At 39.8% G+C, this 144,179-nt stretch overlaps 4 protein-coding genes across 7 annotated transcripts; 1 reads left to right on the top strand and 3 right to left on the bottom strand.

Annotated features, from left to right (window-relative positions):
- Positions 1-40,236: 40,236 nt before the first annotated feature.
- STK31 (serine/threonine kinase 31) lies at positions 40,237-72,296 on the bottom strand. The gene is given in 20 exon segments (XM_085049826.1): positions 40,237-41,600; positions 41,603-41,651; positions 45,452-45,505; positions 48,723-48,855; positions 49,150-49,172; positions 49,270-49,413; positions 50,199-50,279; positions 52,629-52,754; positions 52,756-52,792; positions 52,794-52,849; positions 55,481-55,597; positions 61,168-61,327; positions 62,189-62,300; positions 64,160-64,400; positions 64,912-64,918; positions 66,289-66,478; positions 68,149-68,278; positions 69,025-69,080; positions 70,108-70,160; positions 72,205-72,296. Coding segments are annotated over 20 exon segments (1,998 nt in total). The 3' UTR covers positions 40,237-41,463.
- A 3,452-nt stretch (positions 72,297-75,748) lies between these two features.
- On the bottom strand, positions 75,749-84,065 carry FAM221A (family with sequence similarity 221 member A). The gene is made up of 7 exons (XM_085050929.1): positions 83,905-84,065; positions 82,161-82,334; positions 81,492-81,682; positions 79,233-79,439; positions 78,331-78,441; positions 77,587-77,675; positions 75,749-75,850 (listed from the first exon to the last, which is right to left on the bottom strand). The coding sequence occupies exons 1-7, from the start codon at positions 83,958-83,960 to the stop codon at positions 75,788-75,790; spliced, it is 891 nt and encodes a 296-aa protein (XP_084907055.1). The 5' UTR covers positions 83,961-84,065; the 3' UTR covers positions 75,749-75,787.
- A 6,754-nt stretch (positions 84,066-90,819) lies between these two features.
- Positions 90,820-106,322, bottom strand: CCDC126 (coiled-coil domain containing 126). 3 transcript variants are annotated; one of them, XM_085050926.1, is made up of 4 exons: positions 106,300-106,322; positions 95,724-95,855; positions 94,698-95,101; positions 90,820-92,428 (listed from the first exon to the last, which is right to left on the bottom strand). In XM_085050926.1, exons 3-4 carry the CDS (start codon positions 94,933-94,935, stop codon positions 92,247-92,249), a joined length of 420 nt encoding a protein of 139 aa, XP_084907052.1. In that variant the 5' UTR covers positions 94,936-95,101; positions 95,724-95,855; positions 106,300-106,322; the 3' UTR covers positions 90,820-92,246. The 3 variants fall into 3 exon arrangements, with proteins under 3 accessions (XP_084907052.1, XP_084907054.1, XP_084907051.1); XM_085050928.1 differs by lacking the exon at positions 106,300-106,322 and adding an exon at positions 105,901-106,284; XM_085050925.1 differs by lacking the exon at positions 106,300-106,322 and having other exon boundaries at positions 95,724-100,314.
- A 4,852-nt stretch (positions 106,323-111,174) lies between these two features.
- TRA2A (transformer 2 alpha homolog) lies at positions 111,175-141,548 on the top strand. 2 transcript variants are annotated; one of them, XM_085050924.1, is made up of 8 exons: positions 111,175-111,393; positions 125,534-125,667; positions 127,206-127,371; positions 130,600-130,788; positions 138,862-138,977; positions 139,497-139,601; positions 140,317-140,384; positions 140,566-141,548. In XM_085050924.1, exons 1-8 carry the CDS (start codon positions 111,358-111,360, stop codon positions 140,574-140,576), a joined length of 825 nt encoding a protein of 274 aa, XP_084907050.1. In that variant the 5' UTR covers positions 111,175-111,357; the 3' UTR covers positions 140,577-141,548. The 2 variants fall into 2 exon arrangements, with proteins under 2 accessions (XP_084907050.1, XP_084907049.1); XM_085050923.1 differs by having other exon boundaries at positions 111,176-111,393; positions 139,494-139,601.
- Positions 141,549-144,179: the final 2,631 nt, after the last annotated feature.

The following is a 144,179-nucleotide window of genomic DNA, read 5'->3' as shown; positions in this document are numbered from 1 at the left end:
TTTATCACATGAACAAAGAAGGAAGTCAAGTCTTTCCACCACCTGTTCAGTGGATGACTACCTGCATTTATGGTTTAATATTTATGCTCACTTATGCTGTGCAGGCTTGTTGCCTCTCATGTGTACTATTATTGATGAACTAAGTGTGCAAGATTTTGCTAGTTTTTACACAAATCAGTGGAAATTTGGAGCCTAAATCAATATGGAACTGAGAAAAAAATTAAATTGCTACTTCATGGTCACATGGACTGGAAGGTAAACAAAAATAGATTAACAACCTCAAAACCAAGAAGCTGGAGGTACAGTAAATAGCAGAGGTCCATCACCTCTGACTTGTGACATCTCTTACAGTGATGAGAGGGAATCAGAAGAGTGACCTTGAAACATAACAAGGTAAAATTAACAGAGAAGGCAGGAAGTAACACATATATACTCTGTGGAAAGGAAGGGAAAAGAAGGGAAATGAAAAGTTTACTTCCACAACTGTGACTGATACAAACCATGACCAAGGAACAAACCAAGACAACACATCTTCATAGTATCAATAGCCTGCAAGAAGCATGAAAGCCTAGAGAGCACATCTCACATTAGTGAGTGACCAGCACTCATGGTCAGCTGCCATGGCCCACCAGGCACCACAGCAAGCAAGAATGAAGGTTCTGAGTAGTTACTGAATTTCAACAGAGAATGAAGGTTCCTGTTTCTCCATTCTTTGATTTCTCGTAGAGACAAAGCATTCCAGTTGCATTCTGCATTTCTTTCCGCCCTGTTTCGGGGCTTGGCTTTGTATTTAAATAGCAACAAAGTAATTGTAACCAGCAATCCTAAAATGAAACTGTTGCATCACACTTCTCTTCTTGATCTTCTGGCTTAGCTCAGCCTGACGGCTCTTCTCCAGCACTAACTGGTTTTCCCCATTTTTCTCATTTCCTTTGTGTTCTCTGTGTACAAAACTGTAAATTATTATTTTGAAATAGACTTTTGCAATACAGCTTCATCCCATAACTGCCCTCAAAATCACAAGGAACTCATTAAACAATGCACCTCTCACCCAGAGCAAGTGTACCATAGTCTGTCTCATTTGATGAGTCTAATTAAAGTTTTCAGAGTGGGGTATTCAAACTGATTATCTGCTATACAGAGCTTCAGAAGAAGCAAAAAGTGTTTAAATCTCCTAAAATTAGACTTATTTGATTAAATGCCCTAATCGTATTTCAAGTGTTTTTAATTTCCCTTTCTTAAAAAACAAAACATATGTGTCTTGGGGGTTTTTTTACATTTTATTTTTTACAAGATAGCTATATTATTTGTAACTATCTGTTTTACATAAATATTTATACAGAGATAATTTTCCTCTTCCCCTCCAAAAAAAAAAAAAAAAAGACCCCATGCACCAAGTCAATTCTTATGTTAACTGTCGAGGGAACTTGCCTTGTCATTCTATTTTTCAGCATATCCCTTTTGTTCCAAATTTTCAAGACCTGAATAAAAATGAGAAGCTATTATGCAGCATAGAATAAAAAGAGATTGCTCTGTAAATTTTCTTTAAAATTACAATGTTTTATGCAAATCAGCACATTTCAGCCAACAGATTTGTTCTTCAGCTTCAGCGTATGTAATTTGATTCCACATCAGCTTGTGGGCATTTTTCAGATTAATCCCCCTTAATCTTTTGGCCACATCATTTTAGTGTACAATAAAAATCATAGTAAAGCTTCAGTGGAGTCTAGGCAGTCCCAAGAGGACATGGCTCTACCTGAAGAGCATAGTTCAGGTCTAATTTCAGAAGAAACAAGGTAGGATTTGCATTTCTGAATGTACATATGACAGATCTGTGTCCATTCAAGTAAAACCCTGCAGTTTCTTCCAGCAGTGTTTTCTCCCAGTTGTGCTAAATCATCTTTATCACCAAGACACATATGCAATCAAAAGGAAAGTTAGTTTGGGGTTTGGGATTTTTTATTTGTTTCTTTTGTAAACACTTATTATGTATTTAACCCATTGCACAGTTGTAGCACTTTAAGGGAAAATTAAGTTTCCTCTATTCTTTTTGTCTTCTACACCTTTTTTTCCTGAATCTTCTCAAGGAGAAATGCTTCTTCTGCTGGATTAAGGACAGCTGCAGTTGCTGTCCCAAGAGTGCTCCCTGTTTGCATGCACTACTGTGAGAAAGGCCATCCCTTAAGAGGCATAGACTTCAGGCTATGTATCTGATTCTTTTTAAAGCAGAGGGTATCTATCATTCCTCTGATACACAGCTTGATTTCAGCTACTTTTCCGAACATCACAGAATAAAACCACTGGTGTATCAACAGCAAATACATCAGTGCCCATAAAACACTTATCTGCCACTGCCTTTCTCAACTGTTACATTTCACAGCATTCATACCATCCATATTCTTCCCCCACAGCCCCAGAAATATCCCCCACTACTTCCAGCTCTACTTCACAGCAGTTTTTTTGTTTCAGAAGAAAGCACTGGGTGAGGCAGAGTCAAACTTTTGTCCTTTGATTGAAAAGGTCTACAACCTTTGAGTTTTCCATTTATTAACGATATACTGATGAAATATTTTGACAAAGCTGAATTGAGCTTTGGTTCATAGACTATGGTAAATTTGACCTTCATTCCATCACTGAACTCTCAAAAATTAATTTTCTTATCTCTAAACCACAGATATGTGAATTAAAAAATTGTGGTGCATTTATCTTATGTCAAGATAAACTAGCAGTCTGAGCAACATTCTTTCTTCTTTTGCTACTAACACCCACAAAGAAATCTGCTGACCTGGTATTAGAGCATTCTTCCCTTTATACCCACCAACTGAGGCATTCCTTGGAGCCTCTATTTGTTATTATCATTGAAAATTGATTTACAAAATCTCTGGGAAAAAAATCCCATGCAAATATTGATGCATTAATTCAATAAACCTAAGTTTATTACACAAATGCAAAATTTTACTTATTTGTCATTAGTCAGTCTTAATCAAGATCTTTTCAAGAGGCTGAATGGAGCCATTTTCTGTAAAACTGTTTTGGCACCTTTCCTTTAACAAAGGTTTTACATCACAATTCATCAAAATACAGCTGAAAATGCTGTATTTTATTAGGACTAGGAGTTCAAAGTTATGATTAGGCATAGGCTTCCAGGGAATAGTAGGAGCAGGATGTTAGGCACGTTCATTAACACCTTCCAGTACAACACACAAAGACATCGGAAAGTGGATGACAGCACAGCTGTGCAGCACATCACTATTGCAAAAAGAAATTACTGCAGGTAAGGATACAGAACTCCAGGAACTTGGACAAATTATACATGAAATATCCACCCACTACATTTTTGCATGTATGGACACATCTATATATAATGCACTTTAATAAGGCATTTCCCCTAAAGCTTTCTGTTAGATTTGCTGCCAGAGAGCTGCAACAGGACTGCACTGCAGCCAGCTGCTCACAGGTGCAGCTGCTACAACATTGATGGTTTAACCAACATCTCTAAGGCAGAAAGGTAGTTCTTGATCATCTAGACCAAACTCCTGCTCAAAACAGCATCAGCTCCAGCAGGATATACAGAACTGTGGGTCAGGTTTTGAATTTCTCTGAGAATCTCATCAGCATCTCTGGGAGACCTATTCCACCATTGACCACATTTACAGTAAAAAAAGGGTTTTCTTATGTTTGGGTGGGAGCTCAGTGGATTTCCTGTATTTCAGATTGTGCCCATTTTTTATGTCCTGTCACAAAATAAGAAGAGCCTGGCTTTGTCTTCTTTGTATCCCCCCTTTAGACATTTATACACATTGATGAGATTCAGCTGCCCTGAGTCTTCTGTTCTTCAGGCTTAACAATCCCAGTCCTCTCAGCCCCTTCTCAGGTCAAATGTTCCAATCCTTTCAGCATCTCTGTGACCATTTGCAGGACTTCCAGTGTCTTTTCTACAAGCTGCTTTTTCACTTGTGAGGATTTCCTACCACCCTTCCTTTATTTCCTGCTTGTCAGGATGGATCACTCTTAAACTTGGAGGTGATCCTTGAAAAATCAACCAGGCTCTCCTGGACTTTCTCCCATGGGATATTAGTGCCAGTGTTAGTCCTGATACACCTACTCCCCTGACCAAATCACCCCACACACACACCAGCAGCAAAGCCTGGCCTGCTGTAAGTGGTGTCTTGGGAAGAAGTATCAAACCCAAGGTCCAACCCTGCAGGGTCATCAGCACACTGCTAAAATAAAGTCTTTAACCCTCAGGTGTCCTCAGCTATCCTGAGAAAACTGTCTGTAAAGTTGATGTGACACTTATCCCACAGATAAAACCGATGCAAAACTTATTTCATGGATATAATGAAATTCACACTACAGGGTAAATTTGAAGCCCAGATAACCTAAAATGAATCATGTATGATGTGTGCTTATCCATTTTGCCATAGGAACCACAATTTCTGAATTATATGACATATCCCAACATCTGAGCTCTTAATTTTCACATTGAACACAGCACTAGTTGGACTCACAGCTACGTTTGGTTCAAAGACAGTTACACCATGTCAGACAAGAAGATTATTTATCCCTGTACCTTCTCTTTGGCAGTCAACACATACTGAAAGAATGTCAGCATACTTTCTATGTGTCCTGGTTCTTCTTGAACACGTGTTTCCCACTTTCTGCAGTCAGTACCACAAACCTTCCTACAAGGTTCTATACTCTTTGAGAAGCAACAAATAATCACTTGCCTTCTCTATTTCCTTTATTATTCCATAGATTGTTCTCATTTTTTCTTTAGTCTCTTTACAAGCTGAAGTCCTAATCCAGTTAGTTTCCACTCAAGAATAAGATACTCCATGTGCTAGGTCATTCCTGTTTCCCTTTTCTGGTGCAGCCCCCTAGCTCAACTAACTCTCCTTTTAGATAAGGTAATGTTCAAGATATAAGGGCAGCGTGTGGTTATGGCACAAAGTGGCAAAAAGATGTTCCCTCTTCAGTTCTCACTGAAGAATTAATTTCCCAAATTTTTCCATATGTCTTGTGATACATATATATATATCTTGTGTCCTATATATATATTTATATATATATAATTACCTTTTCTTTCAAAAATATCCAACATTTTCTAGTGCTCAGCAGACCTTCATTAATCTTGTACCAAGTTGTCTGGCCCTACTGATTCCCCTGTTTAATCAAGGATTTTTAGAAAAAGGCTCTGGGAGTAAAAGTTCAGCTTTGTCACTGGCAAATATTTCAAAGCCAAAGATACATGTGCACCCTCACACATATATATGTACATACATGTAACTACAGTGCTATATATGTATAACCACATAAAAAACGTTAAAAACTTCGGTATTTAAAAATACACTCTTCTCTGAAGTTTTTTGAGAATGCTTTATGGGATGTAATTCTAAGTGATCTGAGCATGAAGGGAATATCTCCAAGATTCCTTTCATTTTCTCCTTCTTTTCTCCATTTCTCCAAGGTATTTTTCTCATGCACTCTGCAGCCAAACAGGATTGAATGGACTGCTATTTATTTGAAAATCCAGCAAGACAAGACCAGCAAGAAATTTCCCTCTAGAGCTATCACCAGAAAAATTATGTCCACATGGGGAATTTCATGTTTTTGTGAGCTCATAAAAAAGTACAATATTTATTCTTGTACTCCATAACATTTACTCTTTCTTTAATTTTTTGCCTAAGTTTAAAATACTGGTTTTGACATTTTTCCTCAAGAATGTGTTGCTTAGTCTGCCAAAAGGGAACTAGCATGAGCTCAGGCTTTATTGAGGAGGTGAAATTTTATTGTGCTTCTCCCACCGTTAAAAAATTCTGTGTTGTAAAATCTGGCATTACTGTATATTTCAAATTCCATATGTACCCTGCAAGCTAATCTAAGACAATGCAGACCAGATAGGCTTTTAAGCAGAAACTACTCCTGGAACAAAATCTGACAGGTCTGCACAGCTGGAATAGGTTTAAGCCCTGGCTCTAAAATATTTTGGAGAGGTTTTCTCTCACCATATGGACTTTAAGAACACGAATTCTCTGGAGCTGATGTAAACTTCCAAGACCAGATCCCTGAAATTTCAGTAAAGAGGCTGAAAGCTAATAGTAAAAGTTTTCATCCATAGTGAAAGGAGTCCTGTGGGACTCCTTTGGGGTATTTGAGAAATACCTATCTCTCCACATCCATGAGTATGTGGAAGGTATATTCAGAATGGAATTTGTGGTCATTTCTTGTGGTTTGCATCACTGAATTTGTTGTCTGCAGCCAGAGCCCTAAAATCTACACCTTCAATGTTTTTTTCTACAAATGCCTCCCTTCATTCACTCTATACCCCTGAGAATTCTGCACCACTTACTGTCTTTCATAATATATTTGTTTACTGTTCAGTAAACCTCTTACCCTGCTTTGCTGTAACAGCAGCTAGAGCCCTCCTGATTGTTTTGTGTCTCTTGTAGTACAAACAGCTCTATTTAAGCTTAAGAGATTTCACAATGTGACTATGCAACCTCTATTAACATTGCTGTGAGGCTCCTGTTTTTGTCCAAGGTAAAAACCCACTCCTTCAATAATGTACATCATGTTGTCTCTGAACACATCCCACAGTAAAGTAAATAGATGTTATAATCCGGAACCTGAAAACCTGCAGACCTCTACTGCTCTCTCCTTTAGCCTGCCTTCACTTGTCCTTCCCAGTGTGCCATCTTCTGTGCTGACCCTCTGAGCTATCAAGGACAAAACATGGGGTGGGATGTCTTTTGTATTTCACTGCCTCCCCAGAAAACACATTACTTGTGCTTAGAAAAGCAGCACCTTTAAGGAATATATTTCTTCAGAGACCCTTGCAAAAATAATCAGTAGTGTTGAGGTTTATCTGTTCAATCATCCTATAATCTGGGTCAAAACTGGCAATCTTTAAGTGGTATGGCTTCTTTCCTTCTGTGAAAAATATTCTCCTTCCAATCTAGAGTTAGAACATTTCAGATCTAAAGGATATGTCTTACAGATCTATAAACACTTCTCAAGACCTTGAGTTTGGGTGCCCAGTGCTCCTAGTCTTCCAACAACATCCTCTTGTCACATCATCACTCCAGACACACCTGAACCTGCCATGAAAGCCCCATGGCCAAGGTGCTCCGTGGGAAATAAATTGCTGTTGGTTAATCCCTGCTCCAAAGGAGACAACAGAATGCTTTAGCAACCAGGAATTACCATAGCTTTCAGCCAGAGTTGGTTCCGACAGAGCATTTTTAGGGAGACCTGAGTCCTGCTGCCTTGCTGAGGCCAGCTGCTTTGTTGACTCACCCTGAGCAGCAAATACATGAATAAAACCTTCTTAAGAGATAAGCTTACAGATGGGCAGAGATGATGTGGAAGATCTGGACGAGCTGTGCTAAGGAGAACACTGGGAACAGAAAATATCCAAGCCAGATTACAGCACAAGGGCACCTACAGTGCCAGCCCTCCAACAGTACAGAGTTAATGGGAAGCTGTTATATGCTGCCTCTGTCTCTTTCTTGGCAGTCCTTCAACTTCATAATTAAGAATGATGCAAGTGTGATTAGAATATTCAGCAAAATCTGAATATTTTATGGTTTCTACTAAGTTATTTCCCATGAATCCAAAGAGCTCATAAGATCATTCTGAATAATAAAGTAAGTTATTCTTATAGGGACAAGGTATCATTATCTAATATTCATCATGACAGAATATAGTCATCTTACAATTTATGCTGCAGTATCCAAGATATTATCTAACATCTATTATCAACTATGTCTTGAACTGCCTATATTACATTTATTTAAAGAAATTCAGACAGGTGAGATGTTTTACAAAGAAGGCATTTTCAAACAAGCAAATGGGGACAAAGGCATTGACTGCTATAAATGTAATAAACTCCTACTGATGTCTCAAACTCGTTACAGTTCACTAAAAAGTATAAAGGATGATTATATGATAAAGTAAATAGAGAGAATTAACTTCCCTTCTTTTATAGGAAAGGAAGTGCAACGGCTACTCTTGATCTGCCCAAGATGTTTCCCATCCTTTTTGTTACTGCTACATTCATAAAATAACCCCTTTTTTCCCCTCTATTTTGTAATGCCAGGCTTTGAACACAATTTAGGATATAGGGGATGCAATTTGAGAGCTATATTTACTGTTTCTAGGGAAGTAATTTAACTGATTATTCCTTTTTCAAGTTCAAAATATTAAAGAAATTTTGTAGTACAGTTGATACGCCAGTTCTTCCCTCTGGCTTACCAGATAATCAGATGCCAGTGAAATGAAATTTAGCAACAGGCAACTAGGCAACTAGGGTACCAAACAGGTTTTAAAAGGTTTAATCCTGTCGTACACTGCACAGAAATATAAAATCCACCAGGTATGTAAGCAGCGGTAGAACAGCTAGGTTATTCTATTTAATCATCTTCTCAAAACAATCTAGAACACCCAAAACCACACACCTTGATAACCCTGTGGAAAAAAGCTATTTTGGAATAATAGTTAATATCTATTCAGGTAAAACCAACAGGATCCTGATTTCAATATATGTATTTCAATAGACATATTTCAATATATATATATTTGGAAAAGACTTTTTTTGTGGTGAGTTTTCCCAAGTTTTGTCCCTTGCACAATCTGAGTATTTAATCTAGCCAGAAATTTTCACAGCCACTTTCTTATTGATGATGTTAAAAAGACAAAGTCAGACTCTGTAGGATGCTAGAGAAGAGGAGGTTTCCCTGGAGCTGGGGGGGATCTCAGCCAATTCCTCTCAGCCCATGGGTGAGCTTCAGTACCTATGCAGGGGCAGGCAAAGCAGGCAGGGAGGCTGAACCCTTCCTCCCTTCTCTCATCTCTGCTTCAAAATCCCACCGCTGCCACTATAAAGCTCAGTTTGCCAGTGATGCCAAGATGCCTGAGGAGCAAACAGGGCAGATTTACCATGCTGAGTGCATTTCTTCAGACAAAGCCTTTCTGGTTTTGTTTTTTAAATTATTGAACAGCAGAGTGAAGTCAATGAAAAAGGGACATCAAAACACAGTCAGACATCATTTAATGTTTGTTTTTCTCAAGGCCAAATATATACCTTGATGTTACATAATGCTACAATAAATCAATTAATAATTTGACAAAATATTCTATTATTTGCTCATTTAAAGATTGTGTTTCCTTACATTCCATTTTGATGATGCATCAGACATGTGCATCAAGTCCTTCTTAATCTCAAGCCACAGCCATATTAGACTTTTTCTAAACCAGAGCATATGGAGTCAAGGACACAAGACACTGGTGACAGTGCATCTGTCAGACAGATATAGCCTCATCTGAAACATTAGCCTTTTAGCTTTCTCCACTGAGTTTAAGAAAAGGAACAGAACAATTTAAAAAATAAAATTACCAAAACAAGAGTGCTGGGGTAATCTGAAGCACTTCATTGCCTTGTAAAATTGTTCAAGAAATGACTGTGTGTGGCACTTTGTGCCATGGTCCAGTTGACAAGGAGGTGATCAGTCAAAGATTGGATGTGATGATCTTGGAGGTCTTTTCCAACCTAACTGATTCTGTGATTTGTGAAAAGGCTTTTGGCAGTGCCCCAAAACCAGCTCCTGGTCTGATGTCCTAGAAAGGCCAAGGGAGTTCTGGGCTGCCAGCACCACCAGTACCCTAAGCACTCTGAACCAGGAATATTCCATCACTGCTTCCAACAGCCATCACCAGGGCCAGGGACCAACAAAAATGCTGGAATTGCTTGGCCATAGGATCATGTTTCACATACCTCACTGAACTAAAGAGAAAATATGCTGCAGGGGGTGTAAAAGGTTTGCACATTGTGGGCCCCTCTGCCCACAGTGCAACTTAAACGTCTGGGGTCAAAAGATATTTAAAGAATCCATTTCCCCATTAATTCAAGGCTTTTCCATGCTGTTTGCAATTAAGAGACAATGGATTTAATTACTAATTGCACTAATCAGTCTTGACTTCCAAATAAGTCAAAGGAAAGTTGCTTTCCTTTACTTCCACTCACGTAATTGGCAAGCACAAGCCAGGGTGCAGTTGAAACAGGAGAAGCAGTCCATTTATCTGTTGTAGTCTATATCTTTCTTCAATTCCAGGCTGCTTTGGTGCCAATGATTCTGGCTCGACTTCTGGTCCCTTGCTGCACAGTAGTTCTAAATTTAAAAAAACAATAAAAACAGAACAAATTTTGTGGAGCAAGCATTTATTTTACGAAATTACCATCCTATCTTTAAAAGATAAAACAAAAAGAAAAGCAATTATGCAAAAGAAAAGGAAAAAATGTTCAATCTCTTAAATACTATAATAAACACCCAAATCTGTCTGCAAATTGTTTTGGAAATATGTGCTGTGGTTCAAGCTTGGCTGTAACACAGGAAGCTAGTCACTCTTGAGGAGAGCTGCCGACAATTTTGCAGTGAGCAATGTCATTCAAGTCTTCCATGTGAGCTGCAAGCCTTACAAAAATGCTTTGTGGTGTTTCTGAGCTGGTGTTATTATTAGGCAACAGCATATGTAAGCATCCTTGACACATAGAGCTTGTCAACACGTTTCAATCTCAGGAGGAGTCTAAATAAAATCTTTGCCTAGCATGTTCAATACTGATCTCAAGAGGCATGAAGGAAAGGGGAGGGCAAGATTAAGGCAGATAAACGGCAGAGATCTTGGATTATGAATCATCCAAAGCAATGAGAATCAGCAGTGGTTTAGTTAATCTTTTATTTCCTTTCCATAATGAGCCTGCTTCTATGAATGCAGTTCTCTTGCCTCTCAGCTGTTTTCTGCCACTTTATAAAGCAAACACAGCTTCAAATTTGACAGATTTTTTGTTGTTAGTCTGTGTTCTGGAACAAACTCTCCTGTTGATCTAAAAAGCCAGCAAATCTCAGTCCCGTCCTGCCCTCATTACAGACTTGTCTCTTCAGTGCAAATACTCCCTTCATCTTCTTGTTTTTTCATTGTTTTATCTTCTACCCCACAAACTACCACCACATTTGTATTTCATCCCTACTTTAAAAAGGGAAACCAAACCTAGCAACGCTGCAGGACAGTAACACTGCATCCTATAAAATATCTGGTCTTCAGCTGATTAGAAATTTTTCTGACAAATCTTCAACTGCAAAAAATTTTGCAGGACAGGGACATCGAGTAACAAATTCTACCAGGCACAGCAGCATTACAATCATCCACAGAAGAATTGCTTGCTTCTTCTATCAAACAGTTTTTGAGGGAGGACACGTTTTGGGAGTCTTCACTCCTTAAAGCCTGCAGCATATGAGCAGCATTAGCTAGGTTTGTAACCTCTTGTTGGAACAGCTATATTTAATAAGAACAGTAACTCTGAGTGTGACAGAGGAGCTGTCTACTCCGCATCCAGACTCCCACAGCAATGAGCAGCAGATGCCTCTGAAGCAGAACAAGTATTGGGCAAGTATGTCAGGATATCTCCCCCAGCTCATCTTTCCTGCTTCAAACAGCCTAAAGATTGGGCACATCCTCAAACAAAAATATGATCTACTGCTTAGCAGGAAAAGGATTTTTCTTCTTTTACTTTTTCTATGTTTTGGCATAGATAAGCCTTTGCAAATAAAGCCTTCTGTAACAGTGATTTTCACTGTTGGCCAGATGCTGTGTAAGGAAGGACCTCTTTTGGTTCATTTGCAGCCTTCACAGATGAATTCCAGACTGCTCATTTTTGTAGTATAAAAAGTTATAATGACAACCATTACCACTGCATCATTCAAATCATGACATGTGCAGCATTTCAGAACCTGAGCATTCTTTCTTTTAACCTTTGATTTCAGTTAATTTTTTAATTTGAAATACTAAGCTTGGTTGAAGGATTCTGAATAGTCATAAAACCAACAAACTAAGATGTGCAGTTGCCAATTTCATCAAATTCTTGAAGAGTTTCTTTTCAAAAAAATCTTTCTTTTCTTTTTTTTTTGCCTTGGTAGATAGTAGAGATGAAGACATTTATAACATTTACTGGAAGAAAAATCTTTTTAGTGAAAGAAACTTCTGGATTTATGCCTGAAAGTCAGGCATTCAAGAATTATCTAAATGCAAGTATTTTAGCCCCAGTGATTGGACACCTAGTTTCATGTAGATCTGCTTGGGTGTATACTCTACCACAAGAAAGCCTTCTGTCCATCCCCCATCAAACAGGGCAGATCCTGATGTGGCCCATCAGCCCTTCCACACATCATCTCCTCTGCAGAACCTCCAACTGCAGTATTGGGCCTGCTGCAGACACAGCCCCATGTGTTGAAATGAAGGGAATGTGACAACATATGGAAAAATCAAATTTAAATGTGGTTTGCTCTCTGTCTTAAGGTAAAGTCCCAGCAAAGGCAGAGTCACTGTCACTTTTCCCTTGTCCACTTCCCAGGGTGTTCAGCATACACAACTCAGCACAGTGGGAGTCAAATATCCCTACTCCCTAACACACTTACAGCTTCTTCTATCTCCATGCAATTGTCACTCCAGCAAGGTTAATAATGCATGTAGCCCATTTCTTAATATACACTTTGCAAAATGCTTCAAATCCGTCATCACTTGTTTTTTAGTGAAGAATGCACAGCCATGACAAATACCCCATTTTGCCTTCTGTGCACACATGGAGAGAGAGGAAAAAGACGTTAAGAAAATGCTTCTGTTTCAAGGGTCTGATGATGAGATGTTTCCCAGCAAATAGCATTTGGGCTTCAAGACGCAGAAGCAAGGGGAAAAAAAAAAAAAATGCCCTAACTTTAACAGCATCAGCTTCAGTGAGCGAAGCATTGCAAAAACAGTGGACACATTCCAATACTTACAGATTAAACCTTTTCTCTTTAAATTATTGAGTTAAGAAGAAAGCTAAAATGCTAAGTACAAAAGCTTATTAAAAATATCACATAAGGAGACTAATCAAAGCCTAATCATGACTTGCTTAATTTCACTGGTAGTAATTATAACTAAAGCTTCTTCTTAGCGTGGCCCAAGTCTTGGATTTCCCCCCTGACAACAGCAAAAACAGTTTAAAAGCCCTACATAGCAAATCTCATTGAGAGGAAAAAAGATCTCCAGCAGTACAGGAGGGGTGTTCAGAGGGGTATAAATACTGGTTACAATCTTAACGAGTAAGGGCTATTTTGAGTGGGACTATCTGTTCACTCTCTCTCCCACACAACGCAAGTGTTCTCAGGATGAGCAGCGCTGCTAAGCTGGCAGGCAGATCCAAACAAACATGTTCATTACCTGTCAGGTTCCTCAGTCCAGCACATCTCTCTATCCACTCCTCCTGCACTTTCACAGTTGGATGAAGATGATTTAAACCCACATTCTCACCAGAAGGGGTAGAGCTGTCCCCAGCCACTTGTTCATGTCCTGTGCCACAGGCTGGGCTCACACAGACATCTGGCTGCCCAGATTCACACGCTGATGCACAACTGAAAATTAACCCTGAAAAACAAGGTTGCTGGCTGAAAACAAATTCAGGTCACTGCACAACTGCCTGTAAGTCAGTCCTGGCACAGGGAAAGGAGCACACAAAGGTAGGCAGACAAAGGGCAGCAGAGGCTGGTTCAGTGATGGCATGGACTTAAATGACCTTGATCTATCAGCAAACTGCACCCTGAAATCAATCCTGATATTGCTCATGAGGCCGCAGCTCCCAGTGATGTCAGTTGGTGACATCTTTTGCTTCATAACATCTGTTTCTGGAACAGCCAGGAGCCCCTACCCAGGGAAGTGGGGGAGAGAGTTTCACCTGCCTATCTCGTCAAGGATTCCTATTCAATCTCCTCTGCTCGATGCCCCATTCATAGTGATGGTAGTCAAAATTACCTAGATCCCTATAGATTAGTATTTTTAATAAATCACTTTTGTAAAACTCCTCAGACTACACAGAAGCAGAAATCCTCCTCTCCTTTTGCTACAGCTTCTCTTGAGGACATTTTTCTTAGGACCACCTTCAGTGTAATGAATCAGTTTTTCTTGCACTTTCACAGTCTGCCTTCTCTGGTTTACCTGGTTTGATGTAAATGGGAGGTTCAGCACAAGTTACCAAATACAAGTAGATGAGATTAATGTCAGGAGACAAAAAAATTCTTATCTGAGTTGCATTTATCATCGTAAGACTACCAGTTGTTAATCAGCTCATTAACTAATGACCATGTCTTCCAATCTGAGATCTTGAGGTTCTGACTGAATACCAGAGATCCCTTCTGGTTAGCAGACAATGTTTTTAAACTTAAATGTACAGGTAGAAGATAAATAGCGGAATTTGAAAGAAACTGCAGTTTGAATCACAGATACTACAACCACCTGGCTCTGTGCAGGCTGACCTCTCACAACAGAGACATAATTACAACAAATGCAAAATGAGGGACAGACACAGTGGGACATCTAAACCAAGATTACCCACAAAACTATTTCCCTCAAAGGTCTTTCTCAGTGCTCAGGGAACAGCTCTGGAGCTGTGTTAAATGGGATGAAGCTCACCCCAAGGAAGGAAAGATCTAAGAAACAGACACTACAGGAATGTAGGCACTTTGTAAGTAGGTAATGTAAGCATAATTTTAAAGGCCTGGTGGGAATAAGTATTGTTTTGGTGCTTATGTGAAAGCAAGAGATAGAGAATATGCAAATGAAGTTTAACGTTATATTCTTATCACATTTCAGGTCTTTAAGATCTCCACATGGTGAGGTCCACAGGGTATGCATAGCAGATAATTCAAAAGAGACAGAGGAAAAAGATACACTTTCCAAATTCAGAAAATAAAAATAATCAGAGAACAATTATCAAAGCTTGAGCTGTTTTTTCCATTTGAAAATAGAACAAAAAGTTGATGAGTGAGTTGTAAAAAATAATGATTCAGGCTTAACATGCTTTAGAGGAGATAAAATTGAATTTAAAACAGTTTTGTAGAACAGGGCATGAAGTTGCCAGCCATCCAGTAAGGGAGGGTTTGCCTCTTATTTGATTACTGACATGAAAGTCACTAAATCCCAACTCTCCTGATGAATCACTGAGAGTGGGTTAAGATAAGTCACCACTCTATATTTTTTGTTTCTTCAAAGTTTTGTGCTACGGTCCAATAAACAAGATTTCTCTTGAGTCATCAAGCAGTCAGCTATCAGCATTAGATTTATTCTCATTTGCTGAAGAGCATTAAGTGCCACCATCACTTAAGCCAAACAACTTAGTTCATTTTTGCTAAGGTAGACAAGAAATGTAACTTGTTTTAACAATGGAAGAGGATGACATTTTTAAAGCTAGCATATAACATATGTGCATTAAAACTCAAGAAACCTTGATCCTTTTTGAGCATCTCATTCTCACAGATTCTGGGAAAGCAGTAAATCACCAACACATCTGAATATCAGAGTCTGTACCTGAAGAGATCCATTTTCTTGATGATGTGATTTATGGCCATTTATTACCACAGCTTGTAATCTGTGAGACACAAATTGTGTAAGTTGTTTGTCCACAACACTCACAGCAGTACAGAGTGGACCAAGAGCATCTATACAGATTTAGCTCTACAGGGGATTTTTGATAGCTGTCAATATCTTATATGGTAATAGCATTCCCATCCAGCTAAATCCCAGACAGAAGCTATCACTAGGCCCTTGCTTGGAGGGAGACAAGTTATTAGACATACATCAAACCAGCTGCCATGCAAACCTGAAATACAAGAAAAAAAATGTACAAAAAAATTTATAGAAAATGTCAGGGGGAAAAAAGAAACAAAGCCAAACAAAACCCAGTGGTTTGAGGCTAATAGCAATCACAAGTTTCTCAAAGTACATTCACATGCAACAGCAACAGCCTTCAAGAGCTGACAGCATCTGCTCTCTGGCTGTCCACAGTTTAAAATGCAAGTAGGTCCTACAGAGTCAATCAAGGCAAGGAGAGCAGAAATAATTTCTAGAAAGGAGTAAAACAGTCTGAGTAAAATAGTAGCTGTTAATCACTACTGCACTTCAGGAGGAAAAGTGAATAACCAGCCCATTTGATCCTGACTAGTTTTTTCCAGATTTTACCCAAATGGGCAATTTGGCACAAAAAGTATGCAACCACTCTGGGACCTCATTCTCAAAGGTGAAGATGTAACTTCATCCTTGTGCAAATTGCATGTCAATGGGAATCAGATATGTTAAGCATTTGGCCCTGCTTAAGTGGGACCAGATGATCTCCAGAGGTCATCTCTCTCAAAAACTCAACCACTCAGTGATTCTGTGATGTGTGATCTCCCGTCAGGCACCTGCAGAGAGATCTGTAGTTCTGAATTACAGAAAAAGGCTTCCAGTACAGAATTAACTTCAGAGCAGCAGTCAGAGCATTTGAGGGACACTTATAACCCACACAGCAAGGAAATGCTGTCTTCGGGCTCAGTCTTTCTTGGGGTTTAAATATCTGTGTCACTTTAGGATGTACAGTTTTTCTAGACCGCAACAGATTATTTCTAAAGCAGAGCAGGAGCCATTTCAGACATTGCTTGGGAGCAGCAGCAGCCCTCACTCTTTGCATGATAACATCTCTGCCTGAGCATCCTGGCTGCTCGGCAGACAAGACTTCTGCACACCTGGCATCAGAGAGGATTCAAACCACACACCTACACTCCTAAAGCTAGGGGAGTTTTGCAGATGTTTAGGGGGGGGAAGATTTTTTAGCCTGTCAGAAGCCACATTGTTGGACCAGAGCTGTGCTTGTTCTCAAGAGAGAAAGAAACCAGCAACATTTCAGCAGAGATAGGAAGAGTTGTTCCCACTTCAGCATCATTAGAGCAAGATGCTGAGAAGGAAATGCTTGGCTGCCTCAGGCCAAGTATCTCAGTTCCTGCAGATGAATTTCGGAAACACCAACCAGCTCCACATACATGGAGACAGGATACCACTGCCCTTTTTTACCCAGTTGTTTGGGCAAAAGTGTCAATGACCACTATTTCCAGAAGACATTTTAGGTACAGCTGCTGTCATGCAGACGTAGAGACTGAAAGATATGACAGAAATTCTAGATCCCACAAGAACACTCATCATTTGGGTCCCAAAGGAGGCTTGGAAATGTCTTAATATTACCTTTAGGACTTGGGCAACTAATTTTGCTAAACCCTAAATGACTAAACCTTTTTGTATTTCTCTGAGATATGACTGCAGGTAGGGACACATGAATTAGAAAAGACAAGAATGAGAACAGATTATTATTAAACAAGCAGTATAATATAGGAGAATATGAATTATGCAAAACCTGATAGTTTATTAACTCGCTTTATCTGGCATTCTGCAGTGATAAATTTTGAGGAAAGACTGTTAGAAAGTGCCATTTGGGGGACAAAAGTCTGAACAATTGAACAAGTCTGAACAATTGAACAAGATTGGTTATGCCTTTGGAGAAACAAATATTTCTGCATGTCGTTCAAATTTGGCAACTGAAACAGCCAAAGCTACCAAAAAGAGATAACTAGAATAATGGATGTTAAATAATGGCACATCCATACAATTTATAATATCTAGATTTAAAATTCACCTAATTGCAAATAGAATACAATCTCCCCCCAAAGTATCAAATCTTACATTTTTCACAAATAATGAGCAGCCTAAATTCAATCTTGACTCCATAAAATGATCTTTCTTTTCCTTAGCAATGTCCAAAAAGAAACATTATGCTACTAAAGTTACCAAGATTAATTTGTGAGGACAGCAATACAGAGATATTGCTCTAGAATTTTCCATTTACCAAAGTAAATGGTAATTTACTCTAGAATTTAACATTTACCAAAGTCACCCACAGATTTTTATTTCCTGTCAGGAAGATTATGAATATATAGTCTGGGCTGCTATGAAGCACCAGTGACAGACAAAGAATTTCTGCTTCAAAGCCCATAAATTCTTCTTGAGATGCCTCCTCACTTTCCAAGGGCTGTGTAGATTTACAGGTTTTTTGTTGTATTGTGTGACACAGTGGCTGTTAGCCCTTTCTGTTAAATATGTACCTCATATGCATAAATGAAGTGCCTGTATATACACATACATGGGTTTCAAAATGGGCTATAAATTAAGAAGTCTTACAGTTTGAGAAGAATCAATTGGATGCACACTAGAAGTCTACTTGAAGAGTCCTCCTCTTCCCTCTGCTCACCCCCAGATTGCACCAATCAAACATTGCAACCAACTCATCACCTGGGGCAACATTGTGAGTTCACCTTCTTGTAAAACCAGGATTACAAGGCCAAGTCCACATCTTCATAAATACATCTCCATCAAGGTACTGTATGCCCTGAATCAGCATTTTTGTTGCCATGAAGGGATCTGTGGGTTCTAATACCTCCAAGGACACAAAAACCCATTTTTTCTATAAATCCAACTGCAAAATCAGTTTTTGCATCCCTATGGCAGGAACATAAACTGAAACCAACTATAATATTGTCACAGAGTAGAATAGCTGTAAGCTTAAGGTTTTCCCTAGGAAATATCCCTTGGACCATGAGCTGCATTAAAATTCCAGGCTTTCCAGAACTGAAGGGGAGATCAGTCTTCATGAATATGTGTGTGTTAGCTTTGATAAACAATCAAATTCCCACCCAGATGCTCCTTCTCTCCCTGAGATGTTCACACCTCTGGACTTGTTCCTGTCCCACAACTGAATTTTTTTAACAGGGGAGTAAATAGGAAGAATAGAAATAAGAAAGTTTATGGGGTGAGCTAAAAACAGGGAGATTACTTACTGTTACAAACTCAGCTTGGTGAAAATTAACCTAATTTATTGGCAACTGATTAGGGTGGCAGGAAACAAAAAGACAAATACTGAAACAATACTTTTCCTCCCCCTGCCTTTCCCAGAACCAACCTCCTTCCACAATCATCCTCCTTCCTTCTCTCCTGCCTCGTCTACGCATACCAGGAGGTTTGGGTGTAGATGAGGATGGAAGATTATGGTCAGTACACAGAAGTTCCCATCTGCCACTCCCTCCTCCTGACATCTTCCCTCTGCTCTGGCATTGCTTTCCATGGGCTACCATCCTTGTCAAGGAAGTCTGCCCTGGCATGGGCTCTCCCTGGGCAGTGGTATCTGTTCTGGCACCTAGAGCTACTCCTCCTCCAGCCTGGTTGTTGAACCCTGTCGTTTCTCACCTTTTTTCCCCTCCTCCTCTTCCTGTCCAGTATTTTCTGCCCTTTCTTGAGCACGTTTTCCCAGAGGCACCACCAGTTTGGCTGATGGGCTCAGCTGTGTCCTGCAGTGGGTCCACTGGATCCAGTCCTGTTGTGAATGGACAGACCTTGGTCTCTTCTCACAGGGTCAGCCCTGCTGCCAGCACCTTGCTGGGGTCACCCAGTGCAACAGGAGGCAGAGGGAGGAAGCACCACACTGCCAGTGTCTGCAGCAGCTGAGTGTCAACACCTGCCTTGGGCGTTTTGGTACATGCCAGATTAAGCATTCATTTCTGAAATCTGCCACCTGTGAGGCCCTGGGAACACTGGCAGAGCATGAGGTTTTGCTATATAAAGCCTTCTGAGAAAGAAATGAGTTAGAATGAAGAAATCAGATATGGAGTTATTTGGAGAGAATGTCCTTGCTGGTTTCAAAAACCTGCTGTGTAACTGGGACAAATCCAGACTTGCAGACAGTAGAAATGGAGAACGAGCTGGTGAATCTGCAGTGTCAGAAAGGAGAGAAAATGCCTTTTCAAAAAAATGCAAACTTATTGGCACTTCAGTAGAGAACATGCAAAGATTTAATTTTCATATATTTAAATAGTTCTGAAGTGTACAGGGTGGAGACACCATGAATGCATGTTCTCATACTAAAAATAGATGCCTTATTCTGCAAATTACATTTATCATCCATACATGAAATAAATCCCCTTGCACTGTCTTCTATCACAAGGAACACTGAGCTCCACTGAGTCTTTTGAAGGCATCAGTGTTTCCCCAGGTGAAATTTGGCTATATATAACATCTGCTAGATAGGAAACCCCCTCATCTTGATATGATCATATATTCTGCATCACAGCAAAGAAAAATCTCTAAATCTGAAGAACAAGATTGAGATGGAAGAGTCTGATGGAAGGACTATTCTATATCTTAGAGAAGTAGACATGTTTATCACAGAATTTTCTTAGTCATATGAAAATACCACACAGGGAGCTTAATTTCACTCTGGTTTTCAGTATTAGGCAACACTTGGAGGCATTTCAGGCAGCATTGTGGGATGAAATAAAAAGAAATAATTATTGGCCTGTGATTAAATCATTAAAATGTTTCAGCTAGAAATGAATTATTATTCTGTTCACTTTGAGGCCCTTAGTAGGACTGGAGCTAAAGTCTGACAGCAAATTTCTGCACTTCTGAAGATTGGCCAATTCTCAGAATTATAACAATACTCAGGGAGAAATAATCTGTTTGGGTCTCCACAGGCAAGCTAGAGTTTAGATTTTGTAATATTCAAACAAATAAACAAAAAGGGTTCTCTCCATTTTCTAGCTGTAGACAATTTCTCTCCAGAAAATCCAAATGAAATATGACTGCACCAGTTTCCCAAAGGCTTTATTCTTTGCTCTGCTCTACTTTTTATTTCTTCCCCTCAAGTAATGTCCCCAGGTTTTTCTGCTTTATTCTCATCATGATTTTGTTCAGCAGTGGTCTTCCTACAGCAAATTCAAAGAGTGCTGCTGTTTGTCATTCAAAACTGAGGTCTCTAACTACTTTTAGATAAAGGAAACCTGAATAATAACTATTGGTAATGCTCTGGAGAGCACCCATGTAGCAGGTCATCTAAATGGGAATACAAGAATGAAATCTTTCCAGTCCTTGCCAGGGCAACCCCATACTGATCACTGTTCCCAGAAACACACATGTCTTTTTCCAATGCCATACAGCCTGATGGAAACCAAAGATGCACAATGTTTGATCTTGTATGAGCACTGAATCCAGAGACACTGTTTCAAGAATAATAAAATAGAAACATAACATTTGCTTCTAAATATTTTTTCCTTTACTACCTGGCTAGAAGTTATAGCACTTGTACTTTTTTCTTCTGCATTTTAAATCCTTAGCAAGTAAAAGCTTCACAGTTTTGGGCTCAGCAAAAGCAAGATAAACATTGTATACAATTTTAGGATCTCTGTGGCTTTCATTAATCCTCAATACATAGGTTTTGGCATCCAAAGTCAAACAGCATTTCTGAGATTAGACCTTGGAGAGAAGGAGACAGAGAGCAAGATAAAAACAAGCTGAAAGTTTCGTCAGTGCAAGGCCAGAGGTGGGTGAAGGTGGGGTTTTGAGCTGTTTTCTTCTAAACATCTGCTGAGGCACAGATTGAAAACAACTGCATTTGAGCGGCTGGGCTGCTCTGACTGCAGTAATTAGTCCTACAATCACTGCATGCAGGTGTTTAATTACTGAGGTCCTGCTAGGGACATGGTTTTATTGGATTGGCGTTTTCCTTTTGCAGCCTTTACTAATGTATGTTCAGACTCGATGGGTTGATACCCTTGAGAGAACACATCTTTGCCCTTCAGAGTTTATTTCAGCTGTCTGAAAACAGGCAGCCCCACAGGAGTGCATGAGCCCAGGGTTGAGCATCACGATGGGAGCAAACAGGCTGTGCAAAAAAGGGTTTCCCACTAAGGCACATCCTGGGGGAGACAGGGGGACACACTAGGTCCAGGCTTCCAGGACACACATCAATTTTAACCAGCCATTCCAAGATCAGGATTAACATTTTCCCTCATTCAGGGCAGCACTGAAACTCTGTGCACTCTGCAAAGCCATTTTAAAAATTTGGCAGTTATCTCACATTAGACCAAAACCTCCAGAAGGACAAACTGCACTAAAAAGTTCCTTGCTATTTTCCATAAAACAAGCACAAAAGTATAATCTGTTTTACTGCTTTAAACCATCTCTTAAGTGTCTGAAAAAAGGATCTCTTTGTAAACAACCATTTGTAGTCACCTTCACATTTCTTTCCCAGAAGCACAAAGCTCTTATTCCAATGTTAGGAACAAAACAATCTTCATGCTGAGACTGATAACTAGATGCTTAAAGAGTGGCACAACCACCTTCACTTCCACAGCAAAAATAACCAGTTGTTTAGGAGGTTTGTTACTCTCTCCTCAGGAAGGCAGGTGATTTGAAAGAAACAGAGGGTAGAGTTGGCCCAATGGAGTGAGCAGCATGCTTAAAAATTTCTGCAAATGATATCCAATATTTACTAGCACTTGTGGTCAGTCTTTGTATATTCATCTCTCCTTCCTTTCTTTCTATATATGCTGCCAGTGACCACAACTGAGCTTCTGAGAGCCTTCCTCAGGGATTCATCCCCAAGAACAGAAGTACACTTTCCTGAAGATGTTCACACCAAAAGTTCCAGTACTAAACTCATTGCTTCTGTCAGAAGCACAATATACATTTTATAAATGTATTTAGCCCTGCCTCAAATGATGGTAGATCCACCACATCCAACAGTAAGTTGTCTCCTCAATTACTTTCACTGTTAATCTTGTGCAACACACACACTCCCAAAAATGTATTGTGAAGGTGCTATCCCCTGCACCAGTCTCCTCACTACTGCAAGCTAACTCTTAATCTTCAGACCCAGTGCTCTCCTACTTCTGCACAGATTTGGCAAGGCTGAGAACCAGCTGACACTCAGCTTTCTCACTTTTCAAATCATTTACAGCAAATTTATGATCCCCTCTCACCATGTGCACAAGAACATTGGAGGCATTTTTATGAAAGGAAAGCTGTCAATCAAGATCAGGTCTTTATGTAAAGGATGTGATTTAATCAAATGGGAATTAATCCAGGAAAGCCTTATAAACCAAGCTATGAAGGATGACAAATATGATAATTTGGTGTCTCTGTCACTGGTGTGAAGCTGCAGGCAGAGCTCTGAGCTCATGAAGCCCGTGATGAATGGACATCTAACCTACACCCCATCTCCATGCTGACAGTTTCATGGTGCCCTGGGATGCCAGGGACAGAAGGCTCTTCTCCTGGCCGTCATTGTTTGGCCCTCAGAAACCTCAGATGGTTAATGAAAGCTGGAGGGATCTCCTCCTGACAGCCATGGCTTTGTTTTCTAAGAGCTGTTCACTCAAAACCTGCTGCCAGAACTACTGTGATCACAGAATAAACAAAACCCACAATTGTGTGTATAGTGTTGGCTTTCCAAAACTGAACTGCAACAGAAGCACTGAGGTTTGCAGCTCTTGTTTTACTCCTAAAAAAAGAGAAACATCACCTGGTGCTGGAAAGAGTGACTACTGCCATGAAACTGAAAGATATGCTGCCACAGGTTAGCCCCATCCACTGACAGTAAAATTTCTGGAGGCACACAGGATGCATACAAACATGTATTTGTAGAAACATCAGGATTAACTTTGCAGAGCACACAAGAGCAGTGTTGTGTTTACACCCCAGAGAAACCCAGAAGGTGCTCTGTGTCTCTTCTTCAATCAGCACCAGCCTTCATCCATGAAGGGATGTTCAGGCACAGGCTGTGATGAGGAGAGCTGCACTTGCAGCCCTCCTGAGGGCAGAGCAGCCCTCACACAACCCCTGTACCCACAGGGCATGTGCTCTTTGGACAGGAATGAGAAGAGCGGTGCTGGCCACAATTTGGCTGGAAATTGCTTCTGTTGCAATAATCTGCACCACACAAAGAGGTCTGACGATGGAGCACAGTGGGAAATCTGAGCTGTCTCACCCACGTATGTGGTCACTTCCTGAACGTAAGAATTTTACATGACCTCTGTCTCTCCCAGTGAAAGCAGCATCTCAATTCACAAAGCAGGACCTTTGCTTTTATTCATCAAGATTTCAGAAACAAAAATACAGGTCTGAGCAATTATCCTCGGAGAAAAAGCAACAGCAAAACTGGAATGCATTAGCCATAAATGAGGCAATTAAGTCTAACCTTTGCTAACCTGGCAGGTCAATGGTATAAACAGTATGCCAGGAGTTATTTGGGTCCTATAGATGCCCTTTAAAAAAGCCAATTATCTGGAAATGAGTGACTCTGTCAGATGACAATATAGCAGTCCTTCAGAAAGCAGTGGAGGGGGGTGTGAGGGGGGTGTCTCTCTTCCTGGGCCCACATGCAGCTTTCAACTATAATTGAACAGCTCTCCCTGTTCAGAGGAAGGCAAAGGTTTCTTTCAGTGGAAGGGTTTTGAAATTAATTACATTGCCTCTAACTGGGGAACGGTAGGACGTGCTTGCTTGTATGTTATGTCAACATATGAGTAGGTTTCTAAGAGGGAAAAAAAAAGTACAAATGCAAAGGAAAAAAGACAGGGGACACAGCAAGATGTATAAGAGTGCCAAGTCTCAAAAATGCCAAGATGAGATAAAATCTATCCTTCACTTTCATTTTCCAGCATTCTCAAGCAATTGAGACTGCAAAAGGGCATCAGAGACTGTGTTCATTGACTAGCACCGGGATGCAAGCCAGCATGTACCATTCAGGCACACATCCAAAGGATGTTGCTGCTGCTGGTTGGAGATGGGCCCTGATTATCTGCAGGATGGTCAGGGGACTCGTGATGCTCTTGGGGACTCGTCCAGACCACTCCTTTCTGCCCATGCAGGATGACAGACTGGCTCCCACTGGCCCCAGTGACACACAGGAGCCACAGCATGTGAAGAGCCTCTAAAGCAGTACAAGGCTGATGCTGTCTGGGGTGACAAAATTATGTATAAAAGAACTGTTGCTGGTGTAAGCTACTGTCCTTGCATGTATTTGTCTTCACAGGCCAACAAGAGAGAATATGAAAATCCATAAAGCAGCAGCAGAGAGCGAGGAGCAATCGGAATACATGAGATCATAAAACAGTGAAGTACTCCAAAATGATTATACGCTCAATTTTCACACAAACACTGTATGGCTACAGATTTGGAAAACAAACCGTGACTATTAGAGCACCCAAAGAAAATGAAACAAACAGCAAAACTAACCACACCCATCATCTCTGTAACTGTACCCCACACAGCCCTGTCCTCCAAAAAGCTTTTAATATTCATGTGTGAGTTTCCCACCCCAAATCTGGATTACAACAGTGGATTATTTTGTCCCAGGAGGTTGTAAAGGACTCACATCATTCACACCCCAGCAGCTACTGGTCTGTAACAACGGTTTCTCTGTTTGCCAGCCTGTTACACAGGTGAGCTGGACAAAAAGCATCTCCTGGGGTATTGCACATTTAATGAGCTGGGGACTCTTAACAAAAACAGATTTGCAAATTTTATATTTAATAGAGCATTCAGTATACATAACTAAAATACACAGACCATTAATTAAGCTGCTTTTTTGGTTGATTGTATTAACAGAACTCTCTGGTGATCCGACTACACATTACCCTCTACTTAATGGCAGCAACTGTTGGTGTACCTGATCTGACATTCATAGAGCTTTACAGTTTCTTTTCTAAGAAAAACCATCACCAGAAAAAGTAATCCTGTGGTCCTTCCATTGAATTGTAAGACAAAGAGCACACTGAGCTCTTCCCAGCAGCACCAGGTCTCCTCTGTTATTAACTTCCCACTCAGTCTACTTAAGGCACACCCCACTGACACTGGACCCAGCAGCTTGCTTATTAGAGGTGTTTAAACGAAGTCTTACCAATTCATCTCTCTTCCCATTGCTACTTTTTTTCCATTTCATTAACTGCTTAGGTCCAGATTTTCCCCTCATTTATGTTATCATGGCAGCAGTTTCAATACACCTCGAGCCACCTTCAGTTCAATAATCACCAAAGTCTCAGTGTTGCTCTCAGCTCTGTGTTGACTCAGTCCTGCTGAGACAGCCCAAGATTAGGTCTGCTCACACTGCAGCCCAGACATGTGCTTCCATCGACTCACAATGGGAAAAGCATTAGTACAGAGGGTAAAAAACTTGCAATCTCTGCTTAGCACTTCTGAAATCAATAAGGGCTCTCACTCAGGTCTGACCTTCAATCAAGCACACAGGACAACCACAAAAACCCCAAAGCCAGAAGGTTACTAATGAACACTGCAAGGAAATCTCCAACACCTATGAGACACCCTTTGGAAAATAGCAGAAAATGTGGAGGGCAGACCTAACCTAGCTGTTTGGCACTACTTGTGCTGCAAGTTCAGCAGAGCAGATTTTCAAATGTATGGACGATCTGTGAATCAGCTCCTTCTACTATATAAGATCTACCCACTTCAAGAAACTGGCAAAAACATAAAACTAAATTGGTACATGGAATTTTTTTTCCTTGGAAAATAAAAATTGTGTTTTATTCCACCTCAAATTATTTCCTTCTTCAGCACCTGGTAACAAATCCTGTCCTCCAAAAGATGTGGCAAGGCTTTTACTGACATGAAGATGGTGATCACAGGTTTGTCTTCACACACATGCCTTATAGTCTGACATTGCTCTTCTTCCCTCTATTCTGCATTCAGTTCAGCTTCTTTTCATGTAGAAAAAGAGAACACAATAGTTCAGACATCCCAGCGGTCTTGTGTTTGCACATGCAGTGTTCAGACATGATTCTCACTAGATACTGTACAGAAATAAGCTTCATATTCCAAAGGTTAATTTTACAGCCTTTGTACCACTGCTCCCTTTGCCCACAGCACATCTCCACTCCTATTTTTGTGGTACTTTGTGGGATGTTCAGGATCTGCAGACCTTCAGCATTCTCTCTCTCTGCTGATTCCCCACGTGCATCACCAGTGCCTGCTGCCCCCTCTTTCAGAGCCTGAAGTCCTCCTGTTCAGAGATTTTTCTTCAGTGCCACTGTCCATCCAAAGCTACCATCTCATGTTTGACCATCTCAATTCCCTCAAAACAGCTTCTATACTCTTTTTGCTTGCAGTCTACCATAAACACTCTCAATTAGCTCAGTTCCTCAGATACTGCCTACATGGGAACCCAAATAACCATACTACACTGACCTTAAAGCCTTTCTTACTAATTTAACCCATACTCACTCTTCTGTCACATTCTTCTCTCTCATTTATCCTATTTCTCTGTTTGTAATCTCTGTTTCCAGCCATTATCAATCGAAATAATTTTTTTCTTATCCTTTTAAAGATTTTAAGTATTCTTTGAAGATTAATTACGTGTTGCTCAGTTGGTTTTGGCCAAAGACCCAAATAACAGGTCAGAATTGGCACACTGTAGTATCCTCCCTCTGTCCTCTTTTGTTAACAGGACTTCTCACTCTGTTTCAGGGTACCAACCCCATTTCCCATAGTAATTAACACCCATTTGTGAGGTTCTCCTCGTGTTGCAGAGCAGCTACCAAGCAGTCCTGTCCCTGGAAGAGTTACATACATGGCAATGGGTAGCAGAAGGTACCTCAAGTACCAGGAGGGAGAAAAGTGGCAAAGGGGAGTAGAAGCAAAAATAAAAACCACTTTGTCTGAAAGACTCTTAATCAAAAGCAAACCTTAATAGCAATGCTCAGAAATCACAATGGTCCTTCAATATAATGTCCATGGTGACAATTAAACTGAAAGTAAAAGCTTGATGAAACATTTGAGCTTGGAATTGTAACAAACCTATTCATTTAGGACTATGCTAAACCCAATTTTCCCGGTTCATACAGAAAAAGTAATCAAGGATTGGAATTACCTCTATTCATCTGTTTGGGTTATTCTTTCCTCACAATGTTGGAACAGACACTGAACTCTCTATTCTTTTTTCCCAACAAAACCAAATGATTGCCAGTTTGTTTCCACACTCAAACCTGAAATAAAAACAAGGATCCCACACACTCCTTGTGCAGCCTCTACAAAGGGACCCTTTTTCCTGGAACAAATTACAGTAATATGGATCTTCTAAGGCAGGGACTCAGCAAACAAAAAAGGCAGGGGCTCTGATCTCCTTTTTTTTTCATGTACTGGAAAGACAGGACAAATGGTTTGTTTTTCTTGCTGTAAGACTTCTCTTTGTTTAGCACTTTTGTTAAAAAAGTTTAGGTAAGTCATGTTACATCTTTACTCCAAAACAACCCAGAAATATCAGGTAGGTAATAGGATTCTGAATGTTTAGCATTGACAGCTTTTCTTCCTTTTGCCAGGATTTTAAGATGAATCTATTATATAGACAACGTACAAAATAGAACTGTAAACAGTTCCTAAAACAAAGAATTGCCCTGCCTCAGTTTATCAAATTCATTTGTTTATAATGTAGGATCCTACTACTACTCTAGTCTTTCATAAAAAGTGGGGTAGGCAAGATAATCTCACTTTATGAAAAGAAACAAAAGCAAAAATTCTAGATGTCATTTCAGCACATCTTAGAAGAGCAACAAGAAGTCCTACTTTTTCCATTTTACAAATAATTACATCGGTAATTTAGGAGCTGCACCATCATTTCCAAGTGCATTATCTACCACAGGAAATTTCAATTAAATTAGTTATTACACCTAATTAATTAAAGTTACATGATTTCTACACAGGTGTACTTGTTTTTGTTCGAGTCTTGCTTGCTCTTAGTCCTTTTTCTAATCAGCCTAAACAAAATCAATATATGAGAGTTGATGCCGCCTGTTGGTAGTTGAAGGATGAATTCCAAGTCATTTAGTTACACTTAATTTGGAAACACTTTCCCTACTACAGAAAGCCTACTGAAATTGCTTTTTTCTCTTATCTGAGAATCAATCATTTCACTTGACAAGGGGGAGGAGTGGAGGGGGACACATCCCTTCACTCTGCAGTAATAAATGACTAATTAATGTTTTCCAGGTAACATTTTAAGTGAGGAAAGGGAGAACTTGGATGATAACAGCTTGTCAGAGCTTGAGGAAAAGTTCCTGTCACACAAAACGGCCATGGCTGTTTAGCCAACACCAAGAACTCCCACGAGCTGCTCCACGCAAGTCCTAACACAAAAAGGTTTGCCGTAGTTTTGACTCATCTTCCCTCTCTTCCCACTCACATCCCACTGGCTTTTCTAAGTATTTTTTATTTGGCTCTTCCATTCAACAGCTTCTTCAGGTTTTCCCGTGTCTTCCACATTCGTTCCTTTATATCCTCTCTTGTCCTTTTCTCCTTTTGTCTCCTGCCTTCTTCCATTTTTCCTTCTCCAAGACCATTCCCAGGCATTTTAAATGTGACTGCTCAGCAGTCAAGCAGAAAGGGAAAACCCAGGCATGAAGGGAACCTGAAACAGACTGACATGGGAGCAATTAGAATGTAATTTTATGTAATAAGATGATTTATTCATTAGCACAAGACAGGGATAAAAGCTTACAGCTGATGACAGAAGCAGGTTTGTTACAGCTGTCAGTTCCACCAGCAAAATATATTAGTCATTTAATTTCTTTTTTTTTCCTTTTTAACACCAAAAGCATCCTATAATTATATGTATGTGCCCTTCCTTATAGCAGGAGACTTTGCACAGGGTTCTTTATTTTCATAATGAAAGAAGAACAATTAAAGTGTCATGAGATGATTTGTCTGTCAGAGAGTTTGATTGACCACTTACCACAAAAAACTATATTTTTAAAATAAATAGTGAGATATTGGAATCAAAATACCTATACTTTTTCACAGAAGGTAGGTTAATAAGCACCAAGTACCTCAAGCATACTCTTAGCCAAGAGACCTGTACAAAGATTCAGATGGTTTCTTTTCAAGGACAGCTGCTTTAATAGGAGTCAGGTCTCATTTCTTTACTGCTTTCAAAGCAATTTCAGCATAGAACTCTGATTATCAACATCTAAAGCAATTCTATAGTTAGCCTTCCAACCCATACTGTTTAGTCCCAGCAAAAGATTGTCGTGGAAAGTATCTGCATCATTGATGAAGTGTGGAAGAGAATGAAATCATCAAGGTTTTGGTCCATCACCTCACACACCAGCCTTAAGGCCTGAGACTCTGAAGTAAAGGGCACTCAGCTTTGTCTCTCAGTGATCACAACTGGAGAACACACCTCCCATTTTGCAGTACCTCCTCAGCAGAATTCATGGTGGATTCATGGTACGCAAAGCCTTTCTCTTTCCCATCTGCTGGAGAACAGGAATGCTTAGTCCTCAGCAAAACAGTAGCTGAACAATGATTCAGTACTTAGTGGGACTTACCTGGCAGTAAAACAGGGCAGAAAGGACCCCTGCCTAGTACCAAGTTTCACAGGTCATTCCACCCTCCCCCTACTTCCCACCTGCCCTCAAAGGACTTGATGTTCTTCAGAATATGAAATTACCAACTAGAAACCAAAGAAGGGTGCTTATCACAGAAATGTTTCTGATGCTCCACTTTAGGCAAGATTCTCAACCTGCATCAACCAGACCCTGTTTCTGCTATTCACCACCCAGCAGTGGAGAGCAGAAACACCACCACTGTTCTGGTTTAGGGGGGTTGGGTTGTTTTTACGTGTCAGAGCTCAGTAATTATATTAGCATGTTACCGTTTCAGTCACCAAGATGAAACCATAAAGAGCCAACTCATTATAAAAAAGGCCACTGGTGTCGTGGTCCTGCCCAGGACTGCCCTTTCTGGAGTGGGGTGGCCATCCTTACTTCTGTTCTCCTCCATTACTTGCCAGCACAAGGTGCCAGCTCCTGGTGGGACCTTGAGCTTGCCTGGGGTTTTCCCAGGTCAGAAAACTTCCCCCCAGTCATAGCGATCTCCTGCTTAGCAGCTGAAAGTGCCTGTAACAATGCTGATCACCTCAGCAGGCCTTTGTCATTTAAGTGACAAAAGATGTTTCTTTCAGTTAAACTGCACCAAGTATTTTCAGATTCAAATTTTCCCCCATCAGACACCAAGATCACGAACACATGCAAAGCACTTGCACATCTGCTCAGCTCTGCAGGTGCACAGCAATCCATTCAAACACTTCCTCCAGGACATCTCATGAGGGATCTTCCCTTTACGGGGGCAGAGGGGAAGCACCTGCCTGTGTCAAGCACCAGCAGAGGGAGAGATGTGATCCTTCCCCTTTAATAAGCACTGGAGAGTCCTCTGGACCACGAGATCCAGTTCTGGGCTCACAGCTACAAAAGAGACCTGGATATACTGAAGAAAGTAAAACAAAGATTCATTAAGATTCTACATGGACTGGGGTATTTGTCACATCTGGAGGGGTGGAGAGCTCACAGCCTGAAAATTGGAAGGATCAGGGGTGACCTTACCAAAGTGTACAAACATCGGATGAGAGGATGCAAAACAAACTGAACCAGACCCTTCTCGGAGGACCCCAATGAAAGGACACAAAGGGCACAAAATGAAATACAAGAAATTCTATTTAAACATTTACTGAACTAAACATAAAATTCCATTCCATTTAAGAAAAAGATTTTTTTTTAAATTGTCAAGCTGGTCAAATGATGGAACAAACTCTATGAGGACATTTGAAGTCTGCATCTTTGGAACCATTCACCACCCAAAAGAGTGTGGTCCTGAGCAGCCTGCTGTGGTTGATCCTGCTTTGGACAGAAGATAGGACTAGACAATGTCCTGCTGCCCCTTCCAACCTTGCAAAGAGTGAGGTGGGTTTCTTTACCTTCTCCTGGCTCAGGATTCCCCCTCAGCCTCTAATGTTCAGTTTTCCTGAGAAAGAGGTTAATAGCAAAAATACAGTATGAGCTAATGGTTTGGAACACTTTGCTCCCTTTAAAATACAAGTCTGCTTGCATCATACTTGTGTATTATTAATAATAGTACTCCTACCAGGAACAGCTGAACAAAAGAAGGAGGTGTATTTCTCAGAAGTTCCCCTCCTTCTGCTGCTTATTTCTCTGTCTGAAGGCAGCTATGACTGGATCACAGTAAGTACCTCTGCAACAGATACGCCAAACAAGTACAGCAGAGGAAAATCAACAGCAGATTATAACCTGTATAGCAAGAGACCCTGTTTCTGTAGTCAGATACTGTTTATAAAAAGAAGGAGACACATAAAAACAGCCTATAAGATTTTGGTAGCCTCTCTCAAGGGACAAAGTCCCATTTAAACCAGATATTTGGGAGGCAGGTGGGTCCCATACAAATACTGATGTAAAACCATTTTCCTGCCCATCCCAATGACAATTTACCAGAGGGCAGTGTGTTATCTGGCAAGTCTTCCCCAGTAAAAGACATAGAGGCAGCATACTCTGAATAGAATATTTTCCAACAGGTTGAGGCATCTGTGGGTATTTTCAGCCTTGTATCCAAACAAAGCTCAGTATCTTATTAATCATCTACCCATAACATCTGGCCACAAAAGAGAGCTGCTGCTTGCAGCAATGGATTTGACAACCAGTTAAGGACAACAGGCCTCTGCATAAAATAGATTAAAAATTTTTAAAACTGATTTAGCTATGTACTGAACAAGGCTTTATAATGGAGAAAGCCTTTTTTGAAGTCATCCTTGCAAGTAGAACCTATTAATTTGAGTGCTGCAGGTCTCTTCAAATGTCAGGTTGCCTTTGGTACAAAGCAACTCGTGTGCAACTTCCAATAAAGGAAAAATGCCAGCCATTTTTTAAGCTTCCTAGGGCTGACACATCTCAATTGTGTGCAGTTAACCCAGGGCTCTGCTCCCTACCATCTGCAAAAGAGAGTTTATGACACAGGTTTCTTCTTTTTAATTTACCCACTTCAAGGTACTTCAAGTTCACGCATTTTTTTCTTGCTGAAACCAACCTACCTAATAATGATGGCTTAAGGCAAAGTGATACATTAAAAAAAAATACAAAAGACAGAGCCAAGCAGAACAGAAAAGTTCTGCTTCCACTCAATAGTAACTAAACATACCTACGTCATTCTGCCAGACAGTTACCTTCTCTCGCTCCTAAGACATACATTCCAGAGTTTAATTATGCTGAATTAAAATGTGGGTTTGTTTCCCCTAATATCATAGAATCATAGAATGATTTGAGTTGGAAAGGACCTTAAAGATCATCTAGTTCCAAGCCCCACCAGCTTTCACTAGACCAGGTTGCTCAGAGCCCCATCCAACCCGGACTTGAACACTTCCAAGGATGGGGCATCCACAGCTTCTCTGGGCAATCTGAGGAATTCCAGTGCCTCAGCACCCTCAGAATAAAGAATTTCTTCCTAATATCTAATCTAAACCTACTCTCAGTTTGAAGCCATATCTAGCTTTAACTTCCTTTGCTGCAAAATTCAATCCATTAATCCCCAAAAGACAGGTGTAGGAACAACAGCTCCATTTTGTTCAGGTCTGTTCTAGGATTTTTCCTCTTTGAAGAATTAAAAGCCACCTCCTCTTTACCCAAGTCTTTTTTCTAGCCCACAGATCCCCTTTTGTAGAAATTTGTCTTTCTTTTACTCCTTTCTAAACTGTCTCTGCTGAGTTTTTATTCTTTCTTAATGCATGATATCCAAATTTCAAAAAGGTACCTTGGCTAAAAAGAGTTTCTCCATTTTTTTACTGAAATGAGAGATCATAGCATTGACATCACTGGACATGCTTTAGGTCTTAAAAAATTCTGTCTTCTCCAACTGATTATGCTGAAGTTGCTTGGCATTTAATTCAGTAAAGCTAACTTAAGCTGATTTGTAGGCTACTAACATGACCAGAGCATGGTCAAAATACATGATTTTGCATATTCTTTAGAAGTGACATGATCATGCACAGCAACTTAGGCAAATGGAAGTGAGTTATCATACAACAATGAAAAATTTTGGAAATATTGTACAGTGTCTGACAATTCATGGATCATTCCACAATTAACATAGCTTTTCTAATGGCACACTTTTCACAGAGCCCCATAGAAAAGAGATGTAGGTGAATTAAATGAAAACTGGGAAGCAGCAGTGCTGGAGGAATCTAAATACAAACTCTAGAACACTTACAGGTATGCATTCCAGTGCAGGATAGTTTCACCTGTCCTAAACGTGGACAGACACACGGCAGAGAGGGACCCTTGCAAGCACGGTTTGGGTCAGTGAAAAATGCTGCCTCTTTGTGGCACACGAGGATTCTATCGTTAATTGGCCAAGACAGTGCCTTGAGCAAATGCCCCAGCACTTTAAGCTTGTATGACACTTACCTTAGCACAAGCTTATCTATATATCAATGTCTATACGTATCTGAAAGGAGGATGGCAAGAGGATGTAGCCAGGCTCTTCTCAGCAGTGCTGAGCAATAGGACGAGCGGCAATGGGTAGAAATTGATGCACAGGAAGTTCCATTTGAATATGAAGAAAAACTTCTTTACTGTGCAGGTGACTGAGCACTGGAACAGGTTGCCCAGAGAGGGTGTGGAGTCTCCCTCACTGGAAATACTCAAGAACCATCTGGGTGCAATCCTGTGCCATGTGCTCTGGAACGACCCTGCTTGAGCAGGGAGGTTGGACCAGATGATCCACTGTGGTCCTTTTCAACCTCATCCATTCTATGATCCTGTGAACTGGGGATACTGACTTTATAATGAATGACCATTTCAAAGTTGCTGGTTATATATTTATATGCATATAACTTGTTTCTTTTCACCACACTGGTCCCTGAAAAAGCAATAAAAATTACTAGAGCAAATTCTCCTGAATTTAGGCAAGTTCTGATTTAATAATGTATCTCTACCTGCCTAATTATATAAAGACTGATCCTTTCTGTAGGGATTTTCAAACTTCGAGTTTAGTAGGCGGCAGGTACTGTGGCTGGTGTGGCACCTAGAAAGAGGGGACATTCCAAAACCAATCACACCATTTGAGGATTTTAAATTGGAAGTTAGCCCACAGAGAGTAATAGAAAGAGCACGTTTTCTGTAATTAAATTAGAGACATCAACTTTTGAGGGCCTGACAGTACTTCTGTAGTAGCCCTGACTTAACACTAAGCAAGTGCTGATTGCTTCCTGCTTAAGTCAGCCCAGGATCACTCTGTAAGTATCTGTGCACTGATCCATGGTGGAAGGGCACCTTCAGCAAATGAGCAAATGCACTCCTAAACAATTTGAACAAACCATAAATTTTAGGTTGAGGTAGTGGTCATTTGATAATTAGAATGCTGTAATGAGCTAGTGCACCACTGAAGTACAGGAAGTTGTTTTGCAGGTTTAAGAGGTCAGAGGGACAGATTTACTATGTATACATAGGAACAATCAGACCTGCCTTCTCTCCTACAACCAGGGTGAGACAAGACAATTCTGCCACCTTACTGTTGAACTGTTTATCTGATGACACACTAAAAAAAGAAATTATTAGATTTATGAATCATAAAATTATACTAACTGCAGTGGATGATGAAATTCATGACTCAAGCTACTAAGATTACCATGTTCCAAATTATACTACTTGCATTTCTTTTATTTATTGCTTTGCAGCTAGTGTAATTTGTAGTTATCATCAATTAAATGACAGTCATAAACGGAACTTTTAAAAGATAAAAAAATTAATCGTGATGCTGAGCCAAAAAGCAAATAAAAATGTCAAAAGATTAACTTTATAAATGCCCTGAGGCATGGTATTAAGATATTAACACAGCTTGCTGGCCTGTCAGCATGCTTTAACTAGAAAACATTCCATACGCCTAGTATTCAATAAACCAGGTTCGGCATTTTGGCTCACCTAACAGCACTAACAGGTTGTTTGTTGACACTGTTCTTGCAAAGGACTAAAACTGTAACTTCTGGTAGAGTTAGGACCAGCAGGAGCTAATACTGCCATCTGAGTTTGAAATAGTGTATGGGTTGTATGTGTAGGCACTATCAAGTACTCCTCAGATGAACTGCTTAGAGCAACTTCCAGTGCAAATTTATCAAAACCTGTCTTTTTTTAGAGACTTTCACTGAAACAGAAATACCCAGGAAGGAAAAAGAGGCATTCAAAAACCAAGTCATTGGTATCCAGTATCTCCCTGAATTCCCCACACCATTGCTGTCTGCAGCAGTAGGAACAGAAGACTATAAATAGAAGTGAGATTTTAGATCCTATCTTTAAAGAATAGCTTTTCCCTAGTAAAACAGTGGGAAAATCCGCAGCACACATGCAGACAAGGCTGGAAGTCTATTATTAAGTTGGAGGGGAAAAGGCTGCTCCTTGACAAATCACTACAGAATACGGAAATTATCAGCCTCACAGTTAATGCACATTAGTAGTCCTGTTATTTGCAAATGGCACCATGAAATAAATAACAGTGTGTCCAAGAGAACACTAGCACCAAACCATTCTCACAGTCTACAATAGCAACATTTGTAGAGACAAGAGGAATTGATACTGAAATACAAAGCCTGTCAAGTCATAGTTACTGAACTATAAAGCCCTGATAGCAAAAGACATCTCAGGAATGTAACAGCTTTGCAGATATGTCACTGTAATACAACAAATTCAGGCTCTGGTCAACAAAACATTTCAAAAAAGTATTAGGAAAAAGGCATTAGTGTAAACATACTGTTGTCCAACCACAACAACCTTGAAATATTTCTTTCTTTCATGTGATATGTTGGAAATTGTGGCCTTAACAGTGCCTGCAAGTCACAACCAGCCTTCAAGGAGAGCTTGACTTTGCTTTTGTGGAATCACTATTTTGACAGTTATCTTGAATTAGGAGAAGGAAGAACAGTTGCCGTGGAACAGAACTGCATTTCCCAACAACATATTTCAACTTTAAACAAAATTCTATGAGGGGGGAAAAAAACGTTTTTCAAATAACACCACTTCTAATTCCAGCAGCCTTCACCAGCATGTCCTGATCTAGATGTCAGTGGGCTTTTCCTTTGGACTATTCACTCAGTTTTCACCACAGTATTTGGACCAAAGCATCTTCAATCTACCTGCTCCAGAAGAACTCTCCTGGTTTCTCTCCTGAAGGAGATTAAATCGATCCTCTAAACTGAAATGCTTGCACATAAAGAAATCCTCCGAGTTGTGCTGGCTGTACAGATTCACACTGCATGTGACTTTTACACTGCACAAGGCTTCTTGTGTGTTTATTCAGTGTTTCAGCTGGTAGGACTTGCACAGCTTGCAATTTACCACAGTTCATGCAAACACAGCATAAAAATTTGAAGTGTGCTAATTACCACTTTAAAATACTTTTACAGAGTTTCAAGACAGTGGAAAGACTGTCTACTGGATACATAACTCTTATTTTCCTTCAAGAATTGTCCCTGTATTTACTTCAGTGCTGCTTTGGCAGGGCAGTAACTTAACCCACCCCAGGGTACATCAGGCAACACTATTAAGAACCTGCATTTCATACATTTTCAGGTTGCAGTTGGACCACAAGAGACTGTCTTTGAGAGCAACAGAGAAACATTATTACCAGAGTAGGGAAGGAGGACAGAAGAAGAGCTCTCAAGAAGTTGGTTAGAAATAAGAGCTTTAGCAATGCATGGAGGGCTCAGTAAGTGATGGAGAGGAGATTATATATGTTCCCTCAGCCCTCGCAGCTAACTGCATGCAACCAAGGCTGTCACATGCACTTTTACAGCACAAGCATCCTGGAGAGAGGAGAAAACATCTGGGAGAAGAGAAAACTCAAGACACACCTGATATGGGCAAAACCTGCTGTTGAGTCATCTAAAGGAATATCATCTTGCATCTCAGAGCCCCAAGGCCGACATTTACCATTTTCTTTGATTTGAAACCAGGACTCTCTCCAGAGCTGTCAAGTCTGTCAGTATCCACTATAACAATGCCAGGAGGTACAGGTCTCGGCTTTACTGAAACACCTGGCCATGGAGTTGGAAAAGATCAGAAAGAAGCCAGAAGGCTGCTAAAATGACAGATTAAATTTGAAATACCATATTCAGAGTACCAGAAACTTCCGGTCCACACTGGACTGCCAAGATGAGACAGAGCAGATCTGGCCTGCTTGATTATGCTATCAATTGCTAAGGTTGCAGGAAAGTTGAACAGCTGAAAGTTCCCAAGTGCAGAAAGGCATGTCAGGGAGTTTTGGAAAGCTTTCCCATCCCTGCAGTGCAGTGAGTGGAAGAGGGTCTCAAACACAGGCCTCAGGCAGCTAAAGAGCTGCTGGCAGCACAGCAGGTGACAAATGCAAACCAACATCACATCACACAGCAGGGCACATCTTGTTCTCTCCACCTGTTGGTAGCATAACCTACAACATTTACACACAGATGCTAGACAAATTATAATATAATTTGTAATAATATACTAAAATATATTAACAAAGAGTCCAATTCATCATTTTAACTCAGGCTTATACACAGTGTGGCCTTGATGTATTGCAGTCCCTGAATTTAAAGCTGCCAAAACCAACCACAACATTTGAGGCCATGTGCCACCATCAGACGTGGTAACAGCAGATTTAGGACAATTTGAAAATTGTTTATCTAGCCATGGTATGTCTGCTGCGAAAAACACACAGTCCAAGACAACTGCTGCAGGAGCTGTGGCACAGTGCATTATCTTAGTGCCTGTCAGCACACACCCAGAAATCTGAGGGAAGTTTTCACCACGATTTTAAATTACATGAATGAACATCAGGCTCTCAAACATTTGTCACAGTCTAGAAAGTCATCAGCTTGCAAACTATTAGGCTCCTGATTTGAAATCAGGATAAATTCATGCCAGTTTCCTTGCAAATTGGGAAAATTAAGTGACTGCAGATGAAATCAATCTCTGCCCATTTAGGGGAAGTTCTTGAGGCAGTTACCTGTGAAGAAATATAATTTAACCTGCAGAGAATATAGACTTGCAGGAAAAAATTGTCAAAATACCAGTTAGTGTTGGTAAGCACTCTTAACTGGCAGAAATCTATTTTGAAGCACAATATATTCACCACAACCCTTCTCAAAACTACACAGGCCCAAGTGTTAAATACTAATGAAGGGAGCAGCTAAGTACCTGGAAAGATGTAGTAATGTTATTATGGATGTTAAGGTAGGCATGAAGAGGTATTGAACAGAAGAGCAGGAACCTCCAGAACTGATCACAGGTGCAGCATTTAGAACTGAAATAGTTCCTTCAGCTGCACCCAAACCATGAAGAAACACTGATGTTCTCCTGGTCTGCTGAAAGAACTCCTCTTCCCAAAGAAAACCAGCCTTATTGCAGGTGTGCAGGCTGGGTCAGGTAGAGCCAGAGGAAGTGGTTGCAGGTGTCTGAGGAGTACATTTCTTCTGAGGTAACTTTGTTATCACATCTGCAGCCTGGAAGGCAGCTGTGGTGGTAGAGCTGGGCGTGAGGTACTGAGCAAAAGCCAAGACTGATTCCAAAGCACAGCTGGTGAACATCAAGGTGTCCACCTTGTGAGGAGTGCAGACAGAGCACAACTCTGAACCAGTAACAGCAGTAACAGCCCTCACAAAAGAAAGCTGTCAGTACCTCGGGCCGGAACTGCAGACTTACTATGGAAGGCCATAAGGAGATATGAGTGTTTTTGGTCCACGACAGCGGAATACCTTATTTCTCAGCAGAGCAATCCTCATCCCCTGACAGCCCCTCACCATCCTGGTCGGTGCAAGGACACTGCTCAAAGCTGCAGATTGCCAAGGACGAGAGAGGCAGCTTTCCTTTGGGATTCTTAGAAGAAGCAGCAAGTGAGCAAAGAGGCAGACAGGATCATTTCAACCTCTCTTCCCTGTCCTCCAAGTAGCCATCTAGCCAGAAGAGATGCAGCTGAAAGAGATCTCTCAAACTACACAGCAGGCAGTCCATGACCATAGATTAGAATTCAGCTTTGGCAGGGGAGCTGTGACACATGACCATGAACCATGTTCTTTTCCTAAGGCCTCCAGCAAGGTAGAAATGAAAAGAAAGCCAGAGCTACAAAATTACCATAGAAAATGTCAAAGTAGAAACAAACAGAATGAATGACACTAAAAGTTTAATAAACGTTTAATTCAAATAGAAAAGGTTCATACATAACAAAAGGTTTCATATTACTTCAAGCTGGTGAAGAGATTTTAAAGAAAAATAAGTTGCAGATTATTCAATCAAGCTTACATGAAGACTTCTAGTTTCAGAAAACCAAGAAGGTTAACAATGGGGATTTGAGTACACTTTAGTGTTTGCATGGACTTTGGAGCAGGAAAACCAGGCAAAAATTTACTCTAACATTTTTACACGGTATGATACAAACCATCAGGTTAGGCTAACTTCTCTTCAGTGTTTAACATTCATGGAAATTTGACTTAGCATTCTAATAACAGTGAAAGACAGCAATCAGTGTTTGGAAAACATTCCACAAAACTTCTAAACTGTTTATATTCATTGACAAGGTACTATTCTACTGTAATTTCTGTAATGAAAATATTTATCCCATTAACCAACAATTCAACATAAAAATACTTTCAACAAAGATTTTACTGTCACTGGTTATACACACAGTTCAGAAATCAAAAATCATCCCCGTTTAATGAAAAGAGGATGAAGCATCTTACACACTATTCCATATAAAAACCCCTAATTTTATTTTAAGGATAAAAAACTAAGTCTAATATCAGACTTGAGTCTGCCAAGGGTATCTTCTATCCACTGTGGACCATATTATTGTACCTGAGGGCTCCCCACTTCCCCCGATGCTGCTGCTGCTTGCCTATTACTGCATTTTGTCATTCTTCAGCCAACAACAAGCAGCTTCAGTAATTCTGCAAAACAGAAGTCTGCCAACAGCACTGTCCAAGAGCAACACCCAGAGGCTAAATATACTGCTACAGCAACACTGCACATTCTGACCTGTTCCTTTCTGAGAAGAAATAAAACCTTCATTAAGATAAACAACCACTTCCTGTAAAGATAAAGAGCTGACAAAACTCTTTCAATAGAAATATCAACAGCAAAGTGTTGCAGGCAAACAAACCCACTCATGAAACTCACACCCTCATAGTTACTGCAAAAAAAAAGCAACATTTAATAACAGATTATATATATATATACAATGATGCAGAGCAAATAAACAGGAGGTTTTGCTAATGTGTGTGTAGAGTATTTTGCTTGGCAGCAGCACTGCGAAGGAGCAACTAGAAGAATGACTGCTCTCTAGAAAGCCAATTGCATTTTTCAAAGGCAAAAAGAAAAGAGAAAAGTTGCTCGCCATTTCTTTTACAAGTTGTCAGAGCCATATATTGGGTTTTTTTCTTAAATCCTGAAGGCAGTTGCTGTAAGAACAACTGGTCTATGCAATAAAAACAAACCTTCAGCAAAAAAATAATGCCCAAGAGCATCTTTAAGAGGAATATTTTATCTGGAATCAGAGCATGAAGAGGGATAGAAAACTCAATAAAAAAACAACTTGCTAAAGCTTCACCTTAAAGACCTCTGGCATCTAACAAGACTAGTCTCTGTTAATTTAAAGCCTACATATGAGTAAAAGAAAAAAAGCTGGCAAACCAAGAATACAATTAGCAAAATCACACTTATAACCCCAAGTACTTAATTAGAATAAAACATACTGAAAGAAAGCAGAGTAAAGGCTGTATAAGCTCAGAAAATGAATGCACCTACCAAACCTTTTATACTTTGAGATTTCAGATCAAGTTGATGATTTCAAAATCAAACAAAAACAGAAGTCTCAAACAAACACCTGATGGAAATGTTGCTCATCTATTGAGTGGGATTTGCTCCATTCTCCTCAGTTAATCACTTCTTTTTCATCTGTTTTCTCAGAATTATGTTTTTCGTGTGTCTCATACTCTTCACCTGGTTGCAGTGAAGCTGGAATCACATCAACCATGAGGAAGCAATCATTCCTCAGCACCTGCTCAGGCACAGTCTGTTACAGCAGAACAAATTCAGGAAAAGAGATTCAACTTTATCATCCTACAAACAGAGGGAGAAGGATTTCATCAGTAAGCAAAACAAACACGATTACAAATAGCAACCAGGCATTTGATGAACACATCTTGCAGGTGCTTAGGGCCTAAAGCCTTCTTCACAAGATGTTGTACCATAGCATTCCCAATGGACAGCAACACTCAACATCACAGTGCTCATTAACAACAAAATACAAGCAAATGTTCAGCACCAGATCTGTCAACCTGGTGCTAGCAAATTTCACAGGAGAGCATGAGTTTTAGAAATTTTGAAATACAAATTCATTGAACTACTACAAATTACAGAAATACTCAAGTTGGTCTTTCTACTGAGAAGGAATGAAACAGGTGCCGTTCACCTTCTATAATTTCATCCTTTAACTTTTGTCGTATTGTTTTTTCTCTCTACAGGAGTACAGAGGAAAAAATCCTGAAGTAATGGACTCTAAATCAACAGCAGCTATTTTGCTATTCAACCATCACTTACACTTAGGCTCTTTGGATTTATCAGAAGGGATTACATGCCTAAATACTTAGCACATTAACAGCACAAGAGTCCATACACAAAACATAAAACCACAGCTCTACACATATGCATAAATATCAGCTGTTGAAGAGGAAGAGCATACACTGGATTTGGATAAGGGGACTATAAGAAAGACAATCTCAAATGCTGATCTAGAAATCTTGATTACCAAAACTCAACAGGAGCAGAATGTTTCCAGAGGAAGACTTGCTTATTCGCAGTCTTCAAGCCACGAACTCCTCTGACCCAGATCAATATTAACAGAAAATACAGGATAACTGTACATCTCTCACCTATCCCTGTTTCACACCGACAGAAGGAAATGATGCAAGCGATTGTACACAAGTAGTCAAAAACTTGAAGGCAGAAACAATTTCCAACTTTTTCACTAATTATCACAGTGACTCCGGAGAATTAGTCAGTCCCCAAGTAACCTGAAATCTGGGCTAAAGCATGAGATCTGAAAACTGTGGATCTTGCAGGCATAAAGGATTGTTCAATATTTATAAAACATTTTAAATACTCAAAGGAAAATCTCTAGCTAAGAGGATCCAAACACATGCAAAGAAATACAGAAGTGAACCATGACTACACACTTAAAATAAAAGTGAAGAAAATCTGAGCATTTGAAGAGCTTGAAAGGCTTTGTACTTGCATATTTGCATTTCAAGACACTGTCAAATGTCAGTCAACAACAAATATCCCCTTCTCACACTAAGGAAACTGAAAATTGATTCTACAAGGAATACAGCTGTAGGACAACATTTTATTGTGTTTACTCCATTTCATTGTGTTTGATCTTACTTGCCTTTTTTTTTTTAATACACAAAACTGGATGTTGAAACACACTGAACATTGAATCCTGGTGTGGTTAAATGAGTGGGTGCAAGATCTTACCGCTAAACGTTGCTCTGTCTACACAGTTACCTAACATTAATATCCCTGTTTTAAAGCCTTACGCTATTTTCCTGTGGCAATTTTACATTTGCTGAAAACAACAAAAATTTTGCTAGTTACTAGTGTGCAATTCCTCTGGGCACGAGATTGAGATGGAAGGGAAATTACCAGTCTGTCAGGAGCCTGCAGATGGGCATGGAGATTAATTCCGAATAAGCTGATTATAGATAAAGCACTTTAAAGCAAAATAGATTTTCCCCAAGAACTGGGACAAGGATTAACAGCCAGAGGTCTAAAAGATCCCCCAAGAAACAGCTGAAAGATATTTATTAGTATTACAGTTCTTAGCAAAACTCTCATCTCTATTTCTGTGCACTACAGGCAGCACAGATTGCTTTCAGGCGGACTTTAGTGGTTGGGGCATGTGCATGTACACACATCCAGAATGAATCCTTAAAAACAGCCAGCCATGTTATATTGATTAGGATTGTATCACCTGACAAAGTCAGAACCAAATGCTTTTTTCATCAGGTAAAAAAAGTCAAAGAAATTTACTCTTATTAATAGCTGTAAAACTTATTAATCCCCGCTAAAAAAATATCAGCTAAATTCATCAATGATTCTTGAGATAAGAGTAGCTCTTTGCACTTCAGAGAGTACCTGTGACAGAAGAACACAGAAGTATAATACCCTGAAACTGGCCATTTAAACCCTGATTTGGGCACTTAAGGTCTTATTTATAAAACATTATCGTAACAGAAATTTTATGGAAAGCAGAAGCGAACCAAGTAGTTCTAATGTCCCAAGAAATCTTTCTACATTCTTGAAGTAAGTTTCCCTTATGCATGAGAGAAAGTTAGGGGGTTTTAGTATCTAAGGATTGTTAGGCACAATCGTGAATGCTGCTCTGGGCAGATGGTTCTGTGCAAGTTTTGTGAAATACATTTAAAACCCCCTAGCTGGCCCTAATGTTCAGTCATGAAATACTGAATCTTCTTTCCTATAGTATTGTGTGTTTCATGAGTTTCACTTAATTTTTAATAAAAAACCAATCAACTATAATGAGTGATACAATACACTATTTACAGGATAACCTCCCTGCTCAAATGCTACACATTTTATTCTTCTGTTTTCCATGGTAGTGTCCCATTGGAAATAATTTTGCAGAAGGATTTGGTAGTCAGCCCTGTGCATTATCAGTAATGCTTTCATCACTGCAGAAAATGGTTGCAGTGCAGCTATTAGAAGACATACTGCAGAGAAGTCATGTAATAAAACAAGACTATTTACAGTACTGTATAAGTGATATGCAGTGACACACAAATTACCCTGCCAGGACACTGGAGCCACTACAGCTGTGTTGGCCTGGTACTGCACTGTGATATTTTCTTAACCTAAACACAGTAAATAGGATGCACTGAGCTCATAATGAACACAACTCTTGTAATTTAGCTCCATGCTTTAACAGTCATCTCTGTAAAGCTGGCAATCATTAATACACAAGTATAACTAAGAAGGAGGGAAAATTATTTGGTCTTAATTCCTGGCCAGAAGACTGAAAGGTTGTAGGAAAGAGTTACACAAAAAAACCCAAGGAAAGAAAAGCACTCAGGTAAAGAATGCAGATGTGAGGCTATAAATTTATGTGCTTATAATTAGCATCCAAGAAAAAGATAAGTTAGTGAAGACTGACTTCAAAGTTGGAGAGCCAAGCTGTGAAGCATGAAGATGCACAGATCTTATTCTCAAAGAGTCACTGGGCAAGGATAAGCTTCAAAAACATCTGCAAATAGGGTTCAAGGAGACACCAGCTGCTGTCATAAGGCAAGCAGAGAATAACAGTTGAGAGTAGAAAGAATGAAAACATAGCAAAACATAGGAAAACATAGGAAAACACAGGGAAACTTGTTGCACAAAAAAGAAACCCAAACCAAAGAATAAAAGGCACAGTATCCTTTTTCAACTGCATTTAAGTGATTAAAATTTAATTTGGCTGGTTTATTAATGCTCAAGCCCTGTGCAGTCATTATGTAATAGGACAGATGAAAAAGGTCAACTTCCTGACTTCAGAAAAAATAGGTTTCTAATACAAATACCTCCTTTGAGGATGACTCTCAATTACTTTTTCTCCAAGTCTGTAACATGGTATTCAATTATTAGTTCTTGGTGAAGAAGTTGCACTGAGTTAAATTTTAAGAAAGCTCTGGGACTTTCTGCCTTCTCAATCATTGTTTTATTTGTGCATGCTATGTATAATTATGCAAATAGTCAATTAAGAACATTTTCTCAGCTCAGCACTTCAAATTAAATACTTCACTTTAAAATCAAATCAACCTCCTCTAAACAAGAACAGTCTTATCTTCCTCATCTGACAATTGGCATACCATGAAAATATCTACCTCAGGTGTTCCATCTCCTTTTATGCCAAATTCCTGGTTTTGAATTCAACGCTGTAAATGAAAAGACATACAATACATAACACTGGTGGGTTTTCCCCTTTAGTTTAACAAAACCAAACATCAGTCAAGGAGGTTCATCAGGTTCCAAATGAAAATAGATTGACATGAAAAAATGGCAAGGAAGACTGTTTTCTAATATTGCAGTAGGGAAAAAGGTGCAAGGGACTCAAATTCCCCTGGCACAGAAATGAGGGAAAAAATAATATTGGAAGAAACTTTTAGAGGTCAAAAGAAATAGACTTTTAAAAATATGACTGAAAGGTCCATGCCCAAGTTGTATGTTAAACAAATGCTGAGTGGTAAGCACACTCTGACAAATGTGAACTCTGTACTCATAAACCAAGTAAAATCCCCCCAGTCTTCACTATTGCCTAGAAGCATATCTGAGTACAGCGTTTTTCAGACACTGCCTGCAGGTTAAGCTGAAAATGCCTCTGTTCTGAACAATTACATAGACAGCAAAAGGAAACAAGTGTTTAGTCAGTGCTGGGCTCTTGGGACACAGATCAGCAGAGAGCTCAGAAAATCACTGCCTCCATTTGTGAAGCATCACTGCTATTAAATGAGGGACAACACAATTTCAGATGCCCAACATGAAACTGGCAACTGCTGAACACAATACTGAGAATTTTCCATCAAATGATCAATGCAACACCAAGTCTGAGCTGAAGATTGGTTACATGTGGAGCAATCTGAAATTCAGCTGGCAGGCTTGGGTGCAGGCTCTGAATGCCTATCGTGAGGCACCCAGATATTCTCTTCAAGGAGAATCAGTAATTTGTAAAACTTTGTGTCTTTTGGGGTTTTTTGTTTGGTTTTGGTGGATTTTTTTACATTTTCTTTTGTCCTCACTTCTACTTGAAAAAACTCTAGAACAGAGGAAGATCTGAATAATGGTAGCAAAAATCTTCTAACTAAATCCTATCATGTTAATTATTCATAAACATCTATGATATCAAGCTACACTTAATTCATCTATTTCCTCACTCATTCATCCAAATAGAAAAATCTTAAGCAACTGCTTCCTAAACTGGGAATAAAACGCAACGAAGAGTGACCTTCGTATGAATCAGCTTCATCTGCTCAGGTAACTGACAGTGGTTACCTATCAACCTGCAGTTCACATCTCTGTTAGGAATTGGTTTCAACATGCTACAGCACAGAAGGCTTTACTGAAGCCATCACTGTAGTGATGATAGAGCTGTCAGTACTTCCCAAGAAGACCCACTCATATACCTGGAGCTCCAGCTGGTACTCAGTGACCCAGTTAAAAAAAAATGAACTGGTGTCACACTCATGCAAAATCACTGCATAGGATCATCAGCACTTGCTGGTTGGTTTGTGGCTTTTCAGGTCTGGGAGCTTTCCTGGGTTGGGGAGGCAGCAATAGAGGGCCAGAAGACAACAAGGAGAAAGGCTGCTTTCTCCTCCCTGGCATACCATGCACTAAGAAACTATTAAAGCTCATAAGGTGGAAAAGAATACAAATTGTAAAACTTCTCAAATTTAAAAAATTTTAAAAAATAATTTACAAATACAAAAAGACATCCAACACTATTTTGAAGAACTTTAGCTCTGCCAGGTTGCTTACTTTTTCTTTTCTGACTTTCTGCTTTTTTACCTGTTACTAGTTGTTTCCCTCATCCTGGTTTACATATTTTGGGACTGTTTACTTGTCAAAATAAAAGCCAGACCCTGAGTTTCTATCCTCTTCCATGATGGCAGCCAGCACCAGCTATGGCCAGACAGGAGGAGTGTAGTTTGCAGATTGGCAGGAGTCTTTGGTAACACATCAGTTGGCAGCTCCATCCTTTTGTGATCATGCAGAAAGCAGGAGCACTGAGCAGGAGTGACACAGAGAAGCCACAAACCTGATCCAGGCTCTGAGCCATGGGTGAAACTTTCCTGCTCTGTCACACAAGCTGCTCATTTCATGACAGCCCGTGCCTGCAGGAAGGGTCAAAGCCTTCCTCAGCTCTTGTACTTTTCAAAATTACACCACCTGTACCTGGAATGACCTTTCAGAAACTCAGCTGTCAAAAAGGAGTGCAATTCCCTGTCTATGACAGTTGGAATTGAATTTTATGTTTAGTAAAAGAGAAAGTTTTTTGATGTCATTTCAAAACCATTGTAAACCTCAGACTGCATTAGGAATAGCAAAGTCTGTGTATAATTCTAACTCTGCTATTATACCAAACAACAGTAATCTACTATATCAGGATATAAAACCAGCTTCTATATCATAGCTCTGGAGTTGAACATATCCTCACATGCATATTTTATTCTGTCTCCTTCCTGGAAACACAAGAGAAGCTGTGGAAAGCTAATCACTGAGAAAGGTGTTCCCTTTATTTATGTGACAAGCCAAATGTTCTAGCCTTTTGCCCACTTGTTTCCTAAGTCAAAGAGCTTTTTTTTTAATTTATTTTAATTAGCTGGTCACATGTATACGTAACAACAATGTCATTAATCTACCAGCAACACTAGGTTCCATACTCCATTCACTTTTCTCTCCTGTAAACAGGCATTTTCTTCATGTCATCTCATTATTCAAGAATCCTTTTCCCAATAGGTTCCCTTAGTGCATCTCATTTTAAATGCCTCTTGGGAGCTTACTGCCCCTTAACAACGCTTAGAGGCAAATGTGCAGGTTCTTTTACTTTAAGCATCATCATCAGAATAATTAATGTTCAATCAAACCAAGTGCAGTGAAGCTGAACCAGTATTTACCTTCTTTAAACCTCTCTGAGGAATAGTGGGGAACCTGGAAAACTGGAACAGATGTTGACTTCTGTCACCAAGGAGAAGAGCTATGCATTATCAACAAATTTAAAGGTAACCAGCACAGTAGAAAGAGTTGGGCAAAACTGTTCATGCTGTGAACAGCACCTGTCACCAGAGGGAATTAGTTAAAAGCACTGTGCCATGGCTGGGGACTGAAACAGAAGAGTCTATGTACTGATTTTTTTTTTCCTTGATGGCTGGTTAGGGGAGGGGTTTAGGGTTTTTTTGTTTTAATCCATTCTAGCTTGGTCTCAAGGGCCTGTAAAACTTCCACATTTAAAGGCAGAACTGAACTCAGAAAACACAAAATATTCTACATAGTCACTGTTTACTTGGAATAGACAAAATTAAGGCTTCTAAAGCAATCTGAAAAACAACAGAGAAAAATATCAACACTATAACATTTTTATACTTTTTCAAAGTTGTTCTTTTCAATCAGCTTCCATCTTAACTGGGCCTTTAATATTTTCACAGTTTTCTTAACAGATAATAAGTAGTTAATAATATGTCTTCTATTCAGCCATTCGTCTGCCTTGTTTTTTGAACTAGGAGGAAAAGAAAAAAAGCAGAAATCATTAAAGCTTTGTATTTTAATATGTTTTACTCAAATGCATTAGAGAAACAAACTGGAGCCTATTTCAATTCAGATTTTCAGGGTCTTTCCCCACAGAAGAGGGTTTTTATTGTGTTTCATTTTAATTACATTAACAATCTTCTGAAAAACCAACATTACTTAAAGCTCAATCCCCTTAAGCTTTATACTACTGATTTGTCATGAATCTAGAGATTCCAGCTTTCAATGGGACTATGAACTTTTAACCAAATCAAACTCACATCACCAATACACCCCAAGAATTTTCTTCTAAAAAAATAAAGGGATATTTATCAAAAAGAAATTGTATCACAAAGGGTTATCTGTACAGATCAGTGTGGTAGAAATAAATAAGGCACAAACTCACCTCAACACTGGCCAAGTACCTGTTCTCTATGACAGTGATCATACTTTGCTCGTGGTGATCTTTATATATAGCTTTATTGTAAGTACTCATAATTACTCCTTTCTGTGCTTCATCATGCTGCTGGACTGAGTTAGAGAAAGAGAGAGTAAAGATTGAAAGTCATTCTTCATCAATACACACCAACGTTTAAGATGTAAAACCTTTACTGAGAAATTCCGTCGTTAATGGAAAAACTAATTTATCAGATTTTTCTCTCTGTTCTTATGGAGATTTTAAAGAGAAGTTAGCAAGTTTAAGAGTTCATCCAAGAGTTTCAATAGACTAAAACTGACTGGCACTTCTATGCAGAAGTCCAGTTTCATATTCCACATGCTACTAAAGAATTTTTTTAAGGCTAGCATGGTTATAATAGATATGAAACATTAAAGCACACAACCAGTGAGAGTCACTAGTTCTATCACCAAGAGCAGTCACAAACAGGCTAAACTCCTGGGGTTTTGTTCTGTGATGCTACATCAAAGGACAGGTGCAACATTTACTGAAATGGCCATTCCTTGGCACAGCAGGGACTTTCATTGCAGACACAATGTGAGTGCCTCAGACTCAGTAAAAGAGAATGGAGGAAATGCTTATTGGAAAATGTAAACAACAGAGGGAAAGGCTAGCACCAGCACAGAAAAAAAAGTAAGGCAAGAACACCTGTCCCACGCAAAATGAAAGTGATGAAAGACTGTTAATCTCTTAAGACTGGAAAAAGTAAATCTGTGCATACATGTTGGCCCAGAGAGGAAATCCCATTATTTCAAACAGAATTTTCACCTGTATTTTCAGCCCATGCATCAAAATTTGGTAAAGCTCACAGAAAGCTTCTTGGCACATAGAGAGCAAAGAACCAATTTCCCGATATTTCTTAGTTAAGTCAACTCAACCTTGTCAAGAATTTCATCCTCATCCCCACCATGAACCACTTCCTCTGAATCAGAAGATGTTTCTGGCACCAAGTTATAACATTTCAAAAAGCAAGAAGGAAAAAAAAAACAAACCCACCCAAGCAATCAGTCTTGCAATTGAAAATAAGAAGTTAGCAATCAAACAGCAAAAACAAGCAAGAAATGCAAAGAGTTAGACTTACTGGAAATATAATCAGGATTCGTGTCAGATCTCACCTCACACTTGAATAATACAGCAATTTCTAGAATTAACAGATTTGAGATTCACCAGGCAAAAATAAAGTTAATTATCCCCTTGATTGGGTTTTATTTTCCTAATCTCATTTTGCTTTTTATCAAAATATGAAACAGTAAAAGAACCAAAATCCCTCTCCTATTGAGTTTCATGCCAAAAATCAACACGTGCTGCTCACACAGCAGTACACAAGAATTCCATTCCTATGTGGTACTGCCGGCAGTGAAGACACATCCTGGGTTCTATTTCACAGTTTATCAAGTGTGGCATGAGGTTAAATATTTCACCAGGAAACCATAAGCACTTTCATAAAAGTCAGAAATAACTTCAAGATATAAAATGCAGAAAGGGTCAGAGAAAAGTCAATAAGATCAACTTATAATAACACTGAATATTGTTTTTAGCAAAGTTTTTTTGCTCACATCTACAAAAGAACAGACATTACACTGGCAACCAGAACTAAAATAGAAATGTGGTCCCGTATTTAAGATGCAAGATACACAGTCATGAGAGAAACCTGCAAACTACACCTTGTTCATTTACCTATTAAGCTTGTGGATTCCACTAAATATTGTGAAAATATTTTATTGTCTTAACCTTAAAGGAACTACAAATAAAAACTTGAACAGTGAGTTCAAACAGCATTGCTCCCAAAAGCCAGGAGATGTGTACTGGAAAGGAGTCATAAAGGCAGTGAAAATTTGCTGGTCTGTCATTGCCCCATTTCCTATTGTATAGATTCTCATAGATGCTACAGTAGATTAATTTGGATTCAGAAGGAGAGGGAAAGGAGTATGTATTTAAAATAAAGGGAAACACTTCAAAGAATTTCCTCTACATAATTGCTCCCTGTTTTTTAAAGGCGGGAGAAGTTAAATTGCAACAGCAAAATTGCATAGCAAAAGTTGAAGTGACTGAAAAGGATAAATGAAAACTTCTTCCTTGATCTACCAACCAGTGCTCTACCAATCCATACCAAATTCCTGTACCTATTAATCTTTTGCAGAAATGTTCAGATTTGAACTATGTAAACCAAAGTTGTCACTATACTAACAAACTTCAGCCATGTTTCTACATGCAGAATACCACTCTGAATTGCAACCACAGAAACCCACCTGCAGCTTTGTTTGCCCCTCTAATAACCAACACGATTATAAACATCTGTAAGTAATTGTATTCATTAACATTACACTCCATATGACATGCACCAAGTCTAAGCTGCTGCATCTGGGCACAGTAAATGCTCTGGGTACAATGAAATGCAAGAGCAGAAAACTTATTCACTAGGAGAAGACACAGCCCTTGTGCACTATGTACAACTCACATGGGCAGGGAGGTTGTGCTGACACACACTGAAAACGTTTACATAAAATAGTAACAAGAGGGAGACTGATTAACCTGAGCCTGCAGGAATGGAGAAGGAGCAGCTGACAGTCTTTCCAGGAAGACTGAGTCCTAAACTGAGAAAAAACATAGATATTAAGCACAGAGATAGGAAAATCTCAAAGCTACCTGCCTACCTTGAGCTTTCTTTACAAGTAGAACTCAGTGAATGACAATCTACTTGCACCGTCCATCTCCTTTTAAGACAAATAACCTGCAACCAAATTCAATGCTCCAAACCACCTACAAGTCAGACTGAGACAGAGCATCAGAATGCTATTGCAGAATGGTATGCATTTTATTTGTATAAATTCTCCACACTCAGTGTTTCAATGTGGAAGAAAATCTATTATATATTTGTCTGCAGCCTGTACCTTCATCACATCCAGTCAGATTGGTTGTTTCTTTACAATAATCTTTCATCACCACCTTCAGCAACATTTTTGAACTGGAACCTTTTAAAATCTGAAATCTGTCTATCCAAAGGCCACTTGAAAGGACTAATTAAAGCATTTCAGTCACACAACCAAGATGGAAGAGCACACCCAAAGTTATACTTGCATAAAGGTATGGACACCTGTGTTTTCTTTTAAGAGGACATGTTTTATATAAACTCCAGCTCACTGCACCAAGAATTAAGGAAAATTAACACTCTATTCCTCAATGCATTACCTTTCCGTATATATGGAGAGACTGAGATTTAGAGTCATTGTTCATATGCACAAACTCCCTGCCACAAATAGTTGTCCCTACTAATGCCTGTTCCTCATAAGCTCAGATAGACAATGTCATATTTCATCATTTTCACCAACAAGCAGGATTGTTTGACTTACCTTTAAGATGTCACTGAACCAGTCAGCAAGAATTTGCAGGATTGTGTCCATATTATTTCTGACACTAATTGTGACACTTTGTTTTAACAGTCTTCCACTCAAAGAATTGTTAAAATACCTCCTGAGTCATCTGCTTCAGAATCGTGACCATACATCACCTCCAGAGAAGCTGTCATCTCCTGTGTGTCAAGTGAATCAAACAAAAACAGGTTTGCATACCAGATGAATTCTGTGACCACATATGACCTACTAAAATCAAGACTCAACACAGAAAAAGTTAGCACTATCTGCTGGTCTAAAATTACTGTTATGACAGAAGTCTCTTTCTATATCCAGTGAAGTATATTTTACTTCATTTTACATTCCACTTTCTTTTCAGATCAAGTAACTTACTAGAAAATGCAATGCAGAAAAGAATCTCACACAGAGATCATTGAGTCTGATTTTTAAACTGAAAGCAGGGAAAAAATACAGTACAAAAAGCTTAACAGCTTGTAAGAAGTTATTTGTATTCTGCTTACTTCTCTCCAATGGACTTAAAAGTCATACTCATCAGGATAAAGAGCAAAATGTAGTTCAGTTTATAATTCTCCTCAGAGAAATGCTCAAACTCAGAAAAAAACTCAGAAAATAAATTCAGAAAACAAAGTTAGTTTATACTAAGAAATAAGGTGAGTAGTCAAGGAATGCTTCTGAATGTAAAGCCTTTTGACCTTTCAAATCCAGAGGGAAGAGCAGCCAAGCAGAACATCAGGTAAAATGACTGACATCACCACCAGAGGCTGGAACACCCCTTTCTGAAGGCTGCAGGTAATGTGGAGGTGGAGAAGTGAGTTTAACCAATTTTGTAGAATTATGCATGATGATGCCACAATCTGAACTGGTACTACAGACACACCACAGCAGAAGTTCAAATCGAGGCCAAAAGAATAAGAATTTCCTCACATTATAATTACTGAATACTGTGACCAAAAGAACCCCAAACAGTATTTTATAAAAATTATAAACCTACTTCCATAACAATAGCCATTAAATGAACAGCATTCATTCAGTACAATTAACTGTTTAAACAGTTTCCAACTGAGCCAAGTGGCATGAGCTTTGTACAAATATTCTTGCCTCTAAACAAATACCAAGAAGAGGTTTGTACTATATTTATGGAGGCTATTTAAACCATTCAAGTTCACAACAGACTTTACTTGCATTTTTTTGAATAGCAGGAATTCAATACACCAGGATACACATGGGTAGAAAATGGCAGGGCAAGGTAAAAGCAAGGATCAAATAAAACACTCTGAAAGAGAGAGAAAAAAATCAGCCCATTTAACAGCAGCCAAAAGTGGGTAACAGAGCAGAGAAAACTGATCAGTAACAGTTTTGTATCCAATATCATGCTCCGTTTACAAAAATATTAGCACCAGTCACATCAGAAAAGTATCTGCATGTATTCCATCAGGCTGTCCACAAGGAAAGAATCCTGTAAGTTATGTTCTAGTTCTTCCCATTAATTTTTCATACCATAAACACAGTTCTCTGAAACACTAGCAATTTCACCAGCCTGCAGATGCAGAAGCAGGTTCCAGCTCCTAACACAAGAGAGGACCATCAACTCTGTTAATCTAAAGCTCAAAATTCAATCAACACAACTACAAGCAGCATTTCAGTGCCCCTTCAAATATTTTCAAAACACTCTTAGAATTTCACTGCTGTGCAATTAGCTAGAAGATGCTTAATGCCTACCACCTAGTGGTTTTGCACAGCATAACCTTTGAGCATGCACACACAGAGAAATACCCAAGCCAACTGTAAAACAGGAAAAAGACTACAAACAACACAGCACAACTTTTGTCCGTTTGAAGGAGCAGGATGCTCACAGAGCCTCCAGTGATAAAGAGCCATGGAATCTACCTATCCATATCTTTTTCAAATTAGATACTAATCTGTATATCAGACTATTAAAAAAATAAGTGTATCACACTTTTTTTAATGGCATTAAAATTTAATGCCATTGGAAACTGAGGAATTCCATGAAAATTTGGATGCTTTGATTCAATACTGCTGTTCCAACCTTACATAAATTTGCATGCCGACTGTAATCTTGGTGATTATTAATAAGAATGCAATCTCATATATGTGCGGATGAATAAATCTCTGGAATTTGTACAGACAAGCTGCCCAGCTACTGAAAAAATTTTCCCCTCTCCACACACACTTGCACAGCCAAAATTAGGGGAAGTAATATCTCTGAAGTAAAAAAGAAGGAAATAAATTATTTCTAGTAGCAAAGGACAGTAAAATTTCTATTGGCAAAGTCATCCACAAAAATTCTCACTGCCACTACAAAGCCAACAACCCCATCCTTACTTTCTGTTGTTGGGTCAGCTGGGAGGGAAAGAGACCCTTGGTAGGGAAGCATTTCATCCTACCAAACACACTACCACAGTTTACAGGGTAACTGAGTTGAACTTTTAAATTGTGAGTTCTCTCATTAACACTCAACTTCTACTAAATATTCTGCACTTTGTAAAGTCTTGTTAGTCGCCAGACACAGTACCATGAAAGAAAAGCTGTTGCTCAAATCCAGGATCTAGATAATAATTTGCCTCTGGAAATAGAAGATCTAGGAGACCAGGATCACAAGTACCAGTATGAACTATAGGTGTCAGCTGTACGGCTTAACTTGGAACTGTAGCCTAAACTTTCGTCTGCTTCTACTGGGTTTCCAAATGTAAAATGTTTCACATTGAAGAAACACCCTCAACAGGTTCTCAGTGTTTCAAAATCAGTGCTGATCAGAGCAACCTCCTCACCTGTAATGCTCTTGAACACTCAGAGAGGGACAGTTGATCTACTTTCAAAATTAATTCTGTTGCTGCTGAATACAAGTTCTGTTGCATTTCATCTCACTTGATAATTTCTCTTTCTTCCTATGCAGAAGGAAAACCAAGTCAGCAACTTTCACCCAAAGAATGTAGAAACTGATTTTAAAAAATGCATTAATCCTTGCAAAGTGCAAGTAACACAACACATGCCTGACTAGGAATGAGTGAAAAAGCAAATTTTTTTAACCTCTACTCCTATGATATGACTACCTTGCTTCACAGAGCAAAAACACAACTACATGATCAGACAACTAAAGGAAGAGTTTCTGCATGACTGCTGATAACAGTGGGAGCCTTAATTGCCACTGAGAACTTAAAGTTTTAAAGTTTTTAAAGTCCTAGTTGTCTTCCAGTTTTTGATTATATTACAGAAATTAAAATTTGGATTATCCACACTTCCTTACATCCAAAATAACATCCACAAAGTCAGACTGCAAAAGATTTCTTTTGGAAAAGAATTCTCCAGAATGAAAAAAAATTCCTTACCTTATAGCACGAAAAGCAGATGACCTGTGAATTCCCTATTGATTATCTGGAGAAAAGTCATTAAATTAGAGATAATTTTCTAGAAACAAAACAAAAACAAAGCTTCCTCAAGTGACTGGCAGGATTAACTAGAGGAACCCCACGTTCATATCAGACAAGGCAACTAACAGACACCAAAACCAAACCTTTTGAAATGGATGAAGGAAGGTAAAAATCCATACTCAGAAGCAGGCTTGCAATGTTCTTTTCAATGTGATTTAACCCTACATGCCCACACAAATATGAAAACATATATGAACATGGAAGAGCAAGCTACAGCTTTACACACTTGATGTAAGGATTTGCTCTTCCCTTCTACACTCATCTCCAAAAACAGAAAGATAAGTAAAATTATTGAAGTACCTCTAACACACTGTCCTGACACGTGTTCTCTTCCCTACCACACACACATATTTACCTCAAAATCTTGGAAAGTCTGGTGTGGAGGGTAATTAGTAAGGCAACAGTACACAACAGAAGAGTTAACATGGCACATTAGTTTCACATGGAGCCAAAGAACAATCAAATTAACGTCTCTTTCTAGCAAGCACTACATAATATAAATGTATCTGCAGATTTATTTAAAATAAGTATATAAAAACACAGGCTCAAAAGTGGTTTTAAATTTATTTAGTGAAAACTTAGAAATGGACTTCATCAGGAATTTTTAAGTATCCACAGAAGATTGACTAGAAACCTTTTAGCTGGAACAGACAAGGGCAGAATGAGATCCAAGGGCTGGAAATTGAAAGATGGACAAACTCCAACTAAAAATAAACCCCCAAGTTGTAGCACACATTGCTTTAAAAACTTATATTAGCAATTGAACAGTTGCTGTAATTCAGCCAGATATTAATGGGCTGGATAACAAAAACCAGTGGATTAAGTTCTGCATTAGAAAGCAAATAGAATTTATTGCTTCAACACTTAAAGATATTAAAAAACAATAGAAAATATTTGATAGGCACTCCTGCACTTTTGGGCATTCTGATGACCAAAAGCACACACTTTTTTTACAGACTTCCTGCAGTTTTTCCTGCATAAGACAAGAGCAAGTTTGTAAAAAATACTGTAGGGCACTGCATGAAATATGGTAAGGACCCCATGTCATGAGGAACACTTTCCAAGACAAGATTTCTACAGGATATTGCTTCAAAAACTAGAGCAACAGAAACTTAATGTAGCAGAAGATTCAATCAGGCAGCCAAAGTCCAGTTAATACCAGTTCAAGCACTAGAGAAAATTTAACAGTCTACACATGACTAAATGAAAATCCAGGAGCTCAACAGATGGCTTGGGAGCCACAGGACAAATCTCCTTCCAACCTGTGTACACGAGACAGTTCATGGCTCAGATAATGCCCATTAGATAATTTCACAGGGCATTAAATACACAGGCAGCATTTTAATAGTCTGCTTTACAAAGATGCAAGCTCCTCACACTAGCAAACAGTAGAATTAAATTCCTTTAAAACAAACTAGAAAATTTAGTTTATTAAATACCCCACCACCAAACTAGAAAAAATTTAGTTTATTAAATACCCCACCACCACCAAAAACCACCATGCAAACAACCTCACACAAAAAACCACCAGACTTGATCATACCACCTTCGAAGCTAGCTTACCACCTTTTTTCTGATAACTATAGCAATGCTTATGAAAGTCCACAAGAGCAGGTCTTGGCTCCCTTTAATGCAAGTTTGCATTGTATGGAATAGCTAAAGGTAGCTCTGACATCAACTTGCATCTTTAAATTGTTCAGATTATCACACCCTCTCCCTTTATTATTTTTTAATGAGTAACTGAATAGTTCCCCTTTTTAAAATATTAGCATGATTATTTTTTCATCCTTCTAACCAAAAAAAAAAAGCTGAAAATGCTCACTACCGTCTCCAATAAGTTTCAAAATTGAAGTTACAGTCACAAATTAGAGACACATCCACATTAAACCATCTGCAGTGTCAGAAAAGTCACTATGTACATTGCACCCTATTACTATGAGTACCTACTTAGGCTGCAATCAAGGGAACTTCTAAGTATCCCTGTTTTTTCATCTGTAAAGCTGCCATCCTCTCAGCAGAATTTCGTAGGAGAGCTGGTAAATTGATCAGCACCGTTACCTTCTTATTTGGACTCAGAATTTATATCAAATTCTATTAGTTTCAAAATTATTTTAGGCATTTCCAATCCAGAACTATCTTCATTATATTCATACACATCCTGTCCCAGTGATATTCACTGATTATCTCCTTATGTTTCCAAGACATACATTATATAAATACTTTATTAAGAAAAAATATTCCAGTCACTCATTGTTATTTTTGGGATGGTATCTAGGAGAGATATAGTTAAACCAGCCTAAACCAACTAAGAAAGCACAGGCAATGAAAACTGAAATAATGCTATTTACTCTGCACTCAAATTTTATTGGGTTTATTCACACCTGTGATAGTTGTTTGACGTGCACCAGGTTTCCCCAAAGCAAGACAAGATGTTCAGTTCCAAAGGCTTAAAAACAAGTGAGGCTTGTGACAGTGAGAGAGGGCACCAGCACTTCAGGATAGGCAACTGAACAGCAAGATTTAACTCAGTAAAGCCAATTTTGACAGTTAGGTTGACAGATTAAGCAGAATTAAACAGTCTGCTCCAGTTTAATAGCCAGCTATCTCATCCATCTGTTTGAGTTCACCAGGCTTCCTGTACACTGGATTTACATGTGCTTCATTTTAATTGAGCTTGAAACAGGCAGAATGATAAGCACACCCTTTTATTGTGTGCATCTTGGACATGTCTTCTATTTGAAAATACTGTGGCCAAGATCATGTGGAATGGTGAAACACAGAAAATAGATTCTTAAAAATGAAAATTACTCTCAGCAAAATAAAAAGTTAAGTCACAATACTGTGCATTGAAACCGGACAACCTTTGTGGCTCCCCACCTCTAGCATGATGCCAGCAAAACTCGTGTTCTGTATCCTTCACCTACCAAAGATTTCAAAATACTTAGGACAAATTCTACAAGAGCTTTAAAATGTCCTGCTTCCAGCTGCTACTTAGTCATCTTGAAAACTGCATTAATTCTGCAGGGAGCTCCCCACTCCCACACTCATTACCACTTGCATACCCTTTGCAGCATTCAGGCACTCAGGGGGGATACCTGACATTCAGCAGAACTACTGTCTTCCTCATTGTTCCCCACTTAAAATATTTGTGAAACTGCTATGATAACTTCCCTACTTCAGATAGCAGGATTTTTTTTATTATTTTTTTTACAATGGCATTTTTTTGCAATGGCATGTTCTTGAAAAGTCAGAAGATTTCATGTCACCATTCATTTGCACCTTAGCTTAGGCAACCAGGAATAATATCACAATGGATGAGGAGATGGGGTATGGGGTGGGGTGTTCCTGAATAAAAATAGTTTTCAAGCCACACATGAGGCCACACATTGTCAACACAAAACAAGAGAGCTACACAAATACATGTGGAGCTACCAGAAGCATCAAAGTGCTGTAAGCTCATTTCAGCAGCTTTTCAAGTATTTTGGCAGTGTAAGACACAACGCCGAGACATCATTCAGACATGACTTCATTGTTAGCTATTCACAACTGAAACAGGTGACAGTGTCCAGACTGTCTAATATTTCAACAATTTAATACATTACTCAAATAGTCTGTAAGAATGGAAGCCCTTTTCATTATGTTTATTGTGGAAGAATGCTATTTTTTTGGGCTTGGGAACACAAGAAAAAAAAAAAGGAAAATCTACTGAAACATCTCACATGTGCTGTCACCAGAATGGCACCAAAGAAACTGTCTCCTCTATCAGATGAATGTCTTTGAGACTCCCCAGTCACACCACTGAATCTGCATGTGTTCTATCTTTGGTCCACATTAACAGTTTTCCTTTATCTCCAACCCAGCTGAGTCAAAGCCAAGCTGGATAATGGGGTGGAAATATGTTCCAAAACAGCTTTGTTTTACTTGTGGGCTGTTGTTTAACACAACTTATGGATCTCGCTGAGCTCAATCACCCCTGTGATCTCCAGAAAACTGCAACTGCAACTATTTCACGTGGGACCAGGAAAGTTTGTGAATGTCAGTCTCTAAACAGCCCTGTCCCAAACCGAGCTATTCCTCTACACACTCCTCCCCCATTCAGGATGCAACACTAAAAATTCACCTGTTTATTCACATTTACCTTAATGTTATCAAGTTTCAACGTTGAAATTGGGGTTAAGCAAAGAAAATAATTTCTGTTCTTCAACAGCAATCAAATGCATGCCGTGCTCTAGGTGTTCTCCCTTCATAAGCAAAACCACCAGAACTTACTTGGGTTCTCCTTATAGCTCATTATTTTCCAGTCCATTTTACAAGTTGTTAAATTCAGCATAAAACAGTGCCGCTTCTTCAGCAAACACATTTAAGGTGGTTTGGGTTATACTTGAAAACAGCCACAACACATTTGCTGTCATTCTCCCAGATGCACAACCACCATCCCTTCCCTGTCTCTCCACAGCACCTGTCACAGACCGGGGAACAATCCTGTTCCTAAAAGCAGTACATCCCCATCCTTACACACAGCCATACCAGCATATGCAGGCAGGTTTCTTCAGGTCTGTGGCTCCAGAGAAGCTGCACTAGATGGCAGCTTCCCCCCGTACAAGTCCATCTTCCCACAGCACAGCATTCCCAGCCCGTTCCCCCGTGCCACCCCACAAGAGGGGAGCACACACTGAGTGCTGACATTCTGCTTTAAGGAGAGATTTTGAAGACAGGCACTGAAGCTGCACAGCTGAAGTGATTTCTAACTATTACAGAACAGAAATCTTTTAGTTGCCATGTTCTGATTTCCCTATATTTCTTAAAAAAAACAAGGGTGTCAAAAAGTCTGGTTTTGACACACACAAAAAATAAAACTCCACAAATACCTTGGTTGTGGCAAAGGTAGCAAAGCCTTTGATGTTATCTAGCAAAGGACAGGTGTTTTCATGCTGTGCTAATGCTGTCCAGCTACATTTATAAAACTAAAATACAATCTCAATAGCTGGTAAATTCTGCCTTCTGAGAAAATAAAAATTCCAACCTACCACATTTCTGCATAATTGAATCCTCTTTTGAGATGAGTCATACTCTGTCCGAGTCTTCTGCAATTTTTTCAAGGAACACAGAACAGTGAGACAAACTTCTATAACCATTTTTATTGCTTGTGAGAACTGCTCCCCAAAACAACAGTTCTTATTTGTGTGCCTAAGTTGCAAGGAAAAAACAACATTTTGCTAGGATTTTTTTTCCACAACCCAGGCCGTTTAAAAATTAACTTTTCAGGCCCCTTGAACATACAGATTTTCAGATAACACCTGCCATGTTAATAATTTCGATTCTTTCATAAGGTAGCGGTAGTAATTTTTCTCATTCAGCTGTTAAACATTTTTTTTCTTTTTTTTCTTCTTTTTTTTTAAGGAAGGTGGAAGGACCAAAAATACATTCATTATACCTCAGTATTGACCAGGCTGTACATGGCAATACCCTTCTGGTCCTAATTTCCCTTTTGTCCTGTTTCCTCTCTTGGTGTTTTTTTAAATTCATCTTTCACACACAGATATACCAATACATATATCTTTCTTTCTAAAAGGAACTGAGAGTCACTTCTATTTCAAGTCTCTTCCCACTGCACTTTTGTCTCTTCTTTTAAAACTAGAAGGGTAATTTGGGCTACCCAAAGAGATACACCTCTCACAGCAATACAAACACCCAAGGAAACCTGACTACCCAGTTGCTTCTAGAAACTATATGCATTTACTAATTGGCATCTTCATTGAAGATGGAGTTGAAAGATCTTCTTGCAATAGTGATAGTAAAGGGGCAGAAGTGAACCAAAGTCAGCTAATAAGCATCAAGAGGCAGACAATGCAAATTCCAAAATGAGCTGCCAATAAAATCGGGTTTGAGCAGTGCTTTTGGGAAATATTCCCCTCTCTGTACAACACTGCATTTTTCTTAGAGAATTCAGAAAACGAAATTTCTGGGAAACAAAAAAGACAGGCATGGCTTCAAGAGATAAGCAAGGCAATGATTAATAGTCCTATTTCAGAAAAAACAAAAACATACCTAGCTTTTGTCAATGTTTTCACCCTAACAGCCAAACTTCTCACTTTTATTTCAATGTAAGTATGTAGTGTTTGTTCAAAGCTTTCAGCAGTTTTCTTAGATGCTTCATTCTCTATGAATTATTTATCATTTTTGGAGCAGTGTTCCAGTAAAGTCAGGGAAAGATACATCAAGAGTCACTACAGTCAGCCAGCACTACTAACACACAGACTTTTGTAAGTGTAGACTTTTGAAAACTAGAGATAAACACACACAGAGCTGGCCCTCCTCAAAACACTCACAAAATGCTGAGAAAGACATACAAACCAATGAGAATAGTTTTATTTTCTTTAATAGCTTTGTAAAGGTTAATGGTTGATTTCCTTCCTCTCATTTCAGTACTGCATTTCTCCAACTACTCCCCATTTGCTAGCAAGTCTCCAGAAAACACAGAATTTTTTGTTCTCGGGCTGAAAAATTCCTACCCATTAGTTCAGGGATATCAAGTGCAGAGTCTCATTAAACCCCTCATTCCCATCACTGCCACACCTCAAAGTGGTGCAGCAAAACTCTCACTCTATTAACAGCCAGCAAGACCTTCCTACAAAGAATATTCTTAAGACAAAATAAGGAATATTCTTGACCAAAAAAAAGCCCAAACAAACACCACATCAGGCTATACCACTCAAGAGGCAACCTAAATTTAAAAACTCTTGCTCCCATTCCACAGAGATGTTTTCGTAAAGTCCACTTTAGGTCTTTGAATGTTGTTAGGCTTTCAGACTCACTAACATGATATTAAAATTAAAAAAAAAAAACAAAGCAAGAAGGCCAACACAAAAACAAACAAACAAAAAAAAAAGTATTTAAATAGTTTTATATTTTCAAATGTACATCCAAAGCCTTACAATGGCACTTTTTTTTAAGTACCCCTCAAAGCCACCACCACGAGTCACCCTTCTCAAATAAATCATTGCCTACCATAGTGTTTTTAGCAGGGAGCAAATATTTTCTCACTTAAAAGGATATCTACAACCTTTTCTTTCAAAGTAGTTTACATGCATTCAACACAAAACAGTAATTAAAATGTGTAGAAAACGGTCTTTTTACAAAATCATCTGACTGTGTTTAAGATCTCCTTACATTCAAATATTTTTTCTTAGCTGCAAACATGTGCTCTGTGGCAATTTAGTTTGCACAGAAGTGCACAAACATTGCATCTTCAGTGGATGGAGGATCCATGCAATGACAGTCTAGTTTATGTAGAAACATGGATGTTCTAGGAAAAGTTAAACAAGTAGTAAAGCTGGTAATGACTAGTTTTAGTCTGCAAGAAAAATAAACAGCTGTATGCAAGTTCGGGTTTGGGGGATGTCAAACAGACATACACAATGGCAGATTTTTCTTTCATGTCTGTTGTTCGTACATTTTTCTGAATTTATGCAAACACGGCATTTTTTCACACAATCTCTTCATATTTCTGCTGTTTAGCACACTTAAAACCATTCACAGCCTTCTTAATCATATCAGTAACTATTGGTAAGTACTGTGCTTCTCAGATAATGCCAGGAAAGAAACAAAAGCATTTATTTTATTAAGCAGCAGTTAAGGAAATACTCTAAAATTGTACAGCTGCTATGATTCTTTGATGCTTAGGAATTTTTACTCAAACACAGAGGAAGCTGTTTTGCCCACTATGTGGGGGAAAAAGAAAACAGTCAAAGATTACATCCTTACACACAAAACACATTTTTAATCACAAAGTGCAAAACTCCATGGTCAAACTGAACACCTACATCCAAAGCAGAAGTAGCATTGAGTGCAGTATTCTGCCAGCACATACACCAAGTGGAGCTGGGGTCCAACCTGGGCTGCAAAATGTCTGCTAACAGACAGTGGCAGCATATCCTGGGCCAGGGCAAGACCAACATTCACTCAACCAGCTTAATCCTTCTGCATCCCAAACAACAATCCACAGCTGAACTGCAGTACGATGAGACCACAACACAGAAGCATTGTCAGGAACACTCGCAGTCAGACGTGTCCACTTGGCATTTCCACATACATGAAGTTTGCATTTCAGCTCTTGAACCTTCAGTTCTAGTTCTTTCTGCCTCTGCAAAACATTTACACTCTCCCCTCCGAGAATATGTTTCTCTTTGGACAGCTTCTGATCTGGTCTTATTTGTGCCAATCTGGTGTCTGGCACTGAGGTAGAAGCTAGCATCTTTTCCTTTTAAAAATAAATCTAGAGAATTCATTTTAAAAATACTAATTTACAGAAAACCCTTTGTGATTTCCCAGTCACTAACTAAAAAGTCTTTTTTACCCAAAAAAAGATCGTACAATACATTTATATCTTACAATACACACTTAAAATACAAGACCTGGAAAAGTCAAGGTCCATTGTAGCTCAAATCTCCTATCCACTAAATAAGCCAAAGCACAATAGGGTTAGTGTTTGGGATCTCTACCCTAAAAGTTGGTTTTGTAGCAGAAAAAGAGCAGTGTGCAGCAATCTATCTGTGAGTACTATGATGATACTGTACAACACCAAAGCTCCACTATAGCTCACATCAACTCCATCCTCACCTGCATGGCTTTAGTTACATCCTAGCTTGTTTTTTCTCAGGAATGTTACACCAAAAATGCCTGTGATGTGCAAAACATACAGAAATGGAACAGAGAATCTGCTGGCTGCTGGCTGCTCAGGCCAGTCAGGGCAGCTTTGTACATAAAAGTACCTCAATACTGCGTGCCAACAAAAAGGAAAAAGCTCTCTTCCTTTCTGAAAAGCAGATTCACAGCATAGCTGTAACTCAAAAACAGGGCAGATCAGAGTATCAAAATAATTCTCTATGAGGCACTATTCTGTAAATGTAGACTTTTTTGAAGACCACCTTGCTTCATATTAGTATTTGTTAACATTATAAGCTTCCCTAACTGATCTAACTTTAAACCAAAATTGTATCCTGTGCTGGTATGTGGAAGGGTGTGCCCTCAGGTGATTCATTAAAATGTTCCAAAAGCTCAAATTATGGAACATTAGCAAATTCTAAACAAGTGTTTTTCACAGAACATTATACTTCTTACACCATCTCAACTTTCTGAATGCCAAGTACCCTTTTTCCCACCCACAAGCATTTCCCCAGCAGCCTGTTGCCATGGCAATCCTAGCAACTGTAGGACAAGTCTCTTTAAAAGGATTTCTGACAACAGCTGTATCTGCCAACTTAGCAGCACCTCTTGTCAATGTAATTACAAGTTGCAGAGAAACTGTTATCCCCTAAAGCTTGCTTCAAACTCTGATTGCTGGCTTTATTTCATATAAGCACACATTGTTACATTCCCACACGACTAAATCTCCATAATATGTCTGTCCTGGTAGGTAAGTACGCTTTTACAATCCATGTTTCTGTCCAGTGACTTTTCAACAGAGACAAATAAAGAGGGGATAGCTACAAAAAGCCTCCAGGACAAGCCTATGGAAATTACATTGATGCTAAAACAAGCAATACTGCGTTGCCTGTCATGACAAAATCTGCTTAGAGGACTAATGTCCTGCAATCTTCACTTTCAACCAAGCTTTCTGGTATCTTCTCCTCTATTTACAAGCTGCTACCCCTTCCTTTTTTTTTCAAAATCTTGCATTAAGATACCTAAGAACAGTCTGTCTCTGGAAATCAAATGAGGAAGCGCAAGCTCTCCAACCAACAATGCTGCTAATGAACTAATGAACAGCTTTCTATAGATTAATGTCCTTATTCCCACCACCACAGCATGCACATATACTCACATGTATTCCCTTTCCACTGAGTACCAGTACTGCCTGCTGCTGGAGAGAGAGGAATTTAGATTTCTATTTTAGATATTTAGTCCCATCTTCTCATATACCCCCATTCCAGCAACCAGGCTGATCAGATCACGTATACCAAGGGTCCTGTGACAGTCCACTGCCTTACTTTGGGCCAAATATCTGGTTTCCAGTAAAATTCTGATTCCCTGAGCTGGTAGCTACTCAGTCAGAGCATCCTCTTGGGGTGCTCTACAATGCTTGATCAGACCTGTTTACCAGCTTGTAGAACAGAAACTTTTATCTCCCAGTTCTGGGTTTGTGTGACAGCTGCTTTTCCACATCTTTAGCATTTTCTGGAGACATGCATTTTTCATCAAACCCTGCCTTGACCACCTCTTTTCCAACATCTTTCTTTTCATAGTCTGCCTGAGCAACAATGGTGCCATCTTTATGCTTGGCTTTGTGATGTATGTTTATTTCTCTTTGAAAAGTTAGACTGCTCAAAAACTTCTCCTCTAAAATAAAAATACAATCAAGTTGTTTACTGGACACTCTGAATAGTTTTAGCTGAAAACAGACATTTTTCTGCTGAGAAAAAGACAACATATTTAAAACCAAAACCCAAAGAGCTGCACAGGTAAATCTTATGTTCAACAGATTTATTCTGAAACAATGCTGTGAATTGTACAACCACAACTGCACCAAACCTAACCAGTGTTAATGCCAGACTGGACATCAACACCAATAATTCTCCCTCAGTGTTCAGTTTTGAAGGATTCAGTACCATAAGTGACAGAAGTCCAAAGTCCCATCAACTCTCAATAGAAGTTGGCAACTGGCTTATCCAATTCTTTGAGAGGACAGTAGACCAGTTATTTAACAGTATTAAAGATAATATCTAAAAAATATATAAAATGGATAATATATTTTAAAAAATTGAATTATTACATTAGTAGCTTTTCAATAAGGGATCCAGAAGACAAAATAGAAATAGCAACAAATAACATACTATGTGTACAAGCATTATGGAAATCTAGTTTAGAGAAACTATTAATTTAGAAATTGGGAAATGCCAGAATTGGCAGCTACCATTTTCATAATAATGTCAAAGAAAAATGGTTTTGAAAGACTGGAAATGCACTCAAGACCTTTGCAGGACATCTGGGAGAAAGGAATCTTTTATTGACAGGGCTTTCCTCTTATTGCCCTAGCACTTCTGAAAACAAACGATTTTTGCTGAAAACTAAGAGTGGAAGGTATAGGGGCTGGAAAGCCACACAGAGCAAGCAAATAAAAAAGTAGCTCAAGAAATAAAAGCTATTAAAGAGAGAAAAAAGAAAAATAAATAGAAAAAAACAAGCCAACCCAAAACTCCAGGGAATTGACAACAGATTTTCATCTGTTTTAAGTAATCACATTTAGCAATGTCAGTAGGACCACAGGGATGAGGCCATGCACAGGGCTCTTGGAACCTCTTCTGTATAATAGATGGATAGACAAGGCACGATGAACAGAAGCTTCCTTCCTCCTCCTCTGGCAATATCTGCTCCCAAGCCACAGGCTAGTGCAGCATGGGCAGTGCCAGTGCCAATCTCCGAGGAGGCTTGCTATTAGGATTGAGAAAGGTGTCCCAGTAAGGGAGACTGACACTAGTACATCTCATCCAAAAGTCACCAGTGACACTCAGAAGGGCTCAAAGCTTTTTCAAGTCCTGTTGGCATCAGCTCCTGAGCCTTTCATGTTTAGTGTTGGCCAGGGACAACAGAGTTCCTACTTCTACCTGCTATTCTCTCTCTTGACCAAAAGTTTGCACAGTACCCAGGCATTCAAGCAGCTCACAGGTGCAAGTGAATTTATCGCAGGTTCTGTGACCAAGGGAGGTATTCTTTTTCCTCTGAAGAGGAAGAAGCAGAGGTACTTTTTTCTTCAGCACCAAAAAGAGCTTCGGACAGACAGAAACAGACCTGAGGCAAATCACACTCTAAAAATCACTTCCCTAGAATGACCTGAGCCATTTTTGACAAAACCATATAATTTCTAGAGTATGTTCATGGCAACAGATCAGTGGTCCTTCCCAGCCTGCTGTCCTTTCAGTTAAACAGACAATTCCTCCTGGGAACACTGTGCTGGTATTTGGGAGCATCTGCTACATGTCCTATCATCTAAATGCTTCAGAATTAGTTACTCAGCTGGTCACATGTGTTTGAGTTTTGATCAGCTGACGTCTGCAGTGCCCTGAGCCTGTACTTCTCATCAACACTTGGACATCGCAAGTTTGGTGGAATTTTAAATATGTTTGTCCATTCAGGATTTAAGATTTTCCACAGTCACCTGATACTGCTCAGTAAAATAACATAAATCAGCAGTGATTATGCAAACCTCCTGCAGAAATGTGCACTGACAACTATTAGAATATAAGCATGCTGTACAGATCAGAATCTTCCATACTAAGGCCAGATACCCTTCGGAGGAAGGAATTGAGTTAGAGAAATCTCTTACGCTGGCATCTGTCTAAAAGCTAAGTGACAAAACTTGAAGTAACAGATCTCTGCCAGCAATTTTTTCCCCTAAAGGCTACAATTAAGAAGCAGTATAGAAGGCTTTCTTCATGGCCAGTAATGTAATCTAATGTTCCCATGCCAAACAGCCTGTTCTTAAATAAGAACAACTAGCCCTCTGTATCAGTCTCCTAATGCAGATTAGTAGCTCTTTAAGGTCATTTCCATCAGTGCTAGCATGTCACACTAAGCCTACCACTTTCATCAGGCAGGAGTTTTGAAATTAAATTACATTGCTTACCAACATTAACTACCACCCGTGAATCTCTTTATCAAGAGATACAAACAGCACTTCGCAAATATGTCATGTTTGCCAGTCTTTTCATTATCATTTTTTAAAATTCCAGGTCACTTGAGTTTGTGTCCCACATGTAGAGTCACTGTTTTAAAATGCATTCACATAGCAGGTTTTAAAAATAGAAAGATTCATTTATTACTATCATTTTGTATGTAAAACTGATATACAATTAAAAACTTCAGTTAAATAGTTCCTGCCTATTCACTGTTGATCTCTTTCTGTACCAACATCTGTCTCCAGAAGAACATCCACCATAAATTTGGAAATCAGGGAAATTAGGAATTAGAAAATTAGGGGGAAAAAAGTCAAGAGTACCATTATGAAAGTAGAAGCATACCTCAAAATGGTGTCTGTGGAATGGAATACAGATCTTATTTTTACACTTTCCTATAATTATCCTAACAGCACTATGGAAAAAAAAAGTAATGCATTTGATATCTTATCTGTCATAAAAATATATGCTAATGCTTAAAAAACATAACATCTTTAATATAAAAAGAATAGATCAAAGAAAAGTTTGTGACTAGAAAAACACTAGCACATTTCTCAGCAGCCTCACATGGCTTTTCTCTTAATGTGTTGCTACAACAATTTATTGACACTGACATCTTAATATATTTGACAAAGGAACAGGCCAGTCACAAAATAAACATGCAGGGTTTGTTTTCATCCTTTTCCAAGCAGAATGTGGAAAGTCATTTACCTGCACACACAAAACGTTCAGACACATCTTTTAATTTTGGCGTAGTTTGCAATAGGCAAAACCCCCAGTAGTTCACACAAAAGTAAAAGCTGCCATCACCCTTTTTGTACTTGTCATAGAACTGCTACTAAATATGTCCTTGTTATCTTCTCAAGAGTACTTCATCCAGCACATTCAACACTACAGGTTTTTAACAGATCTTTTGCACTTTTTGAGATGGAACAAAGAACCACTTCTCCAAAAAAAGCCTTGCTTGCTTGTTAATAAAAGCCCATAAGACATACTGCACGAAGAAAGAGAATTCAGCATTACATATAATACCTTCTAGTAGTATTTTCTGAGTGTTAAAAAACCCAAAACAGTGTTTCCATAATTTTACTGAAGCGTGAAGTGCAGCAAGACTTGCTCACACAAAATAAGCTCTTTTTTTAGGAGAGCCAACAGTTCTTGAAGACAGCTTAAGAAAATATAACCCATAGCATAACCGAAGAGCAAGCAAGTACCTTAAAAACTGCCTTCTCATAGAATTAAACCTTTTACATGCAGGTAAAAAACAAACTCCACATAAACACAAACTACTTACCTTACTAAAACCAGGTTTGCCAAAAGCTGCATTAGTCCAAGGACTAATGTCCAAGCTTCAGTCAACATGTAACTTATCTTCAAGAAGTCACTACATCTCCTGACATTAGAAGTGTGGAGAGAGCATACAAGTTATTAGCTGTCATTTTTCATAGGTACTTGATGGCTTATAACAGCCAAAAATTAAATCAAAACAGCCTCACTGCTGTTGAGACAAGTAATGCCCCACCTTAAGCTTTCAGTCTTCATAAGTTTGGGTGCATTTGCAAGCCTGCTCTCATTTTCTTCCAAGAATTAATGAAACGGATCAGGACAGGTAATGTACCTCAGAGAAATAGTTTGCAATCAACATTTTTAACAGTTTAATTACCAGCTAGCAGTATGCAATCTTACTTATCAATCCTTCCTCACAAACGTTAACATGTGTGTTCTATCCATTCTCTTTCTCTCCTTAATCGAAGCAGACAACAGTTCTTCTCATTCTCTTTACATGCAAGACTTGGGGTTCAGTTTGCATAGTTTCTCCAGTTATAGCTTGGCATCTGAACCACTGTAAAATGAGGTCAATTCCTGAAACATGGCTTTTGGTAGACAACATTGTGTCTGTTATTTAAAGGAAAGGATCCAGAGTTCAGAGCTGGAAAGAAAGCACCTGTGCAGCTGAACATTTTGCTAACCTTTGAAGCACACTGCTAACCTCTGTACCTTACAATATTAAATAAAACAATATTAATAATATTAATATTAATACATTAATATAAATACACAATATTAAATAAATATTAAATAAAACACTCTGCCTGAGTCTTAGAATGCCAGAATAAGAACTCAAAAACTATTAAATGTTTGGGGATTTTTGCTTTTTCTCAACCCCCCCTTTCCAACATCCTCCTGACCATCTACACAAAAATTGATGCTTTTAGGGCAGGAGATCCACTTCCAGCAGGACTCCAGCTGCCTCCTACAGTATTCTTCAGTCAACAGCAAATATTTTAGCCCTCAATTTTTTTTTTTTTTGCCTGCCAAATATTCAAGAAACAATAACCACAAACTTATTTGTGCAACAGATTCTCATTCATCATGCGTTCATTCGATGAAAAATTCCTTTTGACATTTCAGAAGAGAATAACTGGTTGCAGTTTGAAGGGGAACAACAGTACTTGAAATTCTGAAATCTTAACTAGATTATTTTTCTTTTTCCGAAACCAAATACTATCTTTTGTTCTCACTTATACAGAAACTTGCTGGGAAAGGGAGGAGAAGGTTAATCACCTCAATTAAAATCAAATATTTTTGAACATGCTCAGCCAGTGTGTAGCAGGATACTCTGCCTGGAATGGGGTAAACCAACTTGAACAATGCCCTATTTGCAAAGCTATCCATGCTGCTTTTGGTGTTGAATAATGCTGAAAGCAGACTGACTCATCAGCTCTAAAATTAATCATCCTGAGAGTGAGGTGAAGATGTTGTTGGCCTGGTAAAGTGCCTGATAAAGGAACAAAAAAGTGATACTACTGATAACTTATCTAAAACTGCTGAACTGACACAGCTGGCCTGCAGACATCTGACTGACCAGTCCCACTCTTTAATGGCAGGGTCTTCTGAAATCCCCCTTCTTGCAGTGTGTGTGGAGGTCCTCCCTTGAATTGGGGTTGCCCCTCAAGGTTACTCCTCAAGGCTGAGCAAAAAAGATTTCCCACAGTCTTTGGTTTGGATCAGTAACATCAATCTCTACTTGGTTTTGCTGGCTTTCCTATAATTACTTTGATATAATTGCTTCAATATTGCTTTAAAGAGTGCACTAGACTACACTACTAGTTACAGTTTCTACACAGTGCAGTAAGTAATTCTGATTAAGATATTGTAGTCTAATCATTATCATAACAAATGAAATATTTTATATAAATATATCTGGTTTGCCATTCTTAATTCGGCAGGACAAAGTTGTACAAAGGTTCAACTACACTTGTATAATCCTTGAGACATAAACTGTTGACCAAGTCTGGGGCTAAGATTCTAAGATGTGGTCTAAGCCACATCTAGACCCCTCTCTAGGGGAGGAGGTCAGAAAGCAAGGGGGTGCTTTCTGCACCTTGTTACTCAGCTAATAAACTTTGTGTGAGGCTCTCATTCTGCTCGTGGCACAGCATCATGCAGGTGACATGGTATGGCTGGGCGTGGGACATTCCCATGCGAGGTACCTGAAGGAGCCTGTGGGATAAGTGCCCAGATATGCCAGACAGCACGGATATGGTGAATGTGAAATCAGAGCTAAAATCACTGTAAAGCAAGTAACGATTCCTTCTACCAAAAGACAAGTGCTAAAGGCTCCGAAACCAGAGTAGACTTCTAGATAAAAATAGAATATTTGGTTACAAAAATAAATCTGGTTACAGGTACACCTGTGCAAGGTCTTTTAGACTGGAAAACCTTTGTTGTTTTCTTCAATTATATTTGTGCTAAGAGCAAATACTATCACTACCTGCAAAGCTGTCTCTTTTCTTAGGCCACATGGCTACAAACTACTGCTAGAAGTGTGGGGACATACAGTCACGAGCCCTGCCAACAATTTAATATGCACAACGTTGCAGGGACACTGACAACTTGATGAAGTAACTGCACGGATGCCATTACTGGTTGTGAATTCACACATCGCATTCCCCTCACTCCCGAGCCTGAGACAGACAGACGTGGTTTATATTTAGTACCACAAACACACAGAACAGGAGCAACTCCTTGCACTGCACTTAGGATCACTGACCAGTGTCCACTGTCATAAACAGCCGAGGTACACCAAAGCCTTTTCACAGGATGATTAAAACTAGAGAAAAAAGGCTGTTGTGCACTCTAGGAAAGTTATAATAATGGCAAAATATTGATTTGAAAGCCAGCAATTTTAAAAATGAGGCATGGTTAAGCATTGCCCATGACCTGTGTAATCAGGCTTTAACAGCTCAGAGCCCTCGGGTGTGTGAGAACAAACCCTTTTCCCTGTGCCTGATTCCTTGGATTAGGGTCGGAAACAGTTAATGCTTCCAGCTGAACGACAGCTATACGCCCACCCAATAAATCACACAGATGAATGGTAACTTATCTGTCCCATGGTATTTTGTTCAAAGTTCACGGCTGCTCTCAGGAAAACAAATCAGCAGTGAGTACCTGTTAAACTGAGCTCTTTATTTAATGAACACTGCTAATGGCACACATACTAGCATTTGCTCTCTGCTTTTATAAATTTTTTTAATTCTTTTCTAACAGACGCATAAAGAAATTTTTCAATAGAATTGGAGGTGGCAATTTTGATCCTGAAAAATTATTATTCTTTTAGGATAAATTCAAATTTCACTTAAGACATGGCATCCGTGCCCAGTTTTCACAGCCAACAACATTATAGGATATATTGTACCTGGTTTTTCATGTGTAGATACCAATAAAATTTCAGAAAAAAAGTACTATGCAAATAGTAAGAAGTCAAAAACATGCCTTCAAGTAAGGAAAGCAGGTTTCTTTTCCTTGGGCATTATCAACATGAGTGAAAAGCAGTCAGAACTCCTAAGCAGTATTTAATGCCATTGATATTTTTATGATCCAACCTGTTTTCCAACTAAAAAGAAATATCATTAAATAAATGTAATATTTTTAATGTCATTAGAGTGAAAATATTAAATAAGTTTAAGCACAGAACAATTTTTTAAATTACTTTAATAAAACCAGTTTGTGATTAACAAAGTACAGTTTATTTGGACTGAATTTGGCAGAGCTAACATTTAAAATGGACAAATATTGTCAACTTAAAATGTCAAGAAAAGCACAATACATTATTTCCTAAAAGTTATGTTATCCGTATCAAAAGGAACACAAAATAAAGGCTTTTTGTAATTATTCAAACCTCTCTCTTTAAAAATATTTTGCTGTGAGAAAGCTCAATTCTGCAACACACACAAAGATTTCCAGAACTGCATTCCCTCATGGATATAGTCACGGGGATAAGCAGGAAACTAAAGTAAACTTCCACTATTAAGCTTGTGATAATCTCTATGAAAAACTGAAATAATTTTTTTCTGTATTTTTATTTACTTTTTTTCTGTGAATGTTATTTGCATTTCTCTGTTTCTTGAGGTTTCACTCTGAAATGCCCATTTATTTTCAAGACCAAGCAGAGAATGTGTAAAACAGATGGCTTGCCAGAAGAGGGAGCTCAAATTAGTGTTTTCACTTATCAGGCTAAAGCAGCACGTAACTGTAGAATTTAACAGTGAAGGTACTTTTAAAACATTGATGAGAGACTTTGATGTATCATGCCTTTAAATTAAGGTAACAGTTTAGCCACTCTGGTTGGCATCTGTAGTAATGGCAGTGTAGGACAGAGTTAAGATAAATGGCTCTCTTAAAACTGAGCCTTCACACTGCAGCTGATATCTGAAGAAAAAAAGCAAGTTGCCCTGCAGTTAAAGCCCTCAAATTCACCTCTTTCCCTTTGCTCATCAGGCACTCGGAGGCATTCTCCCCAATGGGAAACAAAGCTTTGTAGGCTTCTCCCAATTCTTCCTGTGAAGTCTCAGTACACACACCACCTAGAAAGCCTCCAGCCCAAGAGACATCTTCAGGTATTTTTAAGAACAAACTGACTTACACCTTTCTTCTCTCAAAGAAGAATTAGTTAACTCAGGCTCTGCTTTTGCCTCCTTAGCTGCACTCTCTGCCAGTTATTCTACACCAAGTTCCTGCCGTGCTGCTTTATAGAATTAAACCACCACACAGTCACTAATTTTCTATTTTCCTGTCCACTACCTTTAATATAACATATGTTGCCACAGCTGTGCATGTGGACAAAGAATACAAAAGCACATCTCCTTGAGGTGATTCAGTCTGTGTTGGACTAGACATGATGAACCTGGTGGACAAATAAATTTGCACCAAACAGCATTCAATTATTGGTTTATGTGCTATAAATAACATATCCATTTCCACTTAAGGTTTTCAGAAGTTTAGTGTCATAATTCTTACGAACAGTAACAGACAAACAGAACTGGGAGAATGGTACTGCCAGAGAAATCTGGGATAAAGTATACAAGCAAGATCCCTTCAAGTAGCTCATAAGTGTGGAAATTGGTTTATAAGTGTATAGAACATCACATCTTATAAAAATATTTATATAATGGCAAGAACACAGCCTACAGAAGTGTGAGAGAAGAAGGCTATGTTTGAATTTTATGTCAAGACAATGAAACCAACAGAAAGGGAAAAAATATTTTTAAAAAATATCAAAATGACAATATTAACAAAACAAATCTCACCATGTAAAAATCCATAAACAAGACGAGTTCAAAGGACTCTACAAATAAAAAAAATATATCATAAAAGTCTAAGAATAAGACATATATTTTCTTTGCCTTCCTAGAACCTAATATTTAAACACAAGGTTATTCTTTCAGACCTTAAATAACAGTTCTGCAAGTCTCTAAATATTCTTGAAGAAATACCTATGTAGCAGTTCTGGACATTAGAAACATATAGATTAAAGAACCAATTATATTCCAACAATATAATTAAAAATTAATTTCAGCAAAAGAACAAAACAACAGAATAAATTAATAAATACAAGTCTGCAGGAAGGCACAGAGAAAAGTACTCAATGCAAAAATGAACAACGTGCCAAATAATAAATATTTATTTATTAATCTCATGGCTTCTTTGATGGCACTGGATTCCTCTCCTTCCGTTTAGCAGCTTTCTCCATTTTAAGCTGAAACAAAAAAAGACACCAGCAGTGGTTCAAACACCGATTTGCAAGTCAGTTAACAATGCAACATTAAATTTCTACATCCTGTCACAAATTTACCAGAATGGCACATACAGTGGAGAGAGGCACAGAGCATCATTATCCCAACCTAGCACTGCTTACATTTGCACCGCAGGACAAAGGAGCACTTCCATGGTGCTGCAGCTCCTCCCCTATTCAAACCAGGGCTGCCTTATCTCTGATAATGGCAATCCAGGTATTTAAGTATCCCTCAAGGCCAGTGTGCCTCACAAATGTTCATGGGTTTATCTTCATGTCAAAGAAAGGTAGAGCATTTTTATTACAGATGTCTAAGAGACACAGTTAGACGAACCAGTACACACAAAACCACAGGAATGGTGCTGAACCGTCATCTCAGTGTCCCCTCACTGACCCACAAGGTCATGACTTCCTCTTGTAACATTTATTTCTACACAGCAGGCTCTTAGAGAGTGGTAAAATTTACCAACAGATACACATTTCACTCTGCCACTTTGTAGCAAAACTATAAATCCAAACAAATAGATCTGCTGGTTTTAGAAGCTCCAGTTTTTCTCGAGTATTGCTACACTAGTGAGTGAAATTATATTTAGAGCAATTACATAAAAAGTATGCAGAGAGTTTTGCATCTCATCTAACACATACGCTGCTATCAAAAATGCATGAAAAAGAAAAATTAACATGCTTCTTCCCACCATAAAATAATATCGAAAGGAAACAAGTCCTCATTCCTCATTTGGATGTCCACAAAGGAACTCACTGTAAAGCAATCCTGTTGCTGGTCTACACAGAAATGCATTTTAAAACACTTTTCCCTGTTTGGAGGCTTGAGGTTTCTATCTAAAATTCCTACTACCTTTCTAAAAGAAAATAAAATTTTGGGGAGAAAAAGACAGAGAAATTTGAATTTGATATTTTCTATGAACCGATGTAATATATGTAACATCTGTATGTATTTTGTGATGATTTACAAAACAAAGAAAATTATTTAAAATTTCACAAATCTAGAACAGCTTTCTCCTTAACAAACACCTTGTTGCAAGCAGCAAGCTAAGCAGAAAAACAGTTTAGATTTTAAAACTTAATTATGCCACATCACCTCAAAAAATAATTCTTTAAGAGTTGAGACATACTTCAGCTGAGATGATGAAGCTAAGTGGCTAATGTGGGGGAAGAATAGGTATTTAAACATATGAATAACCTACACCACAGGGCATTTAAATTAAAGATAGTCACTAGGGTGGAGGAGGCACCTCTAACTGAGTGATACAGATCATCTAACAAAGACAGACCAGATTTAGACCAACTTGCACAGACATCCATTTAAAAAAAAGAACATGATAAAGTTTTATAAGTGAGGTAGCATACACACAGTCCTAAATGTCACAGGTGAGTTTTTGTGAGTTTGTGCTATTGTTCCTTTTTGCCACATAGTAAAATGTTTTGGTTTTCTGTAACAGAGTTACCTCAATCAAAATCTGCCTAGTTAAGGTAAATGCCATTGCACACATGACTGACCTCTGAAATCCTGTAATGGCTCATAACCATATTGAAAAATTAATGTTAAGAAGCTAGCTTTCTCAAGAATTGAGAAGGAATTATATAATGCCTCTATATGCCACTTAAATAATACATTTATCGGTTTTAGACATCCTCTTGTGAAAGTGTATTTAAATTAAGCAATAAATGTAGTAACTTGCCCGTTCTTGATAACGTTTTTCAAAGTAAGCCATGTCATCAGCTTCAGATTGTCTTCCATGGGAAACTTGCCCGGTGGCACTTGAACTACCTGAAAAACAGCACATAAACAAAAAACAAAACCCCTTTCTTCATTAATGATACTTTCTATTTCATTAGTGATGTTTTACATTTGGCAAAACACATTTAAAATGGGAACTCACCTTTATAGGCAAGTACAAAACCCAGCAGCTTGGACTAAAGAGAAACCTTTTTAGTCTAGGCTTGCACCTATTACAAATTGTCTTAAAGGAGTTAGACAGTTATAGTGATTGCTATATTGTTGTACTAAATAAGAGGCATAAAATAAGCATAAGTAATCCATAATCTCATGAAGGAAAACCTTTCTGGTAGAAGGCAGTTTCACAGGATTGTGCTAAATATGTAACCCATTCAGATTTGATGAGATTCTAAGAGGAATCAAGAATTTTCAAAACTGGTCCAATGAATACATTACACCATTAATGGGAAAGATAACAAAAACTAAGAAAAAAAATATTGAAGGTAAAAAACACACCACAGGCAAAAGTAGCAAGCATGAAGTTATTCTAAGCATTTGAAGTACATGAATGCTATACTAACTTTTCACATAATGAGGCTTCAATACTAATTTTAATGCCTTAAGCATCCTTCAATTCATTCATAAAATCAATTAACTTTTTATTAAATTCCTTTTGCATAACAGTATTATCCTACTTATACATCACCTGCTATTTGTGGGATGGTTTGAGCAGAACTAGAAGGCTCCTGAAATGCTTTTAGAAATGGGTGATCCATGCTAGTAATGGGGGCTTCTAAAAGTTCAGCAGAAGGAGCACCTGATAGAAAAAAGTTGAATGAAAACAATAATTAACTTCAGGAGATATGTTCCTAATATACGACAGGGTCAAAACAAGGTTACAGATTCATATCTACAACCCTCAGTGCAGACCCTACAAACTTGAGTTAACAAAAACATTACAAGGATGGCTTCAAAAGGAATGAAAAGCTTTCTTTCTTTAATTACTAAAGTAATGCTATAGTTTTTAAACTTCAGACAAATCCAGGAATCCAGATCAGAATTTTAAAAAGTATGAATATGTAGCAATAATAGCTAGAACAGTATTTCAGGATAAAACATGACCATTTTTAAATGACACAAAATCACAGAGCAGAAAAAGCATCAAAACCAACTAACATATCTGTGGAAAAGTTCTACTAATTACCTCTTTTTTTTTATGATGAATAGCAATTAACCTTTGAGTTTGGAAAGAAAAATGTTGTAAATATATAACCAAGAAATACCTGGGCAGTATTAGACTAAAGGACTTATAGAACTTGGAAGTATCAGGTTACGGAAAGTATTAGAAGTTACAGGTTCTCTCTAAAGGAAATGCTGTATCTCAACCAGAAGCAACTGGGTTGAACACCAGAATTGTTGGTAAAGAGTTTTTTTATCAATTCACTAGAGGAAGTTGGACTATGTGATCTCTTAACACCTGAGGAAAGGAACAGTCTTTCTGCAGTCCTACTCCTACTGATCTAATTTGCCTTCAGACTTTAAAAATGTTTTGATTTAGCACTTTTCAAAACGTAGGTGGAGAATCAACATTTCATCTCAGGCACATACCTATTCCACTGTCATCGAGCCTCATGTAGCCTTCTGCTAGAGAACTGAAACCAGTCAGTCCTCCCATAGCAGCATAAGGAACATCCTGCCCCACGGGCTTGCCTTGGGCTAGGCGCTCCTCTTTCGTTTCCACAACTGTTTCGTGAGCATATGCTGGCTGACCACATGCACAGGTGAAAGAGCTATGGAAGCCTGAACACTTGGAACCTAAGAAACAAATAAATGTGTGAGATGGGGATGGAAATTAAGCATCCAGGTGCATGAAAAGTTATATAAAAGAGAAATGACAACTCTTGGGATTAGATCATGAGGGCCACCCAGTTGCAGGATCTTACTGAGCCAAGTTTCAAGTACCTCTGAGAATGTACCTTACTGGATCTTACTGAGACAAGTTTCAAGTACCTCCAACTTTCTGAGCAGCCTGGACCAATGTGGGATCAGAAATTTCTGATACCTAACTGTGTTTCCTATGTTGCAGCTTGTGTCCATTGTCACTAGCAACATCCACTTACAACAAATAAAAGGAAAAGAAGTTTTGACACTGGGTAAAGATGACGACCTGACAGCATTTTGGCAGCATTCCTTCCAAAGATGTATAGCAAGTGCCAACGTTGCATGGCTAAGAATCTTCATACCACACTTTGTTACACTAATCACAATTTAAATTTCTTTTAAAATTAGCACAATTTTCTCAGTAGCACATAGAGACTGTGGAAGAGCAAAATCGGTTCTACACAAGAGCATCATTAGACTGACTTTCACAGTTTTTTTAACCTTACACAGCCACAGGATGTAACTGAAATAGTTCTACAAATGTCATGTGACATTCAGAAACAGAGTAAAGTGACCTGTCTACCCTAGCTACATCTAAAACTGTCATCAAAGCCCCTCTGGAACAAGATGTGACCAAGAAAATGAGGAAGTGGTGTTGCAAATGTTTCATTATACAAATTACGCTGCTTCCAGCTAACAGTTCATTTTGTGGAGTGCCTTAAAAGATTTCTTTTAAGTCTTGTGTAACATGTTGGTCACATTCTTGAAGATATTAAAGGCTTTTTCATTTCATTTTGAGTACGCCTTAGAAACAGAATTTGTATTTGGACACAGAATACAGTATATGCAATATATATAGCACAACAAGCAGTAAGATTTTCAATTATAACTTATCTATCATGTCAGATTTATCAACACTGTACAAGAATAATGCCATTACATTAAAACAACATAAGTCCAAAATAAAAGCAATTCTTGGCACTTCTCTGTAAAGTCTGTGAAGCCTTTGGAAGGGTCTGGCATTTTTGAGGAACACTAAAAGAAAGGCATAATATAAATTAATATTGAAAACACGGTGTTCTGTGGGTTAAGTCTGAATTACCCAGCTGCACATTTAAGATTTTCCCATTACTTAGTGCAAATTCTTGAAAGGCTGTCATATAGATATTTTATGGTTTATTCTGTGGGATATGATTGTCAACCACCAAAAGCTGTTTACACTTTTTTCTGTGCAAAATAGAGGCATTCCATCAAAGAAATTTAATAACACTACAGAACTCTAGCAAAAAAACCCTTCATCTTATGTAATTTGAGGTTTCAAACTAAAACATCTTGATGCATTATTTATTTTCTGTGGTTAATAATTTCTGCTGTTTTATTACATTAACCTCAAACAACTGTAGCAAAAAGCTTCCTCTTAATCCCTTCTCTAAGATCTTGCTGAAATTCCATTTCCATTTGCATTTCTGGACCCACAGTCTGTATGTTCAGGACCTGCTTTGTTAGAGTGCTAACAATAGTATTATTTGGGAACAGAGTGCTACTTCCTGCTGAGTTGAGAAAAGATTTTTTAAAAAATTAACATTATGATCAACTAGGCAATAGAGGAATGGAGATCAACACTTCTCTCTCTCAAACTACCAAGTTCAGGTAGAAAAGGCACATGCTTGCAGCTAGAAGTGACAAACTGCAAACAGGGTGCTTTCATACTTTCTAACTTCAGGCATCTGTCTCCACAAGCACCCATCAGAACCATTCAGAGATTTAAACTCCTTCACAGGACCTGGAGAAACTAAGGATGTTGTTCTAAACCCCCCTGAGCAAAGGGTGATGTCTTCCCACTACTCATCCTTCCTCTAGGATGACAATACACCTCAGTGCCAAGCGCAGCACACACCCAACACCCTGGGCAGGACACAGAACCCTAACGCGCTGCTCCTGCGGAGTTGCCTGGCAAAGAATGCTGCAAGCGCAGCAGGAACTCACAGGAGTTGCAGGGAAAGCCAGGCGCTGCGCTGTGCTGATCAGGGAAGTGCTTGCAGCGGCAGCGGATGGGCTGGGTGCCATTCAGGGGGACAAACTGGTAGGACTGGCACGGACAGCGCTTCACTCTGCAAGGCACACCGATAGGGCGCTCCTCGGGAAGCACCTCATAGTCTGTTTTGTGTTGTTTATACCTGAAAAGGGAAAAAGAATAACTTCTATAATTTTTTTAGTATTTATCAGAAAACTAATTGAAAGGCTTATAATTTACTTCACAAGTTAGGTTTTGAAGTAGCTTTAATAATATTATTTCTTGTTAATTGTTAATTTTCAATGAAATGCATTATATCAGGTGCTTTTACATACATTCATTACATAAATACCACATCTCCTTATGTTTCATTTTGAGAGCCCTACCAGAATCAATCTGATCTCAATCTGAACTATATTAACTCACGCCTTACAGCTGAATTTATTGAGACTAAAAAATCATTTTGATCTCAATACATTGAGATTTACATTTACAAACAGTTCTTATTATTTAAAAACTAATTTTCTCAACCCTTAGACCTTAAATAAACTTGTCTAAGTGGCACTGTAATGAGCCTGGGAATATTTCACATTTTCCTGGGTTTTAAAATACAAAATTGTAAAAGAAGAAACGCTACCCACCGGTGAGTGCAAAAGCACAGTGTCTCTGGTCCCACAAGCTTACAGTCCATGCCAGTTGGTGATCTCCAGCTCACATACAGCCTGTTCTGTAGCCGAGCTGGCAATACTTTTCTTTTGTACTCCTCATATTCCTCAGGAGTAAAGAGCTTTCCTCCATCATCATCACCCACAATTCTGTAGATATGTCACCAAAAAAAGCATAAGAAAATTAAGACAACAAAAATAGGTTTCTCCAGATATTTTTTTCCCAAATAATATGTAACAGCACTTTTTCTGTAAATGCAAATCAAATCTTGGATTTCATATTACTGTTCTAGTAATTTAACAGAATTATAGCTGATTTTTAGAGAACTTTTTTTTTTAATAATGCTCTTTTAAAAAATTTGCTCTGGTGGACTGAACACCAGTTCTAAGACAGAAGGAAAAAATTAATAAAGCAAACAGCCAAGGATTCTTTGGGGAAAAAAAAACAATGATCATCAAGGGTCATGTAACCAGCCAGCTCTGCCTCAGACTTCTTGACTGACCTCTGGCAAGTCATTTCACCCATCTACACCCAACTGTACTGCAAATTTATATCAGGACATTAATCTTAGTCTGGTCTGCATATTTAACTGCAAGGAGGTAACCACAGCACCACCAGAGTTACAAACAACACATCCAAGTTGTCTTCTGATTTGCAAGTTTCCTAGTTTCTGTAGCTGAAGTTGGTACGCCACAATTCAGACAGGCCCATTTGTTTAAGCTATCACTGTGTTCAAATTCAAGATCCCTGAATAGCTGGAACTCTGGAGCAGCATCCAAATTCTGCATTTATGTAAACAACTGATGACAATAAATAAAATCTGTGAAATATAATTGAGACTTAACTGCAGCACTTACCTGTGCTGAAAGTGATTTTATTAATGTCTATAAATAATTCAGGTATTATTTATTGGATGTGCTAAAACATACTGAATGAGCGCTTCTTTGTCAAATATTCTGTAGATCTGTGTATTGCCAGCACTGTGCACCGCCAGAATAATGTGCCAACACAACGCTATCATTTACATGTCAACCCAGCCAACACCCACTGAATCACTGCACATCTTATGTAAGAAACACCACTGCGCCTTCCTCTGGTGTTTTACTCAAGGTTTTCCTAAACTAAATTAAGATCTCAGCACAGCGACTGTGCTTATTTTTGTTCAGCCTTTCGAGAGGACCGCTGACAAGATTAGCAAAGACACACAGCAGTATAAGGGATTTACACAATGCAAAACTGGGAACTCGTGATGCACGGAAGTCCTTGCGTTCTGAAAGAGCAGCACGGCTGGCAGATAATCAAATAATGGTTTGGATTGGAAGGGACCTTAAAGACCACCTAATTCCAGCGCCGCTGCGATGGGCAGGGATGTCACTGCCAGAGCAGATGGCCTCTGGAGGCACATGGCAGAGACACGCTGCCGGGCGGGCCGGGATGCGAGGGACGCTGCGTGGCTCCGCTGCTGGCAGCCAAGGCTCGCAGCGCGTCCTCAGCAGGGCGCAGCAGCCGCGGCACCTCCGCCCGCGACAGCGAACGTGTGACTCAGCGAAGCCGCCGCAGCCCCCGGAGCACTCAGTGCAGGAGGGCCGGCGGCGAGCATCCCTCCCGGAGGAGCCCCTGGCCGCGGGCCGGCTGCAGGGGATGCGACACGGCACCCGCGGGCCGGCTGCGAGCGCCCGGCCCCGCCCCGGCCACCCCCCGCACCGCCCGGCCCCTCACCGCCGGTACTCCGCGTACTCCTCCAGGGCCTGCGCGTCCACCTGCAGCCGCTCCATGCCCGCCGGCCCTCCGGGGCAGGGCGCGGGCAGCGGGCAGCGCCCCGGGAGCGCCGGGCCACGCCCGCGCACGGAGAGCGGCAGGCGGGAGGCACCGGGGACAGGCGGGGGACAGCAGGGGGAAGGCGGGAGGCACCGGGAGACAGGCGGGGGAAAGGCGGGGGACAGGCGGGGGACAGCAGGGGGACAGCAGGGGGACAGCAGGGGGAAGGCGGGCGGCTCGGCTCGCCCGCAGCACGCTCCGCAGCGGCGGCTGAGAAACGTGCGGGTGCGGGAGGTGTGCGGCGGCCGCGGGCACGGCCAGCCCCGCGCCACCGCGCTGTCCCGGGCGCTCGTTACCCGGCCAGTCACACACCGCGGCGAGGCACCTCTTTGTTTTGTTCTGGTTTGCGCAACGCAGCGAGCTAGGTGGTAGCCCACATAAGGCTAGGTCATCAAAACTTAATTTATACATTTTAACGAATTCATTGGCTACAAATTGCATAATTTTTCTACTAGTATTCAAGGCCCTGTTTGCTAGTCATGTCTCACTTCTCATGTCTCACTTCTCATGCCAATTGGTACACAGGCACAGTTCTGCCCATTTGGGTCTGTTTTGAGTAGGTGGTAGCGGTCGCCCACAGCCAGAATTACCATTCCCCCAGTTACTGCTCAGTTCTGCTGGCTTCACTCATGGTGGTTCTCATCCAGACAGACCATTCATTTTGGGATTGTCTTCTCTTTTCCTTAAAATAAAAAATTAGGCAAGCATACAACATTCACAATGCTCAGTCATAACTGTCCAGCTATGGCTACTGATTAACAGCTAAAAAAAATTGCGAAGTTTTATTCAGATCTTGAGGGGCTTGATATCAAGGACAGGACACACATGGTGTGCTCACACTCCCCGGGAAGGCAGTGCCCCCTTTGCCCCTTGGGATGGACACTCTCCCTGAGCAGCAGTGCCAGGGCACAGACACACACACAGAGACAAATAAGGTGCCCCAGAAAGACTCCCACAGTCACGGGCGCCACCAGCCACACAGCACATCACATCACCAAGCCCTCCCGGTGCCTGCCTTGCACCCACATTGCCCTCTGCTGCTGCTACTATTTAGACTACCACGTTTCTGGTGGGTAGGTGAGGGGTATTTTTGGTTGGTCACTGATTCCTCTTTCTTTACAAAACAGAATGTATGGTCCATTATAAAATGCTTGTTTTGTTCATAATTCAAGACTACAGGAGGGCAACTTTGGGAGGTACTCATAACCAAATACGGTTCTTAGACTGGCAACCTGCAATTCCCAATTCCTCTCCATGTGCCACAATCAATGTCACCATATTGGAACAACTCCTCCAATGTGTTTTTAGTGAATCCACCACAGGCTGCTGTTTCTAATACTGCACTATCTGTGTAAATTGACTGCTTCCCCTCGAGACAAACAGAATGGCCACAAAGTGACCAAATACATGAAGGAAAAATGTAGTACATTTTCCCTATCTGAGCTTTAGGAAATTGGTATTTAAATTGTGCTCTGCCTCCTAGCATAAGCTATGAGCCTTCAGACTGTCAAATGAGATCCAAGAGGAAGAGCATTTTCCATGCCACACAATGATACTTCCCTGGCAAAAAAAAAGGTACAGCAATTCAGGAAAATCTCCACGTTGTTTTGAACTGGGCAAGCCACCAGCAGTGCAGCAGAAGGTGAAGAGGACTGACACAAGGACCATGGCAATGTTTTGCCAAAACATCCCCCGGAGAGATGGTAAACAACAGGGACACTCTCAGGTTCCCACCAGTATCCAAATAAGGTGATAGGGCATATGGTCTGGACATTTGTCCTGTGGCTATGCCACATGTATAAGAAATTTCAGCAGAGCAGGCAGCACTGCAACACAACACACACGTTCTGTCACACTGAGGTCTGAACATGAACAGGTCACCCTGAAAGGCAAGAAAGATATGCAAGCAAGTCCCCACTGCAGTCAATACATCTTCAAGTAAGCTAGTGGAAGAAAATAAAATCACACAAAAAATATCAACATTGTCAGAAAATTCCTGCTGTGACTAAAACTTTGCAAAAGAAGCAGATGGGGGAAAGGGGACCTTGAAATCAGGACAGAAGTTCTGCAGGCAGGGAGTTTGAACATACTGAGGAACACACCACTGTACAAAACTGAAGATCTCTGAGATACCTCATCTGTATGCACATTTCGCTGGTGCCAGAGATCCCAGCACTGCCAATAAAGGGGGAGTTGTGGGGGGAAGAGCTCTGGCAAGCCTGGTTCACACAGAATGAGCAGAGCTCCTGTGTCATGAGTTGATGTGCCTCATCTGTGCAAGATCTTTGTTAAAAACAGTCCTCTGAAATACAGTTTTCATTTAGAGAGAAGAGCCAGGTTTCTTAATAAGGCAGCTTTCAGTGAAGGCTACAAATGTTAGTCTATGTGGCACTTCTGTGTCAGTGTTTATGCATGAACAGTCAGTGAGAAGTTACTGAGAGTAAGAAATCAAGTCATTTTTTTGTGAGGCATCTGTCCTATGAACTACTCCCATCAAAAAACTTGAGGATTTTCCCTGGATTTGATCACAGCAAGTATTTTGCAATACAGAGTGTTCCGTTTACTAGCACCCAGTGCTAATAAGACCTGCCCCAAAATCTGTTTGGATCCAAGTATGGATCAGTAGACTTATTTGGGAACACATATAAAAGGTGAAAGACTTTGTAACTAAAAAATTGAGTTCTTAGCTAGTAAAGGTATCTCTCTTTTCACTGTCATAGCATGAGTATTGGAATACATTTTGAATTTAGAAAACCCATTCCTGTCTCTCATCCCTTCTAAGAGATTGCTACAATACATCCAAAATAAAATTCATTAAAGACTGCTCAAAACAGATTTTTTTTTTGTGAACTACCGAAAAATTTTGAATAGCAGGGAAGACAAAAAAAGGCTTTCTGCTGCCATGTAGATGCCATGACACAAGGTAAGTAGAATGAACAGGAATCCAGATGGCATGTTTTACCTCCTATAGTTGTGATGTAGCATACGGATACTGCTGGCCCAAGATCTCTGAACACATCAAAGTGGGTTGAACATATGGACACATACTTACAGTACAGCTCTGTGAGACCTAAGGTGCTGCCTACACATCAAAGGCAACAGCTTAATGCTTCATAGGGTGTTGACAGTCTCTCTCAACACCCTCTGTTAACAATAAAATGTGTGACCCTTTAAATTTTTTTAAACCCTTACATGTTTGACTAGTGCTTAAAATTATTCTCAGTGAAACATCTATAAATTGAAGATAGCCATTTCACTAATACAAAAATAATTAATTCAGAAAAAAACTGTTTTAATACTTTATATGTCAAGTCATGAGTTTGAAGTAGTAGTCAGTCATTCCATTTCTACAGATCTGGTCAATGACTATTAATTTGTTCTTCTGAAAAGAATTTAAGTAGCATAAAGAATAACAGAAACAGTTTCAGTCAAATTGTTTCCTCCCTCCATGTGTTATCAATACCTTGAAAGCAAAGGTATACTTGAAAGTATATATATATACTTATATATATATACCTAAAAGCAAATGCAAGCAGTACTCACTTTTATAAACCTTACACAATAAAAATTATTTTGTGTATTATTAAACCTAATTTACAGTATTTAAAAATGTCAACATGTTTCTCTTCAGTTTTTCTATCAGAAAAACAGAATATGATTAGACACCAACTGACAGAGTAAGCTGATGAATGCCACAGGGAATATGGAAGTTCATGTGCAATCAAGGATCAATTAATAACTGAAGGTTTTTGCTGGAGGTACTGACAAACACAGTTGGGAAATCTGTAGTAATTAAGATCCCTTAGATATAATTCAGCAGCATATGATACCACTGGTGCTTAAGAGATGTGATTCCATGAATGTATGTAATGCAAATTTTTTTTTTTAACTTGAGCTTAATTTCAGTAACATAAAGGGTATTTTCAAATGCCTATGTGCATCATTCCTAACAAACTGAGAATAGTGAAACACCCATTCAGTGCCAGTCTTTTCCATGTGAAAAACATAGCAAAAGTCTAATTCACTTTTTTTGGCTGCTGTAAAGGTAAGTCTCCCACTTAATTCTTGCCTTTGAAGGTGGCATACTATCAGATACATGAAATTGAACCCCAAAGATAGGACTCTTTGTTTTGTACAGTACAAAACAATGAAAGAGCACAATCGTTAGGTAAGGAGGGTCATATTTGGATTAATTGTTGAATATATCAATTGACACTCTATATCACCTTTTAAAATACCACACCAATTTTACGTAAGGATGTTTTAGACATTCGGCTCATTTAATTAGTCAGAGTATTTTAAGGAACTAAAACATTTTCAAGAAAATATAATAAACTGCGACGTTAAATTTTATGCAATCCTTTTTCTAAATAGACTTCTTAATAGAAGTTCCCAAATTTACTCTGCTTCTGCATTTCCACAAGCAAAGGCTGTGACAGCAGCAATGTGCCTGCACAGGACGTGCTTGGTTGCTGAAGCAACTTGCACACATCATAAACAAGATGCAGTTTGGAAACCTCTGCATTAGCAAATATCTTTAATTAGAATTCAGATCTATCTAGTCAGCTGCTTTAAATGATCATCTTATTGAAAAACAAGGATTTAGCAGGTAGTTGGAAAAACAGACAAGTGTGCAATTGGTGATGAGCAATACTGGGTGCCAAGGATACTGATGTTTCACCACACTAAACATAAGAACCTGAATACCCTCGTGCCATGTTTCTGTATTTTTAAAATTATTTCATTTAAAACAGATCAGCAAACTTCTGTGATCCTAACAACGCACAGGCAGCTTGTTAAGAGCTGCCTCAGTGTGTTTCAGAGGAGTGTCTGTCCATCCATTCATCCCAAAAGTTCTTTAAGGTGGAACCACTCAGCACTTTTTCACACACAATTGTGAGACAATGCTTGGATATCTTCCTTACATTAAGGTTACAATGGAGAGATTCAAAATTATTTATTTAGATGAGAAAAGTATAGAACAAACAAGTGAATAAGACAATTTCCCCATGATTTTTGCCTGCCAAGTATTTAGTTGTGGAATTTGAGGGCTGTATTGAGCCCTGTGCAGTTTCTGTCTATTTAGACAGCAATCAATATATACTCATCTCTTTTTCTTATACATACTCTTATTTTTCTTCATTAGAACTTTTGTTTGGGAGTGAATCTTGAACATTTTTTTGCTACCTACATTAAGCAATCACTCAGAGGCACAGAAGTACTGCCAATTACCTAGTGAAATCAGCTGATAAACACTCATGAGGCAAACTACAGCTGGGAAAATTTGAGTCTCCTAATTTACCAAAAGATTTCAAGAACAAAACCAAAATAGTCCCCCATCCCCCAAATCAGCAGTTCTTTATATAAGAGAGGTTATATGCTCTCTTGCCTTCCAAAGGGCAGGAGAAGAAAGAAAAGGAACTAATACCCCAAACCAAATCCAGCCTAAGAACCAACCAGCCATAAAGAGATTCCATATACACAAAACTTGAATGAAGTCACTTTGGGGGATTTTGTGATGTCATCTGAAATGGGAAATATACAGCTGCATCATAGAAACTGCAGCACAGCAGAAACTCTACTTAAATATTCCTCAGAAAGAAAAAATATGCTTGGCAACACAACCAAATGCTATGATATTATCAAGCATTTTGGACCTGGGGTAAGTTGTAGGCTTTCTCTTGCTTCTTCTTCACAAGCCTTTGGGTTCTTTACACACCTCCTGCCTTTGCAGGGCTGCCACACCTCTCACATGTCCTATAGGGGAGGCTGCAGGCTAGAACATGCAGATGTTTTCTTGCTACTGTTGTTAATAAGAAAGTCAGCTGAGACCCTCCCTTTATCCCTTCCTTATCATTTTTTACCTGAAGTTTCAGTTTTACCTTACCCTTTTACCTTAAGTTTAGTTTTGCCACTCTGAAAAGTGTTGTCATCTCAGCAAAAAGCGTGAGGAAGGTCAGCTTTCACCTTCTGCACTGCTGGAGCACACATCTTTCAACTACATTCATGAATGGGACTGTTATGCCATAAGAGAGGTAGTTCATGGTTTTCTCTCTATAACTCTATATATATACTAAGTACAAGTAAAAACTAATTCCAACGAGCCATCGGGCTACCAAAACATAAGAGAAAAGTAACTATTTGCTAATGGCACTATGAATTACCACGACTGCATGTATCAGTCTCCAAAGCCCCTAGATAAAATAACCTGCTTGTGCACACAGCGACAATATTCACCTTGTGAGCCTTGTTATGTTTGTTTAACAATCTTCAATAACTTCGAGGTTTCACACACCCTCACAAGAAAAAAAGTTACTTTTGTATATGCAGACAAGAACTGTGTGTTTACAGCACAAAGGGACATGACCCATAAAGGTTTTGGTTGCTAACAATCAAGTATCTAAGTATCTAGGAAATAAACCAGAGAGATGGATATAAAAACCTATCTGTCTGTCTGTCTATCTATCTCTATGTTGTCAATCTGCAGGTTCAAAAGAAGTTCTGCATGTATCTTCTTTACTCTTAGGTTAAACAGAGAAGTCTTTACTATTAAAGATCTAAAGCAGTTCTTTTATTTTCATTTCTTTCTACCCTCACCACTAACCTGAGGAAAGTTTCAGGGCATTAGAATTTCAAGAGCAGAAGAATTCAGTCACTGAGAAGAAAGGAAGAATACCAGAAAGAGTACTACTAAACCTCAGAGACATCCAACTTTCCAATCCAGAAACAGAATGAGCACATGTAGCAAGAATGACAAGACCGTTTAATTACATTAAAAAAAAAAAAAAAACCCAAACCAAAAAAAGACCAGGAACATTTACAAGGACAATTAAAAATTTATTTTTCTCTTTCTGCATTGAAGTGAGTACACATTTACAGCAATGTGACCAAAAAAAAAATCATCTTGATTCTAAGTACTGACTAAGATTGCAATTGTATTCTCCTTTATAACCGTTGAGAGCATCAGCAGGGAAACAGAAGAAAGGAAAAAAAAACACATAACTTTGCCTGGTATATCATCCAGCACCTCCCATTTTACTCATCCCCAAAACCTCACTTACAGGACACTTTTGGCAAAAGTCCCTGAACATTCTGTCCCCTTCAAACATTCAGTACAGTTAAAAAATAGGTTCACTGGCACTTTAATATGATTTCAGTAACAACTGAGATACAGTGCACCCACACTGCATGCAATTCACTTTGCTGTAAGGCTGACTTAGACATAAGGCAAACATTACCTTAGCTCTCAAATATTCCATTATAAGACACCCTTAGTACATACACCTCTGTTAAATGCAGAGATGCCTTGATTCCCTTCATTGCTTTTCCTTCTGATCAAGAAAGCAATTCAGGGAGATGGTGTGCTATACCCAACACAAACTGCAAGGCATTAAAATGTCAAAAATAAACTGCAATGAATAAAAATAAACTGTATTCACATATCCAAAACTTATTTCCATCACTTAAATAATTTTATCTGCAATTACAAAATACATATACTTAAATATCTTTTTAAGAAATAATCATCTAAGATATCACAGATGATGATTTGCTTTTGATAATCTAACTGCCCTATCTCTGGCATAAAGATAAACCTGGACAGTGTTACTACCTAGAATGTTCTCCTATTATAATAAATTTTCTTAAATATACAGTAAATTCTCTTTAATTATTCTGACAGATAGTGCAAATAAAGACATTCTTTGGGTCACAACTTTAAAATATTACCACCAATGTTATCCTCAATTTAATATCGTTTTAGTAAATAAGTAACAAAATATTTTATGTGTACACGTTTTCTAACATCTGTTTAGCAACACATTTTCCTCAGTTACTTCAGCTTAATGCAGATCACAAAAAATGAAGAAGCTACAATACTGCTCACCTATCCAAAAGATATGTTATATTCATACTTAAATAAATATATTTAGAAACCTATCTATACGTTTCCCATTGCTTTCCACATATTGTTATTATCCAATGGCCTACTACATCAAATCATGATATCAAAATATCTTTAGAGACAACAAAGATCACTTCAGAAGCACTGCTCAAGGCAATGAAATAATGCTTTGAGAACCTAAGCACATGTTAGGCCTACATAGATCCAAGCACATTGTAGAATACAATCGTCTACGCTTGTTTTAGAGTCAACTACTGCTTTGCCCTAGCCAGTGATAAAAAGCTTATCTTAAATATTATCCATCAATGACATAGCAACATAAAGCAGCCCTATTAGTTTGCTATCTAATGTTGCTTGCTGGCTTTACACGTTTATTTGAAGTCACTGGCACCTGATGGTTAGTTCCATTAGTGGTATTTGTTGCTGAGCCATTCACAACGATGTAATCAACCTTGTTTTCCAATTTCACGAGGCGTTGTAAGATGTCATCCAGAAGAACAGCAATTGTTCTCTTAAGATCAGCTGAAGATAATGGAAAAAACAAATTACAGCCTGTTATTTACTATGTGTGGAAAAGAACTGCCGTTTCAACATATTCACATCTTAACACTTGCTGTCCTGCCCACCACACCTTTTTGGAAAGGAGTGCAGATTGGTACACAAATGTCAAATTAAATAGCTTCTTGATTTTTCTTTAATACCATTTCTTTGTTATTTTAGGGAAGGGAGCTACGACCATAACAGGGACCTGTGAAGGCAGCCAATTAAATATTTGAGTGTAAGAACAAAACCAGTTGGAACATTAGAAGTGACTATTCAAAGGTATTATTTCAAATTTCGTCCAGACAACAGCATTGAAATACCCAGCTATGTCACCTTTTAGCCTTGGATGCAAGAGAATATATATAAATACTTTCCAGAATAAAGAAGGTAGTTAATAGCTTTCCCCCAAATGACAGCTTTAACTCATTGAAAAGCTGCTATTAGAAGGTATCCTATCACTTCTTACATAAGGTATAAAGCAGGGGTAAAAAAAAAATTCTATCTATTTACATCTCTATTGACTGAAAAATAAGAGAAAAGATGGTAAAAAAACTCTCATGTTCTGGAACACAAAACCAGTAACATCTTCCAACAAAAGCTAATTATGTTGTTGCCAATCACCATCTTCCTTCAGATTTGAAAAAAATTAACAAACTTACCAGGTTTTACAAGGTGTCAAGATTCCCCTTACACATGAAGACATATACAAATTCTGTCTCTACTCCCTGACCTCTAATTAGCTCTTAACTAAGCAGAAAGATCGAGGAGAAATATCACAGGCACTGAAGTAAAAAATTGGGGTAAAACAGATAAAATTAAAAATCAGTAGTAAATTAAACTTAAAAAAAAGTCTCAGCTCAGTCAGTCCCTCCCTCTAAAATTAACTAGTTCTTGTTTAGCAATGTTATATTTGAAAAAATAAAAAATTGCTTAACAATTCAAGCCAGAGGAGGGTCTGCTTCAGTAACAGACAGTGGGTCATGTACTCTGTAGTACCATTCTGTGCTCAACAATCTGAGGGAAGAATTGTCAAGTTTAAATTCTGATGATTAGCATGCAGATCAAGACATGATTTAATTTTGTATTAAATTTCAGACACAAGCTCAGAAGACAAGTTTCATTTGGAAATATGCTGCAAGACCTATACAGCAAGAAAAAGCTGCAATACTCAAGGATTTTTTTTGTTTTTTTAGATTACAGAAAAATTTAATTCCACAATTAAGGAAGTCCTTGATGACAAAAGAAAGGTGGCAGGAGAAAACAGGGAAGAGAAGGCAGTCTCCTACTGTCATAAAAATTAATTTTAAGAATGAAAGGATTAAAGGTTTAAACACTTTTTACTGTCCTACTCCTCTTGGACTGCTCCTTGCACATCTTGTCACCACAGACTTCCTTCTTCCTGAGCAGCAGCAAAGACTTCAGACATATTTTTGCTGCTTGCATTCTTACCAAATGCCTATAAAAGGGCAACCTACAACAGGCAGAGCCATTTAAGGAGATCTTGAGAAGGTGATTAAAGTACATTACTACACATCTTTTGAGATACTCTTCAGTAAAATAAACATTTTTAGCTATCTTTTCAATATTTCAGAAGACAGTGAATACTAGCCACCTATTTACCAAGTAAGGTACATAGTCACAAGACAGGCAAATCAGACAGATATGATGCAGCAAGTATTAAAGCTCTCAAGACAAGGGACCTTATCTCTTATGGCTACTTCTAAAACAAAGGGAGATTCTGCTAAATTCATAATTGCCTTGCAGTCTCCAGACTGCAAACTCAACTCGTATGCTAGTATGTTGCTTTCTCACTGCTTTTTTACTATTTAAGGAGAAGAAAATTCAAGAAATAAAAGCAGATATTTAGCAATGAGGTACTAGAAGAATCTGTAATGTTGAAGTAACTTAATATAAAACTTCATCCCTGTATCAAGCATGTGCTTATTCCTCAATAGCTGAAGATTCAGAAAAAGCCAAATACACTGTTACTTATGTAACTAACTGTGCTCATGTACCTGGAGAGATCTAAAAAAAAACCTGGAAAGCAAAACTTTCATGTCTGAAGCATGATTTTATAACTCGTTTTAATCTTCAACTTCACTGCATAAACTAAAATCAAATTAGTTAATACAGAGAGTTTTATTCAGCTGAAGAGCAGCATTTACTTTAAAAAAAAGAAAAATTATAACTTCACAGTTTTCAGAAAAAGAATATATTCAAGTAACTAGTATGGCTTTTTTCCTCTTACCATATCCTGCCATAGAGGCTCCACCACCACCATTCATTAGGTTTTTATTTTCTTCTGCCAGTGCTTTGACATATCTTTTACTGAGATCCAGTATCTGTCCACGCAACTCAGCACTGCTTTGGCGTCTGGGATACTGAAAAGTGTAGCGTAGCAACATCAAGCCCCAAATGATTCCAAAGACCAGTAAAAACATACTCAGTTTCTGGGACATATTTTTCCTTGAAAATGTTAGAAACATTGCTGATGAAGGTCACAGGCGTGTCCTAATTTGAAGAGAAGTAACTGAATTTGGCTTTGTCAAATTATATTACATATTAAACAGAAGTAGAATTTCTATGAAGTGAAAAATCTTCTGGCTGGATCATCTTGAATACATCTTCTCATGTTTCAGTTGGTCTTGATTCCTGAAATTTGTAAAGTACCGCTTGGTTATTCAAAACTGCTACAGTTGTTGAGATCAAGAACAAATATCAGTTTCCAAATACAGTATTACTTCATCATCTAGCAAACAATTGTGGCTTTTTATCTGCTTAGAGGTTCAGTTATCTTTGGATCTCGCCTGTTATTTACAGGGTTTCCTCTTTCTATTTTTACCTATTTTTATTCTCCAAAAATCAAAACTTCTGTGCTTCCACAAACCCCCACAGGTATTTTAAATACCGGAATTTAAACCCAAATGCACTTCAAAAAAATATCTAGAAGAATATCTAGAAGAGACCTATAAAACATTTCCATACAACATTGTGATAAGTTATACATTTACACACAAGAAAAAGATCTTTTGAAATAATTCACTTGATTCTTATTCTTCACTTTGAGGCACAGGGCAAGTATAAACAGACAACATGTGGAATGAAGTTTCTTGGTTGGTTAGTTAGTTTTAAGTTTCCTCTCCTGGCTCTGTACACCATTAAGGTTTTTTATTTGTTTTGGTGTCTTACTACTGACTAAAGAAATAAAACCAAAATAAACTGGCACATTGCACCTACCCTCAGCACGTTACTACAACTTTAAAAAATGTCTTACCATAGTACCCAATTTTGATCCCTCAATAGATAAGGCTTCAGGAGGAAAGCATAGGAAAGCTTCAGCAGTTAAATAACAAATGTTCAGACAGTTTGGCGCAGTTTGAGCCACACATCTTCTGGGACCTCCCAACTGCGGAAGAAAAAAATTTTAAAAAGTGAAGAAACCTTCATTTTTTTGTGGAGTGATTGCAGTTGAGGACTTCAAGCTACACGCTTTGAAAATAGAAATACATTTTTTAACCTAACTTGAAGCAATAGTTAGGGAAGAATGTAGAATTCATTTCCATTTTATCATGAACGCATGCATTTGAATGCCCAGTAACTGACTTCAAAATACTTTTAAAAGAAAGCCTGGTAAGAATGTCACTCAGCATTTCCCTCTTCTTGTGTTATGAGACAGTGACAACAGATGCTCCAGATTCATCATATATGTACACGCACATATATTTACATATGCATCATTCTGTTACTATTTTTTACTCCTCAAACATATCCCACATTTTCACTCTCTTTCTATGTGTATACCTCGTATTTAACATCTTTAACCCATCTCTGAAACTACTCCAATTATTCAAGACTTTCTTGAAAGAGACCTTCTATTATTTAACATAGTCTGCATACAGCTACTCATTTTACACAATAGTTATGTATTCCCAGTTCTTCCCCACATATTGCCTGACACAAGCACTTTTTAGACTGAAATTACACATCTAATAGAGTTCCTCACCAGACTTTCCATAGTAGCACTTGGGCCTGGGTTTGTACCAGAATATTTAGACTGACTTTCTCGTGCTGCTGAGCTCTCATCTAAACCCAGCTGTGCCCCCATGGCACTTTTCATCCCCTCCACTGGCCAGTTCCATTGGCCTTGTGCCGACACCCTGCTCTCTGCTGCCAACACGAGTGTCACCGCCACCAGGGCGCCAAACCCTTCCCTTCACTCTTCAGATAATCCTCTCAACAGGCAAACTGGCGTGCCTGGTTCAAGTGGCACATTTTTGAAGTGCTCTAAAATCAACATGCATATCTAAATTATTCTGAAAATTATTAACCTAAAGCAGGGGCGACATTAGGACTTGGACACCAAAGTTGCTGTGCACTAACGAGCTGTTGTGTGTAAAATGCCCTGTGGTAACCACTGCCAGTAAATTTCTACTGCTGGGTGCACTAACACAAGTGGCAATCCCAAGTCACTGAATGAGGAACAGCTCACTTCACCTACACTGTGGGGTGTGACCATGCACACGGACAGACACCAACACACAGTAATTTGAACTCCCACTGGAAATGCAGTGGCATGTACTTTGTTCAACGAATGTGCTTACCTCCCCCCAAAACTGTTTTAAGACACAAATTTGTCTTACGTACATAGAATATGACAGAAAACAATAAAAACTTACATTCCACAGCATGAATATTTGGAATTGTGTGGTTTAAGATTTCCTGAAACAGATCTTCTCTAAACATGCACTAACCAAAACTTCTTCTCCCTAGCTCTTTGCCAAATCCATGGCTCTTCACTCAGACTTTAAAGAATAAACTGCACCCCAATTATTATGTCTCTACATAATCTCTGCACAGTAACAAATACAATGGAAAACATTCAGAGGTCCAGGAGTAGAGTATTCATGTGATGGCTCAGAAGACAAAACAGTATCTCTCAAGAGGAGACCGTTAGTTTCAACCCCCATTCCCAAAAGCTTATACTTCTATTAATCAAAATAATATTAAAAAAAAAAGACTGAAAAGAACAGATAGCTCTTACAAAAGTTAAATTTAGTTCAGTTCTCCACCGATCTCCAGCCATATCTCACCCTGAAGCATTTAGACAGTATCACTACAGTCCTTTGGAGTAGAAATAACTCTGCCATCACACTGTAAATAAGACCACAAGCCAGGATAAGTGGTCTAGCCAAGAGGAACAGATTGAATAAACTCCTGCCAAGCAGCAGCAGGAATTACAGACTGGGCCATTGCCATGTATATCTGATTCGCAGTGCACACACTGACTACTGAAGCTAATGGAAATCAAGGACTTCACCTGCTGGGAAATTGCATAACACCCAAACACTGATGCTAGGCAAAGGAACTGGGAGCAAGGTGTATCAAAATGAAGGGAACTATTTGTATTTGTCACTTTTCCTACAAATTTTTAAAGGTCACTCCCCCCCCAATGAATTCCACTGCAATCTCAAAATTCTGGAGATTTGGTCTCCTCTTTCCCCCTGAAGCATGCACTTCTAGTGACCCATAACATACTCACTGCAAGACACTTCCAAGATTACACAGTGTGGGGTAACAAAAAAGAAAAAAAAAAGCAGGCTAAAACCCACATGATTTGGAAGCAGGAAAAAAAGAATATCAGAGCAGCAGGAGCACACATTAGGAAGAAAATAGCACAGTAAGATGGATGGATTGGAATATTCTTGTACCTCTTGTTGCCCTGAAGGGTCAGCACTTCTCTACAAGAACATTAAAGTCTCAATAAGACTTGGACTCAGAATGGGTCTTTGTTTTCAGTAATTCAGAGGCAGTGTCCCATAAGATAACAGCACACATGTAAGAAGGAACATTGCCTCTTGTGATCTTAATTCTCCCTTACTCCCTCAAATCACAGAATACGCTGATTTGGAAATCCTCCCTACCCATCCTCCCTGAGCAGGAAAAAAAGGAAGCTGACACCTCCTTCTTCACACTGAATTATCCTGGACAGAAATGCTGGCATACTACTCTACCAACCACAGCTGAGGGACTTTTGTGGCAAAGGCAGTCAAAGCACCGCAGAGAGCAACAGGAAAAAAGGGTGCATCAGAGCTATATCTTGTTGGAATTCCTACCACCCCTGATCACAGAGACTGAGACAAAAGGAAGACAACCATGAAGATGAAGGAGTACAACCAGAACAAAATCTGAAAATCTGCAGAGGAAAAGAAAAGAAACAAAACCTTAAACTAGCAAACCCAAAACAAAACAAAATATGCAACCAAACAAAACCTCTGAACAGACTGCAGGCAAAATGGCAATCCAAGAAGCCATGAAGAAGAGAGTATCTTCCAGATAATCCCTTCAATAAGAAGCCTAAAGTAAGAGATTCAAGTGGCAGTTTTCCAAAGTTCTTTAAAATCAGCATGCATATTTAAATTATTCTGAAAATTACAAGCCCAAGCCAGGAGCAACATTAGAACTTGGAGGTACAGCCAATTCCTGAATGAGGATCTGACACTAGGTTTGCCTTTCACAGACATATAAAGAGCTTGGTTTTTTCCACTGTTGCCCCTGCTGATTGTCTAAGAAAAGTATTACCAAAACCTGCCAACGTGGATACAACTTTGTCCAGTGGTACCACAACACTGACATACATCTGGCAACAAAAACAACGAATTAAGGCACTCGTCCACTCCAAAATAAAATCATCTCACTATCCTGTGACCTGTATTTCAAAATCAGTCATACATAAATTATATTATTGACTGCATGAATCAAAAGGAGCAAAGGTAAAAGAAAAAGCTACAGAAAATGCATTATATGTTCCATAATAAAGCAAAGTTCTAGTACCTCTGATACTAGTTAACTAAACAATAGCATCAGACTTCAGCTTGAATACTAACCCTTCTCCATGGAAACCTGCCCCTACTTACAAATCATCCTTCTTGAATTTTGTTGCAAAGTCTTCCTCAGATTCTGTTTTACCAATTCCCAGAAAAATTAAGAGATTATATTAACATACAATACAAAAATGAACTGGTCTGTAACACAAAGGAATGCCTCGTACATCCCTTGAAACAACCTCAGGTTATCAGGAAATACCTAAATAGGCATACCTAAATCCTTAAAAGTTTATTGCACACCTTGCAGCACTGCCACTTCTGTCAGTCAGTTGGGTCATGAAAGACCAGCACATATTCATCATCATTTTTCCAGCCTGCCCAAGAGACATCAGCCTTCCTAAACTCCTAGAAATGGTTATATGGCAAATTTAAACCTGTCCTGCAGAGACGATGCATGTACCTTCTAGTTTTGAAAAATGTACAGGACAGATGAAGATAATTATTTGTAAGAGAAAAAGAAAGCACCAGGTCCACCTGCTATTTTCAGTAGTTATTAATAAGCAGTTTGCAGATGCAAAGAATACAGAAAACTGAAGCCTGAGAGAATCCCATTTGATTCAAAGATCAAAAATACTTTTAAGGATAAAGCCAAGAAAAATGCAGTGAAAATAGAATTGCTAACATACAGTCCAGTAAAGTCACCCCTTTGGCCATATATTTTGAAAGACAGAATCTCAAATACTAAGACAGTAGTTCCTCAGTGATACTCTAGAGACTTAAGACAGGTCTCTAATGAACTAATACATTAAGAAAGTAGGCTTGATAAGTGGGAATTTTACTCAATGTATTACTTACTACCACACTATTTATCTGTTCCTCACTTCCAAATTATGATCAGTAACAACATGACACTGTGAATTCAAGAGCAGCTCTGGCTTTGCAACCAGCTATTATTATGAACTGCATAAACAGAAAAAGTGATTTATCAAGACAGAGCTTAAAACAAAAAGCCATATACAGGCATAGAAGCGTGCATCTAATTACAGAGGAAGTGGAAAAAATCTTGTAAGAGAACAGACAGCAAACAGAAACTAGGACAGTACAAATAAAAGCTGACAATAATTACTATATAATAATTGTACAGTACAAAATTGGAATTTATTACCATCTCAGTGGGAGCACAAAAATTTTATGAAATTATTAATTATATAAAATTAACATACTAAAATTACATCTCTGCCAGAAATTACTATTAAATTCATGGCAACAAATATCTCTCAGTACAGAGAGGGTACTGTATCAGTAAACAATAAACTGTCTGTAAATATGCAGGGTGATAGCTCATTGCAATACCAAACAAACAATTCAGGAAAACAAAAATCACTGGGCATTATAGAATACCAGGAAAAACATTTCCACAGTACCATCAAGCTCCATTCTATTATTTTCCCCTTTTTTTGCATCTATTTACAGTGTGCTCCCGCTGGCCCTTTTACCTCTGTGATGTCCAAAATATTTTGTTTTCTAATTTTCCAACAGAAAATTTTGAGCATTACTCAGCTGACAGGAATTGATCACACTGACCATTCTGAGAGCAGACAGGCTGGTTCTATGTTATTTGGAAAACTATCAGCCCAGTTTCTGAGCAGCAATGAAAATGGGAAGTCTAAAGAATGACTGACATGCACCCAAAAAAGCATAGAACATATTCATTAGCCAATCAATTTTAGAAGACTGGGACAATGAAACAAGCACCCAGAAGCCCAGGAGCTCACATGCTGAGACTTTTTGGAATGCCAAAAATGACAGTTTTATTCTGGTAATTTGCAGTCTTAGATGGCTGTTGGCTTGGCAGTAGGTGAAAAATTTGCATGAGGTGCAGCTGGCAAACAGGGGCCCAAAGAAGTGAAGTGTTTATTGTTACACAGGGCCCTGATTAAAACTGGTGCGTAAGGAAGAATCACATTCTTCATATTTTTTATGAGCACACAAGTTCTTGAGAAGATGCCAATAAAATACTGTCCTGTAGTTTTGCACATCCATACTGGTGACTGTTGCAGACCAATAGTGTCCTTTGGTTCCCAGGTTCATTAATCAGGTTCACTCAGACAGCTGCATAGTGCCATAAAAGAGCAGGATATTCTACTCAGAACCAACCATCAACAGCAATGACAGTTCCCAGACAAACAAAACCACATCTGAGCTGTCTTCTGATAAAATTAACTCTCAGCAATTCAAGTATTCCTATCGTTGCTGTATAATTTGTTCAACAGAAAAACAACACAGCAGAGAGGGAAAAGAGGATACTGTACTGACAAAACCTCAGCAATGCCTGACATAACAGAGCTCCCCGAAATGTGCTGATGAAATTCAAGGGTCTTTCCAGACTGCATCATAGATCAGTTGATAGAGGAGGCCATTTATATTAATAGCTGCTAGAGTCAAGTGAAAAGATCAGTAGTATAGAACACACTGCTATCTTAAGAACAGGTAAGAAGACATATTCCTGGGCAAAGAAAGGCTGCCCTATCACTATGCAGGTTGCTGGGCTGCAGGTTTTAGCAGTTCTGTACCATTTTTGGAGTGTGCTGCCAAAGGAGTCTGCCTTTGTGTCTTTTCCAGGACATCTATCTTTACACCTCCTCCTGCAGCATGCGTTCCTTCATTGCCTGCTCTTGCATGCCCGAGACTTGCAATTACCTTGGCACACTGAAAAAAAAGATATCCTTTTGCCTTACTGTCTTTTGGGGAATACCTTTAATGGATATTCCAAGTGAAGGAAACATGAGGTTTAAGGGAATAGCAAAAACGGGTAACCACCAAAACCACCTATTTTTCTACAAAGAAAGAAGAAAATCTTGTGTGCTCCCCACAGTTCCTGTCTCTCAAAGCAGTCAAAGGATATATGGGCCAACAAAAGTCACAGCTCATCAAGCACAGTGTTGCTGCTGTTGCTGAGACTACCTCAAACATGTCTTAAACCCAGAACAGTTTCACCTCCTACAGGCTTCTAAGAACAGCACCGATATGTTTTGTAGCTGAACTTCGAGTTGAAAGCACAAACATACTGCTTTTGACTTGGAAACCCACACAGCAAGTTTACAGTGGCTCTGGTATAAAACTATCTGAGAGCCCAAACACTAGATTACCTTTTGTCAGTATTTTAGAAATACTGGAGTGCTGTTTCTATTTAATGCATGCATTTCTATTTTAATTGGTTTTATTTTACACTTTCTACCAACAATTATTTTCATTTTGCATTGTGTTTAAGGAGCTTCCTCAAGTACCTCAGAGTATCTTTTCTTTTTTTTCAGCACCTTCCCCCTTTATTTTGTCTACTACTGCCAATGAATGCTTTTAAAATAAACCAACCTATAAAAACAGAAATTCTTTGTTCCTTGCCCATGGGCAGTCAGCCAAGATTCAAGATTTGAGAGGGGAAATGGCTTGGCAAGGCTTGTGAAGAAAATTAAAGCAAGCAGCTATCAATAGGGACAGTATATCAATAGGGACAGTATGTTGTACTTGCTGAACTTCCCCTCCTCCCATTGGGTCCATCTGGGCCCCAAAACATATATATCTCTCCATATCAGCTTCTTTTAAAACAAACAAAAAAAAATCTCAGCTTCATTTTCCCTGGGACACTTAATTTTCTCTTCATGCTTTATTGCTGCTATTCAGGTCTCTGTAGGACCCTTGCTCCTAAGAGTCACTGATGACAGAGCACAAGGCACCTTCTTGGTTTTTCACTTCCCAGTAGCACTGCCACTGTTTTTTAACTGCAGATGAACACCAGGCTATGACAAGTACTTCCACAGCACTGCTAGTCCCTTGTGAAATTTCACAGTTGTCTTTGTATCGCTCTTTCCAAAGCCCCTGAGACTCCAAAACGTCCTCCTGAGAGGATAATGTTTAGCTAATTTTAACTGGTTTTACAGAGAGCCAAGCTTGCAGGATGATGAATGTAGGTTACTGGTAAGAGGGGGACTTTCACTGAACGTTTTAGAGAGACATAAAAGAAAGGCAGGTGTCATTAAAGAGAATTAAGAGGGGAGGGGAGACAACTAACAAAGTGACAGCTGCCATGGGGGAGAGATTGCCAGTGCTCACACATGTACACACAGTGCACCACACAAACACTATTTCTGTACAAGAGCAACAAAAAAAAAGGACTTGTACCACTGGACACAGAGGAAGAATTCAGCTTGTCTGGTTTTCTTTCAAGGAACCTGTAGAATTCAAACTGAGTATGAATTTTTCCACCAAAATTATCTTTCTGTGGCAAAATTGCAATACAGACAAGGCTTTGCATTCATGCTCCTTCCTGGTAGGCTGACCCAGTTGACAATTTTAGAAAAATAACATCGGAGAAAATTTTAAAGACAGGTAATTTCTTTCCTTCTGCCTCTTTTCTTATTTCTAGATTGACTTGCCAGGTCATTTCAGCATAGTAATGGGTTATGACAGACATTAGTTAACCGTAATGCCTCAGTGGTGTGCACTGCAATATTTTATTCTTAACATTAAGGAGAAGGTACCCAGAAATTTAACTGGATTATTTATATCACAGTAGCCTCCTATTTCTTCAATATTACTGAAGAAACAAATTTCATTGGAATAAGTTTTACATTTCCTTGTCTAGGCCTCTAGTCCAGACCTTGTTTTACATAAGCAAAGTACCTATTCAGCTCTGAGCAATCCAAAATGAATCTTCTAAATTACATAGGCAAATGCTAATATACCTATTTTTTTGTAAAGTCTGTAAAGTTTTCTTGTAAATCATAGAAGAAAATATAAGAGGCTATTATTAATAATACGCAGTTGAGAAAAGCCAGCCCATAAAACAGCAGAAATTATCAACCACAGATGAAAGAGGCTATTAAAAAACATATAGCATATAAAGTACACTTTAGCAGTAAATTTGTACCAGGAAAAACACATTCATTTGAGCAACTGAGCTTCACAGATTTTTGACAGCTACTGGAAAATTGCTATTTATGACACTTACTAGTCTTCAGATACATTGACTACACAGCTGACAATTTCAGCTGACAGCATGCATTTATCCTACTTACAGTTTAGGCAAGATGCAAGAACTATTCCCCTTTACTATTCTTGGAAAATGTATGAGTGATCATGAACTCCAGGGGAAATATCTTACTTTTAGCAGTTAAATGACATCCAATCCCCAAGATACATCACAATATGTGATCAGCTAATACCGATGCCTCCTTCATGGAGGTAACAGCCAAAAGGAGTCCCGAAAACCAGATGCTACAAAAGCTTTAAAAAGAAAAAGGCAGGGGGGTGTGAAAATAAAAGGAAGTAGCTTTATTTCCAACTGTAAAAACTTTAGGAAAAAGACCTATTTATTACACCAAAGGAACTCCAGCACAATTGCTTAATTCTCTGGAGCTCTCAAGTACCTATTAAACAGTTACACATTTTAACACCTAAAATAACAAAAAGAGGCCAGAATAATTTAGGCTTTATACACATGGGTATCTGCAGTCAAAACAGGAACAAAGATAACAATAAATTTCTACATTTGGTCTAAAACTGCAATCACTCCACTTCTGACACTACCAGAAGGTGCTACTCACAGTCTAATGTACATCACGTTAATATTCTGAAGTTTTTCTTAAAACAGTCACAATTCCTACAAAGATCACTTTTCACAGTGAAAAAAGCACATGCCTCTGCCCCCAATTCACCTACAGAGGGGGCAAAACAACAAAAAAAAATCCCCAAAATAGCAACCAAAAAGAACTAGTTAACCCAATCTGAACTGTTCTAAGGAAACTCCACATCATGTTATAGCATAGACCAAAAATTCTGTCTACTTGTTTTCTGGCACACAAACACAGAAATTACACTCCACTCTACTTGTCAGCGTCTTTTAGATGACATGAGACATAAAAGAGAATTTACAGGATGCTACCATGTTAGTTTAGGGAACAGAAAAGAGAGTTTATTAATAATGAATGATGAACAGAGCTACAGAAATAAGGTAGAGATAATAGTACGTTATACCTATTTACCAAAATAAACTTAATCAAAGATAAGCGCAGCTAAAACATCATCAGATGTTACATATAAAAGCTATTTAATTATATTGTAAGAAGGAAGTGTCATTCTGCAACTCTTGCCGTCAGGAAATTCCATATATTATAATCTCCTAAAACTGAGTGTTTCAAATCTTGCAGGTTTCATTCAGGATTACTTTTCCCTATTTCCTCAACAGTACCAAAGAGAGCAATTTCAGTAACATATTTACCCATTTGTTTCGGGGTTTTTTATGCAGACTCGTTAGTGTCCAAAGATCACTTAACCTGACATTGGTAAGGATCCTCCCTTTGCCTGAACACGATTTCTTTTCCTTCCTGTAAGATCCAAAACATCACTGTAATCATTCTTTGCCTCTTTGGAAGTTCCGTCCTCACAGCACAAGCCATCGATCTTGCAGAGTCACTGCAGCCACAGCTTAAGGCTGGCAGACCCCTGCTAACGGTGACGGAAAGCAGAAAACCCTCGTTTCCTGCACGGCTTCCTCCCCGCCCAAGGACACTGCATCCCGGCGCTGGGACACGATCCCGGCCGAAGGAACCGCGACCCAGCACAACTCACCGCGCCGCGCCGCGCCGCTCTCGGGCCCGCAGTGACAGCGCCGCAGCCGCCCCGGAGCCGCGACCCACCGGACCGACAGCCGGCGGCAAGGAAGCCAAGGAACGCAAGCCTGTCCCGCAGCTCCCGGAGGAGGGCGGACCAACGCGGGAGCTCAGGCGCGGTGCGGACCCGCGTGTGCGGGACAGCCGCAGCCACCCTGCGCCATCCCGGTCCCCCCCGAGCCTGCAGACACCTCCTCCTCCTCTTCCCCCGTGAAAACACGGACGGACGGACGGACGGACGGACGGGCCCCCACCCCGCTCCTCTCCCACTGCGCGGGCCCAGGGCGCGGCTCGCCGGCTCTCCGTCTCTCCCGGGGCCGTGCCGCCCCCCGCCGGCCGCCCCGCGCTCCCGCGCTACCTGCGCTCCCGGCCCGCGCCCCCGCCGCTTCCGCCCGCGCCGCGCGCCCGCAGCCCCGCCCCGGCCCCGCCGCAGCTCGCCCCCCAGCGGCGGGAGGGAGCCGCGGCAGCGCCGGGAGGGGACGGGCGGTGCGCCCCGCCGCTCCCGCCGGGAATGTGTCCTCATCCGTGCTCTGGGCAGCGTGACCCGCTGGGCGCGGGCCGAACGGGAGCTGGGCATGTTTAGGCTAGAGAAGACTGAGAGGGGGTCTCATCAACGCACTTAAATATCTCAACGGCGAGTGCCAAGAAGGTGGTGCCAGACTTTTTGTTGTTACCCCGCCACAGGACGGCGAGCAATGGCCGTGAACTAAAAGACAAGAATTTCCACCTCAACATGAAGAAGAAATTCGTTGCGTTGAGGGTGTCAGAGGGTCGGAACAGGCTGCCCAGGGAGGTCCTGGAGTCTCCCTCTCTGGAGACATCCAAAACCCCCCTGGACACATTCCTGTGTCACCTGCTCTGGCAGGCAGTTGGACTAGGTGATCACCAGAGGTCCCTTCCAACCCTAACAATTCTGTGATTGATCATGGCTGGGGTGGTATATAAACTCCCCCCGTGATAATCGCTTAAATAAAATCCATTGTGAGTACAGGGCTGTGCTAGAGAGTCACCCCAGGCTCGTCCTGCAAGGTGCTGTTTAAAGGAAGCTGGTATCAGCTCAGCAAAGGTGAACATAAGGGCAAAGTAAAGAACATAAGGGCACGTTCAACAGCTGCAGAGCTGATAGCATCCAGGAGTACCTCTCTGTTACCTTGGCTCGATCCCTTAAGGGTAGTCCCTACCCAGACAAGCCGTGTTAACCGGTTACAAGATATTGCAGGTTGATGTAGGAGAAAGCTCTGTTCATAACTTTGCATCCCCTGTAAAATAAACACAGTTACAGCACACGTTGTTCCACCAGCTTCCTCATCTCACCTGTGCTCTCCCTCCCCACCTGTCCCCCCACACCTGCACTCTGCTGTGCTGCACCTTTCCCTCTCTTCCAGCGTGTGTCAGATGCTACATGGCTTCTCCCTGCTTTCCAACCTTCCCATTCTGCACGGATTAGATGCAGGAAAAATCAGCATTTAAATTCAATGCTGTTCTAGGAAAAGGGATACTGATGTATCAGAGCAGTTAATGGCCTAGACCTAAGTATATAGACAAAACTGTTGGCAGGTGCTATGTCATCTGATGAGTCTGAGATGTATGGTAAAAACTGTATGACAAAACAATACCAAGCACTGTTTCTCCTCAGTGACATATGACAATTACACCATAATAGTACTTATATAGTCCTTATATTTTTGGGTAATAATGTTCTTGGCATTATTTCAAGAGATAGATAAAAGCCCAGGACTGCACATATGTTGCAGTGTTCTGTATTATTTGTCAAAATCAAAAAAATCTCCCAAAATTAGATTGCTGCTGCAATGCTATTTCATTCCTCTCCTACCATTCATTATGTGTAGAAGGCCCTTTTGAATTTAATTTGCATAGCTGTTGCTCTGTCCTTTTCAAATATGTATTAAGAATTTCCTCTCATAATATGTTTAAAATGCTGCATGGTAATGGCTAAAGAACAGCACACTAATCAATATGCCCTGTGATTAGCATACCTTCTGCCTCCTTGCTTAACCAATTAATCCCCTAATCCGTATATGCAGATAAGAATATATGCAACTTTATACTTGCCTTCCTGCCACTCTGATTTTTCTCTCTTCCTGATCCCTTACCAGTTGTTTATACCCTTTCACTTTATTTTATAAAGGGTTGTTTATACCATTTCACCAAAATTGTTAATACTGTATGCTTACTACTGTGTTAAAGCTAACACTATATTAAACCAGTGTATTAATATTGCTTGAGAACCCTCTATAAAACATGCTTGAAGAACATGTAATTATGTCATATAAGCGTATTCTTTAGGCCATCTCTAGATGTTTTCTGTGTTTAAACCATCTTCCATTTAGCAGAGAGGCTGCCAAAGGCCCATCTCCCAAAGATCAACCTTGCAGTCTTACTAATAACTAGTGAAAGCTGAAATGTAATATAAAATAATTATTATCTTTATACTCCAGGAAACTATGGTTAAATCATTGTAGAGAACAATGAAGGCAGATGAGTTATTGAAAAAATGATGAGGGCAGCTTACAGTTCTCAATTCAAAATGTAAAATTGATTAGACTTTTTTAAAAATAGGTATTTATATCAGCAAGTGCCATTTTTATTTTAGGTTAAAATGCCAGAACATTTTAGGATGACTGGAGTGAAAAAATCCTGCTGGAATAACGCATATATCTTGAATGTATGCATTAGTACTAGTCTAACTCTCAGGAATTGAAATCACAATGTGGACTGTAGCTAGATCTTATATATATACATGTTAACAAAAAGTGTATTCCTGGCCTATATTCTCCTGACCTTTTCCTCCCTCCCCTGCTCGGTTTTATTTTGTCTTTTTTCTTAGTGTAAGCATTATGTATTTTCAGTGGGTCCTTCATATTCCATTTTTTTCAGTGATCCATTCCATGGTAGAAGACTGATTAGAATTTTCTTCTCAGAGTTTAAGCATGTCCTTCATGCTCATTCTTTTTTGTTCCTGTAGTTAGAATACAGGCAACATCAGATGGGATCAGAATCAGAATATGCCAGAACAGTATGTGATCTTGAAGTAGAATAAGTACTTAACTTAAAAAGTTACATTTGAAAAGGGAGATCAGCAAATCTATCTACCAGAGCTGAATGGAGTACAGCTGTTATAAAAGGCAGATTGTTACACGGATTCAGAATTCTTTTTGCAAAGAGAGACATCAGCAGAGGCTAAAACCCAGGCCAGACTCCTAGGAATGAAAATTTAATTGTAATTAAACAAGAGCTGACTAAGAAGTTGACTGAAACTTTTTAAGTAAGTGACACGCAAGAAACTTTTAGCTAAAATTAAATATTTTGCAGACCTACAGGAAAGATGACAAGGTAGATCTTTCCCTAAAACTGCCTTCTTTACCATTGCAAGATAATTTACTCTTTCATCAATTATTTGCTTATGAATCACGAAGAAAAAGAACAAGGGCTGGCATGTACAGTTCCAGCCTTCCGATTACAACAGAAGAAATAATCAACATCATTTCTAGTCCGGTGGGAAGAAATAGAAACCATTCCTGTGAAGAAGAGTATGCCAAGGCTCTGTTAGAACCTCAAGCTGTGGTGGCCACTGGCTACCAGTGTTCATGTGACTTCTCCACTGGGATAAAACGCCTGTTGGAAAGTTGGAAAAAGCCAATGCTTTCCTGCACCGACAGAGCAAATTTAGCTGTTTCATCATCTTTGGAAAGTTTCTGACTTAAGGAACTATGTACCTGCTCTCCAATGCCTGCAAGGTATTAGCTGCTGTAGCTATTGGTGCATGCTGGAGGAGGGAGCACCAAAACTGCACAGGATACACGAGCAGGGAAACCTTTCTGAGGTGACTGAGCAGAAAGGATAAAGCTTTCAATGAAACCATGGTTAAAATGAAAGTCTCGTGATTGCAAGTCAAAATTTAGGCCTTTGTTTCGTAGAAACACTCAAGACTGGGTGGTGTGACTTCACCTCCATGTGCTTACAAGAAAAGCAGCCCTCCAGCCTCGCACATTAATTATCCTCTTGCCATAACAAAACACCCCTGATGACGCAGGCCCAGAGGAATTCACGTGGGTTCATAAACACATCCATATCAATGTTTCTCCCTGTGCTGCGGGAGCAGAAGCCCTGAGAACTTCCTGGGGGAGGTGAGAAGATAAGGGGACGCGGGAGCACGGCTGATAATTGTCACAGCGGGCAGGAACAGTCCCCGTAGGGAACAGGAGGAGGCCTCTCTGCAGGAAGGGGCAGGAAGGGTGCAGGGCTGCCCTGGGTTGTCCCAAAACAGGCTCTTTTCACCAGGTGTGCAAGAGGCCAGTCCACAGACAGAGATGAGGTATTTCATTTATTTACAGCTCTGCGCAGAAAGGGCTGCTGGGTGAGAAATCCACAAAGCCATCACGATGACTACCAAAACTTTTCACTACATATACATTTTAGCAAACAAAGGCGTAAATGTTCCTTGGCTACAAGCTACCTCGTTCTCTTACTAATTAGTATTCTGTCTTTTATTAGTTAATTATTCTCTCGCTTCACATGCTAATTAGTCCGCCTGCTCAGTCCTCATCTTTTGGGTCGGTGGGTTTCTTGAGTCGGTGGTCACACATCTCCCCCTACCGGAATAACCTTTTACCCACTCAGAGCTGGTTGAGCACAGTTCCCGAGCTGTCTTTATAAGTTTCTTCCTTATCTTGGGGGTTCTGCCAAATGTCCTTGTGGCCCGGGAATTTTGCATTCTTTGTGTCCACTATCAGCGGCACGTCCTTCTTCTCAAGCTTTGATAACCTCCCCCTAGGTCTGATATCACAGAAACATGTCGAGCCCTAAACCTTAACAAGACAATTCTACCGACAACGAGTTTGTCTTTCCAACACGCGGACATCACGTAGCGCTTGCCTGTCAGCTGCCTGTTTCAGGGATTAAATTCCCTTCTTACCGATTACGCTGGAAAGCTCACAAATATCAAACATCAAAGAACATAGTTTCTTAAGAAATTTTGTTTACATATTCCACATTTCTCAGCAACACCCGTACAACTGGCGAGGGGGGTCGCGGGCAGCGCGCTCGCTCCCGCGGCGGCGGCAGAGGCGCGCTCCCGCGGCAGCGGAGCAGAGGCGCGCTCTCGGGGCGGCGGGGGCGCGCATGCGCGGCGGGTCCCCCCGCAGCGGCAGTCGCCTCCTTTGTGAGGGGCGGGCGCGGCTCCGCCCCGCGCGCGGTGCCGGGCGCAGACGGAGCGGCCGAGGCGGCGCCATTTTGCGGCGGTGCGGGAGGCGCGGGCGGGAGGCGGCGGTGGTGGTGTCGGTAATAGCGGCAATAGCGGTAACGGCGGCGATAACAGCGGCCGCGAGTGTTGCTGCTGCTAATTGGGACTAGCGTCCCCCGTTCGCCCCAGCCCCGTGGCCAGGACTCTGCAGACATGAGCGACGTGGAGGAGAACAACTTCGAGGGGAGGGTGAGTGGCCTCCCCTGCGCGGGCCGTGTCGAGAGGGGGATCGGACCCGGGGGCGGTGGGTGGCGGCTCTCGGCGTCCTCGGGCCTAGCGGGAGTGGGGGCAGCGCAGCTTGGCTCTAAAATGGCCCCTTCAGGCGCCCGAGGCTCGCCTGGGCCGTGGGTGACGGCCCGCGTCCCTCTCCGCTCCCCCCGTCTGTCTCTCACACGCGCCCTACTGCCATCGGCCCGGCGGGGTGCGGGCGCCGAGTCCCGCTGCTGTGGGTGCTGTGGGTGCTGTGGGTCGGCCCCCGCCCAGCCAGCGCAGGCTGATGCTGTGCGAACGGCGCTGCCGTAGCCCCCGGGCTTCCTCCCCGCTGCTGCTCTCTTCCCGCGGTCCCGAGCCTCCTTGCCGCCCGTTGGGCCCGGCGGTGGCTGTCCTGCCCGTTCCCGCTCCCCCGGCCGCGGCCGGGCCGCCAAGGCCTGCTCCCGCCCGAGAGAGGAGGGATCCCGCGTCCTTTTGTGCGAGATGCGCGGTCTCTCCCGGCTGCAGAAGCTACCTCGGGCCGGGCCCCCTCCGGCCACCGGGGAGCTCCGGCCGTCGTTATTAAACCATTGAAACTCATCGATCGTGCAGCTGAAGGCTTCGAACGAGCTGCTGTGGCTTTGTAACCTCGTTAGGCCTGTGTCTTCCCTCTGATGGCTGCGGGTTTTCATGTACACGTGTGACAGGTCCCTTCCATTTTCAGCGCTTTTGTGGTTTTGTTTTTGTTTTTTTTTCTTAGTGATGATCAGGGCAAGCAGGAATTAGAAACTGAAACGGGAACGAAATGTGTGCTCCTCCATCACAATTAATTTTTTTTTTTTAATTTTGCAGAGGTTTGGGGTTTTTTTGTTCGTTCTTGTAAGAGATTCTTTAGAGGAACACCTGAGCATCCTCTTGGTGACTCTCTCTGATGAACCAGTGGCAGCAGCTTTGCAGTTACATAGTTACTGTTTGGGGAAACAATCAATAAAATATTGGAAGAACGGTGTTACCTTCCACTAATTATGTTTACTCGAGTATTGTTGCCATTTTTGTGGTGTTTAAAATCCATAGGCTGCAAGTTCTTTACCTAGCTATTCAGTAACTGTTGCAGCTTCCTCGCAGGAGGTAAATAAAACCTGTTCTTGTGTTGATTGCTTGGGCAAAAGGTGGCTGTGTAGCTAAGCAGTATTTGGGTAAATAAACAGATCTCTGAAGGGGAAACAAGGTACAAGTTTCAGAAACTTGAGCAATGAGTATACATGGTTGTCTTTTTCTTTTTTTTTTTTTTTTTCACTATTATGTCACTCTCCCATTTTACAGTCAAGATTTATATTTTTAAGGATTATTTTCCTGTCTGCATTCCCATTGTGGATTATTGTTAGGAAATAATTAGATTAATTGTCAGAACACTGGTATTGGGTTCCTTGATGGATCTGTTGTTCATGTTACAAAGCTATTACAGCTCTATCCTTTCAGTATTTCTGCACACTGCTTCCTGCCAAACATAGAAGTAAAATGTTTTAAGAATACATGAAGTCTGAAAGGTCCTACAGTAGCAGTTTCTGTGACTTCTGGAAAGAACTGCTGACTGTGTTGAATCTTCATTTGGAAAACGTATTTTGTTTTTGCTCCCTGCATTGAAATTTCTCAATCAGTATGGCATAATTGAGCATAATGGCAGGTACTTTGTTGATTTCTAGTTTGGGGGTCTTGTGCTTCTACTCAAGAACATCTGTAAGCCTTTTTTTTTTTTTTTTTTTTTTTGGTTTTTTTAGTTTTTTTTAGTTTTTTTGTCTTCGGTAGTATTGCTTTATTGTGATGGTACTAAAATACTTGAAATAAGAAATTATGTTTCAGACTAACGTTTTCTATTTCATTTCCATAGAAAGTGCTTACAGCCATAAAATTAAGCAGATGTAGCTTTCAGGTTGTAATGTTTAGTCTGCTATTCCCAACTGGATAGGAGTCTGTCACGCACTGGACATCCTGGTGCTTCAATTTGCTACATACAGGCACGTGGCACTGAGAGTAAAGCAAAAGTTTTCACTGGGAGAAAGAACTGCAGAAACTGGAAGAAAGTTTGTAAAGACCGTGTTTTCCTAGAAATTGGCACAAATAAGAATTCTGAGTACCCTTTCAATTCTCCTACCCCTGTCAGTTTAAGTACTAACTAGTGTGATGTGCTTTTAAAAACTAAATGCCAAAGAAGGTAAGGGAGTTTTAAGTTTAGTTTAAGGCCTTTCATATTTTATCTGTGTAGACGCATATTGTCCCAAAAGCACTTCAATTAAACTTGAGTACGATCAGAATTTTTTTAAAAGCTAATTTTATCACAGGTAAGATACTGTCCATGTATGTGCTTTGTCTCTAATTTATGATTTTAAAATCATAATAACTAATCTGAACAGGCAATTGAGAATAATTATGGAAATAAATTTCCAATTAAATGGCTTTGTTTGCACTTTTTAAAAGCTTTCATTTCTAAAGAACTGGATAAAATCGTTGTAGAGCTTTTCCTTTTTGAACTCACTCCTTTATTGACTTTTGTTTTAAAGCAAATGTTAATCAAATATGCTCAGACTAATCAACATCTGCTCTGTTTTTATGTAATTTTGTTTCAGCTTAGGCAAGTTCTATATTAAGAATGTGGCTGGTTGAACAGAAAAAAGCCCCCTCCTCAAGCGTGGTGATTTAGTGGAAAGAAATTGGGAGAAGAATTAAAATATAGTGGATGTGCTAGAGTTAAGTTTATGGACATTAAGAAGAAAAAAAGATTTTAAATTGTGCTTATTATCCAGGGTTTGGTTTTGGAAACGTCAGAGTATTTTATCACCATTGAATGCTTTTTGTGAGCAGATTGGACAAGTGAGGCTTTTTTTATCTTTTATTTCTGTCAGATGATGGGCAACTCTTCCTTTCTTTTTTTTTTATTATTTTTAATAAGCTATTGTTTATTTGGTGTTCATTGTGTGGTGCAACTTTAGATGTTACCCAGAGCTGTGAACAAGAGGGAGTCTGAACAAACCTGCCACTTCAGTAGCTCCACTTGAAACTTTGATCAGTCAGTTTTTTGAGCTTCTGGTAACGTTTGATGCCTGCATTCTTAAAAGTTTAGTAGTTTTCTCCCAGTATTAATGTGCTGTTTGTCTAAATAGATAAAACCTTCTGTCAGAACAAAGGTGAAATTCCATTTTACAACTCTATATTGATTGTCTTCATTCTAATGAGATACCTCCCTCCCGCTCTATACAAGATATTATAGTGAGATGAATAGTATAATCTAATAAAACACTTAAAGAAATGTATGATTTTGCATGTGGCCCATCTTCTTGAAGGAAGCATGCTTATCTTGTAGGTATGCAAGTGGCTTTTGGGTTAGTTTAGCTGTGAAAGTGCCTTGTATTTGCTTCAGTAAGTTTGGATGCAAAATACTTAAATGCATATGGAATTACCTAACTCATCAACTTTAAGATGATTTCTTTGGAAAAAAAAACTCCAACGGTGCGGGGGGTCAGACTTACTTAGGTATTGTATTCCATCTCTCCTGCAGTGGCAGTTTGCCACCTCTGTGGAAAGGAAGTCACGTTGCTTCCCATACCTTTTGAAACACAGGCACAATGGTCTGCTACTGCTCAGGTGTTCTGTATTTGCTTGGAGAGTGCTGTGATCACCCTGCAGTATCTAATGACCAGTGTGGGAAAGGAGAGGTTTTCTGGAAGTCCGATTTTTATTTTTCGTTGTTTTAATCGCACTTAATAAATTCTTGATTGTTCTGGACCTTGGCAGCTGGGAGCACTGCTCCTTTTGAACACAAATTCTCTTTACTATCTTCCATATGTGGTGAAGGAGTAACTACCCTCCCTGAAGAGGTGTGTTTTCAAGCCTCATCGAGATTACCTTGTAATTTCAAAAAGTTTATTGCTGAAGCCTCTTGGTTTTTTTTCTTTCTTTTCATAAGAGGTATCATGGAGAAATACATAAAGTTTATGTTAGTAACTTTTAAAATATCCATGTCTTCAAAGCAACAACTTATGAGGTGCTTTTTACACAGAAGCCTAATATGTGTACTGTTGAAATATTTATAGAAGAGTAGCTAATTAGAGGATCCATTTTATTTTTAGTATAGTGACAGATCATAGTATGAAGCACAAATGACTTCACTTTTCTTGTGAGTTTCAGGGAAAGTTGGTAGATTCCTGTCAAAATGTAATCTTGTCCTCGTAAGTGAGATGTCACTAACTTAACAGTTTTATCCAGTGAATGTAGGCTGCTGCTAAATTCATGTTTGTTTTTTTGACTGCTTAGGTTTTTCTGTCCCCTTTTAATAGAGATCAACTTCATTTATTTTTTAAATTTGGTAGGGGTTTGTAACAGGATTTTTGGAAATGGTGTTGCTAGAGTACTTGTCCTGTCCTTTTTTTCACCCCAGCTCAAATGAATTTCACCTGAAATTTGTGTGATTTAATGATTTTTTTTTCTATTTCCCATGCTTTGCTGCAGAAAGCTTTGTTTAAACTTATCTCATTCTCTCTAGTTAGCATCTCACTCTAAATTTTGATAGCCTTTCAGTCATACTCTGAAATTGCAAGGTGGAAGTTGAGATTAGGCAGGAAAAGTTCAGGACGGAAGAGCAATGTGAAAGAACCAGTAGGGTGTTTGGTAGTTGGGGGGTGGGTGGGTTGGTTGGTTAGTTGTTTGTTTTGTTGTGGCTCCCCCACACAGTGCTCTTCATCATACCTTCTCTTGATGGGTGGAAAATGGAGAGAATACATTTTAAAGACTGTTGCAATTCTCTGCATAAAAGTGTTTTAAATGCTTCCAAAATAGTAATTCTATTTTATCTAAGGTAGGATTTCTTTTGAAAGAGGCAAGGAATGTAAGTGATAGATAGAATTTGGATCAGTTAAACAGTTTTACCAGTATGGATGAAATACATGGACTGACTGATACCTTGCTCAGATGGAGCGTCCAAAGTTGTTGATAGTTGTTCAATGACTAGGTTTATATGATCATTAAGTAATGGAGGGGGAAGGGGGAGAGATCCCTTCCATATCACATTTTTTTTGTTATTCTTCCTGGGAAGAAAGAGGGTAACAAGATTGAAAATATTTCCTAGTGCCTCTAGCTGTGCATTTTATCCAGAGAATCTGTAACTGAAGCTGCAAACCTTAGATTTTGCGTTTTTCTACAATTTTGGCTCCAAGACCCAAATCATTAGTCCCATTTCCTGGTGTGTATTTGAGGAAGGCACTACATCTTACTCTGAAGAAGCACACTTGAGTTGGGTTACAATTGAGTTGGGTTTTTTGTAACTGGGGGGCAGCGGGTGGAGGGTGTATTGTTTTTGTTTGGGTGGGGTTTTTGTCGCGTTTTGGGGAGAGGTTTTTTCCTGGGAAAGGTGTTACTGGTAGATGCAGGATTTCTTTTGAAACGGAAGTCTGATCTGAAGAATATTACAAAGCTTCGTTTCTTTTCCTGCAGGCTCTAGTGACAGCAAATCTAGGTAGTTTGACATGAGGATAGTGAGTTATCAGCCTACAAGTTTGTAAGGGTGAAAGTAGTGACTGGACAGCTGCATAATAAAGCCCAAGGCATTAAGACAGGTGCTGTTTTATAGGAAGGTGGTGTGATGAGAAGCTGAGTTTAAGATGAGTCTGATCGGTGGCCCTTAAATGACTGAGTATCTTAAGAACAGAAAGATGAGAAAGTGCTGAGGATCCAAGGTGCAATTTTAGTCTTTTCTCTCTTAACTCTGTATTTAGTTTCTGTGGTAAGAATGGAGCTAAGATCAGAATGTATAGGTTGCTTAAAGACTGGTACAAAATTGAGACATTTTAGTGCTTTGGGCTAATAGGGATGTCTGTTTTCTCATACTAAAGATAACAAACTAACAATGTTGAATACTTTTGTCACACATATTGCAGAATGGATATAAATAGTTTGTGAAGAACAGCTGGGTTGGTCTGTGGTATAGACTAAATTACAGTTTACTAATTATTTCATTATATTAGGAAGTAGAGGAGAAAAATTCTTTAAAATCTCCCTTTTTAACTCCTTGAAGCTCTGAATCTCTTAATCCCTGCCTATAGTCATGCAGATAAAAATCTTACTAGGTATTTTTTTTCAGCGTCATGCTTAAGTCCTTAAACTTTCGCAGGTTATTGTGATTCCCTTAGTCTCCTTTTGAAGCATTGTAGGAGGTATAACTAGGTGAACTATGTTACATCAGAAGATGAGATGTAATTGCTTGCCAATGACAGTGTGCAACTCCTCTCAGGTAATCTCTCTTCAGCTGCAGTTTGCATCTACGTTACTTGGTTGAGGTTTAAAATCTCTAAGAATTTACATTGTCCCTTCCGTCACTCCAGTTTTCAAGTTGTATATTTGTGAATGGAGCCCATAATGATCTTAAACAGACAGTTCCAAAAGGATTTAACCTTTTTGAAGTTATGTAATATTTGCTTTTGGCAACTTAGTACGGATTTGCTGTCATAGGTGATATTGTTAAAGATTCTGTGGGTTGTATCATAAGGTGCTTCAGTTGAATAGCTAAGGACACTAAGCTGACTTCTATATTGTATAGGAGCAATTGGGTCCATGGTATTTTTGACACCTCCCAGACATTTCTAGATTGTGCAGGATCAGGAGTGGGGGATTGCCTTTGTTCAAGCTTCCAGAGTTCTTGTTCAAAAATTGATCTTTCAAATGTAAAATGTATGGCCAATGCAGTATCTTTATGAAGGAGTGTCTGAGGAGGGTGAATTCTTTGTCTTTTTGTTGAAGGGTGTTTTCTAAATCTGGTGTCACTTTGCATGTTCTTCTCTATTGCTGATCATTTTTACTAGGGAGAGAAGTACAGGTAGTTCTCAGAGAAACTGGCAGTTGTTGCAAGGGATGAGTTATAAAGGGAAGAATTTAGGAGGCTATCAAACATTGCAGAGTACAAAAACAGAAGCAAGGTGATAAAATCATGTCAGGGGTTCTAAGAAATTTTTTTTTATCATGAATAGTGGATTTTAAATGTCAAAACACCAAATGAAATTTAGTAATCTTTAAAGGCACATACATAATTTATTTCAGTGAAGTCATGTAGTTAGCTCAGCACACAGCCATCTTCATAGGGGTAACCTGTTATGCAGACCTGATTATATGGTCCACTGTTGCTGCGCGTGGGCCTTTCCTGCAGGCCAAGTCCGGAGAGGCGGGGGACAACTGCCGCCGGAAGGCAGTGCCGGAGAGGTGGAGCCCTGCTGGCGGCAGGGGCGACCGAGAGCCGGCTTGCGGGCAGAGAGAGAGGCAGTCCGTTTCGTTGAGGCAAAAGGAAATTTATTGAAGGGCGAACGAAAAAGGGAGGGAGGACGGACCCCAACAAAATGGCCCCGAACCTCCCGGGACAGGGGTTTTTAAGGGGAGCAGAGGTGGGGTGGAGATAACAAGGGGAGCCAATGGGATGCTAGGGGTACATAATTGGCAAGAGCGCCGTACAATCAGGAGTTATAGGGGGTGGGAGGATACAGACAAGCAACCAACAGGGGAGCAACAAACCACAAGACAAAGGGGAACTTTCTAGAACTTTTATACCAAAAGGGGAGAAAGGAAGGAGGGGACTGAGCCCACTTCCACGCCCTGGGCACAACCATTCAGCCCCGGAGAAAAGGGGGCATTCAGGCCCACGGTGGTGTCTTCCGCTCGGCCCATGGGCTGGGCTGTTCCAGGGAGGCCAAGGCCACCGTCACACCTCCCCCTTTCTTTTTAAATAAAAGAGAGATTAAATGTCTAACAAACAAAGCCTTAAAAATAGCAAGGGCAATAGCAATGAGAAAAAGGCATAGAATAACCCAAAGAACGGACTTGACAACTGATGCCGCCCACCCGGAGAGCCCCCAATTATTCAGGAGGTGTCCCCACCACGTTTCAGTCTCTACTTTTAGAGTTCCGATCTGGTCCCGCATCTCCTGGATCTTAAAGGCGATGCTTCGGCCGTGGGTGCTAAAATTAAAGCAGCACAGACCCTCGAAGTCCTCGCACCCGTGGCCATGGGCAAGGAGGAGGAAGTCGATGGCAGCACGGTTCTGAAGAGTCGCGTGTTTCACCGCCTCCTCGTCTGCGAGGAGCTGGCTCAGGGCTTCAGAGGTCAGCCTTGCGTGTTTCCCGAGCCAGCATTCCAGTTTCTCAATGTCACCCAAGGCCTTGTAAACTGCGACCCACGGGAGTAGAATCGAAGCAGCTATCTTCTTAGATCGGGGCCAGGTCACAATTGTGTCATTGCAATTTTCACCCAGATTAATAATTTCTCTCTTTTGGCGTGTCAATTGGGCCGAATTTTTCCAATTTAACAACTGCTGCTTGTCGGGGGTCAAGGTGACCAGTCTCCCGAGGGTGCATGGCCCTCCTCGCAGACGAGCCGGGACTCCTGCCCAGGCATGCTTACCGCAAATAAGAAAAATCCCTTTCGGCAAGACCTTGGGGTGAGCGTTCGAGTGAGCGGGGTTTGGAGCGGTAAAGTTGCACCACTCCGAAGCACGGTACCTCTTATTTACGTGGATGTGGGTGAAAGGCATGGGGTATAGATCGTCATACTCATGTTCTACACCTTCCGGGAATTTTGGACTGTACCGGCGCGGGCTATCGAACTTAACACACAGCTCCGCTTGGGTGGACCCCAATAGTTCCAATTCTTGGGGCTCCACCGTCCCCGATGGAAGGTGGTGGTCAACCCACTCATCCCAAGAACTCACCGGGTCTGGATATGAGCGGTAACTACCTGAGAAAGGGAACTCGCCCTTTTTCAAAGGAATCCCGATGAGGCATGTCGACATCGGGTCCTCCGCCTTGTCCATGCCCAAGCACAGTCCCTCCTGCTTCAGGGACTTCGCCAGGGTCGCCCACACGTTTGCTTTCGGCTGGGGGACGATCCAGCTCATGGTGACTCCAGCGAGGGCCGCGGACCAGAAAAGCAGGCAGAATGTCTTCAAGGTGGGATTCATGGCAGGCTCTTTGGTGAGAGGCAAGTCTGCAACAAAAACAGAACATTTTAGATAAAACTTAACAGGGCTTAGGGGGTTTTGGGGAGTTTCTTCTGAGGCATTCAGTCTAGGGTGGGGGAGATTTGTATGAGGTTACGAGGCACAGGTTAGGGTCTGGGGGAACCTCCTCCAAGGAGGAATTCTGGGCTCCTTTTCTTTTCCGGCTTTTCCAGCCAGCCATACGAAGTGCTGCCCAGTCCGGTTTTGCTTTCTTCGAGGCAAAGTGACTTAGTTTTGCTTCCTCCTGGGGGTTTCCTGCTCCCTTTCCGGCCAGGTGGGGCTTTACCCATTTGCTAGGTATCCACTTCAGTCCGGCCGGGGTGGATACACAAGCATAGCCCCGACCCCATGTGATTAGGGGGAACGGACCCTGGATAGTTAGGGAGTGATATAGGGCCTATTTTGAGTGATTTGCTGGGCCCACCAGGCATGAAGTCTATTAGAGTCCCATTCCGTGGCTGTCCAGGTAGATAGGTCCATAGCGGAGGCGACACTTGTATCCTCGCGCGACGCCTCGACGCACTGATTCTCTAGTTTTTTGCTGGTGCTGGAGCTACCGTCTGATAGGTCGGCGGTTGGAAGGCAGCTGGCTGGCTGGGCTGAGTTGGAGAGCCGGCATGGGGTGTCACGGGTACAGTGGTCGGGGCAGGAATCGGCATCATTGGGTTTGGGCCTAGGGGAGAGGAACTCGAGAGAGCAGGATTAGGGTACGGAGCAGGACAGTTCTTGGCAATATGACCCTGTTGGCCACACCGATGACAAAACAATGGGGCAAAAGGTTTCCGACCTGGTCGGTTATCGAATGGAGCCGCGTTGGGGGAGGTATTAGGGTAGGCAGTAGGGATATTTTGGGGTCTAGGGGGGTCGAGAGGAATTGAGGAGCACGCGTCGATCAACAGGGAGACAGTGAGTTGAGTGTCTGGGGACAGCGAGCTGATTCGCTGCTTGCATCTGGCGTTCGCATTAATAGTTGCGGTGTGGATGATGATTTCGTCCTGGTCACTGACATTTTTGAGTTGCCGCCTGACCGCAGCTGTCAGCCGGTCAATAAAATCAATAAATAACTCGTCAGGTCTTTGTTTAATATACATATAAGGAAGCTGGGCCTCAGCTTTGGTGGGGATCGCAAAGAAGGCCTGTTGGGCCGCTAAAATGACCTCTGCAAGCACTTCCTCAGATACAGCCCTGATCTGGTCATGTGGCTTTAACCAGTCTCCCATGCCACAAAGATGGTTCAGTGTTAATGCCTGATAATTTAGGTCGTCTTTGCGGGAAGCTATTAGAATCTGGAGTCTCTTTTTCCAACTAGACTCCCATTGTTTCTGTTGGCTTTCGGTCAGGAGACAGCCAATTAGTTCTCTCACATCTGCAGGGCATTTAGCCTCTGCTTTAAGGATAGATTGAAACAGTGATTTAAAATAAGTGGATTCACAGCCATAATTCTTGGCCGCCTTGCAAAGCTTCTCCTTGGTGACAAGAGAAACCGGCTGCCACACCAGTGCTTTTGGCCGACCATTGTCAGCTCTATAAGGAGTGGGGCTAGGCGTGGGAAGAGGGGAGTGTTGTCGGCGTCGCGCAGGGGCCGCAAAAAGGGGGGAACAGTCACCACTTCCGGGCCTGCCAATATGGCGGCCGGATGTTGTGGTTCGAGGAGGGGACCGTGGGAACTCAGTCGTGGGATTTTCCCACGGCTCAACCCCTCCCCCTGACGTAACTTGGGCGGGGAAAGACACGACCGGAAGGGGTAGAGTCGGAGGCGGAGACCGATCAAGGGAAGTGAGAGTTGATGGACAAGGGGGAGGATCCCTGAGGCGGGACCCTTTGTTCGCGCCGGCGGGAAACCCAGGGGCGAAAGCGCGCGAATGATCGCCATTACGTTTTTCTTCGGCGCCATCTTGTCTAATGTTAGTAAAGGGAAGGGGCGCCACGGCAGGGAAAGGAGGAGAGGGCTCAGGGACAGGGGCGCTCGGGGGCAGAGGGGTGTCTCGGTGCTGGAAGCTACCGAGCGCACTAGGGCGAGCTACAGGGCTCTGCTCCCGCTGCTCAAGGGGGTAAGAGGTATAAAGGGGTAGGTTAACAGGAGATTTTTTAACGAACTTATAAACTTGGGAATGCAAGGAAAAAACCTTCCTGGCAGTACGATCTCCCTTCTTCCCCGCCGCCAGGAGTTTATTACCAACCGAGTCCCAATAATTTAAGTCATAAATTAAAGTAGGGGAGTCCGGGGGACAATTCACCATTACCCATTTGACAAACTTCTTAAGGTCTTTAGGGGAGAAAAGAACATGGTAGGCTTCCAAAAGTTCAGATAAATTAGAATGCATCTCCCTCTGCATAGCACTATCCTTTGACAGACGGGATCCCATTCTGCTAAGAGTAGAGCTACCGAAAGCCAACCTGCCCAACGGCTAAACAAGAAAAATAACAAAAAGGTGCCGGACAACTAGCACGCTCTTTGGGCCACACCCGCACACTAATTTGACACCAAAGACGACCCAGGGGTTCTCGGGCGACCGAGTGTTAGGGGCTCACACACACACACCCCTAATCTCCTCCCCGCAGCAACTTTACCTGGGCACGGGGGACCTCCTTATCTCCCCGATACTCCGTCGCCGGGAACTTAAAAGCCGTCCGTCAGGGGCCGTCGGTCGCAAAGGAATCCCTGTTCTCCCAGGGCTTCCGCGGAGCTCCGCACAATCCGGTGCGAGCTGCCACAGCGGCGCCTCGTAGACTCACTCGCTGGTGACAGCTGCTGTCGGCCACGCCTCCTCACACGGGGCACCAAGTGTTGCTGCGCGTGGGCCTTTCCTGCAGGCCAAGTCCGGAGAGGCGGGGGACAACTGCCGGAAGGCAGTGCCGGAGAGGTGGAGCCCTGCTGGCGGCAGGGGCGACCGAGAGCCGGCTCGCGGGCACAGACAGAGGCAGTCCGTTTCGTTGAGGCAAAAGGAAATTTATTGAAGGGCGAACGAAAAAGGGAGGGAGGACGGACCCCAACAAAATGGCCCCAAACCTCCCGGGACAGGGGTTTTTAAGGGGAGCAGAGGTGGGGTGGAGATAACAAGGGGAGCCATTGGGATGCTAGGGGTACATAATTGGCAAGAGCGCCGTACAATCAGGAGTTATAGGGGGTGGGAGGATACAGACAAGCAACCAACAGGGGAGCAACAAACCACAAGACAAAGGGGAACTTTCTAGAACTTTTATACCAAAAGGGGAGAAAGGAAGGAGGGGACTGAGCCCACTTCCACGCCCTGGGCACAACCATTCAGCCCCGGAGAAAAGGGGGCATTCAGGCCCACGGTGGTGTCTTCCGCTCGGCCCATGGGCTGGGCTGTTCCAGGGAGGCCAAGGCCACCGTCACAGTCCACCTGTCACAGCCAAGCATTGAATTCGGCCTTTATTGTTAAAGTTTGGCAGGCCTGTCATTCTAATAGGTGACATTCTCTTTGTCCTTTTGATTGAGGTAAAAGGGGATGGAAGTGTGGCTGTAATAGTTGTTAGTGAGGAGCTTATCAGGTTCCATCTCTGGTAAATTTACTGTCTTGAAATATGAGGAAGTAACTCCAGCACAAAGTAGTGAAAAATTTTAACTGCAAAAGAAAATGCAGATCTGGACATAGGTAGAGTAAGAAATAAATTGAGAAAAAACTGTGAGAACAGTCAGGAGGAAAAATAATGAAAATAAACATGATATGTAACACCTTTGGGAGGGGAACTTGCTATGCATTTTCTCTTTTAAGTATTTTGTGAAGTTACAGATGTATATAGTATACTATTCTCTAGAGGTTTTTATAGATAAGCTACTTAGAAATGCTGTACATTATAAAATGTGAGGAAATCCTAACCTGCTCTTTGTTTGCTTGTTTTCCTAGTTTTTTTTCTTGTGTGCCTTATCATGCAAGAAAAAAATACTCCTGTTTTTACTTTTATTGGATTGCTTTAACTATATTATTATGCATCTTAGTTTATATGGATTATATAAGGAAAACAGGATAACAATGAGGAAGAAAAAGTAGGAAGAATAGTAATTTATGTTGCTTGTACCTATGTGCATGTATTATGTGAGTAAGTATGTGCATAGATAGGCTTTGACTGGAAATCTTTGGCCATTCTGTTGAACTGAGAGTGTTATAGTAATCTGTAGGAGTAAAATCTGGGATATTCAATACTGAGAAGCACATAGTTATTATTGTAGGGGGGGGAATCACTGATATCAATACGTCAATATATTTGTGCTAATTAGTATTTAGTGTATCTATGTATCTTACCAAAATAAATCTCAGAGGGGAGGAGGGTAGCTTTGCAAATACAGTAAAACACTGAGAACTCAGTAAGCTCATTGTTAGAACATAGACACTTATACAGTTTTAAAGATAATTTTTTTTAAAAAAGTTGTTTTATAAAATAGTTTCTTGCACTTTACCTGCTGGCTTTTCAATTTAGTAGATAACATCTGAACTCCAGCAGAGTTTTATAATCCCCACGTGCTTAAATATACTAAATGTTCTTTTTCCATTAAGGTTAATGTTCGTGAAGAAATTGAAGAGTTTTTTCCAAGAATGTGGAAGATAAATCAAGATAAAAGAAGGCTAATGAAAAGTATTAAAGATCAGAAAATTAAAATTGAATGGGGGAAAAAATTGAACAGAAGATTGGTCAGATAGAAGCACTTGAATATTTTTTTAAGGCTATAATGAATTGTTTGAATTGGGGAAGAATACACGAAGTATGAAAAATGAAAAACTCAATGAAGAATGAAGAAAAGTAGAAAGCAAGAGTGAAGTAGAATTAAAAGAATCTGGAAGAATGAATGGGTCCTAGGTTAAGTAAATGTATGGTTTATGTTCCAGTGTCTGTATGATCAAGTTGTAGATGAATTTGCATGATTACTTAGTTAATAGAGAATTGGTGATCTGGTTCAAGCAGGGACCTATTTGAGGCAAGCATACAATATTAACAGTGGGTTAGCAAAATGAAATTTTTTTTGGAGGGTATTGCCTAACCATTTGTTTTTCAGGAGCAATCAATATAATAGAATTACTGTACTTAAAATGTTAGGAGTTAGGCATTTACACAACCAATACCATTTTTAATACTGTCTTTTTTGTTAGGAGTCTCGCTCCCAGTCAAAATCTCCAGCTGGGAGTCCTGCTCGTGTAAAATCAGAGAGCAGGTCAGGATCTCGCAGTCCATCGAGGGCTTCCAAACATTCTGAATCGCACTCTAGGTCAAGATCAAAATCAAGGTATGTTCACAAAGTTATTTGTGTCAACTCAGTATTGCTGCTGTTGCTTTGGTAGGTTGATGAGATTTCTTTTCCGCTGTCGTACAAATTATGAACTTTTTGGGATGTATTAACAGGGGTATGTTAATGTGCATGTTTGTGCTCATATAGGTGGGCAAAGTGGGGGAATGATTTCATGGGTATGAATAAAGTACTGTAAATAGAAGTAGTAACATAGAAATCACAACTGAAATATGTAGGTTTGTCCCTTCCAGAAGAGAGAGGAGGGATTGCATTTCAATTCTGTGAAGCTCCTGCATCCTTTTCCCAAAATTGTTCGTGCGGGAATTCTTGGGTGGACCTCTCCTTCAGGGGGAAAAAAAGTCAAGTGAGACCTGCTGCAAAGGCAGTCAGGGTTAGATAAAAAAGAGTAAGCTCTCTAACTGTTGGAAATACTGGAAAACACTTCTTGGGAATGTTCTTGACATTCTTTCATTGGAGGCTTTAAAAACATAATCAAAAACTACGTCTTAAATTGGGTGTGGATAGCTCTTGATTTACGAGAATTTCAGTTTATATTCATTTTTCAATGCTGCACATGTCCTTCTCTGTCCTTTTCTACCCCAAGTATGGATGTGTGGAGGTAAAGCTTTATAGCTCGGTTCTGACAGAGCTTGCACAGAACAGAAGAGAAATGTCTTGCTTTTTTTTCCTCTAAATATGCCATAAATATTACCTGGTTTATACTGCATATCTTCTCTATTCCCTTTTACCATCATACTGATGAAAATGAGGAGAGCTACTGAATCTTTCTTTAATCAACCAAGAGACAAACCAGAAAACAGCATTTGTAGCGATGGAGGAATAGTCTTAGGTTGTTTCTCCTTCCCAGTTCTTGGGATAGATCAGTAATTCATCTTTTCTATTTATACACTTTATAGCAGAACAGCTGAGTTACTGTGCTCTGAATTGCCGAAGTTCAGCTAATGTTACAGGTTCTCTTCTTGCAATGTTTAGCCAGATTATTTCCTGTCTGTTTTAAACTGAGCTGATCATCAGCAAGATGTGTGCAAAGAAATGCTTGAGGATTTAAGCAAGTGTTCAGGTTTTGAGATTTTTTGGGGTTTTTTTGTCTGGAGTAGTTTTCATGCCTAGACAAACTTCTCTTGTAGATACTGCCGCACTGCAGTGCTGCCAGATTTTTCAATTTTTGAGTCAAAACAGTACTTTACACTGTGGCATATCTGGTTTCTGTGTCACTGTGCAGTTGTTAGTCAAACAGCCAAGCTGATAAAAGTTTAAAAATTTTGAAATTCCTGAAAACTGTTGTGAACGTAATCCTCAGTTTATGCCTGAAGTACTATCAAACAGTTAAAAATGGTGCTACCAAGCAGGTTATTAGAGATCCATGCAATCTTTAGATGTGCAAGGTAGAAGAAGCTTAATTGTTTTAACTGTAGAGATCACCTAAAAAAGGATTTTTGTCTAGAGAATGTGTGATTTACAGTTCAATACAGTATGTACATATAAGCTGACTAAAGGCTTTCTCTTTGTCGAAGATCCAGGTCCAGAAGACATTCGCACAGACGTTACACTCGTTCCAGATCCCATTCTCATTCCCATAGGAGACGTTCTCGAAGCAGATCGTACACACCAGAATACCGTCGTCGAAGGAGCCGCAGTCATTCTCCAATGTCCAACAGGAGAAGGCACACAGGCAGCAGAGTATGTCATGTTCATAAAGGCTGAGTATCAACAGAATAACTGTCTTTTGTATCAATGTAGTCCAGGCTACCTGCAGGCTGAGTTTGATCTGCTGTGTTGTCACTGAGGGATACAGGAATTGGGTAGGAGTGAGGGGTATGTGTGGAGCATTCTCTGTGATTTTGTGCTTCTGATTATTTAATTTGGTTTACCTTGAAGTAAAGCCCTGTGTAATTAGGTAACATATAAATCTTTATTATAGTAGACTAGAAAAATTTAGTTATGAAAAGGAGGAGCATTAAGTCTCTCAAAATGTAAATGAGAAGTGTCTCTGTATGAGCAGGAGGAAGTATAGCTACACGAACCAAAATATAAGTTATTAATCTTGTCATTCAGAGAGATTCTCCCAGTGTCCTTCTTTGTAATGGCAGAAGTGTTAGGGTTGAAGGGGACCTTAGGAAATCAGCTAGTCCAACCCCCTTAAAGCAGGTTCACCTCAGGCAGATTGCACAGGATCACGTGTGAGCTTGTTTTGACCTGCCATCTCTAGAAGAAGGAGACTCTGCAACCTCTCTGGTCAGTGTGTTCCAGTGTTCAGTCAGCCTCAGGGAAGTTTTTCTTCGTATTTAGATGGAATTTACCATGTTTCAGTTTGTGCCCATTGTCCCTCGTTGTGTTGCTGAGCAGCACTGAAGAGTCTGGCCCCATCTTTATGACACCCACCCTTTGAGATACTTATATGCATCGATAAGATCCCCTCTCAATTTTCTCCAGCCTAAACAGGTCCAGATCTCTGACCATTTCGTCATAAGAGAGGTGCTCCAATGCCCTAATCTTCATAGCCCTCCACTCCAGCAGTTTGTCTAATCTGTTTCAGTGCCTTAGCTTTTTGGTTTCACATCGCTTCAGGCTGATCTAAATGAGCGTCATTGCGCACAACTCTGCCTTTTCCTTGTTGAGTGCAGTGGTACATTTTGGATCTTTCTAGTTTTAATCTGGTTTAGTCTCCAAATTTTTTTATTAATTCTGTCAAAAAGCAACCAGACTTTTTTTTGCAGGCCTGGCTTGGTGAGGCAGATCACCAGGAGCAGGTAATACGATGTGAAGGAGAAGACTGGAGTGTGGAAAATGCAGGACTCCAGCCGTGCTAACATGCAGTGGCTTAAGCTGTTATGAGGCATAGTAGCTTTTCATGGAATGTTGCCAGCGTCTAATCATTATGAAGTAAATATTAATCTAGTGTCTTGAAAAATTGGCAGAAATAGCTGACGTTCAGCAGGTTAGCAGTTTTTCTGGTGAAAGGTGGAAGAATCCACTTTACTGCTTTAGGAAATACTAGGACACTTTGCTATGTGAAGATGTTTTTCTGCCTTGGAAGTGACTTCATGAAACACTACAAGTGTTTTCACAGTGAATTTCTTGGTAATTCTAGGGAGTAGTTCTAGTAGCGTCAAAATAAAACTGAAATCAGATTTGAAATGCCCTGAATAACAAGGTCCTAAAGACACCAGGAAAATTGTTAGCAATTTAGTCACCTCTATTGTAGAGGGAGCTTGCATACTGTGTTGATGGGAGGCAGCACAAAAACCTAATATAAAAGCTGCCCTTTAGTCCTCCATATTCAGTTTAGGCCTTCCAGTGGTAATGCAGTTATCACTTGGCACTTAGGGTCTGCAGACTGATCTCAGTACTTCTCTTGCCTCAGAAAATGTAATAGGGTTTAAGTGTAAAGAGGGATGTTAAAAAAGGGCGATAGGTATGGATGTGTGGAGGAATTTACCCAAACAATGATTTAAAAAGCAGATTTCATTATACTTACAGGAGTTCAGTAATAAAATTAGTGTAGTTGCCAGTGTCATTGAATTATCAGATAGATTGAAATATGGAGCAAAAAATACATACCTGGATGTGTATAATTAAAATTCTTGAATTACAAACTTCCAGGTTTTATTGTACTCTTCAGCTAGAGTAAGAAACTGAAGAAGATTCATGTCTTAAAACAGAGCTTTAAATGTTGACAAATGGAAAGAAAGGAACTTCAAATATATGAGTAGTGCAGGCGCCTTATTTTCACAATAGGTTCCTGAACAAATGTGCTGAAAAGAGCATGACAGAAGATCTAAACCTCTTCACTCCTTAAATCAGGCTGAAAGGCAGGCTCTGAGGCATAAATTACTGTGCGTGGATGACTTACCTGAAACCGAAATACAAATTTCAGCTGTGTCAACTTCCAGTTGTTATTTTGGCAGAAACATTAAATCTCAGTGCTTGTTGCTGGTGTTTTAAATTGCAACATCTACTATTACAGGTGCCAGAAGCTTAACTGAAAAACACGTTGCTTTGGATCAAAATAATTCTTACAGAGGATTTGGCATTAGATATTAATTCTCTGGCATGTAATTTTGAACCTAAAAGAGAACTTCTGCCTTGTACTACTACATATTTGACTTCGTCCGGTTGAAGGGAAATTTATTAAGTAATCCCACATCATGTCAGAGAGTCAAGAGTTTTGCTCTAGAGAGGTATGCATGCTTTTGGATTACAGTTTCACAGAACTGGCCTTCCACACTTGTTGCTCTCTAGATAAAAGAAGCAGGTGACTTTCATCCAGTTTACAAGTAGAAAGATTAACTTTCACATGTAAATATTGAGTTTCAGTATAGCTGGATAGGAAACACTGAGGGTAGGAAGTTTCAGTAGAAGCAAAATTATCGTTCAATTGTCTGTGCTTAGGAGCGCAAGTGCTCACATGGAGTATGGGCAGCTGGAGGCATTGTGCAGTCTTTAGTGCCTGTGATGACTGCAAAAAGGCTGAAGGTGAGAGTTCAGGCTGGCAAGCCTGTTCTCAGCACAAATATGTATGTGCTGTCTGCCCCTTGTTGGTAATTTCACTATGAAGTACTAATAACATGGGTTCCTGTTTTATAGCTTTTCTGTGAATCAGAATGCTTAAATTTTATCAGCTGAGTTTTTCACCAACATGAGAAGTTTGTCTTGATATTTTTTCTAAAATAAAAACCCGTGAAAGTAGTTGCTTCTTGAAACTATCTTACAATTAGAATGATAATTGTTAGTGTTAAACTTGCGAAAGTAGTTGCTTCTTGAAACTAGCTTACAATTAGAATGATAATTGTTAGAGTGTTAAACTTTGTTAAACCTGTGTTTTGTTTTCTTCAGCTTAATTTTTTTTTATAATTGATAATTTTTGATACAAGAATATTTGACTTAATTGAACACTTGTGTTGCCAGGCTAATCCAGATCCTAATACCTGTCTTGGAGTGTTTGGTCTCAGTTTGTACACCACTGAGAGAGATTTGCGTGAAGTCTTTTCCCGTTACGGACCTTTGACTGGCGTCAATGTGGTTTATGATCAACGGACCGGACGATCAAGAGGATTTGCTTTTGTTTATTTTGAGAGAATTGATGATTCTAAAGAGGTAAATGCATTCTTTACTACCTTTTGCAGGTGTGCTCTTTATGCATTATCTTCATTAATTGACTGTAAAAAAAATCCAAACTAGTTTTTGAGTGTGTATTCAGTAGCAGGTTCTCACAGTGAGATTAATTTAAAATACTTTGTTCAAGTAACATGGCATTTCTCAGCAAATGAAGCATTTTAGTTCAGTGTTCAGCTGCATGGGCAGATTTTGAGCATAAGCTGTCTGTATTGAATTACCAGTGAGCATTGGACTTCAAGTTTAGTCTGTTGCTTCAAAATGAAAGTAAATCTTTGAGGCTTCAATGTCTGTAGTATCTTTGAAACATTTTGGGGAGATAGCTTTTTTAAGTTGTTTTCTGAATCAAAATTCTGGAGATTCCCTTCACATTTTCTTCTCATAAGCATGTCATCATGCTTTTGAAAAGTAGTAGAGCTTGTCTTGATTTGTGTCTTGGTCAGTTGCTTTCCTAGCTGTACAGATAGCTGTTAAAAGCTAGACTGAGTTGTTAGTATAATTCATCTGTAAGGAAAGAATCAAAGAATAAGAACAGCAGCCTGTATTATGATTCACCACAGTAAGTAGTAGTTTTTTTACCCCTGTAACGATACTGTGAACTTTACCACATTTACTGAAATTTGTAGATAAAGTTGCTATTAAAAGTAAAGAGACACTCTGGAAAAAAACAAAGTTTTTAATCCTGCATTGTGGGATTATCTCTTGCTTTGGGACAGACTGAGTCACAGACTTCATCTTGTTTATGGATTAATAGGTTTGGGCTAATGTTTCAGATTTACTGTTTGATTCTGCGTGCATTTGCTAAGTTTATAAGGAGATATTACATATGGCTCCTCTCCTTGTAGATCACTTAGCGTTGAAGGCAGGGTCAATGATAGCTCTGGAACCTATCAGGAGCTGAAAAGTAAGAACTCTGATTCTGCTTGGTCATATTTTAATTAAAAAACCTGTTTTGTGCATTACTTGATTGAACTGTACCTCTTGTCTGTGACTTCTGGTATGACCCAACTGACAATCAGTTTATGGGAAGAGTAATATTTGTAGATGTATCTGTGTGTGGTTGTTGCAGGTTATAGAGGTGAGTAAAAGTACATAAAATTTCCTTTAGGGTCCCTGCTACATTTTTCTACATTCTCAGTTGGACAGGTTGAGAGAGAGGTTAATGGGGTGGACAGTTGTATATCCATGTGTCTTTAATGCCCTACTCTCTCTAATTTTAGCCTTGTATTTCTTTGCGCACTGAGTTTGTTGGGATTTTGAAAAAGTGACAGTTTTGTAAAATATTTCACATCCAAAATATTTGCACAGTATTCCTTGGCACAGTCCTGTACCAGTCTTGTATGTTTTACAGCTTCATCTGTCTTTAAAAGTAGGGTTTTTTTCCCTGGTTGCCATGGGCAATGGTCATGCGTGACACCATGCATTTCTTAAAATGTTCCGTGTAAATAGCATGAAGCAATTTGTTTAGTATAAAGCTGTTTTGGCAGATGCTATGAAACTGGAATGCAGAGGAAAAGAAAAAGGGGTGTTACTTGCATTCAGAAATACGGAAGTAAAGATTAGAGCCTTAAGCAGGAACTGAAATAATTTGGAATGTAATTAAACCCCCCCTTTTTCTCCCCAGTGGGTTGGTGCCTGAAGAGGGGGAAGGGATGCAAACCCTCCCAAAACCTGGAACTTAAATAACTGAAATACTTTGGCTAGAAGAAAAACTTGGTTTTTTGACTTATTTCATGGGCCTTGAGGATATATTTGAAGATCGCAATAAGTGGCAGCTGGTGTAGAAAAAGGGGAGATATATAAATATAGAGATATATGTATATATATATAGATAGCTGTAGGTGTGAAATTTTGTGACAGGTCCTGTAGGAAATGAAACAATTCTTTGTTGGGAAGATAGTCTGAAAAGTTGAATATGCATAAAAGCAATCACACTTAGATTACTTTTGCTCTAAGAAAGTGACTTTCATCTTAATAATAATTTAAAAGCTCCAGTCAACCAAAAATAATGACCAAAATCCCAAACCCTAATATCCTAAAACGTTTAAATAAAGAGATGAGATGTTGAACTACATTCCAACTCTTTTAAAGATAGATGGATTAAAAGAGAGTAGAACTCTACAGAAAAATGAGGATTTTCTATAATCTTCACTATCACATTTCAGGAGAGGTAGCAGAGGGAGGCTTCTCAGCAGACATGCTCTAAAATACAGGTAATACTAAAATTTGACACCAAATTAGTTGTGAATAGTTAATGTTTGAACTTTCCTAACTTAAAGGTTGACCAGTCTTGCAGCTGAAATCCCTCAAGATCTCTGTCATCCCTGGTTACCACTTTTACAAACTGCATCTGTTATTGAACTGCTTAAAATGTTGCTGTGGGTCATGATTCTGAAACCAAGTGGTACAGTGTCCTTATGGTGGTAAAGACATTTTGAGTTGTCAACTAGCTCGATGTGTTGTAAATCTAAAGACAACGTAAAATACCATTTCTTAGAGGTGGTACCTCACAATTGTCCTAAAAACACAAAAGGGGCAGTTTTAAAGGTTACTTTTACTCAAACTGTTTTATAATTTCAGAATTTCAGATTGACACTGTAGCAGCCTTGTTGTTAGCTGTTCATGATCATCTTGGTTATAAATAGAGGTTTAGCTTTTAATAACTACTAGGTAGAGTAGCTGTCAGAGCATCACAGTAACTTCAGTTGTTCCACTTTAACAGGACTGAGAAAAAAGTTTTAAAAGCATGTGTCCAATCCAAGAGATTACTTGTGGAATATGTTCTGTTCTGTTTGAAACTCTACCAAGGTTAAGGTGAAACTTTATGATCAGACAGAAGGTACCTTTTCAATCAGATGTCTTTTATTGCAGTGGTATAGTGTTTGCAGAATAACACTTGACTGACTTCTTAGATTTTGACCCATATTGAAGATGCTCACGGACACTGTCTTTAGTTCAAAGTGTGATAGCAGACAATAAATGTCAAGGACTGATGAGTGTCTAGGAAACATCTGATGAATGTCTGATGGTTGTCTAGAAATCTGAGGGTCTGCTGTGCTGATGTTCTTGTCTGTGAGCTTGTTCAAAGCGTGTTTGAAAAGCTTCTGTTGGTATCTGACTGGTTTTAGAATGGGTATAGTGGGTTTTGGTTTTTGTGAAGTGTTTTATTTCAAAAAGTTGTTGGTTTTCTTTAAAATATTTGGTATTGCTTTTTTGCCTGGGGTGGTGCAATGTCTTATCTTGGCCACCCTTTTCCAAGCCCTCAGAACTACATGTTTGACATGCAAAGGGCAGTATCTGTAAACATCTGTTGAAGACTTTGTTTCTCACAATCTCTTACCTAATTCGCAGTATTGGCAATGCTGGCATGGAGCCAGCGTTGTAATGTTTTCCAATATTTTCACTGAATTATAGAGGATATTCATCTGCCCATCACATAAGGATTTTGTTCCTGTGTTTAAGAGGATCACAAACTTCTATGTACTACGATGAGAAAAAAATACAGTTGATGGGGGGAATTGATTGTGTCAGGGTTAACAGTAAGTTGAGAAGATCATGAGTGAAAAGTGCTGGCTGTTCTAGGAACGTGGTTCTTACTACAGTTACCAGGGATTTCATATGCTGCTAAACCAGCCTTTCAGTAGCTCAGGCTGTGAAGTGTTAGTTGTTTAAACTGAGGCTACTGTGAATGTACTGTCTGTAGGAGGAACTCATCTAAGAGGCGTCAGCTACAGCAGCTGTTGGCAATATGGAGTTTTCTAATGCTGGTTAGATGTTCTTCAGAGTTTTGACCATCTTTCCAGAGCTGTTTTCTGAAGTTCTGTTCATTAACAATCAACACAAACCATTAACATAATTCAGTTGCCAAAGACCAGAATAATTACAGGGTTTATCAGTTCGATTTGAGAAACATTTGATCTGTGGTGCAGGCAGACTAGCTTAGAACTATCATTATGGAACAAAATTCCCATGGCTTGCTGAAGAAGTGGTGTAGGTATTATTTATGATATCGAAAACAAGCTTTGATATACCAGAAAAGGGCACTAGAAAGTCTCAAATGTTTGGAATTACAAGTTACAGACTTCTGGAGAGTTAGAAATACCATGAAATTGCTATTACTTGTAGAAACATCCATTTATTCATTCTGGTTCTCCAAAATCCTGTATTTCTTGACTCTGAAACTCTAAAGTATGGTTTAAAGAGCATACATCAATTGATGCTTAAGCTCGTAACTGTGTATGTTTAAAAGTTATCATTGCCAATGTTGTATTTTTTTAAAAATTTCTTAACTAGAGAATGTAAATTGAATATTGTTTGAAAGTGAAACAGGCACTTGAACTTTGCAGACTGCAGCACTGCATCAAGTGTGAAAAGATGAGTTTCTTAATTTCTTTATTAATTCCATCAGATTTTTTTTTCAGAGTTTTCTTTTAGTTGTCCTCAGTAAATCCAGAACTGAACCAGTAATCAGTACACTGGAGGGGGGAATCTAATCCATTGTGTCTTTCATCCCTTGCTGTAGCTGTGATAGCATGGAGATGATGTTTTTGGTATTGGAAGTCCTTTCGTACTGTGTTAACACCCCTAAAAAAGCATCAAACAAGAAATCCCCAAAACCACAGTGGGGAAAAAAAAAACCCAATACCATGTATAGTTATTTTTAAATTGTGAAAACACATTTTCAAAATAAGTCACAATTTAAACTGCTCGTGTTTGACTGTTCAAGTGTATTCAGTCTGTATGTTCCTAACTTTGGAGGGATGTCAAGTTCTTGAAGTAGTTATCCATGCTGAAAGTCTTTAATTTTTTCAGTGAGTTCTTCATTGCCTAACGAGTACCAGCCACCTGTGTAAGTTTGTGCATTTAATTGAAAGCTGTTTCCAAACTTGTTTGACTCTACCTAGCTGCTCATACATGTAGAAAACATCACATAGTGTATTAAATATCAAATTAAATTGAAATATCTGTTAAATTTAATGCATTCTGATTTTTGAGGCGCTGGAGATCATGCTGTAGTTTGGGAGCTGCTCGTTTTGTCAAACTAATGCCTTATGGATAATAAGTTTTACTACGGATAGTCTGCTCAAGGTTTAAAAGTGTAAACTTTAAAAATGTGATCCAAAATTGAACCTGTGCCATTCCCAATGCTAATTCTCTGTTTTCTTGCTGCAAACATATAGATGTGTATTCTAGCCTACAGAATAATTTTTTCCATAGCGTTTCCTACCAGAATAAATATTATATGTTTGTAGGAATCTTGTTTTCTTGCTTACTGTTCTCTTGCAAAAGTCATGCAAGTTTTTTAACAACATTCAGATATTGGAAAAGAGTTGAGGTTGTAATAAAATTAGATTGTTGATGGTTAAAGACTCCTAAGAAGGCATTGTGTGTCTTAAATCACAATATTATTTGATTTTTCTCTTTAAAAAGTTTCATTGGATTATCTTAAACAGTATTTGAGAATGTCTTCTGCATTGTTAGGGTGTACAGTTTTTTCCTCTCTGACACTAATATGTTTTTAACATAGCAGTCATCCATACCCAAAAACAGCAAGAAAAGGAAACTGAAATTTGTTTTGAATGACATACAATAAAATTGAAAAATCCAAAATTTTCTTGTTAACTACTTCAACTTTCAATAAAGCGCAGAAATGCCAGTGATTAGGATCACTAATGTATTTTTACAGACTTCATACAAAACAAATACTCTTGTATCAGTTATATGAACATGGGTTTTCAAGAGGGCTCTTGGTCATCTTGCATTAGTCCTTACCTAATAATGTCAATTTAAGTACTTTGCTTCAAAGACCTGAGATGTGCATGTTAAGAGTGGTGCAGAGAATCTGGGAACATCTTTAGAAGGAATTTCCAGTTGCTAGTTACTGAATGAGTGATCCATACAATTAATTATTGTAGGTTTTGGCTTTTCTGCATGTGGGGGATGCAGTCACAACTGTAAGAGGCTTTATTATTTTTTAATATATATTAGAGATTTTATTTATTTAAACTTTTTTAGTTGGCAGTTATTGCTGACAGCTGCTGAACCATAGGAAAATTAATGTTTTAATATTGGGTAGGACATCAGACATTATGACAACGGTGTTGGGAGTTCCATGCAGTCTGGTAAATGAGCTAATCTTTATCCAGTGAAATGTAACATATTTCTTGGTATTTCTAAAGCAAACACTCAACTCTCAAAATTAACTCTTCATTTCTCTTGCTGGTGTGTTACTCTTCTCTGTACTGCTCCCTCTGTCAAAGAGCTCTTCCCCTTGAAGAGGTGTTTGTTAGCTTAACTAAATAAGACACACATGCCAGATGTTCTGGATTTGAAGTGGCTTCTTGTCAGCTAAGCGTATTATTCTGCAAGTTGTTGACTGGACTTAAAAATTTCTTACGAGTTAACTTGCTGCATTTCCAGAAAAGTGCTTTTTATCATTAAGTTAATTTTTCAGCCAGATAATTAGAGCCTTCATTTTTAGGTTTGTGTACACATACTTTTCTAAGTTGCATGCAAAGATTTATTTTAATTTAGATCATCCTTGTGGAACAGGACTTCTAAAAAAGAGGTATTAAGTCTAGGAATCTAAAGCTGAGGAGACTGTTTTAGTCACAAAATATACCTGAGTGTGTGTTGAAAGGTTTGAAGTGCTCTTTGCCGTGCCTTGCAGTTAGTTTTGTAGCGGAACACAAATCACTAGATGGCGGTATAATACGGACACAAACAGCGTTATTAAAATACAAACTCACTCTCGTTAAATAGCTTAGTGATCATCAGTCACTTCCAGTTTGGGCACAGCAGTTAAATCATGTGGTTACCAGGTTTCTCTATCTCCTTTATGACTTGTATGTAAATTCAATAAGCCTCTCATTAGAGTTGTAATATATTTATTGAAAAATCTAACTTTTTGTGATTAAAAAAAAAAAATGTTCTGCTTAGAGGCACATTCATGTTTTGAGGTTGGGTGTTGTTTTTTGATGAAAAATGAAGATGAAAAAATAGCAAAGTGGTAATGTTCTTTGACTCCAGATTGTAAAAGTGTCTTTTTTCCACACGTGAAAAATTAAAATAATGTATATTGGACTAAGTAGTGTGCTTAATGTTGAGAAATAAGTGGTGTGTATTGGTATTTCAGAGATCCTGTAGCATCTAATAAAAGCTATTAAAATTTGAAAATCAAATTTTTAAAAATCCTTTCAAGTCCAGCATTAGCTGTTAAGTAACTGTTGCGGGTTTGTTGGGGTTTGGGTTTTTAGGTTACTGTTGCATGAATATAATTCTCAAAAGTACGCTCTGCTCCTTTGAGAAACTTACTTTGATGGTTTGAGTTTGTGAAAGGCCATTGTATTGATTCTCAGAGTGGAGAAGCTGGGGCTGGAACACCCAGCGAGTGCGTGCAGGGGCTGCGGGCGGCTCTGAAGGCAGGGGCGTCTGCGCGCAGACCCTTGTGTGTATCACTTAAGCGAGCTGCTATTGTGAGAGGGAGTGGGGAGGAAGGTTGTAATTAGGTATCCATGTAGGCTGAACCCGCCATTTTACTAAGCTCTGCTGAAGTAGGTCCTTGTAAGGGAGATGGCAGGAGGCTGGGAGAGCATGAAATGGCAGCCGACGAGCAGTAATCCGGCCATATGCACCCTACAGGAAGCCACTGTTTTGCACAGCTTTTGAATCCGCCCGTCCCCTCTGGGTCAGAGACGGTGGTAGGAAAGATGCAGTTTTCAGAAAAAAGCTGTTTTGGCTTTCAGTTTATCTTTCAGATGGGTAGAAGATAAAGTCTAGGGAGAGTGGCTGTGTTAGTGGTTAGCCTGCGCTCCCTTAAGAAGGGATTGAGAGTCGCATTAGTCCGACACCCCAGTGTGGTCCTGTAACACCACCGGCAGACAGGCCCGGGGACAAGAGATTAGCCATTCGCCACAGTGGGGCACTAGTAACCAGTCTAAACAAGGCAAGTTCAGGGCTTGTTTTTCTGGTGGAAAATAATATGTTTGTACATAGCCTTCCATAGTTACCAGTAGGATGCAGATTTCACATCCCTGTTCCTTGTCTCTCCTGCAGGCGATGGAGCATGCAAATGGAATGGAGCTGGATGGCAGGAGGATTCGAGTGGATTACTCAATCACCAAGAGGGCACATACACCCACCCCAGGCATATACATGGGCAGGCCAACACAGTAAGTTCAATGGATTTAAACAGTGCTGGAGTCTGGTTGAAGAAATAGAACTCCAGGTACTTCTAAAAAGATTTAGAGTTATGCCATCTTGTATTTCATCACAAAGTTCCTAATATAAAGAATACGTTACTGTGGTTCATATATACTGTTAAATCCTACTGTAGTTTATTGTACCTTTATTTATAAAAATACTGAAGGAGCTATTATTACAAAATAATATCCAACATGAATAGTTAATGCATCCCTAGCCTACTCAAATACTAAGGTGCCCATTTGCCTTTGATACTGATGGGAATTAAACTCAAATATCTGGTTTTTCTGAGTTTTTAAAGGTATTTTTATTTAAATATTTTGTCTGTAGATTTGTTTTGTGGCATAGTCTTAAGTGTCTGATTTACTACAAGACCACTTTAAAAAAGATTTTAAATAATTTATATTTATCTAAAAATTCAAATCAAAATGAAGAGTAGATATATGAAGGGGTTTTTTGTTTTGTCTTTTATTTACCTGTAATAGCAGTGGAGGAGGTGGTGGTGGTGGAGCGGGTCGTCGCCGGGACTCATATTATGATAGAGGGTATGACAGAGGATATGACAGATATGAAGAATATGACTACAGATACAGGTACCTAATCGGTATTTTATTTCTGTAAGAACAGTGGATTTGTTGGGAATACTGAAAAGTTAGGTGACAAAATGTGTTACTCAGTTATACAGCAATATTCTGTATACATGCCTGTTGTGTGGTAGAGCCTCATTCCCTTACGTTTTGTGGGATTAAAGTAGTCAGAATCTTCAGTGTTTATGTAATTCAGTTATCCAGTTGGGCAAAGGGTTAGTTTTGCTACGTGAAGGAGGTGTAGAGCATGTACCCCAGGAATCAAGTGGACAGATAAAAAGGGAACTCGTTTTTCTATGCTGTATATAGAACCAGGGACAGCTGATACACACTGCTGTTTAAAAATGGATTATTTGTAGATGGGATTTTTAATGCTTGACATTTCATAACCATCTCTCTGTTTTGAAAGTTATCTGGTTTCAGAGAATGTTGTTCAACAAGAATTGTAGGCATCTGGAAAAGCACTTCATGTGTTTGTAAGGCTAATGAGAGTTTATTAAATTCTTTGTCTGTGAATATCTTACCATTTTAAACACATCAAATAGAGAAATATAAAAGCATTTGTTAAATAACTGTAAGCCCCAGCCAAATAAAGCAGAAATCATTCATGCAGGCCAAGTCTTTCAGTGCTAAGGAAGTGGTTCTGTTCTGTAAAAGTGATGTGAATAAGGCTTCTTTCATAATGGATGTTGTTTGGTTTCTTTTTTAATTTCCTTTAAAGGAGACGATCACCATCGCCTTATTATAGTCGATACCGATCGCGATCAAGATCCCGTTCCTATAGTCCAAGTAAGTAAATACAAGTGAATAAATAGAATCTGGCTCACATAAACATTGTTTTATGAATTTATCAGTGGAGACTCTGAACATGAAAGCAAAAAAAGCTGGGCACAGTTAAGCTGAAATAACATATGTACAGTTAGTTTATGGTTGTGTAATTAGTAATTCTGTAATCTTTTGTTTTTTCCAGGGCGCTACTGATGATCAGAAGAGTTACAGTTGAGGACTTGATTTTTAAATACAAAGTTCAGATCTTTAGCATCCCTACTGCTTTCCCTTCCATTTTCCCTTTCTTGTCCTCCTTCCAGCTCTTTCACAAGTCTTTGGTTCATTTAGAATATACATATTTTCAGTTGACGTATTCCTATTTTCCATCCCTTCTTATTGTAATACTCTTAAATATTGTAATTGTTGTAGTTTTTGTGTAGTAAAACATCTTGAGCAAAATGGAATAGAGAACCCAAAGTGCTGATACATTTTGGAAGTCATTCCTATTTGGTTTTTAAAACAGTTGGACTCCTGACTAATCAGAAGAGAGTATTGATATTTTTAAAGCTTGCATGTCATATGTAGTATACACACTCGGATACTTTAACATAAACCTGCATTTCCAAGTAACTTGTTAATCTTTCTGTTAAAATGTTTACCTGTTACTTTGATAAACAAGTAATGAATTTGAGCCTTTTCTGTAATGACAAATTTGCTTAGATAGTCATGAACCAGAGGATTTTTTTTTTAAATTTTTTTTTTTTGTTAGATAGTTGCTTTGAGAGTAGACTATTTGAGCTAGAGCAAAATTTGGTATTTGACTGACTGGGTGAGTAGATCCTTGTACACTCAAAATTAAGGCTGTGTTTTATAGAAAAAAGTTTCTGGATTGCTACACAGTGGATAATAATTGAGGTTAAAACTCTTAAATTCCTGGGGTCTTTGTTGTACTTGGTTGAATATTTCCCCTTAATTGGTGCAGGAGAAAAAATATTTATTGAACATAGCAATTAGTTATATAATTTGCTGTTCATGAAAGAAAAAATCGCCAACTTTTTGGTATTGAAATAATGATGGAGCAAGTTTTGTTTCTAGTCCTTTTTGGAGTTTTGAAAATATGGATGAAAAAATATACAGCTACATGTAAACCTTTTTTTCCCCCTCAATAAAAGTTAAGTCCACTGATACATGGCTTCTTGTCTTTCATTCTGCATTTTGTATTACTTTGGAATATAAGTTAAACAAGACTTGATACTGCTGTATGGATAATAAAGTTAGCTCCTGTCTTCTCAGGAGCCTTGTCTTCCCTGAGAATCAGTATGTGGTTTTATGGGATGGCTAAGCATGGTGGATACTCCAGCTTTCTCTTGTGTCACTCTTGTCAGTTGCTGGAGTTGTGGTGAGATGGTTGAAGGAGGGAGACACTGCTGACTTTGTTTAGCTTTCTGGCAAGTGGCTGATCAATGTTGATGTTGCCACAGCAAAAAAAAAAAAAAAAAAAAAAAAAAAGGCCCACAAAGCCCTTGCAGCAAAGTTCCATCCTGATTGCCAGGGAATGCCACCAAAAGAGTTTGTCATGGTTTTAAGAAGGTAAGTGTATGAAATGCAATTGCATTAACTATTTCTGAGTGTTGGTGCCATGAACTATTAACAAGTAGTTAAAAGAAACATTAGCACACATCCAGCTATCTTTAAAGCTAGATAGAATATGCCAAGAGAAATTGGTGACAAAACAAGTTCTAAGTAAGTATTGCTCCATACCTTTGATCCAGGACATTTTAACCATAAATTGCAGTTGAAAACTCTTAGTAAATTGAAAGCAAAGTAGCTGAAACACTGAAGTTAAATCTTTCAACTCTGGTGAATTTGCCAGTATTTATTGGTGATCCAGGCAGATTAGGAAATGTTAAGAAAATTGTTTGCTGTAAACAAAAGTGTCAATATCTCAAGATGAAGGACTGTTGGTGTATTTGGTTTTGTTCTTTCATAATATGGTTAGCCAATGTGACAGCCATCCACAAGAAGGGCTGGAAGATCCAGGGAACTACAGGCATATCAGCCTGACCTTAGTGCCTGGGACGGTTATGGAGTTGGTATCTTGAGTGCCATCACGTGTACAGGACATCCGAGGGATCAGGCCCTACCAGCATGGGTTTAGGAAAGGCAGGTGCTGCCTGACCAACCTGATCTTCTGTGACCCAGTGACCCACTTAGTGGAAGAGGGAAAGACTGTGTCTGGTGTCTACCTGGACTTCAGCAAAGCCATTGATACTGTCTGCTGTGGCATTCTGGAAAAGCTGGCAGCCCACGGTTTAGACTGATGCACTCTTCAGTGAGTAAAAAAATAGTCTGGATATCTGGGCCCAGCGGGTGGAGGTGAATGGTGCCACATCCAGCTGTTGGCTGGTCACAAGAGGTTCCTCAGAGCTCAGCACTGCGGTCAGCCCTGTTCCATATCTTTATTGATGATCTGGATGAGGGGATTGGCTGCGCTCTCAGTCACTTCATGGACAACACTAAGGTGAGCAGGAGTGTTGGTCTGCTGGAGCCTAGGGAGGCTCTGCAGGGGAATTGGGACAGGGTGGATTGATGGACTGAGGTTCAATAAGGTGAAGTGTCAAGTCCTGCACTTGGGTCACAACATCCCCAGGCAGCACTACAGGCTGGGGCAGAGTGGCTGGAAAGCTGCCTGGCAGAAAAGGACCTGGGGGTGCTGGTTGACAGCAGCTGAACAAGAGCCAGGAGTGTGCCCAGGTGGCCAAAAAGGCCAATGGCAGCCTGGCCTGTATCAGCAACAGTGTGGCCAGCAGGACTAGGGCAGGGATTGTCCCTCTGTACTCACCACTGGTGAGGCCACACCTCGAATCCTGTGTCCAGTTTGGTGCCCCTCAGTTCAGGAAGACACAGAGGTGCTGGAGTGTCCAGAGAAGGGCAGCGGAGCTGGAGAAGGGTCTGGAGCACAAGTCCTCTGTGGAGTGTCTGAGGGAGCTGGGGGCTTTAGGGTGGAGAAAAGGAGGCTCAGGGATGATTGCATCACTCTACCACTCTCTGAAAGGAGGGTCCAGAGAGGTGGGGGTTGGTCTCTTCTTGCAGGCAATAAGTGATAGGACAAGAGGATGTGGCCTCAAGCTGTGCTGGGGAGGTTCAGGTCAGATATTAGGAGGGATCTCTGAACAGAAAGGGTCAAATGTTGGAATGGACTGCCCAGTGGAGTCAGCATCCCTTTAGGTGTTGTGTTCCAATGTGGCACTTGGTGCCAAGGTGGTGATTGATCAAAGGTTGGACTTGATCTTGGTGGTGTTTTCCAGCCTGTGTAAATTATGGAGAGTAGTGTGCAGAAACAGTGAGGCAGCCAGATGCAAAAGTATGGGGAGTAGCTGCAGAGCAGGTTGAGGGAGGCATTCAGGCTCAGGGAGTTAGGATAAGTGAGAGAGAGAGGTGGCTACTTATTGCAGGTTAAGGTATTTGTGACCTGTAATTGTCAAGGCTTGAGAAGTTGTGTTCGCCAGCTAGGGAGCAGTTCGGCAGATATGTTGCCTAGAAGCTAAAGGAGTGCTGCGATCCTTAGCTTGGAGACTCCTGCTTCCAACAGTTCGATCTGTTGAACTAAACATCCTACTTATCACAAGTCCATATAAAGTTATCAGTGGCAGCAGCTTTGTATTATGTGGTTTATTTTGTCCTCAAGTTCAGTGATGTAAGGCAGTCCATTTGAAGAACAGGTGAAAGTGGTAACTTACTCTATTGGACATACTTGTGGATGTCTGAGTGTATGAATAGTTGCTGGACTTAACTGGCCATCTCTAAAATTGACAG

This window comes from Lichenostomus cassidix, chromosome 2 (assembly GCF_008360975.1).
Source record: "Lichenostomus cassidix isolate B80296 chromosome 2, HeHo_3.0, whole genome shotgun sequence".
In the NCBI taxonomy this organism is placed as follows: Eukaryota; Metazoa; Chordata; class Aves; order Passeriformes; family Meliphagidae; genus Lichenostomus; species Lichenostomus cassidix.
This window is presented reverse-complemented; position numbering and strand designations above follow the sequence as displayed.

Bases quoted from the DNA above. Each gene is read 5' to 3' on its own strand.
- CCDC126 (XM_085050926.1), bottom strand. From the start codon at position 94,935: ATGTTTCTAACATTTTCAAGGAAAAATATGTCCCAGAAACTGAGTATG. The intron at 92,429-94,697 runs GTAAGAGGAAAA...CATTATCTTCAG, and splicing joins AGCCTCTATGGCAGGATATG to CTGATCTTAAGAGAACAATT.
- FAM221A (XM_085050929.1), bottom strand. From the start codon at position 83,960: ATGGAGCGGCTGCAGGTGGACGCGCAGGCCCTGGAGGAGTACGCGGAG. The intron at 77,676-78,330 runs GTGATGTATAAG...GCTGTTTTTCAG, and splicing joins AACCATCCCACAAATAGCAG to GTAGTTCAAGTGCCACCGGG. The intron at 75,851-77,586 runs GCAAGTTACTAC...TTTTTGTTTCAG, and splicing joins AAAAACGTTATCAAGAACGG to CTTAAAATGGAGAAAGCTGC.
- TRA2A (XM_085050923.1), top strand. From the start codon at position 111,358: ATGAGCGACGTGGAGGAGAACAACTTCGAGGGGAGG. The intron at 138,978-139,493 runs GTAAGTTCAATG...TACCTGTAATAG, and splicing joins TACATGGGCAGGCCAACACA to CAGTGGAGGAGGTGGTGGTG. The intron at 139,602-140,316 runs GTACCTAATCGG...TTTCCTTTAAAG, and splicing joins GAATATGACTACAGATACAG to GAGACGATCACCATCGCCTT.